This window comes from Trifolium pratense, linkage group LG4 (genome assembly GCF_020283565.1).
Source record: "Trifolium pratense cultivar HEN17-A07 linkage group LG4, ARS_RC_1.1, whole genome shotgun sequence".
Lineage (NCBI taxonomy): Eukaryota > Viridiplantae > Streptophyta > Magnoliopsida > Fabales > Fabaceae > Trifolium > Trifolium pratense.
The window spans coordinates 52,534,523-52,661,598 of NC_060062.1; the positions used below are offsets into that span (position 1 = coordinate 52,534,523).

Here is a 127,076-nt window from a genome sequence, read left to right on the forward strand (position 1 = left end):
TGAAGTTTATTTTTCTAATGATTTTGCTCATGTGGCGAGTCATGAAGGGGTAAGTTTTGAAGCTGAGAAAATCTACAAAGTTCATTAGAGAAGTTGAGAAGTCCAAAGAAGAGAAATTTGAAGTCAATAACTATTGATTCAAGGAGGAGTGTTGAAAGTTTGAATCAATATTATTATTATTATTATTATTATTATTATAGTTTAATAGAGTTTATTGAGTTTCTTAGGATTCCTATTGTTACTAGTTTTAACTATAGGAATTATGAGTATTAGTTGGTGTGTTACAAATTTAAGGTAGTTTAATTCTGATTTATATCTGTTTTTTATGTTATGTTTTTCATGTATTTAAAGGATGATAATATCAATAAAATTGTGTGAGTTGTATTCCTCCTTCCTCTAAAAAAAACCAACAATATCTTATTTACATTTTTTAGAAGAATACCGGAGATAATAATTAGTTTACAGTTCAAAATCGCTAAAGATCTTTGATAGCCGAGATTGCTGTAATTTTTCTATTATATAATGTTAACTATTGCCTATAGTTACATGTTTACTCATGCACCATATGCGCGGGGGCACATCAACCCTCCTCGTCTCAACTCTCAACCCAACATATAAGAACTAACTTGACAATATAAGGGACCAACCATGCATTTAAATCCAAAAAAAATTAAATTCCTATTTCAAATTTTCACTAGCAGATTTTAGTATTTCATGTGCATCACTGCATAAGATTTAGCCATATTTATTTTGACCAATAGTTTCATTGACATTTCAAATCTTGAATTACGAAAAGAGGAAGATGAAACTGATACATAATATAAGTAAGGAATAAAGATGGTTAAAAAGAAGAAAACATAGAAGAGACTTTTCTAAAATTTAAAGTTCAAACATGAATAATATGGTATTTGGCTAAGGAAATCAACATTATCACATTCTTTATATATAACTCACAAAGTATTTGAATAAAAGAATAAAAAGTTGTATTATTTATATTATTGTAAGAATTTATATATAGAATAAAATATTTTAAAAAGTTGTTATAAAATATTGTTAAAATTTCTATTCTCTATAATATACATTACGAGATTCCATCGAAGCTTTCTCGTGCATTCTCAATAAAAAATGTTTCGGTGACATTCAATTAAAGTTTCTCTAATATTAACTTGAAAAAAAAACTTCTCAAATATTAGTTTTTTATTTATAGAAATTCTCCAATATATATATATATATATATATATATATATATATATATATATAGAGGATGTATATTATGAGAATGATAAAGATATATGAGAATATGAGAATGAATTACAACCCTTAGATTTAAATGAAGGAGTAGGATTAGAATACCACTTAAATGAGTCATGTGCCACTGTGACGTGTCATTATTATTACTATTCACTTTCTCTCTCCTCAAAATTCTTCCTTCACGTAAAAACACTTTCTCTTCTTACCCGTTGTCTCTTTGCTTATGCCGCTCTTCTCCTCATCTCCGCCTTCCACCGACGTCTCTGTTCCGGGAAACCTCCGCTGACCCATAAACTTCCTTCGCGTCCCTATCGTCTCATCTTTCTCACCGCATCTTCTCATTTCATGAGCCCTCTCATCTTTCTCACTGCATCTCTCTCTGCGTCTCATGAATTTCTCTGCCCTCAAATCCTCTTGTTGTGAATCTCCCTTTGCGTTTAATACAATTTGAGTCGAGTCTCTGTGTTCAATTTGAGAATAATAATGTTATTAGTTTGTGTTTAATTCAATTAAGGGTTAGAGTTGGTGTTTAATTTGGGCAAAAATTGGTTGACAATTGAAAAGAATTAAGCCCAACAATATATTCAATAATTCAAATTCATGTTAAATTATGCGCGATATCTTCAAATTCATGTTAGAAATAAGCAACAGAATTTGTTCGACACTTAAAAACACACTGTTATGACCATATCAATTGTTAGGCTCAAGGAAATATGCTGAGAACTCTTCCACAGCTTATTTCTATCAGCAAGGGTGTTATCTTAAGAGGAGCTTAATGTGACTAATCTCTTATTAGCATTTTGGCTCTGCATGTTTAACTCACCTGCTGTGTGTTTGGTGGATTCTCCATATAATCAAACAAAGTTGCAATTGAACCAATAATAAAAGAATAAAATGAAATTGCAAATAAATTGAAACATGAACCAATAACATTGTGGTACAAATTGTGGTACACTAACAAGGTACACTGATAATACTGATATGGTAACAAATGATCTATTTGCAATGATCTATATTACTGATATGGATTACAACTTACATCCATCCAACGCCCCCGACGACATATAACGCACGTCCCATGCGTAGGAAGATTCAGATTTCTTTCTGATCCTGCCTTTGATGAGCAAAGAAGAAAACTCGTATCTTATAGGGATGTATTGAGGCAATTCAATCAAACTTTTTCATTTAATATAAGATGATAATTACAATTTGTACAAAGATAGAGCTAATTCCCATTTACAATGTGAATCACTCTACAAATAGAGCTAACCCCCATTTACAATCTACATCTTCGACAAAATCAACGCAGTGCCAAGTTTTTTCATTTACAATGTGTAAGCATAGTGAATACAAACTAAGCACCAGTGAGCTTTGTCGCAGATTACAACTACATTAAACTAAGCATCAATTTCAGTTAGTCTTCGACAGAATTTCGCGCTAGTCTTCGACACCAGTACCAATTTCATTTAACTGGTCTTGGACAGCAGTGCCTAGTTCATTTGCCAATTTCAGCAGTGCCTAGTTCAGTAGCAGTGCCTAGTTCATTTACACTTCAACTACTGCTACACCAGTACCTAAAGAACAAATTGTTTCAAATAAGCATTTTATCAAACATCTAGAGCACATTAAAAAAAAACAAATAGCTTCTATGTTAGTTGTAAGGTTAAATACCATAAAATCAAGGTATGAGGGACACAGATTTTAAAAAACCCAATTATACAGAAAATCAAAGTATAAGAAGGATACAAAACAAAAATAAATCAAAAAGAAGAGAAGCAAAAAAAAACCTTGTTCCTGGTGTGGCGTTGATGTTCAAAAGAAGAAAAGATCCAAACTCATGAAATTGAACAGAGAAGAAGGCGGTGATGTTCAAAACGAGAGATACGGGTGTGGCGTTGTGAGGTCCATCGGCGGCGAGTGGCGGCGAGCAGCGGCGTCGCGTTGAGAAAGAGAGATCGAGAGAAATTTGATGAAGGAAGGAAGAGAGAGAAGCTCGTTTGTGAGAAAAGCGAGTCACGTGACTCACTTACAGTAGTCTTTTAATCCTACACCTTCATGTTAATCTAATGGTCATAATTCATTCTCATATTCTCATATATCTTTGTCATTCTTATAATATACATCCTCTATATATATATATATATATATATATATATATATTTTTAGGAATTCTAATATTATATTTTACTTACCCAATCTTGCTAGGTTATCTTTTCCTCGGTTATCTTTTTTTCCTTCATATTTATCATTTTAAAGTATTTTACTTATCTTTTTAAAATTTATCTTTTTGAATTGATCTTAAATTTATAATTGCTTATGTTCATCATAGAGATAAAAACCAACAATTCAACAAGCCTAATCTACAATTTAATTCCTAGATTATAGAGATAAAATCAACCAACCGAATCATATTTTTTATTCTCAAAGTTATTTTAGTATAAATATCAACAAATATTTGTTATTGATTATCTTCTACATTTATTAAAAAAGATATCTTATTCTTTCTATCTATCATAAATATATTTCAACAAACTATATACGCTACTTGGACATTTTCCCCCAAATTTATCACAGCATTTTCAGATTAATTTAATTTTTTGTTATATTATTTAAGTATAAAAATTTATGTATAATTTAATTTTATCACAACTTATTTCAATAAATTAAATAATTAAATATTTTTATTGTTTTCACATTTATTATGAATATATTTTATTTTCTATTTTTCAATAACATTTGTAGGCACCAAAAAAAATATCAATGTACATTTATTTATTTATTTATTTATTTGGTCAAGTAGCCTAGTGACTATAAATTTCACCTTAAAGGTGAATAAGTAGAGTGTCTGGGGTTCCAACATCGGCTCATGCATATATAATGCCAATAATGCGATGTCTCTACCAGCTAAGTTAAGCGATGTTTTCTCTTCGGGCCCCCCGTGTTTCTTTTATATCCCCTAAATTTCCAATTTTGCCCTTGCAAAAAACTTCGGTTTATAGAAACCGAAGTTTTTTTTTTGCCTTGAAAAAGAATTTTAATTTATAAAAACCGAATTTTACTCTGAATTTGTACTATAAAAAATTCGATTTCTGCGAACCGAACTTTTTATCAAGGACAAAATTGGAATATTTGGGAGTATAAAAGAAACACGGGGGGCCCGAAGAGAAAACATTAAGTTAAGCTCATAGGGCACGTTTTATTTTTAATTCTACTTAATAATGCTATGACTGTGATTAAGATTTTACATTTAATGAAATCCAAAACTTGGGGAATAATGGGTGAAGTATAGCTCTCAAGTTGGATATTAGTAAGACTTACGATCGTAGTGATTAAGATGGGGTTCTCATCGCAATGAGTGAAGTGGGTTATGATGTGTGTGGACACTATTGACTACTCGGTTATAGTTAATGATGAGACTGTAGGTCCAATCAACATGGGCAGACCCATCTACAAGTAAGGGTGTGCACTTGCACACCTGATACTTTGCACCTACGCCAAAGATCCTCCATCTCCTCAAACAGAGCAACCCAAATGTGATTCGGTGTAACTGCTCAAGCCCCAACTTAGGTGGTCCCGACACTGCCACCTCACGATCTTCTCCACCCCCTCTCTAGCGGAGTTTTTGTCTTCCCTGAGAATTGAGCCATGTACCTTGGAGATAAAGTACATGTTGCACCTTTTTCTGTAACAGCCCAGAGCCCATTTTCTACGTATATAACTCTACTATTGAGGGGAGTAGAGAAGAACGTAAGGTGACAACCGAAATTGCCTACTAAATACATAGAAAAGGGGCTCAGAATGTTACACTCGGTCCATCTATTTCCTTTTTATACTTTCTTATTATTTTTTGCTAAACTTTTGTATAATTACGTATTTGCGCTTTAATTTCATTAGTATATTATTTTATTACATTCTTTAAAACGACCATCATTTTATAACTACTTGAACACACGACCTCCACCTTTTAGAGTAGACATTATACCACGGACATTACAATTTTCATGCTTCAGTTTCATAAATATATATATATATATATATATATATATATATATATATATATATATATATATATATATATATATATATATATATATATATATATACAGTAGTGCTATATAGCACGACTAGTTTCTTCGTCTAAATGCACGAGCGCGCCACTTAAGTTTTCTCATTTACAAGCCTCCTTACTTAATTAAGGCCCTCCATGCCTCTTTTGAATTAATTATAATAAAATAAAATAAAACTAAATAATTCATAAGGTTAAATTATATTTGTGTACTTTGTTGTTTGTCCCGTGAGCTTAGCTCGGTTGGCAGGAACATCACATTTTATATGTAGAGTCGGGATTCGAATTCGGACACTCTACTTATTCATCTTTAAGCTAGATTTTTTAGTCATTAGGCTACTTTATAAAAAAAAGTTACAACATTTTACAATTAGGTCATTAAGTTTGGTCTAATGGTGATGAGTTTAAGTAGTATACATAAAGTCTTAAGTTTGATCTTTATTAAATCCAATATAACAAAAAAAAAAACATTTTAAGTCCTGTGATGCACGGACACCTCTATGATTAGCCGTGACGCGGTGTCCGACTCAACTCATGTAGGACACGTGTCGGATAGTTTAGACAGATGTAAAAAAAATCATTTTTTTTCCGTTACTCCGACACTCTTTGGGTCGTTGTCCGACACTACACTTTTTTCTTTGCATATACTTTCTTTAGACACATATTAAACACATTTACAAATATTAAAGATGTGTCAAAACAATAATGCTGGTCAATGAAGATTAAAAATATTACATTTTAATTACAATATTTTTAGTTTTTTTTTTTTTGGATAAGTAGTATTTTAGCAAGGAAGTTTTGAGATCAGTTGTATCTTGAATAAGGAAATCTTGAGATTAGTAATATTTTTTTATATTAATTTATTTTAATTAATTTTAAATAAATTTTACTATATGTACATTATCATCAAAATTTTAGTCTCACAAATTTAACAAACTTTATATAAAAAAATAGTTGGATGTATGGTCTTTTTGGTTGGTAAGTAGATAAATGGTTGGCAAGTAGATAAAAAAATAACGCTGCAGTATCAAGTCGTGCGTTTAGACGACAGAATGCGTCGTGCAATCAAGCATTTCCCATATACATATATATATATATATATATATATATATATATATATATATATTCACTTTAATAATTCAGTTATTTCTCTATAAAAAATAATTCGGGTATTTGATTGAGAGAAAAAATTACCCTAAACGGTAATTAGTATCATGTTTATGTTTTAATCACGATTATAATGTTGCATGAATTGTAACTTTTTGTCTCTCTTGACACTCCTTGTATTGAGGAGATTATTTTTTCTATATATGCGTATCTCATAGAAAAAAATAATGTTGCACGAATTCAATTTTCTTAGAAGTACCAAATTTTTAAGCAAGATTTTGATAGACAAGGCCAATAATATAATCAAATTCATCAGTTGATTCAGGTACACCTAACTAACAATAGCTCAACAACATAAAATTTAAGACAACATTAATCAAATGAATTGAGCTCAACAATTTTGTTATCAAGGTCTTTCAGATTTTTGTCAATTAGCTTATCAAATTGTTTCAAATCTGAAACAGATAAATCATCAGGCAACTGTTTGTTTTTCATGTACCCAATCATACGAACGGTCAGCTCCTTCTCATGATTGTCGTGTTTTTGCTTTCGAAGTTGCTCCCTAGCTTTAGTAATCCTCTGCAAAAGGAAGCTCTCTTGGTTCACATTTTTTGCCCCATCAATCACAGATGAATTTTGATACCTCTCAATAATCTGCTTGGCTTCTGCTATATCTGGCCACACCTCTGTTTTAGAATCAAAAGGATTTGAAATTATGGCACATGCTGGAATACCACAAAGAATGGTGAGTTCACTCACCTTCTTCATAATGCCCTTCTTTCTTTTCTTATAGGTTGCCTTCCTTGCTGAATCATCACAGATAAAGCCAAGTTTCACCTTCTTCCTAGTCATGATTTTCTGCATTGTTTTCCCAATACCTTATGGGTTTTATAATGAATAATCACGTCATATAATTATCTCACTTTAATGTTTTTTCTATTTTTAAAAAATTGTACAGATATGTTATAAAAAAAGTTTTTTACACAAATACATTGAATCATATCTCATCGGGTAGATATTTATGCTAATATATTTTTTCTTCTTTTTTTGGGTTATTATATTTTATGTAAGGAGTGTGCACTGCGTTTTAGTGTTTCCATGCCACAATAAAACGTTACATATAATATAAAAAATTGTTATCATGATATTGACACGAAGTTTTCACCGTCATTAACAATGACTAATACCTGTTTGGAAATCTGTGGGACACACAAGGTGAGTTTCGTCTCCGAACCGAATTTTCTCCATACGCATGAGCCATAAATCGAACCCCCAACCACATACTTAAGGCGACTAAGACATATATTACTTGGACCAATTCATTGTTGGTCAATCATATTATAATTTCTTATGTCACAAAATGGAAGGTTTTAGGATTTATCGAATTTATAATCATGAATTACAAATTCAATGAATCATTGAATTAAGAAAGGATAGTCAAAATTGTCAACATATAAAAAAAAAAAGGTAAAGCACAGTGAAACATTGTACCAAAGAAAAGAGGCATAGTCAAACAACCTTTACTTTTTCATTAAAAAAAATTATACATAAAAATATTACTATATGAGAATTTTAAATATATTGTTTGCATATGATAATTATGAGATATTTTAAATTATTTTTATTTTCAAAGAAAACAATATTCCCTCATAATTTTCAATTTAAAAATATATTTCTTTAGTTAATTTTCTATTTACATTTTTATAATTATAATTCTTGGTTTTCCTTTACTATATTTCTTTAATTATAATTATTTTCTAATTTGTATAATTACTTAAATTAAAAAAATATTTTTTTCAAAAAAAAGTAAAAATATATTTTACCAATTACTAAATTATATATTTTTGAGTTAAAATGAAATTTCTAATATGTTTTTTTTTATAAGTTAAGAGAATAGCGGGTATCAAAGGAACTATAGGAATATCAATTAAGATACACCCAAAGACCTTCGTCATCTACCATAGTCTCATAATAATATATAATAAAAAAGAAAAAAAAATGTACAAGAGAAATAAGAACTGGGGGACATAAAATCTGACCCTATAAAGTGCAATTCAACCCAAATGGGTGCAAATATTGAATCAGCACAAATTGAGTCAAATTAATCGAGCCTAACAGATGATCTTAAAGCACGAGCGTCAAGAACGTCTGAAGAAACCAACCAATGTATGAAAATTGGAGAATCAAGTTTCTATTACACAATTCTCCATTTTTTTCTCTTTGATGTGTGTGCCCAAATATAATTGATTTAGAGTTGTGCCCATGAAAGAATTGATCTCGGAGAAATCACATATTTGATTCTTTGAACTCGTTATGTAACCAATCAACAATATAGAATTGTCAAACAAAAATCCTCCTTGAACTGTTAAGTGTTTTTTTGGTAGAGATCAAATTTTGATCTTCCTATTGTCAAAAATCTGGTAACCAAAGTAAACATGCATTGTTAACTAAACCACACTTTTGGTTATACAATGCTAAGTTTTTTTTAATGATTTCACAAGACTAATCAGATTGAGTTTATTCGGCTACATTCTTAAAACCAATTCCAACCATACACTAAACAAAAGAGCTAATAATATTCAAATATAATTAAAATCAAGCTGTGTAAGCAAATATTGGATTGACATAAAATACAAGTAAAATAGCATAAAATGGAATGCAGTAATATTAGATTGACACAAATATAAGTTGTATGATTTAAAATTCATACAACTAATATCAAAAGATTTTAAATACTAGCATAAAATGGCATGCAGTAATAAATTCATACAACTAATATCAAGATTTTAAATAAACCAAAATGGTTAAATAAAACAAAAACTAAATATATGTCACAACTCCACCCACCCACAATAGGGGTCTAGAACACAAACTAAAAAAAACCCCATTTTTCTTGACATGGTATAAACTTAGATCAACATAAAAATGATCCTAACTTGAGACAGTGTCCTTCAAATTCTGGCCATGTCACTGGAGACAATATCACAATCACAAACCTAGGCAAAATCATATTCAAGGCAGCTAGCTATCTAGCATACCAAATAAATCAGATGTATAATCATTCATATGTGAAGGATCTCATGAAAGGGCAACCACATTATATGGGTCCCTATCTTAAGAGTACAAAATAGGCAGAAGAGAGCATTTTAGAAGCCTCCAAGGGCTCTAATGATACAATAAAAGGTAAATAAAATGACATTGAATATTAGAAAAATATGCATGCGATGCGACCAACTCCTAAGATTTCTTAGGACATCCCCATTTAGTGCCTTTGAATTACTAGATTCCAGAACCCGGTAAATGATCAATGAAATGCAAACTATAACCATAAATTAATTATTTTTCAAGCACAAGCACAACAAATGATCAAAGACAGAAAGGTTTGTAAGGCAACCATCGCTACTGGCCTCCGCCCTCTCCCCAATACAACTCTCTTTCTCCCCCCTTCTACAAAGCACCCTCCCTTGTCATGAACCAAAATAATAGTAATAATAATTAATAAAAAAAGAAGCCAAGCTGGTTCACCAAATCAGGACCAGTGCTAGTCTATCCTTGCATAGTCTTTTCTTGAACGGGATGTCGGTGGTATGTTTGAGATAGGAGGAATGCTTGAAGTAGGAGGATTCATTCGTCGCCCTGCAATATATACCAGCCAAGTTATATTCATAGATACATATTATATTTATTGGAAAAGCTAACATATGCCCTAAGCACATATTAGTGATACAAAAAAGGAAATGTTTTATCATAAATCATGCATCTAATTCACTTTTTAAATTTGATCACAAATTAATTACACAAAATTTAAGAGAATGTTTCTACTTTTGGATTCTTAACATGTGCCCTTACGGCACATGTTAGCAAGATCCTATATTTATACATTAATTTTTGCAATCATCATTAATTAGATATTGATATTAGATAATATTATTAGATAATATGATAATATGATACACAGGAGCATATCATATCATGCGAGATCTCTTGATTACACTGACAAATGATAATATTTATTACAATATTAAATTAAACTTAACACTTCATATTACATCATTAATTACAAATCTTACATGATCTTTGATTCAATATGTGAGAATATTCTGTGCAATTTAAAATTAATGATGTAATATAAAATGCAGATTTTAATTTAGTAATTGTAATTAATGTTCTCATTGTTCCCTATAATCAAACACTATCAGGGTACAGGCTAAGGGGAGCCTTGGAGTTGCTCCGTGTTGACAGATCAGGGGTTCAGGTTGCGTATAAACCTCTCAAATGCAAGGTAAGGTTGTCTATATTAAATCTGTAATGGATCCAACCCTTCAATGGAACCCACTGTCAAGAGCTCTAAATAACCAGGTTGCCCAACTAATCAGGGTACAGGTATCAGAAAGAAAAAAAAACTTGGGGGTACTGAAGTGATTCCTAATGCTTGGAGTAATATCAATGGAATTTTCAATGTAATAATAAAATGAAAACAAAATAACAGAATTAAAAAAAGAAAACATAGAGGATGGATGAAACAATGTGGCAAGTAATACATACCCCATGGCATATTGCCAGTGAATGAGGCATTCCTGGGAGAACGCGGACCCACGTTGCTGAAACCAGAAGGAGCCTGAATCTTAATTTGATTCCAGTCACTACCCTGAGGGGGTCTACCATGTGTAAATCTTTGAACAGATTGGTGTCCAAAACGGCTTGGAGAATTTTGTGAAATATGAGGCATGAGATGAAAAGGCTTTGACATAGAGTGTATATATGCTGCTTGGAAATCATGTGTTGGGGGGCTACCCATCTCTACAGTAGAAAATGTTTGACCAGGTCCATTTAATCTGCAGCACACAGTAAAAGACAGAATAAGGGATCAATGATACTAAAATAAAGACATTCAGAATTTAACGAGAGCAAATATAAGGGAAGGGAAATATTCCATGAAATTTTATTTTCCTAGTTCTACGACATATAAGTCTGTTTTAATAAATAAGGAAAGGTTCATGCTAACATGTGCCCTAAGGGCACTAGTTAAAAAAATCAAGTAGAAATTTTGTATTGAAAACAATTCTTAAACTTCTAAAACGTTCAATACACCATTTTCCAACACAAAATTTCTATATTTATTTCCTTAACAATGCGCCAAGGGCACTCATTAGCATTTGCCAGAAGGAAAATACATTCACAAGTTTTATGATGCTAATACAAGGAAATCAATTTTCTTTTTCCCAAATTTAAAAACTAGTTATGTATTAAGGAGTCCAATTCATGGGAAAATTATCAGCATATCAACCCAGGCTGCAGCCAAGAGAAGCGCAAGCATGCACATGGGATGTCACAAGAAGCAAGAATAAAGTAAAACTACATGCAAAAATAAAACAAAAAATCCTCAGCAGACAACCCACCTATGCATGGTTATTGGAGAGCTTGAGTTGGAGAGATGGTCGTACCTTCCAAATCCAGACCACGGTTCTATGGAACCAAGATTCATACTTCTGCCAAACTCAGTTGACAAAGAGCTTTCATCTGAACCGCCCTCTTGCAGAAGTAGTTCATCACTGGAATGAAATAAAAATCATCATAAAGAAAATTAATATCAAATATGTTAATATAACTTCGGGAAAATTTCAGACAAACAAAACAATGAGAACTAAAAGATTCAATCCCGTTTTTGAGTCTGTTTTGACAACTATCATGGACCAAAATTAGTTGAATACTTACTTGAATTCCTCCGCATATGGATTTTGGTTTCAATCAATTCGTTCTAGGGAAAGTTATTTTATTATCAACTCTATTTCACAGTTTTTTAAATCTTAACCTCTTTTTTGATTCATTCTGCTTGTCCTTTGGTTTTGTTAGGGGATCTCTCTGATTCAAGCAATCTTATATTAATCACCTCCTCATTCCTTTTTCAATTAAAAATAACATTACCAGCATAATCAATTACAAAAGTGCTGTTTGGGAGCCAATTGCGTACCTATAATTAGGATCCCAATCTCCAGGATCAGGCAATGAAAAACCGGTCTCCACATTGTCATGAGTCAATTCCGTCGACTGTGAGTTCATATTAGAACCAGGCATAACCATGGATGGAATCTTCTGATTAGCAGAAACCCCTCCACTTCCGCGCTGCTTCCAGTTCCCAGGATTAATATTTGATTGTATATATGATGGTGAACTGCCAGGAGCTTGTGATGTTCCCTCTGCTTGGCTTGTGCTATCAGGATATTGACCATGCCAATGTGAAGAAAATGCTGTTTCTTGGGTTTGAGGACTTCCAGAATGTCCCCAATTTTTTCTTCTATTAAACTGGCTGGCTGCAGCAGTCTTGCCTAAAGGTGATCCATGAGAAGCTCCTCTTGCAGGAGATGTAGGTCCAAAATGACCTGGGGAACCAACTGGAATCTGACTATAGGAACTTGGTGGAGTAAATTGAGATGGGCTGGCACCAAGAGGCAAGGGAGCGAAATTTCCACCAGATGGACTTACACCCAGTCCATTCCCAGGTTGGTACTTAATTCTTCTCCGAGCATCAGGACTATTGCCAAGCATTGACATACTACCCTGATTGTGCATGTTCATACCAGATGGAGCGATAGGTGAATAGTAAGCAAACATGTTACTGCTCTCTCCATAACTTCCATAGCTGCTTCCAAGCCCAGCACCATCATTATAGCTCCCATGGCTTCCTACACTGCCATAACTATTAGCAGGTGGATGTTGCGCCATCTGAAAATGCGGACTGCTATAGAGGGAAGCTCTGTTTTTGCCTGCAACCTGCAGGAACAAAATATATTCAACTAGAAAAAACTGGGTACCAATTATTTCAAAACTGAAAATTATATATCATAGGAACCCAGAAGTAGCAACGAAAATTAATGGAAGAACGAACAACTCAGTACTGAAAGAAGTGTGAAATATTACTGAAATGAAGAAATTACAGAGGAATCGCTATTCCTACTGCCCAGAGCTAAGCTCCTTCGTAGAAACAAAATGCTCTCTGCCCACAACCAACTCACTAATTCCCCCATTATTCATTCTATCCTTCACCATATATATATATATATATATATATAAAACTCAACTCTTTTCCTCTCTCCCCTTCTCTAGTTTCCCTCTTCGGGTGACTCTATGTTAGCCTTGGACAATTCGGTCTACCAGTATATATAAGGTACCCACCAATCGACATGCTTATATAAAAAATAAATAAAAAACTACCAATATACATATATTCTGATTTATGTAGTAGCATGATAGAAAATTACAGAGGAGCTTTCGTTGGAATTTAGGGATGGTTTAATAACAATTACCAAAATCGGCATTCAGCAAAATGAGATTGTATTAACATTAGAGTTATTAAAGGCATACTTCTATGTGTCGAGTAATTCATTGTCAGGCAAATATCCATGGTGATATGTAATGAAATCTAGTTGGTTGATATTGAGTATAATGTTTCTGTAAGTTGAATACAAAATGAGCTTGTTAGATATCCCTCTATTTTCTAATCTGATCCCAGGTTAAAATTTCAGCTAAGGAATCTAACATCCTTCCTGAGGCAAGTCACTCACTTGCAAACCCACAATATAAGAAATACCAACACAAGTTTAAGATTTGAACTACTAACAAGGTTAGGTTGCCTTGTGATATATGCATGATGTGCATTTCCAGTGCCCGTCTTATGTACAAAGATTATTTTATCTATGAAGTCTTTTAAATATGTTTTCCTGTCTTTTGTAAGCTAAAAAGTCCCCTATACTTGAGACGAAGGCAGTAAGAGTTACAGTCATAGAAGACTCACATTCGGTGATAGACCAGCAGCAAACCAGTGTCCTCCACCTGGATGATTATCAACCTTGATGTTTTGAACTACTGGCTAAAAAGTCGCAGAAAAATTAGATGAACATTAGATCATGAAGGGAATAGAATCCATTGATTGATCAAATAACTTAATGCAATGGCAAAAAAACAGCATCCTAATAAAATAGACTGATTAGATTAAATTATAGGAATATCTAAATAACAAGAGAACAAAAGAAGCAGGTGCTGATGGATTTTGGTATTTAAAAATATAATAATGAATACAGAAATACAATTTTCCTAACTATCATATTTACGTGATATATTGAACCTAAACATTCCCACTAAACCTAGACACACATATACATCTTTCTTACACAGACAAGATACACAAAATTATTCAAAAGCAGATTAGGTAGGAACAATAACAAATCATATACATCTGAAACATGCAACCAAAATATTACTTTTGCAAAAGCAGTGAAGCATTTTCCAATAACATTTAAAGGACAGTATGTACCGAATAAATAGTTTAAGCTACGTACAAAACTATATGAGATTTACTTACAATGTAAGGGGTCTCGGGGGAAGGTCTGTAAGGGTGAGTAAAAGGTTCCCCGGTTATAAAAGGGTGTTTTGAAGCCTGCAGGAAAACAAATAACAACTGAGCACTTATACCTTCAACTTTGTATGAACACAAGACAATTTATTTTGAAAGATGAGTCAAATAAAACAAGACAGCCAACTACCTGGAATGGTGACCAGCGTTTTGCAGGGTCAAATTCAACGAGCCCTCTCAAAAAGTCAATAAGAGCTAGTCTTGTTTGCTTTTCTATAACACAAGTGCAATTCAAATAGCATTTAGCAGCGTCACTTGAATTGAATATGGAATGAAACATGCAATGCAACCATGCAAACAAAATAGCAAAACCATGTTGAGGAGAAGGAAGCTAACCTTTGGCAATATCTTCCTTAGGTAGGTTTTTCCTGTAGGGGTAGTTTGTAACTATTGCTTCAAGATTCATATTATTAAAATATTCTTTTCCAATTGAAGGCTTCTTCAAATCTCTCTGAACAGGAACCAGAAATGATACTGTTCTCATTTAATATTTAAAATAAAAAAAACTATAACGACAAAATATTATGATACTTACAGCTTCATATTCTTCCTCTGTCAATGCTTGATAAACACGTCCATTTTTGGAACCCTCACTGATTTCTATGTTTTGGAGACTCCCAATACACTTAAAGAATTTACTAGTGTTTTTGGCGTCCCGTAGTACATAATCAGGTGGTTGTCCTCTACAATATATATTCGCAACATATTTAGCGTCATTCAAAATAGTAAAAGATATACGATGGCAACTAATTTGCAGACAAGAACTAGATCAAATATGTTTGTTTCATATTCAAAATCTAATAGCTATCAAACAATTCTGTTTGGGGGAGGCGAAAAGACTGGTGAGCTAGAGGAAGTGAGAACCAGCTGCACGACCACGAGAGAGTTTTCCAGTGTCTAATGTCTAATTTGGAACTTCTTAATAGGCATAGAAAAAGGCTCAATGGATGATCACCAAGTGTGCCATACTGTGGAGATGGAAGTTGAGGATAACACTTCACACTATGATTACAAGGAAAGAGCTTCGCAATTTACATAAATCACTTTATTGAGGAAAAGATAATTTGACTCAATTTTATACTTCATAATGGAATTCTCTTCTTCCCATCACAATAGATGTTGAGGCTATACATGCTTAACAAAAGCAAAAGGCGGCTCAGTTTAGAATTTAGATTCCTATAATCCGGCTTGTAAGGTGATCTCCTAGATTCATTGGTTGACCTGTTATCGGGCCACCTAGATCGCGCTTCAATGTTCACTATTGGGAGGTTGAGAGTCCCACATAATAAGTCGCGAGCAACTCTCACTTTACAGGTCGATTTTGTGAGGTTTAGTCCCAACCCAAAACCTAAGACGGTGAGGGCAACCCTCACTTTGCAAGATAAACTTAAACTTCTTTAAATAAAAATGAAACTTGAATTTACGTTCATTTGACCATTTTTCATCTGGCTGAAATATAAAATATAATTTAGATAGACAATGCTAAAATATCTTCAAGGTGATGTCACACTTTTGGTATATAAAATGTTTTTCCTCGAGAGATAGTAGCTTACCCAATTATTTCAATCATCCTTCTCAAAAGATCAAACTCTGAAGCCCCAGGGAATAATGGTAATCCAAGAAACAATTCTGCCACTATGCACCCAAAGGACCACATATCAATAGCTGTTGTGTATCTAATAATGGGTTAAGGGCCAATATGAAGCAAAGAGTACACGAAAATAACCTGAAAAATAGTTATTAAAAAAGAGATAACATGTCCTCCAAAGAATATATATATCAAGAATGTTATGTGTGCCATCAATATAGATGAGGGCATGCTGCTACGTAAATCTAGCATCTCTATGTATGCTTTAGTTATTTCTTTGTATCATACAGAGTATGAGGATAATGTATATCATGTTGCAATGTGAGCATAACAAACAAACTTGTCCCACATGAAGTATTAGTAATACTGAAGCATTGAAGAGTACAAAAGAAAGATAAGGCTTTGATAAATCAACTAATTCATTCCCCACCCCTGAACAAAAGAAAGGGAAACATGGCCCGACGTGATGGCTATTACTAATAGCTCCAAATTGGAGAAAAAAATTCTTTAATGATGCTCCATAATTACGTCATAGAAGTAAAATAGCAAGTTAAAAGTAAATGTAGAAGCTTTAATTGTCATTACTAGATGAAGCTTTTACAAAATTATTCATGCTTTGGCCTGATATCATCAACATAAACACAAACTATGGCTTTACATGCTGTAGCACAATCTTTATTTTAAGAGTAGCTGAGAAAACTATGCCAACTTCATGCAGCTTGTAATGTAGAAAGATGATCAGGCAAGAAAATAAAGCAATGAAAAGGAACTAGAAAAATAAAAAGCCTGCAAAGTATCAGGCTATCAGCTACTAACTTAATAGGTTAGGATACTGATATCCAAGAAGAACCTCAGGAGATCTATAGTATCGACTCTGCAATGGAAACAGGTAAGACATGTAATTTAAGTACCAGATAATTAAAATTACAACAGGATTTATCATAAAAGCCTTTTTTCGACAGTGAATATATACCTGAATATAGGAATAAACAGTGCGGTTTTCCATGCATGCTGATCCAAAGTCAATAATCTTTATTTCTGCCTGCTTCACAGAGCTGTGCACAAAACAAGGTTACATAAAATCTCAAGATGAAATAGCTGCAGCATACATGAAAAGTTAACGGAAATACTAGCTGCAGCATACAGTTCTTTATGAGCATCTTCATGTAAGAAACCAACCTCGTACATAAAAGAATGTTTTCTGGCTTCAGATCACAATGAATAATGCCAGCATCTTTTAATAGAGCCAGTCCACATAAAATCTTAAGACATAATATTAAGAAAATAGATTATGATAAGATATCAAAACCAACAAAAAGGACTAAATAGAAAAGACCACACAGAATTGACATACCTGCTTAGAGAACAGCTGAACAATACCAATTGACAATCCCCTAAAATGATTCATTTTGATAAGCTCATACCTGTATACTACATAATGTCAATACCAAAATATGCAAGAGGGAGGGAGGGAAACAACAAATCTAGGACAGCAACATTGCGTAATTCATCCATGTTTTTTAGTTCAATTGAACTTGAACATCACCCAAGTTATGATACATTCTCAATGATGAAAGCCAGACAAATATCAAACAGCAAAGAAGTTAGCAACTTACAAATTTGTGTCCAGCAGTTCAAAGCATATGCACAAATGTCTTTGATATACAAAATAATCATATATACGAACAATGTGATTCTTATCCTCAGGATCGTACTTCTTATTTAACTACAGAAAGAAAGAAAAAAGAGTGTCTGAGCATCTTCCCAATGGTTGCGCTTCCAAGAAAATGAATAGCATCTTAAAAATGACAATTCTATTAATAATAACAAAAACCGGTTACCGTTGTTAAAATAGTTACTTCAACCAGAGCCTGTTGATAGTATGCAGGTTGATTTTTAATGATCTTGACAGCAACAAAACTGTTGGTATCTGAATCCCAGCATTTGGCCACTTGTCCAAATGTCCCATGGCCAAGGAGATCTTTGACAATATATCTACACCATATCAGAATGCAAATTATATGAAGACATAGTGATTTTGCCAGATGGCTAATGTGGTATCTTTGGTATCCACACAAAATCAACAAGTATTGTTTTTGGTATTCATTACCGAACATATATAATTATTGCATAGAATGAAGGAACAAAATTTGTATGACGAACCTTCTACTTTTCTCTACATGGATCAAGATCAAATTCACTGTCAGAATAAGATCCGAGTTTGCATTATCATAGCCATCATTAAGCACTCCAGTAGATGGGCTGGTCAAAAATCTCTTTGGATTTAGATCTTCAGAATATTTAAACTGTGGATTGCATATTCGGTATGTTTCAACTATTTCCTTTGTCAATCTTCCCACTAACTGCAAATTAGAAGTTGAGCATCAGTTGAAACTTTTAGGTACTCTAAGCTTGAAACAGTCACATTAATGAGACCAGAAAACTTTCCAGCAAGACTAGGAAGAAGGTGTCAATTCATTATAAGAATGATTGGTAGAAAAGGGATGGGTACAAATGCATTTTCCTTTGCAGATTCCAAATATGTTTTGTTTTAAAATTGCATTTGAAAATAAAATGTAAGAAATCCAGGACCACCTCACACAGGATTTTAGTGGCGTATAGTCCCACATTGGAAACAATGTAATTTATGTAAATTGCCCTTTTATAACGATTATTAGTTACCGCAGATAGAAAGAGATTTTGTTTTAGACAAGTATAGAAGTAGTTGGGTCAATATATTGACATGGGTCCTACACATAATCACCATTTCATTAATAGTCATCTTATTTCAAGCTGGTAGTAAGGCTTCCGATCTGCAAAACTATGCTATCATAATGTCTTCACTACGACTGAACTCGATAATGCCTTCATTGAGATCGGGATAGTCTCTGACGACCTCACAAGGTGATTCCTCCAATTTGATCAAATACTAGACATACCCTCCCTCGGCCGCCATCACAAGTTCCATATGGTTTTCCTAAATGTCAGACTCGTGTGCTTCCTCATGCGACTATTGACTCAGGTACTACTATACTACTAACAATATGACCTTCCATTCGCTACCTCTTTTTGTTTTATTACCCTACTTTAGGTAAGCATCTCTTAACCACCCATACCTTACATGATCGTTCGGATACCTCCAATGTGAGGAATGATAACATTAAACGACAAATTGGCCATTAGCATCTAACCCAATCCAACCAGATAAGACAACAAACTCTAATAAACCGGAACAACGTGAAGGAGAAACTGAACAGTTAATTGACGCACAAATTGATAACCGCATCAAATGCTCCTTTATGACATTAATGGAAAAATGCGTTGACGAAGGGGCCACCGACAAAGTGCTTTATGGATCTTACTATCAACCTAGGAATGATAGATATCCATTGATAAGAGTTTTTACTCAATATTTGGATTACTAATTCCAAAGATAGGGGTTTGTACTTTTATATTATAGGCCATCTAACATTGACACTATCGGTTCTAAGAACTCTCTCCGACTAACTCCTCAAACAAGATTTTACCTCCAAGAGAACTCTAAATCTAAATTCACCAACACAAAAACCCATCACTTATTCACTCAAAAATAAAAGATGAATACTTGGCGTTACGAATACAAATCTAACGAAGGCGGACAAATAAATCTCACTCTAAATTCACCAACACAAAAAAAACCATCACTTTCTCACTCAAATAAAAAAACCCACCTTTAAGTCAAAATCTGTCAAAGCAACAATTCCTTCACCTCAGACACAAACCAATTTGTTCAAAGAACTCTCTCTGACAAACTCCTCGAACAAGATTACCTCCAAGACAACTCTAAATTCACCCAGACAAAAAAAAAAAAAAACAATTTCTCACTAAAAAAAAAGAACCCACCTTTTTAATCAAAGCAACAATTCCTTCACAAAACACACAAACTAATTCAAATTCAAATTCATAATCACACAATAATGCAATAACAACAATGACAAAATAAATAAACCCAAAATCATAAAAAAAAAAAAAACAAACTTACAGGTCTCCTAACAAATGCACGGTATTTCAAGAACTTCCCAGCAGCATTAACACGTTCATCTTCTTGTTGTTCTTCTTTATCCCTCGGCACAAAAGCAACAAAAGCAAGCTCCCTAGGATGCCATCCAGAAGACGAAGAAGCCGCCGTCTCCTCAACTGTATCTCTTGACTGAGTCTGCTCTGCTTCACTACTACAACTACTAACACCAACTCTAACCTCATCCATCACCCAACCAGACCCTAATTTTCAATTCCAACTCAAAAAAAAAATTCTTTTTTTCCTATTCCAATTCAAATTCCACTTCCACCATTACTATAACTCACAAGATAATGATAAATTAAACAAAAAAATACAGCAACAAAAAAACTAACCCCAAATTTTTGGCAATACTATGCTACACGATTGTGAGGAATTTTACCGACGGATTTTAATCCCATCGTGAAATTGAACCTTGAGAATCATTGTACGGTCAGGAATAACCTGAGATCCATTGATGACTAAAGATTGAATTGATGTCGATGATGATGATGAATTGAATTGATGACGATGATGGTGAAATTTTCTTTCCTTTTTATTTTCCGCTGAGAATGAAATGAAACGGAGGAGGAAAATGGAAGGAAAAGAAAAATGAATGAAATTTTGAGGGGATTAGTGAGAGAAAATAAAATGGATGGAAAGCGATTGGGATTTGGGATATTTGGTTTTTTTATATATAAAAAATATGAAAATATATAAAATATTTATATATATTTTTTGACAAAAATATTTATAGTTATTTACTAGTACTATACTATACCGTTGGTTTTTTGCTTAGAAACTTAGGAAGAAAAATGAGTGTCTTTTGCTTAGAGGTGGAATGATATATTTTCACTGTGTTGGGTTATTTATATAGGAGTATAAAAAGTACTTTATATAAAATTAAATAAAAAGTGTGACAAAAAATCAAAAATAAAAAGTGTATGTATTTATTGACAAAAAAAGTGTAGTGTGTATTTGGTCAAGTATTTGTACCAAATACATGTTGATGATATTAATCTCAATTTTGTTTTTTGACTAAGATAGTAATTTGAATTGAATATGTTGTATTTTTTTCTTTTACTTTTTTCCTTTTTATTTACTAAATTGACTGAGATATTAATTTGAATTGAATATGTGTATTTTTTTTCTTTTACTTTTTTACTTTTTATTAAATTTCTTATACTTTATTTACAAGTATTGATTTGGTTGACCAAAAACTAAAACTTGTTAATATATAAAAATCAATACTTTTATATCTCTATACATTATTCACCATGTTTTTGTATGATTTATTGCTAAATAATAATAATATTAATTTAGTCTTATCAGAAAAAGAAAGTAGTGTAATTAACATGATACTGTTTTTTATTTACTACATTTTTAAGTTTAAGTATGTAACATTTTTGTTTTTAACTATGAATTTTTATTTGCTGCCAAGTTTAACTTTGAATCATGAATGACAAGATTTAGGAGTATATCTTATCATTCTATATATATATATACATATATATCCTATATCTATGTTTTATTAGATTTCAATTTTTATATTTTAAATTGTTTTATAAGAAAGCCATTAGGATTAATCTAATGGTGAGGGGTTTGGATAGTATGTTGTAGGTCCTCGATTCGATCATCTGCTCATTGTAAACCAAAAAAGAAATAAAGTTGTTTTATAGGAATAAATCAATAATATAATTCTTACCCAAAAAAAATCAATAATATCATTACACTCAAAAATTCAACTCGGTTGGTAGGACATTGTTGTGCAAGTGACTGGAGTTTGAATCCTGGTCATCCCACTTATCTACCTTGAGGGTGAAATTTTTAGTCATTAGACTACTTAACAAAAAAAATACATCCAAAAAATAGAAATAATATTTATTAATATCTACGTAATATTTTTCATCACAATTATGAACCTTATATGAAACATATCAATTTAATTTGGCTAATGAACATAATTGTCATAATGTTTGAAAAATTGGATCAGATATCGAATCGTTGTAAGCTCTGAATCATAGTTTAACGGATTCAATCAGATAAAATATAGAAAATTTCTCTTCCGACTCCCCACGTTTCTTTTATACCTCCAATAATCCCGTTTTACCCTTGACTTTTGGTTTGCAAAAATTCGGTTTATAGAAACCGGAATTTTCAATCAAAAACTCTCGTTCAAAATTTTGCGTTTTTCCTTGAATTGGTGGCTTAAAATCAACATTGGAACATTGGCTAAAGGTTTGTATACTCATTAAGGCTCAAACATAAGGTAATTATCATTAACACCTTCATTGTTGTAACTAAACACATCAGTTGCATTTTTGTTTCTATATTGCAAAACTTTGGTTTCTATAAATTGAAATTTTCAAAAGTTTAAATATTTCTACGAAGAAATTCAATTCAAATCAATTCAATCCATTCAATTAAAGAGAGAAAAAGAGAGGGATTGAATCAAACGTTGGATCTTCTCATTGGATCTTCTACGGATGATTTGAAAAATCCGGTGAGTCAATTACTAAATCACAACGTTGATATCAGTGTTTCCAATCGCATCATCGTTTCCTCAATCAAGTTATGCGATTATATATATATATATTTGAAAATTTTGATTTGGCTTTGAGTGTTGATGTAAGGGTTTTGGCTCAAGAATGCGATGTTTCTATCATAGAGCGGCCGTTCAAGTCTCTATTTTGAACCTCAATCTCACAACAACGGTGAAACAGATTGTGTAAAAATGATTGAAAATTTTGGTTTCTAGAAACCAAAGTTTAAGTATTTCGGTTCGTAGAAACCGAAGTCAACATTCCAGGGGTAAAAAAGGTAAATTGGGGGTATAAAAGAAACGTGGGATCGGAAGAGAAATTTTCTAAAATATATAATAAAACCATAAAGGTTTTTTCTAATTAACCCTCACATAAATTAAGGGTAGGTGCCCTATGATGATGTGGCACCAATGAAATTTATCCACATTTATTTAAGTCAAACATAATTAATTTTTTACCACAAAGTAATTTAGACTACTTTTATTTTCATTTAATTATATTTTATGTATTATATTCTATGAATTTATATTTTGGACCTAATTGCTTCTGATTTGTTTGTTTCTTTCTTCAAATTGTTTTACGTCTCAAACAACTTTCTTCTTCGCGTAAAAAAAAAAAAAAACTTTCTTCTTATCGTCAAAAAACTTTCTTCTTCTTCTTAAAGCTTTCAATCTCTACCACAGCCTCCACCACATATCGGGAAAAAATTGAAAACAAAATCGTTTAGAGAAGACAAAATTTTCTTGATTACATTCTCCTAAAAGAAAGGTTGGACCATTGTCGCAAAACAATCACACAGAAGCTTGATCGATCACAAGTGCGGTCTACCTGAAATTTATCCGATCAAAATGAAAAGGTTCAACTATTTTAGGAAGACGAACTAATTCTTGAACTTGTTTAGGCTTTAGCTGATCAGAAGTAAAAATATAAATAGTTGATCTGAACTAAAAGAAAGGTCGGACCATTGTCGGAAAACAAACACACGGGAGCTCGCCCGATCACAAATGCGGTCTACCTGAAATTTATCCGATCAAAATGAAAAGGTTCGACTATTTTAAGAAGACGAACTAACTCTTGAACTTGTTTAGGGTTTAGGGTTTAGGGTTTAATTATTGATCAAAAGTAAAAATATAAATAGTTCATCTCATGAACTAAAAGAAAGCTCGGACCATTGTCGTAAACCTTGTTGAGGCAAAATCCTAATTTGATGTTTTAAAGATAACAAACATCTTAATTATAATTTAAGTGAATTCTGATCTTTTTGTGATCTAACAAGTGCTCTTGAGTGATTAATATAGACAGGAACAAAAGCTCATTCATTATATATCACTACACTTAAATTGATTGAAAACTGCAAGTTTATTAGAATAATCAGAGAACATTCTCCAGTTTGCAGTTTTTCTCACGTGCAAAGCTATACATCAACAATAAGCACTTAATTGATATCATCTGAACAAGAGACAAATAAGCACTTTTGCAAAGGACTTTATTGAAGAAAATCTCTACAGGATATAAGTCATTTAAAGCAAGGATTAAATGATAGCAAAAGAAAGCTTCCTATTTGGTCATGTTTAAGGAATAAACATGAACATGTCTTTGACAATTTATTTCTCAAGCTCACATGCTCTATTCAGAGATTATTTGAAGACATTTATGGACCAATGAAAAGGAGACAACAAGTTTGAAATGGTACTTCTCAAAGGACTTCATAAAATATATTTCACTATGATCTTGATCTACAATGGAAAGCTACTTGTACTTTTACAAGTACACATGAATAGTAAAAGGATAAGAAGACCAGCTATCATCATATGATCATCATGAATATCTTGAGGCCCACGAAATCAAAACAAGTAATGCACATCTCTCCATTTGATCTAGGCCAAGAATCAGAAAATACTCTGGGAGAACGATCTAAGAACGTTCCAGAATCAAGTAGACTTTCTGCTCTTGATCGAAAGATTCTCTCCAGCTGTATCCAGCTGTTATAATTGATCTTCCAAGGCTTCAACAGTGCTTGTTCTTGGAGAACAAGTTCATACAGCTCAAAGATGCTCAACCTCACGCTCCTCGTGACATCATCATTCTAAGAATGTTCTTAAGAAGCATCTTCTCTCTCATCAAATATTATTTGAATAATATTTGATCTGATCTTTTAAAGGACTAACGGCTAGTCTTTGGCAACACTCCAACCTGCTTGGAGACCACGGAACAAAGGACAAACAACATTTATAAATAGCACACTTGGGTGCTTTGAAGATTCAAGAGTTTCAACTACAAATTTCAACATCTATACTTGTCTTTTTCGACCAAGTCATTAAACTCTTCCACTCTCACTCCAGCTCTCTAACATCACATACTTGGATCAGTATATCATTGAGTGAACTGAGTGTATTCTTTCATTAGCTTCTCAACTTGATTTTCTCTTCATTTGAAAGCTTGTGATCCGAACAATTCATTGTAAAAGATTGGCTCAAGTCAATACGTAACTATTGATTGAGTGACACCTTAGTTTGTAGGACTGAGTAGATATTAAGCTTGTAGGGCTTAAGGTTATTGATCTTGGTTTAGATCAAGGAGGCTTGTAATTTGAAATTACTAGTATCTCAAGATTATAGTGGATACTCACGGAGCGTGAGGGACTGGACGTAGCCTATACTATTAGGGGGTGAACCAGTATAATTGTTGTGTGTTGATTCTCTCTTCCCTTATCTTTTAGTTTCTGCAAACACTAAGCACACAATTCACTTTGAATTTGTTTTACTGCTAACCAGATCGTTCTGAGATCATTCTAACGCTTTCTGTTGAGTTATATTTTTAAAAGGTAAATTTTTAATAGGTTCACAATTCAATCCCCCCTTTCTTGTGAAAAAACTTTGCTACTTCAAACCTAAACCTAATTACTTAACCTAATTTTTTTCCCCTATTTTTTCTAAGATCGACATCATGTCAACCAACGTTAATCTATGCAATGATTGAAAGAGATTGAAAAAAAATACTATATACTCCTTCCGTTTCAAATTACTTGTCGTTTTAGAAAAAGAAAAAAAGAAATTAAGAAAGTGTACTTTTACACTTTATTTTCCTATTATACCCTTATTTTAATTCACCAATAAGTTTATTTTGTTTTTTTTCCACGCACTTTGTCTTTCCAATAAATTTAATACGTTATGTACCAATTTTTTAAAAAAACAAACTTTAATTTTCCAAATATATAAATCTTTTACGGTTTCAACTACTTCTAAATATTTGGAATTTACACTTAGATAGCTAACAATTTTTTTTCTTTCTAAAACGACAAGTAATTTGAAACGGAGGGAGTATTTACACCGAAATAACATGAATTATTTGATTTGATTTTTGTTTTGAAGTATTATTTGATTTCATTTAATAAATGTACAAGTGGAATTGTATATTTAAATTAGAGATATTAGTTTTTTTTCCTTTGTTGTTTTTGTTCTCTTATTGTTTTTATTTAAACTAACATTGATATATATTTATTTTTTCGAGCCTATAACATTGATTAATTTTTTTTACTAATAACATTGATATTTTAGAATCAATATATAACGTTTAGAAACAAATATTCAATGATCAAATTAATTCTAATTATATTTACACATAGTCTAAAATATAATTAAAGAAAACTAGTAACATAAAATATAATTAATTGAAAATAAAAGTAGTCAAAATTACTTTATGGAAAAAAATTAATTATGTTTGACTTAAATACATGTGGATGAACTTCATTAGTGCCACATCAGCATAGGGCAACTACCCTCAATTTATGTGAGGGTAGAGAAGTAGTCACCAATAAAAGATACACATCTTAGCACCAAGCCCATTTAGAAAAAAAAAAAAGATTTTCTTTTGCCGCCCAACCGGCTACTCGTGCACCCTATGCCTTTCTCGTTTTACCCTTCCACTATCTAAGTAGTAGACGTTATAAAAATGAGAATGTTTAGAAAAATGTCGTCTGCTACTTGAGTAGCGGACCTTGTAAAGGTGGTTTTTTTGTTGTTTGGGGGAGGTGGGGGGATGAGTCCGCTACTTAAGTAGCGGACAAGAGTATTTTAATAAATTTGTAGGGCGCACGAGAAAATTGGTAGAATGACAAAAAGTAAATCTAAAAAAAAAAAAAAAAATACTACATACAAATATAAAAAGCTCGTTCATCATCTCTTCTTTATTTCCTATCAAAAAACAATTTGAATCGCCGGCGAACAATTTGAAAACTACTTTAGATCAAATTGTTAAATATGTTTGGATCTCATCCCCAAAAGCTAGCTCAAAGTGAGGTTGCCCTCACATATTTATACAATTCACATCTACCTAAACAACGCGAGACTTCAAACAAACTCCAACAACACTAATTTCACATTCAACACTTCTATTTTTGTTCATGTGTAATTATTTTCTATATATATATATATAGAGAGAGAGAGAGATTATTCACTGATTTCTATTTTTGTTTATAATTCAGGACAATATGGAGAATACTGAGATGCTCAGGGATGATGAGATGGAGAATATGCACAGTGAATTGAGGTATTTTATCAGTTTTAGCAATTGACCTTGATCATGTGCCCATTTTATTTGTTATGATGGTTCTTAAAGTGATCATTCATTGGATTTGCAGGAGAACCAGGGAGGAACTCTCCAATCTGACGAAAGAAGTCAGAAATTTTAAATGGGTCTTAATTGCATGTTTATTCATTTATTATGTTTATTTTAGATAATTTTAAGGAGAATGTTAACTTGTGCCCTTAAGGGCACATGTTAAGAAGATAAATGTGGAAAAAATTTATTGAACTTGTGGTGTATTCAATTATCTAAACATTAAATTCTTTGTATCATTAAATGCTATATTTCTATTTTTAGGTAGCTTAACATGTGCCCTTAGGGCACAAGTTAACATGACCCTAATTTTAAAAGTTAAGTTAGCAGTTAATAGATGTTCGAGAATTGAGAAAAGAATTTAAAACAAGTGGATGTTAAGGCTTCTTGTGTCACCACCGATTTACCCTTTTAAATATGATATTCTCACTTATTCATGGTGAAATTTTTGGTCACTAAACAATTTTACAAACCAAAAGTTTCATGTAACCCCGGGTCGAACGTCTTGGATCAGCCACTAGAAAGAAGAACAAAGTAGGCAATCCGCCATAAACATTGAAGAAACACATAATATGGTGATGAGGATGTACAACTACCACATCAATTTGATGACTATAATTTATATTAAAACGGATACCAGACACAACACTGACACTCGTAATGATTCCATAAAATTTAATTGAGTGTACGTAATTAGCCAGTTTTGTTAAATTGTAGTTATAGAGGCAATAGCAGAATTTGAAAAAACCTTAACTATTCGGATTAATCGACAATATTTGTTGATCGACCGTTTATAAAAGGTTTTATTAAATCTTAAATTATATCAACAACTTTTTTTTTACGTAAAATTATGTCAACAACTTGACTACTTTATCATCTTGTCTTTTCATGGCTCCACAAACATACAGTACCTTAAGAAAGTTGGTATTTTTAAGGTTGGGTTCAAGCTGGTATATAAAGACTATATAGTTCGTTGATATGAAGATCTTCTCAATTGAACCGTGCGTTTGATTCGTAAAACAGTAAGTATTGGACAGAATAGAACAAGATAATACCGGACAAGATCAAATTGTACCGGAGAGATATAAGATGATAATATTTTTATATTTGAAAATAAAATGAGTATTTTTGTTTTTTTTATAATTGTACTGTGGACAAAAAGTTGTCATGTAGTACTGTGAGAGACAAAAAATCTTGTTTTTGTCCTGTCCCTTACCACCTAATTTGTCCAGTCCCATAACCAGTTTCAAATCAAACATGTACAACAAAAGTTGTTCAGTCCAGTCCCCTGCAGATCAAAAGCATTTTTTGCAACTAATTGGTTTTCATTAATAACCAAATAGTTAGTACGTTTAAAATCATTAGATCAAGATTAAACTAAATAAATGTTAAGTTCGGTAATTCACACTAAAAAGAACATTTAAATATGCAAGTTTTGTAAATCGTCCGATCAAATTCACACGGCCTGGATCACACGCCTTTAACCAGAATGAACAAGATCTATTACAAGAGTGCTCTTACTATATACTATTGCTGTGAGATAAACAAACTTGCTACATTTCTTCCTAAACAATCCATGCAAGAAAACTATAGGCCACAAAAAGAATATAGCCAACATTACATTTCTTATACAAAACCAGAAAAAACAAGTAAATGTTCTCCTTTGAGAATGATAAAGACAAACAATATGTAAAGTATCTATTTAGGTTCCACTTTATTTGAAAGTGTGTACCCTCCACTGTAATCAAATTCATTACTCTCAATAACTTCATCCTTCTTAGTAAAAGTATTATCAATGTAAGGATGTCTCATTGCAGCACCACCCTTAGTAAAGTCATTGGCAGAAGAAGAAGCAGAAGTAGAATTTGTATTCATTCCATCATTTTGTAATATAGTTTCTAATGCTTTCACAACTTCACTCATTGTTGGACGGGCTGAAGCCGATTCTTCCACGCATTGCATTGTTAACTCTAAGAACCTCCCGAATCCTGTGAGGTTCACTGTGTTTCTCACCACTGGATCCATTAGTTCCCTTATACCATAATACTCTTCATCTCTGTTGTTCATTAAGGTTCGAACCTCTCGAACGATGTACTTACCTTTTTCGAGTGGTTGTTTGGATGTTATCAGTTCAAGCATAACTACACCGAAACTGTATACATCACTCTTTTCGGTTAGTTGTTGGGTCATGTAATATTCAGGATCTAGATAGCCCTGCAGATGTTAAGCATTTTAGTTATCGAGTCGCAGATAATAATACCACATAAGATACATGCAAGTAAATTTTTTCTTCGGGTGTGAAGTATGCTAATGAAAATCACTATGGCGCAGTGACGCTATCTAGATAATCGGATAAAAATTAGGCATTCCGCACTGACTTTGATTAACAAAGTCAGAAACGTGAACCGTTCAATATTGACTTGACAATCCACATAGGTAAATATGTGATCACGTGAATGTAGAGAATCCAAATCCGTCTATCAAACATAAATTTTGTAGCAAAGTCGAACAACAAAAATCCAAATAAAATTTGAATATTGTTATTCTATTAAATTAGTCCCTCTAAAAAAAAAGTTGTTTTGGTGGTGTTTTCGAAGCTAAGATAGAAGGTTTTAGCAACATAATCAATGGTTTAATGTTACTTACCAATGTCCCTTTAACTTGAGTTGAGACATGGCCTTTCTCACTGTCTGATACAAGCTTAGACAAGCCAAAATCTGCAACCTTTGCTGTCAAAGTTTCATCCAGTAAGATATTCGTTGACTTCACATCCCTATGGATTATGGGAGGGTTGGCAAGTTCATGTAAGTATGCAAGTCCTCTAGCCGAGCCAAGAGCAATACGGAGTCTCCTCTTCCAATCAAGTTGAGTACCGGATTTCCCTGCAACTCACATTGTTTGATGCACAAGATTCTATTAGTTTCTTAAGCAGTATTGTGGATAGATAATTTTTTTCTCTTGTTCTATAGAAAAATGATTTTTGTACGAATAAATTTAGACAACTTTCCAGCTTGGGAGTTCTTTCGAGGTGAACTTACCTGACAAACTCTCCCTAAGTGTTCCATTGGAGATAAATTCATAAACCAACATTTGTTCTCCTTGTTCAAAACAGAATCCAACTAAGCTAACAAGATTCTTGTGATGAACTCTTGAAAGTAACTCGATTTCATTCTTGAACTCTAGGCCTCCTTGCATTGATCCTTGCTGAGCTCTTTTGATTGCAACTATTTTTCCATCAGGGAACACTCCTTTGTACACCTAGAGCCAACAATAGAGTAAAACTCTGGTTATATTCAAATTGTGAATTGTATTAGTATTGAAATCGAATTAAGATATGAATCGCATGTATTGTAAGATAGTGATAACCATGATGACAACATCTTCCGGAACTAGAGGCATGTTAACACAAAGAAAATACCTTGCCATAGCCACCAAAGCCTAGTTCATTGCTTCCAGAGAAATTGTTGGTGCACTTTTTGAGTTCATCATAAGAGAACCATCTTGCTCCCTTCAATTGTGGTGCACCTCCACTATCCTTGCCACTTGGTGCCCATGATGCTGGAAAAGATAGAAGTTTGTGAGAACGAGAAAATCAAAATAAAACTTCTTTTTGAAATAAAAATGAGAACTTTGTTCAATTTACCAAATGGTCTACTTATTCCGATGGCTTTCTCTGCGCGCTTCTTTTGCAGGATTGCGTATACAACTAACCCTATGAGGCACAAAACCAGAAATACACTCCCAGCTGCTATCGCAATAATAATACCTCTGCTAAAAGTAGATCCTTTGCGCGAATCTGAAACAATTTTAATGTAAGTTAGTTATATATGAAAATATCATTGTCACCAGCTGCATAGAAGTTGCAATTGTAGCTGTACTAGTATTAAGAACCCGTGCAAATGCACAGAGTTAATCATCGAAAAAATATATATCACATTAGACATACAAGTCTACAACAATGTTGTATACGAATGTTAAGCACATCTTTTATAAGCCTAAGTATCACATGAAAACACATCAATAATGTTTGCATTGTATTTTGATCTTACCTGGAAAAGCATATGGAAATGCCATGAAGTAATAGGGTCCAAATTCATGTGGAGGCTTGTAAGTTTGATTACTCAATGAAAATCCAATCCTTTGAACTTCTGACCTATTAAAATATAGTCCTGTTGGTGGAAAGAGTGCTAGTTGCATTTGAAGATAATCATCACCATTGAAAAAAGGATTTTCTAAAGAAACTGAACCAGGTGTTAAGCCTAATTTCACCCATAAGCTCATTTCAAGTGAATGAAAAGTACTTATATTAGACAATTCTCTAAACAAAGGTCCTCTAAAGTAGAACATTCCTTGATATGGATAAGCACATTCACAACTTTGTGGACTGAGTTTTTGTTCAGGAGGACATGATATTGCTCTACAATTCGCCAAGCTAGTTGAATACGGTCGTTTAGGCTGTTGCTGAAGGTTGCAGTAATTTGTATTAGAGAGCTCGGTATCGCAAACTGGATTTCCTATGAGACTGAAAAACATGCATAGGTAGAAATCACTACATCAGAAAAAAGAAGTTTCGTTTGGCTTGACTTATTTCGGCATAAAAACCTACTTAACGATGGAAACTAAAAATAAAAGCTTTAGAAATAGAGTTAAAGTTGTTTGGTAAAATGATAGAGTTTGAGTTAAACTACTTTTTGGCCTAACTTCTTTTATGCAGAAGAGAAGTAAAAGTCAGGTCAAACGGAGCCGAAGTATATCATATTAGAAAGCAAAAAATGTCTCACATCAATGTATTTTTGTATTGTGAATTGAGTGTTACTGATGAAATCTGATTGTCTTGTAAATCCACAAGCTGCAGTTGCGGACATATGTTGTCGCCCATGCTTAGTGTATTGTTCAATGCATTGCTTCTTAGTTTTCTGAGAATAAATTAAATGATGAAAATCATGGTAACTAATTCCATTGTTTATAATTTTGTCAAAAAAAAAAATTCCATTGTTTATAATATATACTGATTTCTAACCTCAAGCTTTACTTATATTTATTATTTAACATAGAAGTTTGAGACTTACACTTGCTGTATTTGCGGACTGCCGAAGAGTTTTGGTGGAAGAGGACCTTCAAGAGATCCAAACTCCATAATACTAAGTATAGTTTATGGAGAAAAAATTATTTGTTAGATTTCATAACTTGATAAGGAAGAAACCTTTTTTTCCTGTAATTTATAGACTTACAGAGTGGTAAGTGATGGTAGAGTTGTGAACCAACTTGGAGCTTCTGATGGATCAAAATTGTTGCTACTAAGATCCCTGCATAACATTATCAATTGAATATATGAATGATAACATCATATTAAAGAAACAAAAATTGGACAACTTTTGTGCCAACAATCTAAGTGGTTAGCGCAGTTTGAATAAGTGATTAGTCATATTTAGTAGATGGTAAATAGATATAGCAATGTCACTTCATCAACTTCATGAACCACAAATTTGGACGTGATCAACCACGATGTTCAGGTGTTAAGATATAAATGTAGTTGAACGTACACCTGAAAATTATGGTTAACCACGTCCAAATATGTACACCACGAATTATGGTTAATCATCTACAAAAGTTGTCTAAATTTGGTTGTACAAAAAAGTAAAATCGCTAATTAACTCGTGGAAATTACTTACACATAGTTAAGGGTATCCATTGAAGTTAAGTCTGGCGAAGGACCTGACAAATTGTTGTGTGCTAAATTCCTAGAAGAGAAATTCAACTTTGCATAAAAATCCATTTATGTTATAAAATTCCTTTAATATCTCCACATCTCAAATCTAAGTAAGTACTTACAATTCATTGATGTTACTAAGGTTGTTGAGATTTTTTGAAGGAACTTCTCCTGTCAAGAAATTTCGATCGAGCCGACTGTCACAAATTGGAAAAATGAAAGAAAAAGTTAATCAAAGCAGTTTCTTCAATGAAAAACCATTTGAAATATTAAGGAAACTATTACTTACAGAACCTCAACTGTCTGAACTAGTCCTATTGTTGAAGGTATACTTCCACTTAAGTCATTCCTATCAAATAATCTGTCAAGAAGAAAACAACAGTTCAAAACACCACAAAAAAATGAGATCAGTTGATACTATTAGCTTATAAAAACCTATAAATAAATGCAAAAATATGAACTTACATGTGTATGAGTTTCATGTCAGAGCTGAAAAGTTTTGGAGGAATGGAACCAGAAAGCTGATTCTTACTGAAATGGCTGCATCAAATAGCAATAAAAAAATTATCGATATAAATTATAATACTCAAAGTCTTATATCTTCTTATTAGTAAGTTAAAATGAACATGTTTTAAAAAATGAAAATAGAAAATGGTTTCACAGAGTAACTCACAAGTGCTTAGCCTTTAAAAGGAGGTCTAAGCCAGGGGTTGTGGAAGTTGAAACTGGGATAGGTCCTGTAAGCTGATTGTCTGCTAAGTCCAACCAATAAAGTTTGGAGAGTTTTCCCAATGAAGAAGGTATTTTTCCAGTGAAGTTGTTTGAATTTAAAGCCCTAGAAAATAATTCAATAAGATGTGAATATAGTATTAAATTATTCATCATGAAAGTGAGAGAGAATCACTTATTTGTTATGCATTTAAAAACGAATACCAATCGTAAGTTGGTCCAGTGGTGATTGATGCTGGACTTGGTAGGGAGAATCACAGTTCGATCCCCGGCAACTGCGATTGGGAGGGGGCTGGAACCACTGATGCCAGAACTGACCCCCAAACCAGATTAGGCGGTCCAGTGGGACGGACACTGGTGGTAAAAAACCAAAAAAAATAAAAACTAATGTTTTAAAAACCGGACCAGAAATTGAATCGGTGACATATCCAGATCATGGCTCAATCGGTTGATTGATCCACCTTACAATATAATAGGGATTAAACCAACCGGTGAATTCGTTGGTTCCTAGTTCAACTGATTGAACCAACCGGTCTAGTCCGATTTTTAAAACATCCGTAAAAATACTTCTTCCAAGTATATTCTTACAAGAAAGATAGCTCTGAAAGATCTCCAAATTTATCTGGAATATTGCCACTGAAGCTACAACCAGCCAAAATCCTGAAACAATGAAGTTTAAAGCCTTACTACAAGTTTTGGTAAATGACATTGGGAAATTAACTGGTTTTCTGAATCTAACATACAGAATATTAAGCTGGCTTAAATCTCCCAATTCTGGAGATATAGGACCCATTAAACCTTTATTAAAGGACAAATCCCTGCAGTTAAATATGTTAACATAGTTAATATGCAAATACATGCTATGGAAGAATGGGAAAAAAAATTGGCACCCCATGAGTTTCTCATTCATCATCCTTTACTTAAGTAGGAGAAAGTGTTTTTTTTTTCTCAAATTTATCATTTTATAATATCCGCTACTTAAATAACGGATAAATAAAAATAGTGCATGAAACTCATAGGGTCGCCAATGAAACTGTCTAAAACAATACTTACAAGGATCTTAATTCTGTGAGTCCACCAATATCTCCACTTAATTTACCCTTCAAGCCCATGGTTGACAGTCCCCTATATTTTTAATGCACATGACAAAATATTTTTCTTAAATTAGTAATTGGAAAAGTAAGTAAAAGGATCATGAAATTAATATACCAAAGATCAAAAGGATCTATGATGTTCAATATTGAAGATTTATTACAATGAAGTAACCCTTGATTTGTTGCAGGTCACTCCTTCCCATGGTGCTCCACAAGGGTCATCTGATTTGTCCCAGCTGGGTGGTGTATTTTCCCATATATCTTTAAGAGATCTAAGTGCAGCAACTGCAACAATATATAGTCATTATAAAAAAAATGCATTCAACAAAAGCACTAGATGGTATTCAAAAATTTAAATTTAAGTGTTTCTTTGATTTACTCAAGAGTTTTTCAGCTAGGATTAGCTATTAATATGTTGATGAAGCCAAAAAAATTCTCTAATTTAGAAGTTCATAACTAAAGAGACTATTGGATGATTACCAATTTGCTATGACAAATATATCAATAACCTACTAAACCATCATCAAACTTAGGTTTTGGTTGGATAAATAGTTTAACTAAGCGCTTATAGTATAAGCGTTTATCATATGAGTGCTTATGTATAAGTTATTTTTGTAAAAAAATAAAATAGAGTCAAATTGTTTTCATATTAACTCATATATAGTATTAACAATAAGTTGTTTTCACAAGTTATCCTAAAGAACTTATAAAAATAAGCTGACTGCAATTTATGAGCATGTTATAAGCTATTTTTATAAACTCCCAAATAGTCATGTTGGGCAAGTAGATAAGCTGAAATAAACAAATCCAAACACACCTTGATATTGTGTTTTGGCATGAAAATAACATCGATATGATCATAATTTATTTATAAACAATTATCATATTACATAACATAATCAATATTTATAGTAAAAAAAAAAAAAAATCAATATTGAATAAGAAAAAAAAAAACCATTTTACTCTTTTTGTCTTCCATTCTTGATGAACACACACAAGGACTAGTTGAAATAAACAAATCCAAACACATACAAGGACTAATTGAAATATATATAAAAAAAAAAAATCAAGATATTGGACTCGAGTGGTTAATGAGCTCCTTATAGGACAAATTGTTCGGGAGAATCCGAGTTCGATTTCTCGTGTAAACAATTAGTGGTCATACTTTACTTATCTCGCAGCCAAACTCTGAATTATCAGGTCCCCTTCCCCTAGGAACCAGAGGGTTAATACTAAAAATAAAAATAAAATAATAAAAAAACTCATTTTAGATTTTTTTGTCTTTCCATTTTTTATAAACAAAGCCAAATACACCTGGATATTGTGTTTTGGCATGAATCTAACATTTATCTCACTCATAATTTAATAAAAAACCATTTTACTACTTTTGTATTCCATTCTTGATGAACACACAAAGACTAATTGAAATAAATTGGATGGAAAAAAGCCATTTACAACAAATAAGTGTCACTTTTGATCAATAAAAGAGATGTCAAAGAACATTACCATCTTGAGGATCAGTGAATGAAGAGATGAGATGAATTTCAGCCCATAAGAATACCAAAAAGAGCATCACACTTTGTATTTCCATTTTACAAATATTTCTAAATCAAAACTTCTTTGACCAATTGCTGATTATAGTACAAACAATAGGATCAGACAAAAATATTTGTCTCATGTAAAAAAAGAAGCATTTCATGTAACATGCTAACTAGAAATCATCAAAGAGAAGTGCAGCATGTTTAGGATGAAGAGGAAGTAGTGGAAAAAAAATAACATGAGGTTTCATAAAGGAAAAAACAAAGAAAAAGTTTGACTTGGTTGTTTCCTACTCCATTTTTGTTGATTTTTTCTTATCTTAGAAGCTAATCAAATTCAATACTATAATGTTGCATGCCACTATCAACCCAATCATAGTTTTTTCTGACTTTTCCAAACTCTAACTTTGTCATAAACCAATTGTTATGTTTCCCTTTTCTTCACTTCTCATCTAGTTGTTCTTAATTGTCTTTGTCATCATTAATTTTTCTTTATTTTTGTGACCAATAGAAAAATATCTTTTCAATGTGCATCATTTCTTTTCATTGATGTTATTATGATCAAGCTATTGACAGCAGTTGGGTGGGTGTGACATGGCCCTACCTCACTAAATTCCATGTTATCCATTTCCGCGATTTAGATTCATTGCAATTTGACTGTACACAATCAATATATATATAAATCGTCCGATTTTAATGGATGGTCAAAATTTAAAGTTTAGATTTTAATAGTTTTGACATTTAAAATTGAAGTTTAAAATGTAGATCGTCTGATCAAAATCCAATAGTTTGTCTGCATGCTGTCACAATATTTTGAGTGAGCACAAATGCAGTCTCTATTTGCATGAGTTGTGGACAAAGTTTATACACACCTATAGTTTATAATTATATTTTATGTTGTACTTGATCTATTTGATGATAACTCATTGCTTTAATAACTAAAATGGTTGGGTATTATTTACATTGAGTGAAAAGAAAGATCCTATAATCAAACTAGTTGATTTTGTGGCTGAGCTGCCAAAAGAAATTTACAAGAAAAATAATAAAACTTTATCTCGTGGATATTATTGTCTCATTATTCATAGACAGTAAATAGGTAATGTATTATTAATAATAGTTAGAAAGATATTGGCTCGTTTGTTTTAGATTTGTGATTTTATAGTTACGTTTATATATAGACTATTATAAAAAATAAAAAAATTATGATGGAAATGAAATACTAACAATTTTGATTAACTCTTGAAGAAAAATATATTTAAAGGAGGGAAAACTACCCATCTCCGCCACTCTAGCCTTTTTAACAACACTAACGAAGTACAATCTAGGAAAGACATGCTTCAACAACCTTCTGATTCATCGTATTCTTTTAGTAGTTTTTTTTTTGTCAGGTAACCTAGGAGCTAGAAATTTTACTTTAAGTAGTTAACCATCATATGTAAAAGACTTTACATAAGTCATTTAGATATCTGTTGGACCGTTAATTACAACATAAATTATGTTAGGAGGCAAGCCAATAGAGTCGCTCACAGCATCTTTATTTCAGTCTAGCTCAAGTGTTCATCATTATTATCCACCCAGTTGTATCTCCTTTATTATATTGAATGAAATGCAACGTCAACGAGTTCATTTTGCTAAAAAAAATCTGTTGGACTGTTGTCTAAAAAAAAGATTAACATTATAAAAAGATACCAAAATATTTTTACAAATAAAATATTAGTTGCTAATCATACATGAGAAATAGTTCCCTCATGATTTTTATTTATTTTCATATCAATACACAATATCCATATAAACATATCTTGCATTAAAAGGTGAGGATAGTGCAATTTCCGAATCAAACATGGCCTCCATCTGCCTGTGGCTGATATGTTCGGCGCCTAAGCTGAGAATCAGCATTTGGTTGCTGCAGAAATATTCTTGTTGGATCATTAGGATCAACATACCTGCATAATGTTTTCAACTATGAATCCTCGGTATCTGGATTATAAACGATACAATCCACACCCTATAGAATTAAACAAAATAAGTTAGTGTTTAACTTTCACTTACGCATGTCTCATCATCTCATCGACAGGAGTCTGAGATGCCTGCAACGGATCCACACGAGATTCTGTCGGCACATTAGCACGTTGACTATACTGTTGATTATACTGTCTCACTGAAGCAATCAAAGTGAAGAAAAGTGGAATGAAGGTTCCACACCCTCCCTCTTTGAATAGGATCTTAAATGAGTGTGTTGAGTAAAGTGCTCTGTGTTGGTCATCTGGGACTACCTATATTGCAATTATAGAAAGTCACAAGTTTTAGGAGCAAATATGTGGGAACAAAATCAGAGAAGCAGATAATGGAAAATTAACTTACGGGATCAACAAGTCCAGAAATATTGTTGCAGTGAAATATAGGTTGGTTAAATTTTTCACGATTGATGTACAGCTGCATAAGGATCAGCACAATGTTAATTTCAATAATAGAGCTTGTATGCCAATTAAATATTCATTGGAAATTGAAAAATAAAAATAAAAAGGTGAACTACATTTTTACCCATTTCAAGTATATAACTTTTTCAACTTAAGCCTGTTAAATCTTAAAACACAAAATATCTTGAAGCTTGATTTCACAAGCGAAAAAGTAAAAGTTTTGAGATTGACTTTTTTTCTTTTTCTTTTCTGACTAATAATTTTGGAGGTTAACCTCGAGACAGTAATAACAAGTATTTGCATGTCCCGACTAATAATCTGATACACTGAAATAACAAAACCTACGTTGTTCTCAGTAATCAGCATGTTAGCAGAAGGTATACATTACAGCTTAGCGTTAATAATGGCAATTTGCCAAGTAAATATTATAAACCCGATAATTTGACATATAGTTAAACAAGCAATGCAGTGGTTCTGCTACTCATAGATATATATATATATATATATATATATATATATATATATATATATATAGATTAATCAACATAATAAACATAGAGAAGGGTTTGTGTTAGCAGAAAAAAAAAGTTATAATTTAGCTAAAACAGCAAAGTTAGCCTGCAACCAAGTTGAAGCAATGAAAGAAAGGTATCTATGACATACCAAAGGCATATCAAAAGCATAAAGGCCGTCAACAGGATTTTTAGCAACGAAAACCATCCGTATATTTGACAAATAGATTATCCCCTTTGCTTTGAGATGACCCCCGTGACTTCTGAACATTCACAATGAAGTTAATAACAAAATGATGAACATATTTTTTTAACTGAATAAGAAGCGTCTAAACATCAAGGAAATGATGAACATATCAAACTGTATAAGATAGACTGAAACAAAAAGTGGAATCATACATCAACACACGATGACACGAATTTTAAAAAAGTACTTCTCAAATATAGCTCAGAAATGCTCCAAGCTGTAGACTTGTAGTTTACAAATGACATCTCATATTTTCATGATTACAAACATAATTCAAATTACAAAATTCTGTGTGATCATGTTCTGATAATATGCCAACCAAATGCTACGAAAGTCTTGAACTATTGTTCTATATCAATCATATAATTCAAACCACATTAATAACTAGATTACTCATAGACTATCCATTTCGCTATTTTTTTCATCTTTTCCCTATGCTTTCAACAGGATATACATTTAGCGGCACAATTGCACTATAGTGAAGTGGAATTTGAACAAATTGGTATTGTTTTGCAATGCACTATTTAGAGCCCGTTTGGATTTGGCTTATTTTTGAACTTATGAAAATAGCTTATGCAAATAAATAAAGTTTTATGTTAATTCATAAGTTTTCACCGACAAAAATTGTATCTTTATAAGTTATTTTCTCATAAACTAGCTTAAAAACCTTATAAATAATGCATAAAAGTTTGTTTATTTATTTATTTATTTATTTATTTGCATAAGATGTTTGGCATAAGGTCAAAAATAAATCAATCCAAACAGGCCCTTAGTAAAAAATATTGTCAAATCACGGTTACATGGCGGGCGTAGTAGTAGCTCTATAGCGGAATTTGATGAAACCACTAATTTGTACAAATCTGCTATTGACAACACTAATTATGAATGAAGCAACCCAATCCCTAACTCTGATTTTCTTTGTTTAACAACTAACTGGGCATCTTTTTCCTAAAAAATTCACCTTTGTTTTGTTGTTTAAATAAATACATGATTTAAGTTTTAAACCTAAACCCCCAACTTATAACCTCTTTCAATTCACCTAATCTTTTATCCAATTTATATTATTACACAAAGCAATAAACCTAATTTTTTTTATCTTTTTTCCAATTTATAAATAATAATAATTATTATGGTGAATGAAAGTAATAAGGGGAAAATGAGAATGAGAAAATAGTACCCAGCGGTAGGAATCTTGTCGACGTCGAATTCGACGCCGTCTCTAGCCAATACGAAGACCTCGTTGATGAAAGGAACTGGCATTCCATTTGGGAACAGTTGAGGATTCAAAGCCATGAATGTTAAATCTACACGATGAATGAGAGAGAGATACGAAATCGAATATCTCGGTTGAAGAAAGAAACAACTGGAAGGAGAATATGTTTAAATGATGAAACCGAACGCGTTGACAGGTTTCTAGAACAACCCAGACCGATTTAAACCCATATTTAAATATTGGTGATTCCTTCTCCAAATAATAAATATTCAATTATTCAATTATTTTTTATTTTTTAATAAATATTCAATTAATTCTTAAAATTGAAGATAATTAATCACAAAATTAAAAAAAAAATCATATTGTAGTTTCTAACTTTTACCCCCTTTTAATTAAAAAACTAGTATAACTTACCCGTGCTATCGCCCGGGTTAATGTTCTATGAAAAATATAGATCATTTTTTTTCACACATGAAAAATATGGATTATTAAAATTTTAATATTGTGATTTTTTTAATTATTTGTAAAATTAATTTTATATTTAATGTAATAGTTTATTTAAACATGATAAAAGATCCAAATTTTGGAGATTTTAAGGAGAAATGACATAATGGAGAGTGATATACTCCACTCCCCGTTCCCAACTCACATGTTCATATATTTGTTCTTTTATTTTCATAAAAAAAATGTCATTATGCAAAAACTAATCTAACGGTTAATATATTTGTTCTTAATCGTCATCTCTCTCCTTTAGACATTTGTTTTCTTCAGGAGTATTTTATCTCATGTCCCAGTGTGAAAAAATTTCACATTTGAGAAACAAAATGGGGCGATTTTAATTTTAATATTATTTATTTAAAATTAATGAACAGTAGAATTGTTTGTCATTTGCTTGACACAAAAAAAAGTTATATAATTTTTTTAAGCATATCTCATTTGTTAATATGCAAATTTTAAAAAATGTATCTATTTGTTTTTATTTTTATTTGTTTATTTTACAGTGATGTATGGAGAATAAAAATAAAGTAATACATGATATTATTGCTTTTAATTCTTTTTTTTTTTATATATAAAATCATTGTTACTTTTCCTGCTTTCAATTGATATCGTATTTTTTATATAATAAAATCTACAAATGTATGTCTCACCCCGTGTAAGTTATTTTTTGCTTAATACCTCCATGTAGGTTTTTTTTTTTTTTTATCAATACCCCTGTATTTTAATATTTTGTTTGGTACAAATCACTATGTATTTTTTTTTATTAGAAAAATCACGTTAAGGTAAACCTTAATTAATAGAATAATAAAATGAAATAGAAAAATAATCTATGAAGTCAATTACTTCATTCCTTTTATATTTCAGACAATGACACATTTTTCTCTACTTGATAAGTATGAAGTTTAAGAATAATTTTTTTTAAGCATATCAATTTCTCAATTCCACATTTTTCCAATTGATTCTATAGTATAGTCATTCGAAGAGTTTCTATTATTTTATGAGTGTATTTGTTAAATATCACATGAAAAATTAGACAAATAAAAAAATAATGAGTAAAAAAATAAAGTACAACATTTATTTATAAATAATAGTAAAAAAACATTTATAAGCATGATTTAAATCCAATAAAAAATAATATGAACAACAATTCTTTTTTAATAAGTAAACATATGATTAAAAAAAAATGACAATCGTTAATTTGTCAGATATTGTTAATTTGTCACACTAAATATTTATCTTGTACATGATATATCGTTTGTGCCGATTGCAGGCTAAAGGAATGAATTATCTCCATTGTCTGAAACCTCCAATCGTGCACTGGGATCTCAAATCACCAAACTTGTTAGTGGACAAAAATTGGACTGTGAAGGTGGAATGAAACTAATATAGCAGTTTATTGAGTTTTCATAAAATTTTGTACATGTAGGTGATTTCTTTTTTCATTTCAAGCTCAGGTTTGTGATTTTGGATTGTCCAGATTTAACACAAACACTTTCATACCCTCAAAATCTGTTGCCGGAACAGTTAAGTCTCTGACTCTATATTCATTTGTGTAATCATATCGGCCTCATGTAGTTATAGTTCCTTATCAATTTAACTCGTGAATTGTCCACTTCTTCTTTTTCTTTCCGTCTTTGTTTGAGAAGCACTCTCAATTTTGAAAGAGTTCAACAATTGAACTGTTGTAGCTATTTGCCAGTGCACCTTAATTAGGGATGGCAAAAAAACTCAAACCCGAGAGACCCACCCGAACCCAAACCCAAGTCAACGGACGAAACCTGATTTGACTGGGTTTGGGTTTGGGTTCGGGTGACACCCGATAATATGGGTGTGGGTTTGGTATCAGTCAAACCCACACCCGAAACCCATACACCCACCCGAAATATTTTAGAATTACCTAATTACCCCCATAGTCTCCCTCAATTTCCTTGGAAGACCTTAAATTTTAGTTGTAATTTAATTTCTTGAAAGTCTATGTTGTAATTTCTTGAAAGTCTATGTTTGAATTTCCTTGGAAGACCTTAATTTTAGTTGTAATTTACTTCAAAGTCTATGTTGGAATTTAATTTCTTAAATTTGCAAATTATTTTCAAATGTGCTGCGGGTTTGGGTTTGGGTGGAAAAAACCTGAACCCAATGGGTGTGGGCGTGGGTGTTGTTTTGCCACCCGAACAGCCTTTGGGTTTGGGTTTGGGTTTGGTAAGTGTCAAACCCGCACCCATGGGCGCCCGTCGTCATCCCTAACCTTAATTCCTATATAAAAAAAGTTGTCACTTCTTAATATAATATTAATATAATATTATGTATTATATTAATATATATATATATATATATATATATATATATATATATATATATATATATATATATATATATATTAATGAGATATAATTATTTATATTTGAATTTGAGTTATTTCCTTTTAAAATTATTTTTAATAGGTGCATTAAATACGATTTATAAACAATAATTGAGAAATGATTGAATTTCCAAATTAGCCAAAGATTCTAAGTAAAATGATATCATCATGTATTAGAGAAATTGCAAAGGCCTTCATAGTTAGTCACATAGGAATTGGAGAAATATTAGAATGTCACATAAGACATGGATCAATGAAATGGTGCCACATAGGAATAAGACTATAAAAGAGAAACTCCTAAACATATAAATAATAGATTACCAAAACTCAACCAAGTTCATATGGAAGCGAAGTGGAATGGGGATATCGAAACCCGTTGGGTATGAGTTTGGGGTTCTACTTTTCATACCCGTTGAGAATTGAGACGGATTTGGGAAAATTTGAACTTTATGAATTTGGGTTTGGGAGAGGCAAAATTCGTCCTTGACCCGCTTCATTGTCACGCCTAATCAAAACCTTTGGTTTTCGGTGGAACTAAAACGATTTACAAAAATATCTCAATATTTAATTTTTTAAATTACCATGTCTCTATATTTAAATTATTTAAATTAAAGTTTTGAATTCTTTTCATTATCTTAATTTTGTTTTTTGAGTATTGAAATTATGAGTGTTTTGTGTCCGGTTTGGTTCAGTTTTGAGGTAAAAAATGATCTTATTCAAATACAAAATTATTCGCAGTTCAGCTCAATTTTAGATGATTAATTAAAAAAATCTTCCAATTTAGTACCATTTAATTTGGATCAATTTTTGAATATCAAATTATAAATTATAATTTTTTATTAAATATCAATATTATAAAGACACGGTAAAATATAATATATTATATATTATAGTATAATAAAAATTAATATTATAGAGTGACATTTATCAATTATATTTGAAAAATACAAAATAATAAATAAATAAATAAATATTTTATAAGGCAAAAAACATCTAGACATGAGGGAACGAAAAAAAAAAGAAATTTATACAAAAATGAATGAGCACTTCCGTTTCACCACTAGCTTGCAATCTAACTCAATCTTATCTACAATCCCTCATAATCTTATCATACTCAATTTTGTATCTCGAGTTATCAGCAATGTAGTCCACCACTAGCTTGCAATCTAACTCAATTGACACCTCCCGTTTCACCAAGCCAAATAATCGCTGTTTTTCATCATATCGCTTACTGCATCAACATTGCATTTTAGTTCTTTCCCCCTCTATGCTGCATCAGTTCTGCACCATAACAACACACCTGCTTCCACTTTGACAGCATCTCCCTCGCCAACATCACCACGACATATGCCTGCTTTGCTGCACCCTCCCTAACATTATCATTCCGCTATTTCCAGATACACCACAACAGCTTGACAATAGTATTATGAATTCAACTAAGTGAATGAAATAACATTCTTTCATTAATGAATCAAGCATACACAACATCTATTTATAGACAAAATGCATCGCATACTAACTATTTTGCACTAACACTTATAACAGAAATAACTAACTAGATAGATAACTTGCTACACAAGTTATTGTTGTTAACCACTTGATTTTCCTCTTTCACTTGATCTTGTTCATGGTGCAATACATAGCAAACTGGTATACCGACTTGACAGTGTACTCTCCTTTATTGTTAAACTTCCATATTAACTTGACAGTGTACTCTAATTTATTATCTTTTTGAATTCATATTTGAAATTTAGATCTTGAATTTTTAATAATTAATGTCATTTTTAAAATATTTTCAGAATCTGGTGTGTCATTTTTAACAATATTGTTAATAAAACTAAAAAAAATTAATTAACTAATTAATTAATCAGTTAGCTAATTCTGATTATCCAATGATAATCAAGAAAATCAGAACCAACACATAAAATATTTTAGAGTTTACATTTCATTTAGGACACTCTAAATGTCGACTCGTGGTGATAAAGGTTGAAATATTGCAACAATAGAGCAGTTATAACATGGCTATTACCTTATATATACTACAATAAATTGATCTTATTTCTTTCTGGCAACAAAAGAATTTAATTTAATACAAACTCTCACATTATATTGACTTTTTCATTATAGTGTACTATTTCTCAACTGAAAAATTACATTCACTTGCTTGGATGTGTTTTCCTTTTTGCAAAGAACATAATAACCTTTGAAGGAAACAATGATTTCTTCTTCTTCTTTTTCTTTGCATCTGAGGCTGAGGATGATCCAGTTTCATTGTTATGATCATTTTCTAAAGGAGTTTTTCCCTTCGAGGAGTTTGTTGATTCATGTACATGCACACTTGCAGCAGCAGCAGCGGCAGCAGCAGTAGAGGCATCAACCTCATCAGCTATCCTCTGTACTTCTTGTTCAGCTTTCCATGTTCTCAACTCGTGTTCTACGGCTGATTTTCTATCTGCAGCTTTCGCAGCATTCTCAGTTGCAATCTTAAGTGATTCTCTTCTTACACATAGCTCTTCATTCAGTTCTTCTAGTTTATCCAAGCTTCTCATTTCAGATTCCTTTGCCATATCAATCATTGAATTTGCAGCTTGAATCCTTAGATTAGCTTGTTCTTCAGCTTTTTGAGTTCTCTTACTGAGTTCATGATATTCGTCTAAAGTGAGTGTCACAAGAGAGGAAGTATCAACTTCATTATTGTTGCTTACTCTACATGATTCACTTCTCTCCAATGCTTTGATTGAATCTTTAGCCAACTTCTCAGAAACTTTAGCAGCTCCTATTAATAGTTAGTTAAGAGTTAGATCCCGTTTTCATTACGGTAAATAAACACAAAATAGTTTATGCTTTTTTGAAAAACGGTAAAAGTTAATCTCTAAATTATTGAATATCAAAATGAGATATTTGAGTAATACCTATCTCCTTTTGTGTTGCTTGTAATTTACTTTGGAATGAAGCTAAACTTGCTTTGGCTTGTTCAGCTTCTTCTTGTGCTTCAATAAGTTCTGCTTGAGCAGCTTGAGCAAATGATTTAGCTTCATCGGCTTCTTCTGCTGCTGCTTGAAGTTTCTTAGGCAACTCAGCCATGATCTCTCTTGTTTCATTCTCTTTCATTTGAAGAAAAGCTATTGCTGATTGAGATTTCTCAAGTTCAACTTGAAGTTCAGTGACTTTAGCAGAAGCTTTTTCTTCACTTTCTTTAAGATTGTTGAGAATCAACTTTTCTTCTTCTAGTTCTGATTGAAGCAATATTGAAGCTTCTTTTAAGCTGTTAACCTCAGAAGTTGCTTTCTCTATGGTCATCTTCACTTCTTCAAGTTCCTTCTTTCTTAATTCATTGGTTTCATCTTCTAGTACTTTTGATTCCATATATGCTGCTAATTCGGCTTTCAAATCAAGCAACATAGAAGAAGATGCTTCCAATTTTGATTTGAGAATTCTTGCTGATAAAACTTGTTGGTTTAGTATATCTAACTCCTCTTCTGATTGTTTGAGTTCAAGTTTATATTTGTGAGTTTCTTCGTCAACGGCACCTGATGTTTGTTCCTCGGCTTCCAAGTGCGCCGTTCGAGTAGAATTCAATGACTCCTTTGTTGCAATTAACTCAGCAGTTAAATCTTCAACTGCTTTTTCAATCTCCTTGGATGCAGCAACAGCCTCATCAGCATTGTTGAGAGCTATATCCCTTCCATTCACCACATAGTCATACTCATTCCTTAACGAGTCCAACTCATTTTTCATAAGTTCCAACTCCAGAACCGCGGAACTATGCATGGATTTTTCAACCTCAAGCTGCGCTTTGGCTTCGAAACTGGCTTCCTCTGCTATGTCTTGCTCCAGCTCATGGATTTTGCGAATCACTAGCTCGGCTTCCTCTTTAATTTGAAGCTCATCTCTTTCTACACTTTCTAAGTTGAGTCTGAGTTCTTCTATGAGTTTCTTAGTACTTTCCAATTCCTCAGCTGTGTTTGTTTTTCCAAATTCAGGCACTACTATCTTGCTTCTCTGTTCACCCAGACTTGATGACATGCTTTGCGTTCTACGGTTTTTCCAATCCACTATGCCTCCAAATTTGAACACAGCATCTTTGACAGATTCAAAAGGTGCTGCTGTATCAATGACATGCTTACCTTTAACAGATTCAGAATTTGGAGAATGTTCATCACCAGTCTGATTAAAGACATTAATTATCAGAGTATTAGTACCATAATTGGTTATTTTCAATAATATCATATTAAGAATGATTACACAGTGAATTTATTGATTGAGTATTATTTACCATGGGGGATTCTGCCATGGGAGATTTTGCCACGGGGGATTCCGCCATGGGGGATTCTGCCATAGCGGATTTTACCACGGGGGATTCTGCCATGGGAGATTCTGCCACGGGGGATTCTACCACGAGGGGTTCTACCACGGGGGACTTTACCACGAGGGATTCGGCCATGGAGGATTCTGCCACGGGGGATTCTGCCCTGGGGGATTCTACCACGAGGGATTCTACCATGGGGGATTTTACCACGGGGGATTCTGCCCTGGGGGATTCTACCACGAGGGATTCTGCCATGGGGGATTTTACCACGGGGGATTCTACCATGGGGGATTCAGGAAGTGGCTCCATAGATGATATTTTTTTCTTCAAAGTGGCACCTCTTCTGAAATACTATTTCTCACAGAATCTGCTCAAAAACAGTAGTTGGGAGAGCCACCAAAATGTCTGAAAATGAAATTGTTACTATTAGAGATCAAACAAGTAATATGATATTTATATGTACCTAATCAAAATTTTCACAATGCAGGATGGTGCATTATCTTATTTTGGTTCTAAATTGCGGTCGAGGACCGCAATATATATATATATATAACTGTTTTATAAGTCTCTACTCTACAATGGTATAGCAACTTCAAATGCATCGGCCGCATTTGTTTGCATTTTACCTCAAAATCGAAGTTTGCAACGTAACCGTAAGAAGCAAAAGAATGTAACAAGGAAGGTACAAACAAAAAGTGAATGATTAATCAAACCTGTATTAAAATTGAAGAACCATAGAAGAAAATGAAAAATGTGATGAGAAGAAGAAAGAGGAAGATTATGGTGGATATATGTCATGGAACATGTTACTGCATAATTTCATATGCAGCCTCCTCCATCTTTCATTTTGTGTGTGTTTCAAACTCATGCAACGTCCTCATAAACTACAACCTCTACTATATAGCTAAGGAAAAACAAAACCACATTTAAGCGTTTGTGGTGTAGAATTTTACACCACCATTAAATTTAATATAATATTATCTATATCCCTCTTCTTCTTTTTTTGTGGAATATTAATAAAGTCTTTTAGAAAATAAATTAGGCCTATCAATTTCTCTTATATGTGTAAAAAACAAAAATCATTTTGTCTTACACTATTTGACAAAAATCATGCAATTGGTTGACAAAAATCATGTAAAAAACAAAATTTGTGTACCAAAGAAAATTCCAAAGAAACCAATCACACTTTTGTAATTTTATAGTGATTTATTTTCTACTATGTAAATGTTAGCAAGACATACATGTATTTAAATTTGAATGTCCCCTTTTTCAAATATGAATACTTTCTTCCTAAAATAATGAAAAGAAAATTTAATTAATGTGATTGCAGCCACCATGTTGATGGGAATGAAATTGAGGATCCTAATATCTGTTGTTTTCTGCATTGGAAAGGTTGGCGATGACAGATATGTTTCGGATCCTCAATTTCATTCCCATAAGCGGTATAAGAACCTACATCTTTATTATTCTCCTTAACATTAAATTTGCAATTGCAATTGTTATATGTTATTATCATCATAAACCAAAACAATAAAATAATGCAAAAGAAACAATCAATAATATTCAAAAGGTCTTATTAAATAAGGCATGCATGCAACAACATATAACATATTAATGAAATGAAAAAAGAAAGAGAGAGAGAGAGAGAATAAGGAAATGAATGAACCTGGAATATTAATTAATATAGAAATGAAGAATCTGGAAATTGAGAAAGAGAGAAAAGAAATGTTATGATGATAAAAATTGAATTAAGGAGGAGCAGTTGAAAAAATGAGGAAAGGAAAAGCTATAATAGTTTGGAAGGAATTGCTAAGGCGATGAAGAAGGAAGGACAAGTCATTACTCCCTCCAATTTTCTTCCTTCCAACTCATCATCCAATGCAATTAATTTGCAAACATTCTATTCTATTGCAATACAACGTTAACATATCCTTCAACCAAATATAATTAAATCATATTCAAACACGTGTTGGGACAAACCATGTCTCACCCTTTTCAACCACCCTTTTCTTTTCTGTTTTTCATCTAAATAAATAACACCTAAACCTCTTATTATTTCATCAATATTCTATTTTTTATCAAATTATTATATTCTGCTTTTATATATACTATGTATGTATATACTATATATAGTTTTTCTTACGACAATATGTACGTATAGTTATATGAGAAGTAAATTGAAATTGAAAATAGATAAATATATGAAAGAGTGAATAGACAAATTAATCCTCAAAGTTGTGAGCGTCGGTCAAAACTCAAAATAGTGAAGACTATAATGTAACACGTCAATCGAAATAATCTCTTTGTAAACTTTGTTACTAAAGAATATAATGTAACACATTAAAATAAACATGTGACATTTAACTTAGATTTCACAGCATATTGACATCACAAAATATATATGATGTATATAAATCATAAATGAATAGATTGTTGCATCCTATACAATTGACAAAATGGTGCTACTTACAAAAATTATGGTTCACAATATTACTCTATACATTTGTACATTTGCCATATAAACAATGGAAGTTATGGCATATATAAAAGAATGAAAATAGTAGCAGGTTCTGATATTAATAAGAGAATTTCAACCAACAATTGCAAGCAAGCTTTCTCTTACAATTGGAACTGAACATAGTAAAGATCCAAATATGCCATTCAAAGCATAAGCAATGGCACAAAATGGGAGAGCCTCAGGTTCTTTAGCAGACAATGCTGCTGTTCCGAGCCCATGAGCACTGTACAAAATTTATTCAAAAGAGTGAACAAGTAAACAGTCACATATACACGAAGAAGAAAATAGTTTGTATACATGTATGTTACGAGAATCAATACAAAACTTTTTATCAATACTATTTCTAGTTCTACCTAACAAAACTCTGCTCGTAGACTAAAGACATGTTTGGATTGACTTATTTGACCTTATCTGCTGACATAAGCACTTGGGAGACTGTTTGAAAAAACTTATGAAAATAGCTTATTACATGTTCATAAGCTGTTTTCAGCTTATCTCTATATGCTCTCTTCAGAATAGCTTATGAAAACAGCTTATAACTTGTATGAGAACAGTTTAACCTTATTTTATCGTTTGTTTATAGAAATAGCCTACACATAGGCACTTATCTGATAAACGATTATGCTATAAGCACTTAAGTGTTTTTAATCCAAATAGGACCTAAATTAAAACGGTGACATGGCAATCATAAGAGTCCACACCTATCCACAACACTAGAGTGCATAGTACAAATGCAATGTTGGTGCGGGATGCAAAAAAAAAGGATTTTTGACAAGGGAACGACATATTGGTTACCGAAAAATACCTAGAAGCAGTTGCTATTCCTCGAGCAATCGGATCACTGAATCTGAGTTTATCAAGAGTTGCTTGCACGAAATTTGCCCCAACCAGACCAGTTACTACAACCACTGCTGCAGTGAGAGATGGATTGGCACCTGTACACAAAGGGAAATTTTCAAAGATGCAACTAAAGTAAAATCAAATACAATTCAAATTTTAGGGTGTCCCTTTTAAAATTATTGGAATGAATGGTTGCATTGCAAGCATGATATTTACCATCAAACAAGGACACAATGCTGAGGGCCAACGCCACTGTTATACATCTGGGTAAAATGGAAACAGTTAAGGATGGTTCTAATTGAAGAAGACGTCCAACAAGGGCGGTTGAGTACAGCGAGAATATTGTTGAGATGATTACAGAGGTGAAAATCTCAGCCGCGTGCCTTTTCACAAGCTGAATATGGAAGACAAATCAATAGTTAATGATTAATCGTTTAGCCATTATTTAATTACGGTATGAGAAAGAAAATGTTGCAAAGCATGTTTTCTATCTGGCTAATGATTTGCAAAATGGATTGTGTACAAGGATATGCACACAATTCTATATTCTTCAAGTTTGAATTCATATATATGGTCTGTTTGGATTGACATTTTTGAGTTTAACTATTGAGGCTATTTGGGAGAGCTTATGAAAACATCTTATGACGCGTCCATAAGTTGTTTTCAGCTTATTTCCATAAGATCTACATGATAGTTAATAAAAACAGCTTATTGCTTATATGAAAACAGTTTGAATTTAATTTATCTTTTATTATTTGAATTTAATTTATCTTTTATTATAAAAATAGTTTATACGGCGCACTTATATGATAAGCAGCTAAGCACTTAATTAAGTTGTTTATTCAAAAAGGGCCATTCGACTTAAACCAAACTCTACATAGGCCAATGATTATACCATTCACCATCCAAAGGCCTTTGCTAACTTACCAAGAACAAAAAGTAAATAAAAAATATGTTGTAAAACCAATTGAGAGTAATGAGACAATGTTGTATTTATCTGCTTTAGTTTTTTTGCAACAGTATAAGATTTATATACTGACAAACCTAGATAGTTTACCTTTCTTTGCTTGAACATAGAGAAGGAAAAGGAGAGAATAACAGATCCCAAAAATCCCATTAAAATGTCACCAGCTCCAGGATCGGCGGATACTTTCGTAAGGTAATATCCTATGAATGTTAAGATTAAAGTTAACAGAAACTAAAGATATATCATGCTGAAAAGGCTTTAACTATTGAATTGCCAAGAAAGTAGTCTAGAGAGAAGAACCATGTTATGCACGACAAAGGAAAAGAAAAATGATTTGAAATTTATTCCATATATTTATCAGTAATGAGATTATTTCTCACAAGATTTATGGTGAAATGCTTTCTAAATGTGCAATCAGTATAGAAGTTTCAAACTTGTTCCGAACTTACGTTTCTTTTCCTTGTTAAGTTAGCAACCAAAGTTGGCACAACTTTCATAATATATAATATAGTAATTAAATAGTTATCTTCAAACATACCTAGAACAGGATCAAGCCCTAACTTGGAAAAATACCCGAAAGCAAATGCTGTCAGAACTGCTGATAGTGCACAGCAAATTATAGGATGGAAGACTTTCTTCACATTTGATGGCAACCTGAAAAGAATAAAAAAGCAGCAATAATGAATCAACTACAAGTAAAGATTTGAACTGTATACAATAACAATTAGTAATAAAATTCCAATAGCATAAGCACCTGATAAAATAAGGATTTAATTCATATACACTGTCAATGTAAAGATTTTCTATGCTGTTAATTAATCATAATTGTCAGATCATTAAAAACATTTAACTTCAATTATAATTACTTCTAAAGTCATACATATGATTGGTTGTGATTTGTTTGCAATGTAAAATTCTTCACACTGGCAATGTACTAATATTAAACTCGGTAAAAATGAATATATTTACCCAGAACCAACTATGTAGCCTAACACAGTGGATGCAAGCAAAAACGGAAGGGATGTTCTGGCACTTGTCCCTAGTAATGTTGGATAATATAGTGCACTAACAAATGATGTTAGGAGAATACCACTCCATGTCCACACTTCAACTGTAGAAAATGGAGAGGGCTTTCCCATAGGCTCCGCATCTACCAATTGTGTCTTGACGGCTTTTCTTACTGCTATAGCTGTGTAACCAGCAACACAAAGTGTAGCTAGCCATCCTCCAACTGAACAACATTATTAACATCAGCATTCAAATATCAAACTTGCACCGAAATACGCACATTATACAAGAGATGCATATTTTAAAAGAAAAACCCGAGAAGGGAAAACTTGCCATTGAAGTGTTTAAAATGTTATAATTGTTTTTTGAAACGCTGAGGTTATCAAATAATTTAATCATCTGAACCTATATAGCACCAGCACTTCATATAGTATGTGTATTCGGTGTCTACGTGTCAGTGTCGTGTCTGGTGTATATGTCAATGCATTGATCAGCATATCCAAATAATGAGTTGTTATAGAAATAGACAAGCAATACATGCACCAACCTACAATAAGGCAAATTTTGATGCCAGAAGCAGCAGGAATATCTTTAACAGAAAGGGGCAAGACGACCAATGAAGGAACATAGAACAAAGGGAGCCATCTCTGAATGAACAAAAAAGCCGGTTCAAAGAAGTTCACCAATGCTTTAGCTGCAGGTGGCACAGTAGAATCAAGAATTATCAAAACTGAGAATATACAAAACATCCCAAACAATGCACTAGGGAATTTGATAGCAGCAGCCACAAATGCTTTCTTCAAAAACTGATCCAGAGCAAGAAAAAGCCCCAGAGACACAATCAAATGTAACAACCCAAACACCTGAAATTTTAAAAACAAATTTAAACAACTCAAAATTACACATTATACATAGTGCATGTTAGATTATTTTTTGGGAGAAGTCAAAAGTGATTCTGAAGACTTAAAATTGATTATGGTATTTTTGGGGTTTGTTGATTAGAATTTATTTTGCCTCTATAATTGAATATAAGTTCTAATTCAAGGGAAGTATTAGTATCTTTTGCCTTCAAACGTGTTGTATACGCTCAAATTATTGTTTAACTCACTCTCACGTGAATATATCCTAACAACAACAACAACCAAGCCGTATCCCTCTAAGTGGAGTCGACTACGTAGATTAAACGACATCATAATGTTCCATCATATACCATATTTCTATTAATTTCTAGATCTTTCTTAATAGTTTCTCCTATAGTTTTTCTTGGTCTTCCTCTACCTCTAGTGATTCAACTCTCCTCTATCTGATCTACTCTCCTTAAGCCTAGTTTCCACCATCTTTTCTACTCTAATGTTGTCATTTCTTTTTATTTATTTATTTTTCTTTTTGGGTTACTAATTACCATAATATAGGTATGAAGTTTCTACCGCCGTTAGCGATGACTAATGACTAATCTCTGTTAGAGAACCTGTGGAGCACACCAGGTGGATTCTCCCCTCCCAACCAAATTATTTCCATATGCAACAATCAAAACCTGACCACATGCTTAACCCTTACCACTTGAACCAATTCATTGTTGGTCTAACGTTGTCATTTCTAACATAAATCATTTTTACTCGAACTCAATTTTAACTAATATAAAATTTTACAAAATTAAAATCAATTGTCACCACAGTAGAACCAAACACACACATAGAAACATAGAGACTCACATAATGCGTGAGTGAGGAAGTATTCCCAGAATCAGTTTCAGCTGACTTAATTAAAAGTTGTCTGCTTTTTGAATTTCCATGAGTACCCTTTTGCAAGAAACATGAATTGAACATTGTAGGAGTTGTTGGGTTACACAAGATGAATCGTTTTTTTATGATTGGGAGAGAAATAGAAGTTGATTTTGCAGAGAGGGTTGAATGAAAAAGTGAGCGTGGTTTTGGAGAGTGGTTGGTGATAAGTGAAGGGGGATTTGTGAGTAAATGGGCCGCCATGGAAGTGGCAGAAAGGGTATGTTTCTGCGGCTTCAAGTGAAGGCATTTATGTAAATTTGGTGGGACCTTAAAGATGATTTTGTATGGACAAAAAAACAAGTAAAGATGATTATGGGATGAGACCAAAACTTGCTTACATCCATAGACTTCTCTTAGAATGTTGTTTTCATTTCATACCATGAAATGGAAATTTTAATATTTTGGTGTTATGATAAGTTTTTTTTTTCTTTACAAGTGGTGTTGTGATAAGTTCTTGTTCTTATTATAGTCATTGTATCCAAATTGTATATGTATTCTCAAATGTCTCTTTCTAATTTTATAGGTTAAATTGACTAATTAAAAATATATTTGAGAATTAAGGTTAAATGACTAAAAGACATAAGAGTACAGTAGGATAGAACAACATAGGACATTATAAGATAGAACGGTATATGACAGTACAAGATAGAACAAGACTAAAGTATAAATGTTTAACGTAATGAATAAATTGTTTAGTGCACAAAAAGTTATTTTGGTGTTTTAGACAACTTTTGTAGAGGACAAAAAATTGTCTCATGATTCAGTGGGGATAAGAATATATCTTTTTGTCCAGTCTCTTGACCTTCGGTTTGTCCAATCCCAAGAACAACTTTAAAATCAAACACAATATAGCTGACGTTTTCATGTCCAATCCCTTATCTTTTTTTTAGCAGATCAAACACATCCTCAGAGAAGATACATTTGATGATTAAAATGGCTAACTAAAATGAAACTTGAATATGTGTTTGTAATTTTAATACATTGTAAAATGCAAGTACTGGACATAACAGTACGGGACGTAATGATAATAATAATGACAGTGTCTTATATATTTATGGGCCAAAATAGTCGTCTAGCCAAAAAAAATTTCTACCCATCCCTAAGTTTCTCTTTTCACGCAAAAACACGCAGAAAACTTCGATTTCTATTTACAGAAATTTTCTATATTTATTGCGTGAGAAAAGAAACTTGACGGGTGAAAAAGAAACTATCTAAATCGTGCCAAAAAGACTTTATCCCATAGATTATCATTATGAATTTGTGAAATGGATAAGCCTATAGGTTTGATAATTCTTAATTAATTAATATGTAATTATAATGATCACACAATTAAAGAAAAAACAATATTTATGATTAAAATACAAGTGTGGTTATCTCCATCAGCTTAACTCAGTTGGTGGGAACATCATATTATATATGCAGTGGTCAGAATTTGAATTTTGGACACCCCACTTATTCATCTTAAGAGTAGAATTTTTAGCTATTAGAATATAAAATGTAACTTGACAAAAACAAAATACCAAGTCTAGAGTTGTCATATAGATCATATTATACTTTTTTTTTTGTCTTGGATGAAGTGATAATTGTGAGATCATGGGTTCGAACCTAGATCAAGAACTAATAATTTCGACATTTTTACCCATTGAGCTAGGATTTATTAGGATTTATGAGACAGATCATATTATAGTTTAATCTCTATGTTAAGAACTCAAAACAAATCTTGTGTATTGCTAATTGATAGGGTCTCTTCTATTTCATTACCATATCCATAAAGATATTAAGTATTGACTTATAAATTTGGTTCATCAAAGACTATATGGACCCACTTTTTATACACACTTCATATTTTTTAGGATATGTATCTAAGTGTATCCACATAATATCAATATCCAATACTGATAAATCACCAATTTTATACGGTGTGTTTGGTTTTTGAGAAAGAGCGAGAAAATGAAGGAAAACACGAAAATTAATAAATAAATTTAGACTAAACCCTAATTCAAGTTCATATCGAAAGCATTTGAGTATATAACTTAATGACTCAATTCCTTTTAGGTACTTAAATTTATTTTTAGATTCAAGTTGTTCTTTGATGTTAAAAAGTGTCAATTTAGTCGGTCAATCGTAATGTGTTTTTATTTTGGTTAAATTTAGTGGCTAAAATTTCACTTTTTAAAATAAATAAATGGATGTGTCAGGATTCAAGCTCGTCTCTGCAGTACACAATCGCACTTAGATTACATGATTCAAGCCTCTTCTAGCTTAACCAAGATCTAGGATTCCATCCCCGAGTAGCTTGGGCATAGAGTTTACCAAAACTGATTGATCTCTACAATTGCGTGAAGAGAATACCCAATTTACCCCCGTAAAAAAAATAATTCACCGTAGCTTTCTATCTAAATCGTTAAACAAACCCATCCTAATTTGGTCTTTCATGTTTCAAGTGTAATGTGTTTTCTTTTGTAAAAAAAAAAAGTCTAATGTGTTTTATATCCAAAAGTGAATCCAAACATGCACATAGAATGAGAGACTCACATTTTGGGTCAATGAAGAAGTGCTTCCAGAATCAGTTTCAGCTGACTTAGTTGAAAGCTGTCTGCTTTTAGAATTTCCATGACTACCCTTCTGCAAGAAACTTGAATTCAACCTTATAGGAGTTGTTGGGTTACACAAAATGGAGCATTTTTTTATGCATGGGAGAAGAAGAGGGGTTGAGTTTGCAGAGAGGGTGGAATGAAAGAATGAAGGTGGTTTTAGTGAGTGGTTTGTGAAGAGTGAAAAGGGAGATATGAGTAAATGGGTCGCCATGGAAATAGCCAGAAGGGTAATTTTCTGAGGCTTCAAGAAAAGTCATTCTTAAAATCATACACTTTTTGTGGGACCTGAAAGACAATTTGTATGGACAAGAAGAAGAAGAAGATGGGATAATGAGATGAGACCAAAGTTTGCATCCATAGACATCTTTGATAATGTTTTTTTCATACTATGTGTCAAAAAAAAATTATCGGGGAATTTTTAAAATATACTTGAAAGGATAATTAATATATTTTTATACTATTTGCGTTTGATATTTCTGATTTCTTAGTAGAAAAGGTTGTTGATTTTCTGCAAAAAATTCAAAAGGTTATTTATAGTAATGCTTTGTCTCTTAAGTTTAATGCTTTGATTTTACCAATCAAAAAGGATATATATAATATTTATAGGTCAAACATTGCATGAGTATTGCATGAAAAGTGTCAATTTCACTATATTAGTTGAGATCTTATCTCATATGAACTTGTGTTAAGAGAGGCGTTATCTCATGCTTAGTAACATGTATTAGTGTTTTATGCCTTATTACTTTGTTGGACCTTTGGAGTATTTGAGTTTTTAGTCCATTCTGAAACATTTTATACTCTTGTTTTAGAGTGTTGTACGTAAGATGTAGTTAAATATTTGTTTTGAAGGATGTAATTTTTATGTTTTTTTGTGTTCTTTTATTTTCTATGACTGATTTTCCAAACCTACTAATAAATGCCTTCTAGTAGTCTTTATGTTTTCTCTCCCAACCCCCGTGTTTCTTTTATACCCGTGAATTTTTAATTTTTCCCTTGCAAAAAACATCGGTTTATAGAAACTGAAGTTTTTTTTTGCCCTGAAAACAAATTTCAGTTTATAAAAACCGAAATCTACTTTGAAATTGCACTAGAAAAAATTCGGTTTCTTCGAACCGAAGTTTTTTACAAGGGCAAAATTGGAATATTGGGGGTATAAAAGAATCACGGGGTCAGGAAAGAAAACATCTCATAAAGTAAGTGGTTGAAACTTCACATAAAATGCAAGTCATCATAAAATGCATCAAAAACGCTCATTTCTTCACATTCCAAACATTAAGTCTTTACAAATGCAAAATAAAGAGAAAGTGGTAGAAACTTCTAGAAAACTTAACCAAATATCATGATTTATTTAAATAAAGTACTATTAAATATTATGCATATTTTAGTGCTATTAGAGAGGGCCATGATGGAGTGACGTTGAGAGCTCTGGCGATGCGACGGACGCTAAGAGGTGTCATCAGGAGATCGCTGTTGAGTGGTATGCATGGTTGATAGCACGTTTGTCTCCTGTCATTTAATCAAGTTTTTGTTTTCCCTCAATAATGTTTTTTTGCAATTTCACCTTTGTAATTCGAAAACTCCTTATTTTTAGTCCCTTGTAATACTTGGTGGCATTTTACAAGGGAAAAAAATCAAAATTTGTCCAAATGGTAGGGTCAAATGTGCTATTAAGTTTTTTCTTTTTTACGGCAAATGTGCTATTAAGTTATTAACCCTTTATTTTGGTTAATTTTTTTATAAAAAAATAAATAAATAAAAAATGTTGAGGTAGATATTGAATAAAATGTCAAATCATTGAAATTACTGACATATTAAATAGACATTCGTCTTTAAGTTCGCAAGTCATTAGTATATTTTTCTCAGACGAATTGTTTGCCCAGAAAGCACGACAATCCATACAATGGACAATGCTCAGGTCCATTTAACCATATTTCTTAGTGCCAACACTAACATTTGAAGCAGCAGAGATAAGGCGTGAACCAGTGTGTTCACACCCTACCTGTAATCCAGGTTGGTTTTAGCTGTCAAAAGCATGATAAATTGCGAATGAGGTATCATATAGGACAAACCGATCCTAATCTTACATATGATCGATCGACCTTGATACAATTTTAACTAGAAGCTATAAAAAACAATAAGTGTTGCTATTTGGTTATGTTATCTTCCTGAAAAGCAAACATCAAGAAGGAAGCTAAATCCTAATGAACACCCTGCACAGCCTCTGTCTAACCATTCTGTTGAGTGACTTCACCCACATGCTGATCATTCTGGCCCGGCCCAAGATCCTCGCTCCTTGGTATCTCCCCGAGTCTCTCCTGTAGAACCAATATATCTTTGTATCAGATAGCAGGTTTAGTATTTACATATATCTTTCCAGATATTAAGAAGGAAATGTAATTTGAAAGTTAAAATGGCCACATAGTCCACTAGACCTCGTTTACCCTTATCTGAAGGGTTGAAATATTTTTAGGTATCACATGTTATGTGGAATAGACAAAATCGAGATACCAAAATGTTAAAGATTTCAAAATCACCTTGAGAACTGCATTCTCAGAAAGTGCCTTCTCGTACTCACTCTTGATCCGGCTCAGTTCAGCACGGAGAGAGGCATTTTCTTCATTCAAAACCTCAGCACGCTGAGCTAGTTCATCACATTCAGCCTGCGAACCACAAACAAAAACATTAATTTGATATATGTCAACTGACCATCCAGCCAGACGTAGGAATGGGAATACTCCATCACCTGTTTTCGCAACCTGGATCTACGTGCAGATTCCCTATTAGACTGTTTTCGCCTTTGTCTTTTAAGCTCCCTTTCATCCTAATAGTTAACCAGAAAATATGAGAGGTTTAGCAAATTAATACGGCAACAAGATAACATAACCTGTTGACAAAGTTAACCTGTAGCCAAAGTTGTGAATGAACACCATCTCGTGGCCCAGCATTAACCATCCCTCCAGCAACTGCAGTAGAAGGTACCTTTCCATGCATTGCAGGAATGGTGGATGAAGTTGGTGTTCCCCAATACTCCATTCCTATATTTAAGTTAGTAGCGGGAGCAGGAACAGTTGTGAGAGGACCAGCAACAGACATAGGCACGACAGACATAGTTTGGTTAACTGTAGGAGGTGTATTAAGTACCCCATTTTGAGGAGCATGTGCCGAATTGCCATTTTGAGAAGGTTCATGATCTGTAATACACCAAAACATTTCAGCTGTAACAAGCATAATTTATTCATATACTCAAATCAACACAAAATATTTACAAATGTAACAATATCAGACCTTCATAAGAGTCATGCCTCTCCCCAGATTTCAATTGAGAGTCCTGCAAAACCCGTTGAAATAAATACCATGCTTATGGACAGTGAAAAATCAGCAGGAAAAAAATAATTTTAGTCATCACCCAGAAGATATACATGCCCTTATGTAGAAAACTCCCTTATTTTATTAAGATACAATAGATATCATTTATGAAGATTAATCTAAACCTTCTTAAGATTCTACATAGTGTGGATCATGAACATATTGCACTATGTATGGGTGTAAGCCCCGACGATTGTAATAATAAAGACATACGAAAAAATGAACCTGCTATAGGCATTTAAAAGTATAATGTAAAGCGTTGGAACATATATCAATTCATGTATATTAAATTGGTCAGTCCAATAACCAATAGTACTGACAATCAATTTGAAAACCATAATTAGTATATTAAGTAAACCCAACAAACAATGTATAGCTTTGTTAGTCCCAAATGATCAATTGGCATATGCTTTCACCAAGTCTATGAAAGGTCCTTGTAATAAGTTATATATGTAACAAGCTCGGTCAATGTAAATAGATATAGCACTATGTAGTTATAGTAGTTGGGGTAATTGTAACTCTTTGTATTTGTTACTTCATGTCTATGTATTTTACACCCCGATTCCAAACTTCACATCTTTCCTTTCTCTTTCTCTCAACATAGACATTAGCATGTTAGTTTGCCAATACCAATTGAATGATATTACATGCCCTAGCAGTGTACAGAAATAACAGCTACAACAACTAAAATAAATCACTTGCCCTAGCAGTTTACAGATATAACTGCTACAACAACTAAAATAAATCACTTGATTTTTGTTTGAAAGGTCAATCAGGATTCATGTTGATAATGAGGAATGTAGCATTTTCTTGAAGATGTTCCATAGATTTGATTTACAACTGTGCTATTCCTGAACAGACTACAAAAAGATAAGCAGTAGGAGCTATGACCCTGCAATTTCTTTTCTAGTTCTAAACACATAAGACTTTTCAAAAAAGAATTTAATTTGTATTCACCGACAGTGTAAAACTATTTTACACGCATTTAATGGAATCACACCATGATGCCACTTTTTTAGGTTAATTCATAAAATATCTCTACAATTAACTACTTGGTTTGATTTGATTGGATGCATGTATAAAAAAAGTTTACACTGTCAGTGCATAGAAAGTAATCTCTTAAAACATGTTAAAAAATAACTTTAGGTGATAACATGTCAAAACGTTCAATGATTATTTTGTTTTACAACAAAATTGTATTATTTTAAGCCAGATAACCTTTACTTGCAATGTGACAATCGAAATGCTTTTATTTTCTATTCCCTTAAACAATTTTGCAGGATTTGTATGTATTTTCCCTAGAACATAATGGCAAGGTAAAACAGTTACTTTTCAGAATTATATTATGCCCAACTACTGCTGCTAATAGAATATGAAAATTACATTTTAGTAATCTAGGAGTAGTAAGACAGTCACTCCAATCTTTATCCTCACATTGCTAAAATGAGAAGATATTATCATAAATAAGCATGCAATTGCAAAAGAAAACAAGGATGAAAGGTTTTGTTGCTTCTTGTTTGAACAAATATTGACCATGCAGTAGCAAACTAACAAGTGGCACAGAACTTACATTATGGGAGTTTTCATTGCTTCCTTCACTAGTACCTTCACTTGCACTCTCACCACCACTGAAAATTCAAGTTTTCATATCAGAACATAAGTAGCCAGTATATAATTGCAAATGGCAACCAAAGCACTCAAGAGTCAAGAAGCTTAGATGAAGTGAGTAGACAAGCCAATGAAGCAGCAATATTGATAAATGAGAAAACAAAAAAATTGAAAAAAGTAACTAGTGCTGGAAGGTGTTAGAATTTAAACATATAATGCTAGCTCGTCTAAAGAAAGTCACCCAATTTCCTATAATATGACAGGAAAGCAAGTCCACAGACAACTACTTATATCAATTCATTATTACATATCTAAAACACAACATTTGACAGGAATTCAGGCAGGGATTAACGGATTACTTTCATTCAATTAGAAGAGGGAATTATTCAACAACTCGACTGATCAATAGAATGCATCTTACCTTTTGGAATGAATTCCATTGGCAGATGCCCCTGGTGTTTTACCAAGTTCATTATTTCTTCCTGTAACCATATTCATACTACCCATACTTCCTCTTGATCTTTTGATTGGTAATTTTTCCTTCACCTCGTGAGGCTTACCGTCTGCTTCACTGCTGCCTGGAGTATTCCCCTGCATGTCAATGCATAGGTTACTTTCGGTGTACTTGGATAAGGAAGGAGTCCAGCAGAGGAGAGAGAAAAAAGGCAAACGAGGAAGTGCAAAAAAGGTGAAGGCCAAAGAAACTCACTGAAGCATCCACCATACCATTTGGAGAAGGCATAGCATAAGGACTAAAAGGATAAGATCCCTAAATAAATACATAGAAATGTGCAAATATTTGTTAAGATTATACTGATCAATCAATTACAATACAAATTATACAATAACCTCAAGAAAGCATAGTCTACGAAAATATACCGGAGGCATGGATGGATGAGCATATATGCCACCATGATGGGGATACATTGTGACATAAGGATGTGGTGGGGTGCCATAGGGAGGCATCATATGCTGCACGTAAGCATTTCATTAATGAACCAATGGAAGCATGAAGGAGAATTCAAATTAGATATTTTTTAGAATTGGCGTTGCAAGCTATACACAAGTATAGGCTTGGAAAACAATCAAATAAATAAATGACATATAAAGTGTGTCCCATTCAATAATATATAGTGAAATCTTTAATTAATTTAATATATTTAGAGAATATCGTTGAAATTAATTCATCATTCTTTAGTTAATTTATTATTAGGCCTTCATGGATAAAATTTCAACTCAGCACAAACCAATGTTACTGTCAGACATAACAGTACAAATGTGCTGGGTGGGGTTAAAAAGCCCCATACCCTCAAGACAGTAAAGAAGACTAGGTTTTTTTACTCCCATCAGCCGCCAACCTCTTATCAGCAGCAGCACTATGACATCTTTCCCCTTCTTCTATAGAAATTACAAAAACGGTCACAAACGGATGGTGTATAGATGTTTGCTAAACAGATAGCTTATGGTTTCTGCATTTTTTAGGAACCGGGTCGAGCAAATCTACCCTATTTTGATCCCAGAAAATGGCAAGATTGCACAAATTATTTCGATTTCACGGTTTGGGATGAGATTTCAGTTTCACACGGTCCCACAGCAATTTTGCTCAGAATCTGCTCTTCATATGATAAGGTACTTTACAGTAGCTTAGTACAATACAGCGGAAAGGCAATCAAAGAAGTCTAAACAAGTTAATACAACGCAAGGAAGAAAACTAATAACATAGTCCCGAAGAATTAAAATGTCCACCAGAGTGCTTCAGAATTCTGAAACTGAGACTGACCAAAAATTATGTGTGTGACAACTGACAATTACCTGGACACCCCACATATATGGGTGGGCTTGGGGACTTGATGCCATGTATCCAGGTGGAGGTATAGGAGAATATGCCTGTAGAGTTAAAGAGTTGTGGATCAAAATCCAAGCTTGACAATAATAAAAACATCATATGATTACAAAAACGTTTTGGCCAAAAACCTGATAGTTAGCCCATTCAGGATTAACTGCCGGAGTGCCAGTTGTCGTTGAAGACTGCTCCTGGAAAAAACAACAAAATATTTTTGGCATCCCATATAAAATACTTAATCATCAATACACAAATAAAAACAGAGAGAAACCGCAAAGACCTGTGATGTAGCTGCTGGAGGCGTCTTAGGCTCCTTTTCTTTTAAGGTTTTATCGACGTCACTGTTACTCATGCTTTTAATAGATAGGTACCTTCCAAAAAATTATACACCAAACGATTCTGCATCAACAAAATAACTTACATCACAAGGCAGCTAAGGACAACATTTTCCATCGAAATTGACAAATAAAACTCCACCAATGAAAAGCTAACCCTTATACAAACACGAAAAAACACTTCAGAACCTTCGTCTATGTTGAACTAGTACTCCATTAAGTTCTAACATAACATGTGTATACACACTGCATGAGTTGGTTGTATTGACATTTAAAACAAACTACTGTATTCCTACCTCACCTCCAAAACCCATATAAAAAAATCACACAATATTCTATTATAATAAATATACAACATAAAATTAGTCAAAGAAAAAATATATAAAAATTAAAAAATACCAAAATCCCAATTCCTTTAATTGGGTTTTCTCTATTATTTCCTCGAAATCGGCAATTCGGCGTAGTGATTGTTGGCTCTCTTCATCTCTATACTAACTAACAAACTACTATATTAATTTAGTCCCTATCAAAATTTAATTGCCAACAAAAGCCCAATAATCAAACACTTGTAAAAATTCAAAATTTGAAAAGAAATAATGAACACATAGTAAAACTAACACATCTCAGAGATATTAGCAATGTGAATAATAATTGAAATTAAAATTATGGAGAAAATAAAGGTTAGCTAAAAAGTATGAGTAGAAATTACCGTTTGAGGAACCGTTAAAGCTGAAGCAAAAGAAGCATGGTGTTGTTGAAACCTGATCTAACGGGGGTGTCGAAAATCAAAAATTAAAAATAAGGAAAATAAAATTGAGAACAATTTTGTGTGTGAAACGAGGGATGAAAAAAAGGGGAAATTAATTTAGGGTTGAATTTCCGTGAGACGAAGAGAAAATTGGGAAAATTAGGGTTTGGGTTTGGTGAGTCACGGCGAGGAATGAATGAATGGGTTGCTCTGTACGCCGTCGCTGTCCACTTGGCACTGCCACTCAGATTTTCGATCGCACTTGATTGATTTATTTTGCAGAGTAGGTAAAAAAACCCTTTTTATTATTTTACAAAGTATCAAACCCTTTTAATTTGTAACAAAAAAAAAAAAAAACTTTTGATTTTTTTTTTTTTTAGCCCGGTACTTAGACTCATGCGGTAAAAATTTGGACATCAACAATATATTTTTTTAGTAGTTATCAACTGAACTGACTATTCTTATCAAACTCCCTTTTACTCATTTTGCTATTAAACTTTTTTTTTTTTCTTACTATAACTACTATAGTAAAAATGTTAGCATGTACCTTAAGTAAGTCTGATAATGAACCGAAATAATTCGAAAATAATTTTGTTTAATACTAGGTCACAGTGAATATCAACAAGCTATTAGGCTCTAAAATCTCAACGCTAGCTTGACTCAATAGATCAAGGGATGTCCTATGTACCTCACCACACTGGAGCATGCCTCTTACGCTAAGGATTGTTGGATCAACTGCAACTATCTCCTGTATTTTGTGTCGAATCAATAGGATGCGATTAGGATGATTATGTCGATCTATATTAATGTGACATTGTCTCAAACTTAGGGTACAATACATTCTATACTTGCATATTTTCACCTCTTTCGTATATTACCTTAAGCATTAGAGTGGTAACATTTGTTGCAAGTACCTTTGTTGTCATCAGAGACCAACTTCTATCGCACTTTTAACCTTCCTCCACCATGTTGGAACCTCATAATTATAGTCATTTGGTTCAGATCCACATCATAATAAGTTCGAGACTTAATTCAACAATTAACTCGTTGGACTAGCTAGATGAATCAAACTTGAGATCAAAACTAAGCTCGTACAATACACGAGTTGAACTTGATATGAGTCTGTTATGTTTCAAACAACCTCATATGCAATTTCAAATATTGCCCACTCAAACAATCCATTATATGCTCGACATCGGTCTTTCTCCAAAACAAAATTAGATTGGTTAATTTTTTTGTTTGGTTGGATTTGTTGGTTAAATCAGTTTTGACTGAATCGCATACACCCCTACTTGTACGTGTCATATAAAACTAAAAGCTATAAATATTGTCTATAATTCTTATGAATATTTTGAAGGTAAATTATAAAATTGTTTTATTATTGCTCAAAATTGGCTATTTATTTAACTCAACACTTAGAAATCTCACAGTTAAGAAACTCTTGACTATTCAATTTCCACATTAAAATGTAATAGAATTGTCAAGATCACTTATGACGTTAGTCTATTGTTAAGAATAATATGCCTAAATATCTTTTATTTGAATATATTTTAGATTTATATTTAAAATAAATATTATTATAATTTAAGATTTATATTTCTTTTTTTTTTCTTTTTTTTGGTACATAAGATTTATATTTCTATTTAAATTTTTTAGATTTTTTTCTTTCGGTGTTATATATAGAGTCATAGCTATAAATAATAATCAAAATATATAAGAATAAAAACAATAGAATTAAAATATTCTTTACGTATAAAAATATTTCTCAACTCTGTATAAAAATATATCTCGTCTAAATTCTTCAATAAAAAAAAGCCATATCACCTAATTCTTCTTCTTTTTCTTTTTTATAGGAAACCTTTTGCTAACCATGGTCAACATTGTGAGCTACAGTAGTTAGTATAGTTGTTAAATTTGTTAGCATGGGAAGTACTATAAAACTTTCCCACCATGATTTACTCTATCTATGTCTTTTTGTGTGAATAAATGAACGAGAAATTGATTGTAATGAAGAGAACATGAGAAACAAAATTGGACCAACACAAAAACGACCATGACAAGCGGTTGTTCCTCCCTCTCAGTTTTTTTTTTATTTTTTATTTTTTTTATTTTCATCATCTGGTTCCTAGGAAAGAGGCTCTAGTAGTCCCGAGTTTGGGGCGAGTTCTGATATCAAGTGGTTTCAGTCCCCTCTCAAATACAGTTACAGGAGATTGAATCGTGGTCCTCCATACCAAGTCCAGCACCAATTATCACCGAAACAACTAACATTTTATATATATGTGGATGGTAAAACGGGCAATGACTACTTACGGAGATGGTATATATTAAAATTTTGGTCACTTATTTTATTTATTTTATGTTAATTAAAAATAACTTTAAACTATTGGTCGACAATGTATTTGTTTTATAAGAATGATTTTTTCATTTAATATTATTTTAATATCAAGTATGCACCAAACACAGTATATAATAAAATAAGGATATCATTTTTTTTTTTCATTTTGGTTCCTTGAGTTCTGAATTTTGATCATTTTGGTCATTTAAATTATTTATGCAAGGGGCCGGGGTTCGAACCCCGGTCATCCCAATTATACACTTTAAAGGTGAAAATTTGTAGCCACTAAACTACTTGACAAAAAAAGAATAATTTTGTAAATAAACTCAAGGGACCAAAATTGCAATGTAACCTAATGTGTTTTTCTTCTTATTTTAACTATTTTCAACTAGGATTTTTTTTTTTTTGAGTTGGGCCTAACTCATATCTTTACAAAACCAGCTTGTATGGTGAGGATTGTCCCCACTTATAAACACATATTAAGGCAATCTCACATCCGATGTGGAACTTATCTTAGCACACCCCCTTGCGCCCAATACTATTGGGCTTAGTGCGCGAATATAAATGGTGGATGACTCGATCAGAAACCGATAGCAGACGGCCCACTGGATTTTGGAGAGACTTTGATACGATCTTAGAATATGGAGTTGGGTCCAACTCATCCTTACAAAACCGGCTTGTAAGTTGAGAATTGCCATTAAAAAACTAGGTTTATGATTGCCTATTGTAACTGCTTCACATAGTAGGCGATCTTGGTCGTTGAAAAATGATTAGACAGAGTTCAATTTCATCTAGGTTTCTTACGATTTTAATCTCAAATGTTATTTTCTAATAAGATGGTCTACAATATAATTCACAACATCAAATATGTTTCATTTCAAAGTAATCATTATATTTTTATAAACTATTTTTTTATAAATCATCTTTAAAAACTTATAATAATACATAAAAATGTATTTATTTGGATAAATTATTCCTTAATGTCAAAAATAACGGTAAATCCAAAACACTTAAAGAAACGTGACGCAATGAGCAACTAGTGGTTCCATTCCATTTATGTATTGTAGTAACAGTAACAGACAGAGTTGTATTGTAAGAGAAGAAAATTTGACAAGCAAGTATCAATGGCTACTTCGTTGTGTATACCTTCCTATTCCTATTCAAACTCTATCAATCTCAGAACACAGCACCTTAACTCATCCTCTGTTCATTTCACCCCTCCTTTTCGTTTCAACACCAAAATCTCTTGCAATTCTAATACTACTAACAACAACAACAACGATGCAACAAAACCACAACAACCTCAATCTCAATCCATTCAACTTTACTCCCAAATCGAAAAGTAAGTTTGTTTTTTCTTTCTTTTCTTTTCTTTTAACAAGAGGGAATTTTGTTTTATAATTATCATATTATTCTAAGTTTAATCTTAACAACTTCACTTAAGATTCATGGTTAGTTAGTATAGTATATATTATAAAAAATGTTTTTTTATTCAATAATTTTTAGATTTTTAAGAAAAGTAGAAGCTATTTTGAATTTGTTTATCATAATTGAAAGTTGAAAATTATTGAGAACTGATCAGATTAGGGTATTGGTTGATGAGGAGAAAAAGATGGTTGATGGGTTTGTTTTACTTGTTTGCAGATTAGTCACTACTTCTGCTAGACAATCACAAGATGCCTGGTGGGGTTCTACAGACTGGACTGAAGTAGAGGTAGGTATATACTAGCTGGTTTGAGTTCACTTATTTCAGCTTATTTACCGACATAAGCACTTGTAAGGTTGTTTTTGGAGAACTTATAAAAACAGCTTGTGACATGTCTATAATCTTGAGGATATTATTGTATGAAAATAACTTATAGCTTATACATAAGCACTTATATGATGAGTGCTTAATTAAGTAGCTTATGCAAAACACTTATTCAATAAGCATTTATCATATGAGAGTTTATGTCATAACCTATTTGGATATGGGTGTCTTAAACTATTGGCATTATCAACATTGTTTTCATTGTAAAAATAGGATTTGGAGTGAATGGGGGATGAAGAGGGGTATGGTATAACTATAACTTCCACACAAGTTTTTTCCGTGAGTTATCTTGAAGAACTATTATTAAAATAAGCCGAAACAACTTGATAATCATCAAATGTGAGATAATTCTCAAATGGGAATTTGGGAAAAGAAGAATATGTTGAATTGAATGCAAAGTTCATAATCATCAAATGTGGATAATTCTCTCTTTTGTTTCTGAATCATGACAGACATATATACAACACCTAAATTTACATAAACATGTGTTCTGTCGGTATTGCAGTTTCTTTAGTAGCCTAGGATTTTTATGCTGCTATGGATTTTTGATTGACACCTTTGGAGTCTCATGACATATATGGCTTTAAGTTCTTAGTTCCTCAGAAGTTTGCTCAAAGTGAAGCTTTATATTTTCTAGTACATTAAAAAGCTATTCTTAAAATTGTAATAGTAGCCTTATAATTGGGAGTTGGGCCTAACTCAACCCTACAAAACCAGCTTGTAAGGTGAGCATTGCCTCTTACTTATAAACCCTTGTCCAGGCCAACTCACATCCGATGTGGAACTTCTTAACAAGTAGCAACACACTCTTTTGGATACAGTCTTGAGCACATTCTTTATGATTGATCCATTTTTTTAAAAGTCAATATAATTACCTTGTAAATTGAACACTTTTTGAAAAATGTATCGACTTCTTTTATAATTAGACCAATCACAACAATTGTGTCTTAAAGGGTGTTATTTATGCACAAATTTTTTTTGACAAATATTCACAAAATTTGGTACATGCTCATTGTGTAATTTCAGGGATCATGGATTCTCAAACCCAAAAGCACCAAACCCAATTTTGTTGTACATTTTGTTGGAGGTATATTTGTAGGAGCAGCTCCTCAGCTTACCTACCGTTGGTTTCTTGAGCGTCTATCAGAAAGGTAAGTCGTTGACTCCCTGTTTTATTTTCCCAAAATCCCCTATATATTACATTCACATCACACTATCTGATTTTGAGGTAAGATTATTACATGTGAAGAATATTTGGATGTTCTAATTCTCTGCAATTTGTTCTATGAAATATCTCACACGTGGATCATTTGAGGCCCATATAGATCTATGATCTATAGATGGAAAAATAGCTAACTATAAAACCATTTCTTATTAGGGGTGTATTGGTCATTGCAACTCCATATGCAAGTGGGTTTGATCACTTCCTCATTGCAGATGAAGTGCAGTTCAAATTTGATCGGTGCTACCGCACATTACAAGAAACAGTAAGCCTCAACTCATTTTCCATGGTCTAGTTTCTTTGTGTTTCTAATTTTCATGGAAATCATTAAAGATACTCATTGTTTCAGGTCAAAGACCTTCCTATTTTTGGTGTTGGCCACTCTTTGGGATCGCTTGTGCACCTTCTGATTGGTATATTTAAAAGTCTTCTGCTAAACTTGATTGTAAAAAGTAACTTGATTTGTAGATTACTCAATTACATCTGCTATTTAACTAGGATCAAGATATGCAGTGCAAAGATCTGGAAATGTTCTCATGGCATTCAATAACAAGGTATTCATCCAGCAATCAACTTATATATAGGAAGAAGGATGAAATGTATACGACTGAAAATAAATCAGATCTGAATATGATAATTCAGAACTTATTCATGTTGTCATTCCTAACTCCTAACAATTTTTTACACAAATTTTCTTAGAATTTTCAATGTAATAATCCTCTTTGTAATCTAATCATGATTCATTAAATTCCCTTTCATTGTTGCAGGAAGCAAGTTCAGCTATCCCCTTGTTCTCTCCAGTTCTTGTTCCAATGGCTCAAAACTTTGGTCCACTTCTATCAGATATTTTTTCTTCACCAACTCTACGAGCAGGGGTCAGTATTGCTACATAATTATCTTGCCTGGGAATGGAGGAAGGCATCTATTAGTATTTTCTAGGAGAAATATCAACAACCTCTCTTGAGGTATGTGAAATAGAATTTGGCTCCTTTTCTGCATAATGTCATATTACAATAACCTTCCCTTTAGGTTGACTGAAAAAAATTAAGTATATCCAGACGGTCTTTTTTCACTCAAACTTGTTGATACCTCACTTTAGGTGTTACTTTTCATGTCAACGACTTGATACCTTTTTTAAGAAAATAAAATGTATTTGTTGCGTGAAACATCATTATATCTCTCACTTTGATTTTTCTTGCAAAACCCTTTGAAAGATAGAGTATGAAGTTCAATTGCCGAGTTGTACCATCAAATTGAAAGATGAAAATAACTCGGTTTTTATAAGGGAGGTTGTTGCTATATGATATTAAAGACTAAGGGAGTCAAGTGCTATGTCAAAAACATGAGTCTTTATCATTTAACCATGTCTCAGTAGAGCTGACTATAATTTCCTTAAGTGCAAATCAAGCAATACAAAATTTGCATTAAAGAAATTAACAATGTTACATGGCTGGGAAGGTTGTTTCAGTAAGATAGTCAATTATAGCGTTGGAAGCAATCTGGGTAGTGTAAAGCATTTTCCTTGTTCTTTCATATCTAGGAGAAAATTCGTCGTTGATTTAGATATTGTTTTCCAGCACCAACAACTACGAATGGTGCTTTGCAGTTTGCACAGTATTTATTTTATGTGTTTATATGACCAATACTAGATTCACGAAACACTTGCAGGCGGAGATGACTTTGAAACAATTAGAAAATGTTAGCCCAATTATGAAACAGGTTCTTCCTTTAGTTGACCAGCTCCTTCCCCTGTATATGGATTTGGCCAAGGGAAGAGAAGATTTCACTCCAAAGCCTGAGGAGACCCGTCGACTTGTATGTGACATCTCTGACTACTATTATTCCAGCAATTTTATCTTTGTAATATGTGAAGGGTTTGTTTTATCATTCATATTGCATAATCTGTCATCGTTTCATTTCAACTCTATATCAATGAGAATATTTATTTGTTTAGAATTAAGCAAGAGTTGGAGTACATTTTGTTTAGATTCCACTCCTAAATTGTAATTAACACAAATGTTATAACTAGTTTCTTTGACTGTATCAAATATTTAGGATGGTTCGACGACATCTTCAACTTAACATCATTTTAAGTCTAGGTTCTTCCATATTTTCCGTCAACCTCATACTTCATAATGAAAGGGGGTTGGGGTAGGAAGGAAGGATGTTGTATCATGTGAAGCGGAGATTGCATGAAGGATTGGCATTGGTGCTTGCATAAAATATTGCCAATCACATCCAACTTGATTTTAATACTGTTAAGCTAAAATCATTGCTCTGAAATTCGGGTAGAAAAGTTGAAATATTTCTGTGGGATGTGCTCTAAATTCTATGTGTTTCACCGTTTGCATCCGTGACTTAATTATTTGTGTTCTTCATATAAGGATATGCTTTTGATTTGATTTCCTTAGTTCCACTTACCACTCTCTGAACTGTTTAGTAACCTTTGTCACATGATATGTATGCTCTAGCTTTTGGGAGTGTTGGAAAGTATCTTATATTGAGTGAGCGTATTTTCTATTTTGGTGTTTTCTGTTTTGATACTTAGCCTATAACTATGATTTGACTTGTAATGTTTTTCTAATTTCTAAATTCATTATTTCATTTATTTTACTATACATATAATCAAAATCATGCAAAGGGTTTCCTGAATCAATTCAGTAATCCTTCTGTCAAGTTTCTATTTATTGAGTTATATTCTTTATTTTGCATATAACTTTCCCGTTTATTGTTTTTGAATTCTTCAGATAAAATCATACTATGGAGTATCCAGAAATCTTCTCATAAAATTCAACGATGATACAATAGATGACACCCCAACTCTAGCACAGGTGCTCAGCTCTGAAGCAGCCATTAGCTCTATACTAGACATGTCAATACGCAAGTTGCCAGGAGATCATGTTCTTCCGTTGCAGCAGGTACTTTTAGTAAATTTAACTTCAATTCTAATGGAGCTATTATCCGTAATTATTTTTTATTACACACTTTGCAGGCACTGCCAGATGTTCCACCAGCAATGGCTAATGCAGTTAATCGTGGAAGCGAGCTTTTGTCAAATCTTACTGTAGGAACACCATGGGAGTCAGTTGCCAAAGAAGTAGGGAACACACTAGGCATTGATTCAACAAACATCCTTCGTGGACAAGTATCGAAGGAGATGGATGTCCTTGTGGATGTGATCTCATCTTGGATAGCCTCCAATGTAGGGCCTAAACTTCTGAGGCCGTAAAGTCGGAATTCATATACATATGCAAGCAGAAAGAGATGCTTTATAAAAATATAGAAAAAAAGTCAAAGTTGGCATTAACTCTTCATCCTCTCTTGTAAGAATGTCATTCATTCAATGTTAATAATACATACAAAAGCAAATAGAACTCGGTCATTCACCTGTCACTGTAAAATATGATCTAAATTTTCACAGAAACAGTTGTGATATTGAAATTATTGGTTATGTAAGGTTGATTGATTTATATCAAAGGCACACTGAATGTTAGCTTTGAATTTATTACATCCAATCATTTTTCAGTGAGTCATTTTTAGTGAGAAGTGTAAGTTAGCAGGTTATAACTATAGATGTATTTGATAAATTTCTTATTATAATATGCCAACTCTAAATTTATGACTATAATGTGCGAAACTCTAAATATTTATCATTTAATTATATGTTGCTACAATATATATTTATAACTAGTTTAAAGGTCAGTGCATTCGCACGGGTCTATTGATTTTTATTCGATATTTGAGTTTGTCACTATTAATGTATAAAATTTATTATAAATTAAATATTTAATTTTTTTTTATATAATATTTTTTTTCGAATAAGCTAAATTAGCCCATCCAAATTGGCACAAGAGAGAATCGAACCTCAGACCTCAAGAGAATCACACTCCCAGGTCCCAAGCCAATACCAATGCACCAACCCAAGTGGGTTTTTTATTTTTTTTATTTTTAATATTGTTAAAATATAAGTGGAATTATTGTGTTAATTATTTGTTGTAAACTTATTTATTCAACTTTTTATGTTTTATTGACAAATAATGGTCCCGTGTATATTTTTAATAAAAAAATTAGAAATTTTATTAGAAATATTTAGGGCACTTTAGTAAGTTTGACACTAATTAACTTTATTATATTATTAATATTTATTCAACTTTTTATGTTTTAGTGACAAATAATGGTCCCTTGTATATTTTTAATCAAAAATTAGAAATTTTATTAGAAATATTTAGGGCACTTTAGTAAGTTTGATACTAATTAACTTTATTATATTATTAATTATTTTTTTTTCTTTATATTTTTATGTATAGATTGTTATATTTTGTTCCTATTTTTAAGTATATCATTTTTTATATTTTTTTTAGTTAAATTACAATAAAGGATATAAAACTTGCAACGTGGTTTAAAGTAATAAGAAAAAATTAGAAACTTTGATGGTAATCGATTTTAATATATTAGTAATAGATTACTATCTTTTGCATGCACTAGCAACTCCTATATAAAAATAAGGGTCATGTTTTTTTTGCAGTAAATGCACTAGCAACTCCTATATAAAAATAAGGGTCATGTTAAAAGGTGCACCCGATGCACTTGTTAAGCATACCCAACATAAAAATAAAACATAAAGTTAATATTGATAAAAACAACTTTTTACACTTTCAATGCATTGAATGCACGAGTTTCAAGACAAAATTTCCTTATTTATATGCTTAATTAGTACACCGGGTGCACTATTTAACATTTTCCAAAAAATAAAAGGAGGATACAATTTGTACCTCTCCTTTATGCAGCAGCAGCATCCCCATAATCGTCAGTTCATCCCCATTGATCGTCAATTCAAATTATATCCCATTAGTTTCGTCCCATTAGTTTGTTTCTTTGATTGTGAATCACAAGTTTGTTTCTTTGAGTTCTAATGGTGTTCTATCAATGAAATATGCTCATAATTTGAAGACTAAAGATGTAATGCTATCATTTTATAAAATAAAAATGTAATGCTATCAAATAATTTTGGTAAAATACGTCCACAATATAAATATCATTATTCAATAAATAATCACTCAGATCCCTAAAAGTTTGAAACTACACCTTTACCCTTTAACTTAAAAACTCTAGAAAATCTACATAACTGAATTAACAGCCAGAAAAAAAATACTTTAGAAAATTGTCAGCCAAATCTCCTTGTGAACTAACTTAATACTTGATCACAGAGCCTTGTTGATTACATAGGGAATGTGCAGCATCTCATTCACTAATTCACAAAACTAACAAGATTTATAATCTTAAATTACACTCTTAAAATTTATAGGGGTATCAAGAAGCAGATTCTCTTCAACATTTTCAAAGGTTGTCTTTAGCAACACAATTTTCTGGCAGACATTTCATTCCTATCTTTCCATCTGGGTATCACAATACCAATTATCCCCCCTATGATGACAAAAAGCTATCTGTCCAAACTCTTACAAACCAATCTGCAAACGATTAAGTTACAGATCGCTGGTGTTAGAGCATGTGAAATGTTATTTGGCGCGTCTTCTCCTGTCTCTGTCTCTGTCCCTGTCCCGGCCTCTATCCTTATCATGATCATCTCTCTCCCTGCTTCCACTCTTCTCCCTGAGCCGGTCTCTTCCTCTATCACTGTCGAAATCATAGCTTCTATCTCTTTTTCTGTCTCGTTCCCTTTCTAAATCACGTTCTCTATCTCTGTCTTTGCTTGATGGTTTGTGATGTGGACTACGACTTCGACTATGGCTGCGGTGCCGTTTCCTTGAGATATCATGCCTATCCCTTCTCTCAGAAGATGTTCTCCCTACAATTGTCAAATAACCAAAATCATTTAAAAGCTTGATCCAGAATAATAAGTTGTACCAAGTTATCAACAATTCAAGACTAATAGAGACATTCATATTTTAATGGTACTCTAGCTAGAAATTAAGTGTGCTTGGGAAGGGTGAAAATGGAAGGCGTGGGGTAAGTTGTTAGAAATGGAAATGTATGAAAGCTTGCATCATATGTCATCATGATTCATGCTTAGATACATTTGGGATTTTCACATGTCTCTCAATTCCTTCCAGTTTTACTCCGACAAATTACATTTTCAAGAATAGGAACCTAAATTATGATGACAGTCATTTGATACAACAAGACTAGGTAGGCCATCCGCAGTTAAGATGCAAATAAAATTGGAATCACACAAGGTAAGTTTGCCACAAAATTACATAGCAAAACAAAGTGAGAGTGAATGGACCAAAGAATACGGTGGCAGAAGAAAGACCACTATTGCAATATTTTATTATCCGATTTCAGCAACATATACCTTTCGAACCAAGGAAAACTGCCACGGTGCTCAAGGAAAAAAATATTGCATGTAACTGAATAATCACAATCAAATTATATTTCAAGTGCCAATATCATCTCAATTTATCTTATGCAAAATGACATCACATGCGATTGTGGTAAGTCACCAAAGTCAAATAGACACTATTAAGTAAAAACCAGTCCCCCCTTTTTTTAAAAAGGGTAAAAACCAGCCTTGGAATTGTAATGTTGTTTTTACGCTTCCAACAGGATTGCAGAATCTTATGTGTAGCATGAGATAGATGACTGACATTTGTGCGAAAAAATAAGAAAGCAATATCAAATATAAACTTATGTCTACCAGAGTCGCTAGAACTTTCATAATCGTCATCCTAATGTCAGTTTAAAAATGCCTCTCTATGACTTTCAAGAGAGAAGAACAGGTTGAAATAACTTACTGCTGCCTTGACCATCTTCACTAGAATCTGATAACCCGTACTCCACTTGCAGCCGTTTCCGGTGCATCAAAACTTTCTTCTCGATTTCCTCCGAGTTTTTAATTCCCCTTTCTTCAAGAGACTCGCGATATTCAATTAAAGCAACCTCCAAGCGTCTCAACTTTTGCCTGTATAACAGTTTATGCTAAACTCCATAAGTATAAGACAACAGATACAACATAAATTAAATCTGTTTGCTTGGTGTAACCAAAAACGACAAAGAAAAGAACTTCTACTTGCATTTGAACTGCTTTTGTGGAAAAAAAGTTAAAACTACTGAATATTATCTAGAACAAAAGGGACAGCAATCAAGAAAGGAAATATAATGCAACCTCTGCTCTTCATTCATTCCACTGTCAGCATGAGCTGGAAAACTTGAATCAGCAGCAGCCTCTGATTCATCAGCTTTAGTAAGGCCATCGGCCACATTCTCACTACCAGAAGATGAGTAGCTTAACCCAAGATTTTTTCCACCTTTCCCTTGCTCATCATCACTCTCATCGTCCTCCCGAGCCCATTTAGAGGCCGGCAAAACTAGATCATTCTTCTCTTTTTTTGTGAAGGCTTTAAGTTCAGGCTGTGGAATAGCAAGGGTTGGCGCTAAAGGTGCAAAACCTTTACCTTGCATATCTTCATCTCCATATTGATTCAATCCAGACAACCCCATTGGTTCAGGCTCTGCACTTGTTTCTCGCCGACTACTTGAATATTTCCCTGTACTTGGTTGGTTGAGGGGATATTTCAATTCATCATCCAGTTCATAACCTCTTTGCTTTTCTGCCTCTTCAAGACTTAGCAACCGTGCAACCATCATTTCTCTACCACCAACAAGTGACAATCCATTGTGTCGACACCGTCTTTCCAGCTCAGCAAGAGGAAGACTCATTAGCTCTCTCGTTGCAGCTCCTCGACCCATTGCCAATGCAGCATCTTGGTCGGTCTTGCTACCAACAACAGCATCTTCAGAAGTGATCTTCTGCTCAATCTCAGGTGCATCACCACATATGGAGTGGAACGGTATGACACCAGAGTTCCCAGGTCTAAGGAAAGTAGCTCTTAAGCCATTAACATAAGCATCTGAAAAGAGAAACCAATCGGCCCACACTTGCAAAACTTTCAGCACTCGTTCCTGTAACATTTCAGATAAAGATTGTAAACAGAAATGTACAAAAAAAAAAGATTGTAAACAGAATAATAAGAAATTATATCACGGCAGTCTATTGTTGCTCAGGCTACCTTAAGGGCTTCGGCAGTAATACGCCCCATTATGCTACGATACAAGTCATTAAAACTCTCCATTATGTCAGGTAACGTTGCTTCAAACTTGGTGCGATATGCCGATGCATTTCTTACAGGAGCACTACTATTATGAAGAATATCAGAGACAAGCATAAGCCTTGCAATTTTAGTAGGAATGGGGGTTTCTTTAAGTGTCAAGGATTCCGTTAACACTTCAACTATCTGCAGTTAAGAAAAGATAGTGCAAAATTAGGAAAGCTTCCTCCCAAAACACAAAATAAAAAGACGACTCCGAAAGACGATTTAGATAATAGCACATGAGAGGAGTGATGGATGGTTTGGGAGAGGAACATATGGGTTGAAGTGATATGGAGGTTACGGTTTCAACTCCCTCCACTAACAAAAATAACAACTAACTAACATTTGTTATTTTAAAAAACAAAACGATAGCATGTCAGCAACATCAACACCAGACTATAGTCCTTACTTTATATTTCTGAAGATAACCTATTTTATGCTTAAAAGGTTTGCATAAATTGTAGGGTTAACAATGCATACATAGCATTCCAAAATTATAATAGTTGTATATAGTCTTATTTTGGTATATAAGCTAAGCTAAACTTGCATGTACATTGTACAACACCTGTGCGTAGAAATTGTCCTTGCAGTAAACAACATATAAAGAGAATAAGAACATATAGGGTAACCCTTACTTCTATGCTCCCCTAAGTCAGTCTCTTATCTAGAAAATCTGTGCTACAAAACTCTTCTATCTCAGTGTCCAAGATTTCTAATTTTCTACACCAAATAGTATGTTATAGCTGAACTTGCTAATAGCATGTTTGATAGGATAGCACAGCTAAAATAAGTTGAATTTTCCGGTTTGCTGTGAAATCTTCTCTGAATTAGAGAGGTTTGTCAGAAATAGATAAGCAATCTGAAGATATTTTTTATTGACAGAAAACCAGCCAAGTCAAGTATACTGAGGGAATTGCAGTAATGAATGAGCAGAGTGACAGTACTACCTCGCCAGCTGCATCGGCGTTATCCAAAGAAAATCCCATAGCCCCCTTTATCTGACTCCTCTCTAATGTTAAAGCACGCAGCATATCCTCAAACTCATCCCTCTGTGCATCAGTTAGCGTTCTTTCAGGTTCTACACGCTGCAATACTCAATCAAAACAAGGAAAGTTAAAAAATTGTATTGGACAAGAGAAACATTATTGAAGCTGTATACACCCTGATTAAAAATAAAACAATAAAAAGTACCCTGCTTCTTCCAGCAGCATGTGTGGAGCCAGATTCTTTGTCATGTTCCGGACTTTTGGCTATTGGTAATGCGGGAGGAATCCATCTGTGAAAAGAAATAATATATTTGTTTAGTACATACTCATTCCAACTGACCTATCCAGAGACAACATAAAAAATCCACTAATACTCTTTTTCTTCCTCTTTTCTTTTCTAACTTTTGGCTTTATAAGCATTAACAAGAAAAATACTCACTGAAAAGACAAGAATAATTTGAGTACCTTCCACTACCCGTTATCATGATAAAAGGTTCAGTTCGCCATCTTTGAAGAGTATCACCCTGCATTGCAAGCAAAATAAAACACTTCCAATCAAAAAGTTACAAATAAAATAACTGTACATCATTACATCAAAATATAAGCTATTTTCTTTCTTGGATACCCGTTAGGAACCTTTCTCTTGATATAAGAAAAAGAATTCCCAAATCTGGGCAGATTTAATAAACAGAGGGATGATTTTATTGAAAGACTTAAGATTGAGAGAGAATAAAAGATAATAGGACAGAATATGAGAGAATCTCTCCTTAAGGGTTTTCCCTTCACAATAGAGAATACTCTATTCACAATTACCATTTTCAAAAGATATTCTCTAACATTTGTATCCTATTTATACACATACTCTCTAACTAATCCCAATAACTAACTTATATCCAAAAAAAAAAATCCCAATAACTAACTAACTTATCTTTTTTTTTTTTAATGGAAAAACTAATTAACTTTTCTAACTCATAACTACAACCCAAATAACAAACTAACTAACAACTCATAACTACTTTGACTCTCCAGTATCCCTTATATTCTATATCCTAACAAATATCTTATAGTCTGTTGATCGTAACTTCTCCAATCTAGATTATCGTAAAGAGTAGTGCTAGGGACACACTCTCTTAACACACTCCAATTATAATCGTCCACATCATCCACATGTTTCCATTCCTTTACCTGTAACCGGTTATATTTTTAACCATTTATTTTATTATTATTATTATTATTATTATTATTATTTAGATTTTAATAACTTCATCGTCATCTTCTTCGGTACTCAACTCACTGCAAATTGTATCTTCACATTTCCATTAAAATCTCAAAAGCCAATTGGTGCAAATGATGAATCAGTAAAGAAAATTTCACCAAGCACTCTGCAAAGACAATGGGAAACATAATGTTGTACATTAGTGTACCCAAATTATAAAACTAGAACAAAACCCAACTAGATCTGAAAATCCAAAAACGAAAAATCCTGCAACAAAAGTAAAGTCCAACTACAAAACCAAAAATGGAACCCAACTCATCAACGACTACAGAAGCTCTCGACCAAGACATTGACAATCACCTGAGTTTGCAACAAAGACGTTACAGTGAGGGTGTTAACAAGGACGAGATGGGTCAATTCAGATTGAACCTTGCGATGAAAACTATAGAAATCTAGAAAAGCCATGAACAGATCGGAAGTTTAAGAAGCCATGGAAGTGAGAAGAAAGAAGTAAATCAGTAATTGTTGTTGAGAAATGAACCGACTATTTAAAGTTAATTTATATTTATTTTTTAAAAAGTAATTGTTGTTTAGAAACCTATCCTACTGGTTAACCGGTAAAGCATAAAAGAAATGGGATGACATGTACAATTATAATTGGAGTGTGTTAATAGAGTGTGTTAGAGGGTGTGTCCCTAGCACTACTCATAAATAATCTATTAATATTGGAATGCATATTTCTTTATATGTATTGATGTGTTTCCGTATTTAATCAAATTATGGGTCTGGCCTTGTTATAAATGAGGATTAGTGCCTAGTCTTGTGCAATAAGATCACTAGACAAATTATTCATACCAATATCAATATAATATCAATATAATTTTATTCTGTCTATTTCTTTTTCTCTATCTATACATAGTAAGACCCTATAACTTCAACATTGTATCAGAGCAGTATTATCCTCTATAAACTGTTCTCATTATTCCAATATCAAGTTCACTAAAATTCAGAAATCTATTGTCAAAATGTTAATATTTTCGTAATTCTTTTTTTCTTCTCCTGGTCATGCATTTTCTGATCACCCCATCTCTAATAAGTTAACTCATAGTTAGTGGGTTCCTCTACTTTCCACTTCCAAAACCTGTGTCGGATCCTTAGATCAGTTAGCTACTTAGCCTCACCGCTGTCTCCACTTTTTAGTAGTCTCTGTAGACTGTAACCTTTCCAAGCAGACTTGGCCATCCCAGAAACGATGCAGGCCTAGCTATCTAACAAGCAAAATTGCCCCAGGTTCTGGCGTAGTTGTAGTTTGTCGAATTGGGATTGGGCCTCAACATATGCTCCAAATGCAACATGTAGCCCCGCCTTTTGTCTCTTTTAGAATTTGGCTTTTGGACTAACTCAACCCCAAAGCTAGCACATGTGGACATGGTGAGGATTGCCTAGTGTCTACATTTCTAATCACTATTAAGGCCATATCATTATTGAATGTGACACTCTCAACACCATATGTCACGCCCAGGACTGAAAGTATAGAGCATGAAATTTGTAAGGCTAGACATCTGCAGGCGGCCCAACAGATTAGAATTGAAGTTTTGGCCTAACTCAATCCCAAAAGATAGTTCATGTGATGAGGGTTTCCTCACACTTATAATCAGGGCCATGACACTGTTCAATGTGGTACTCTCAACAATCCCTATTGTGATCTCACCCCATAAATCTCCAACAGTATACTATATTTAGTTAATTTTCCTTTTCTAAAGGGTGCATTTCTATCAAGCTTAAAGCCCAAAGCTTTTGCGGTGAAGTGTTAGAGTATGTGAAAACTATCTTAATATCTCGGTCATATCTTATCGTAATTAAAAGTATCATAGGTTATCTCTTGGGACTATATATATATATATATATATATATACCATGATGTGATTCCATAATTAAGATCAGGAGTCCAGTATTAGCATGAATAAGGATAAGTTCTTTGTCTTTTGTAATAAGATCATCCAACATTTTTTTAACTGAGATATTCACATCAATATCATTATCATTTGATTCTGACTATTCGTTTTATGTTCTCTGCCTAAAAAGAATAATATTATAATTTAAAAAGATGTTACAAAATACCCACAGTACTTGAGCAATCTGTTTTAATCAATATATTCCTAGAAAGTAAATTGCATTTTCATAAAATTTAAATTGATGAACCTGAGCAAATGAATAGAGTCTCCAAACATAGTAGGTATGCTCCTTTGAGCCAAGAACAAACAAAAAATTGAAAAGAGGGTTGCCACGCCCCCTCTCCATAATAGCTTGTTCAAAAGCACATCCTCCGTCCAAGACATACAAAGCCATTGTATCAATTAGATGCCTTAGATGTTCATCCTCAGGAGGTGTAACCATTATATCAGGAACATTAGGAGTAAGAACCTAGCAAAAGTTACAGCAGGTAGATTAGGGGTAAGAACCATCATATCAGGAACAAGAGTAAGTGCCTTCAAGTATTTTCATCCTCTGGTATTTTATGTATTTTTATTTAATAAAAAATTCTGCCATCTGGAATTTAGAGAATAATTATCCATAAACAAACAACATTGCAAAAGGTGGAAGTTTATAAGAAAGATAAAAGGATGTACATTTAAGTGTGTGTTTTTTAAAAAAAAATTGCATTAATGCATATCAAATTTTTGTTTCACGTATTTATCAGTTTAATGATTTCTAATCACATTATGACAACACAAGGTGTTAATTTAAGCAAATTATGAGAAGCAAAAGCAAAGAACTTACCAGTTCAGAGTTCTGACTAGGTACTGATGTTACTGGTGGACCTGATGGGCCAGACAAGATAACAGTGTTACCCTGCAAATAAAGTGAGTAAAACGTTTTTCATATGCATGGCAGAAAGGTGGCCGATGACATAAAAATCTTGTTATGCATAGGTCGAAGTAAGAATCTTAATGCTATATCGCAAGGTCGCCTTTATATTTAATATGTTGAAGAATACAACATGGAGATCCCTTCTAGTAACTCTCATACTTAGGGGGAAATGTAGATACTCTCGGTAGATAGGATGGGCAAGTTTTTTTCGAGATTTTTTCTTTGGTAGGGAGGTCTCTTTTGTTTCAGGAATATGAATAATTAGGATGAGGGAAAAATAATCACTTAAGGGTAATTGTTCCAAAATTGTAACTACAATGCTCTAAAGTTGTTTAAATTAAGTCTTTTTAAATAAAAAACTAAAATAATAAACAATACCTCCTTACTCCTGATGGCCATATGCCCTGGTGGAGGTGCAGGTAATGCTTGTGATGGGAGGGCAACAGACTTTCCCCATCCAATTTTCAATTCGTACTCATAAACCACAACCCCTGCACAAACATTTGTTCAATCTTGTATTTACATATTTTTTCAAGCATAAACTCAAATTATACAGGCATCTAGAAGTAGCTTAATGTCCCACTTGGCTTAGAATCTTTGTATAGAAGTAGAGTAGATTCAATGCACCTAAAGGAATAAAGTTAGCACTAATTGTTCCTTTTGTAAATTGTATCTAGAATTGATTAGCCTTGTAAACTTGACGTATTAAATATGACATCTGAGAGATCAATCACTTAAGCATATTCAAAATCATTGCATCTTATACTTCTTAAAAATCTCTACTGATATCATTTGAAGATAAGTATTAATATTCATTTAAAATTAAAGTATGAATAAGTTTAGCATAGCCTTTCTGGTCTCAGATTTTAAAAAAACAGACCTTGCATTTCATCTTTAGCAGCCTGTCCATCAGCTCTGTTCATGAATGCAACAAAACCACAGTTTCTTTGTCGCCTTCGCTCCTCCTCTGTTCGAGGCCACATTATCTTCACACTAGCAATAGGTCCAAATCTTCCAAAAGTGCGCAAAAGAAAATTTTCATCAACCTAAAATTATAAAGATGGCAAAATGAGACTACACGCCTTAATTCTCAAAGAACAACAAATCTCATTCATCGAGGAGACCCGCAAACCTGGGGTGAGAGATTTCCAACGTAAAGATTTGTAGTTTGTGGATCACCATCATCAAATGATCCTGGAAGTTTTCCACTAGGATCAAAATCGTCTGGCAGTTCATCAAAACGACTGGACTGTTGACAAAGAGGGAAAACTATCAGCAGAACTACTTCATAAATTTATTAAATAAAAATGAATAAAATGAAATCGAGAATATGCAATATACTAGTAACTATTTTTGCCATATAGATTATAAAGTACACCAAATCATATTTGTGATGAACAAAATCAAAACAGGCAAAAGAAACCGACACAAAAGAAAGCAAATAAAAATGAAAATCTATGATACATTTACCATAGTACTTGATAAAATTTAGTCTTACCTAACAGCATCCTACATTCACTAGAAGAGAAATGTACAAGCAATAAACAAGTTTTGTGCATTTAAAGATAGAAGGACAAAATCTAAACCCAAGCCACCTATAAGCTCTAAACCCAAGCCACCTATAAGCAGTATACAAACAAGGAAGAAAAGGTATCACTAACAATAGAATGCTCTCCAGGACGCCCATCACGCCATTGTTCACGGTCTTGATTTCGTCTCTCCCTCATCTCTTGCTCTTGCTTTAACTCCTCCATAAAATGATCAATGTTCCTTGATTTTCCTTTCTCTTTTTCCTTTGGCTTTTCTTCCTCTTTCTGAAATGTACAAATGCACAAGCATTAGATCTGGATACACCTCAACATTGAAAATAAAATCAGAGGTCAAAGCTTCAATTATGAATTTATGATACTGACTTTTCTTTCAGGTTCTTTCCCCTTGGTTGCCAATGGAGGCGGTATAAAAGATGGCACATACCTGCAAATAAACATAAACGATGAACTTCCATACCAATTTACTAAAATACATTTGACTAACTAAAGTACAAGAGTTATTTGTAGCATTTCCAAAGCAATCCCTTGATGTTTGCTCTTTATAGCTAATGTGTAACTTCAGGAATCGCTACTGGATAATCCCAGAAAACTCCTTGACAAGATTCCTGTCTAAACTAATAATCAGTCCATAAAACTTAACTACTTTATAAATTCACACTACTTAATAGAAATACTGACACTGAACATATATATGATTCACACAAATATGCTTTTGAGGGAGGACAACACCTACACAAGGACATTCGTAGAACCTCTAGACAAGGAACTATCACCTTCTAACTCAGCAAAAGACAGCCACCAACAATGAGTTATTCTTACAACTGGAAGAAGATTTATGAAAATACTATTTCTTGATGATCATGGTATAATAGAACAGGAATTTACATTATTCAATAGGATCAGAGATCACAGAAGATAAGATAGGACCATGGATATAATTGTTAGCGGGAAAACTGAGTAGCTCCCTGATAGAGACCAAATACAGAATAGTGTAAAATGAATGTATTATTTACTAGATGAGAACGATTACAAGAATTTCCCCCTGTAATCCCCAGAGCAAAACTCCTTCAGACGATGAACGCTTTCTGCCCAGCCAAAAGTGTAAAACAGAATGCCAAACATTATGATGACCTCCTCATAGCACTACATCAGTACATCTCTATATTCCCCTCTTTCCATGTGACAGGACCGCTCACAGCATAACTAAATAACAACCCTCCTTCCCCACTAACTTCCCTGAGCAGTCCTGTTGTTGGGCTTAGGCCCAAAGCCAATATCCTATCACTTTTGTTGAGAACATGTGTGGAGGAGACCCAAAATACCATCAGTAAGACGGGTTGACCAGAAAGCAAATAGTGCAGTGAAGTAGTGGTAAAGAGAGACCCAGAAAAACTATAGCCAAACTATTACTAAAGATGAAGAGATAAATGATTTTTAAACTTAATACAAGATAGGAAAGTACGATTTCAGCCAACCTATTTAGCAATTATCGTACAACAGTGTGTTGTTAATCTCAGATAGCAGCGCGTAGCGCCGACCCCCAAAAATGGTATAGTGGTATAGCAGATAGTGGGACCACTATTGTGAAGACTAAAAATTCATGTACAAAATAAAAATAAATCCCAACAACATACATAAATACTAAAAAATAAAAATAAAAAGTACACAAATTTAAAGGGACAAATATAATCAACTTCGTCATTTTCCATCAAAATAAGTTCTAAATGTAATTTGTAATCAAAATAACATTCCATCAAGTTCTAAATGTACTCAAAAAGGAAGGAGAAGGGACACAAAACACAGATACAAAAAGGAAGGAGAAAACAAACCTTTGCTCAGAAATAGAGCAGCAATGTTAAAACAGAACAGGCAATAGAGAAGAAGAATGGTGAACTCAATGAGAAGAAGAAAGAACACTCAAAGACAAAGGAACAAAGCAGCGATGGGGAACTCGAAGAGAAGAAGTAAGAAAACAAAAAGCGGCTACAATTTCCTCTTAAACACGTGGGTTAATAGGTATTATTAGGTCACCCAAATGGGTGAGAACATAGCAAAATACCTTTAACAAATTAAAACAATTAAAAACATTAAGGTTTTCAGAAAATTTTCCCCCAAAAACACGATAGTGGGCACATAGCGGGAACAGAAATGCTATTGAGCCGCTACTCAACCGCTTTTTGCGGCCGCTATGACCGCTTCTCTCAATAGCGCTTTGCGGCCCCATGTCGTAGCCACTACTCTATGATGATTCTATAGTGCACTATTAACAACATACAACACAGGTAAAATGTGCCGCCGCCACATACCATATGTCAAGTACTGATTTTGGACGTATAAATGAGACTTACGATGTGAATACCTATCTTTTTAACTCAGTATCATATGTGCTTACTGAACATGTCCAAGAACTAATGCTACCTGTTGTGAAAAAGATGATAGAATCTTTTCTGAATTATTTGAGCATGTATAGAGAACTACGAAAATCCCATTCAACAAGAGAGTAAATCATGTGGAGTGTAGTCTTATAGTTAACTAAGAAATATCGTTCGTCAACCATTAACAATAATTCATATTTGAGTGGTTTTTCATCGGATATGATTTATGGTGGGACAGATGGTGCCATTATAGTATTCATGTGACCAAGAGAGACGTGGATATCATGGAGTGCTTAAGTCGTACATCAAGTAATATGGAAATTGGAATGATTGACGGAGTACTCAAGTGACTTGATCCTTCTCCTTATACAGCTAGCATTTAAAGGGAGGATTCCAAAAAATTGTCAAATTTCCATCAAAAGGTTATGCTATAGGCATACCTCGGCTAATTTATCAATAACACGTGAAAGAAAAGAGAAGCTAAGGCACCAACGGAATGCACAAAACTAAAGGGCGCTGACGCTAACTCAACCAGTAAAAGGCATTAAGATTTTCTAGTACCTTTCCCCGATGTCTTTTAAGACAATTGTACATATTTAGGGTTCGTTTGGTTTCAGAAAAGATTATGTGTTCATTAATTATAAAATTTGTCATCGTGTTTTCCCTTTATTTCTTGTTTTTGTACAAATCTTCGAAAACAGAAATCACAATGACAGTTTTGCAGTGTGTATCACAGGGGTCTAGTGTGAGTGGTTGGTGCACTGCGTGTGACTATTGTAAACCCTGGGATAACGAGTTCAATTCCTACTCAACAAAACAAGATAGACAGTTTTATAATTAAAAGTGAAAATAAAAAATGAAAATTGTACACATTTTCTCCAATTAAACACACTCTTAATATATGTCACTATGAAGTTGCTATGCATGGAACTTTGTAACATGTTTTTAGCTAATAATAACAACAAAACTATAAAATGGAGTACAGAAGCATCACCATAGGGTAGACGAATAAAAACTATGTTGGCAACACAGAAGAAAATGAAATAAACTACAGAAAAGTCACTTTTATAGTTTTCAGGCATAATTGTTTTTCTATTAAACCAATTTCATCAGATGTCCTTCGACAATTACGAATACATATGCTTAAACTATTTGAAGATTTACTCGAGCAATTTAAAATGTCTGTGCAGCAAAAGAACATCTATACATCTCAGTTCTGACAATAAAATCAAACTTTTATATTAAGTATTAACATCATCGGACAACCATTCACAATAAGCTTTTTGTTTTGGATTTATAAAATGAGATGATCTTCAACGGCATATTGACTAAGGAGTTTCAATCAATATCTCTAAACCAAGTACTTCCTTTAAATAAACATAACATGCTACATATTAAGGCTATAATACAGTACAAACCTACTGTAAATAAAGCTATACCTGAAAGGCATGTGATTTTTCTACTTATAATGCCTGATTTAAAGAGAACATAAACATGGTCAATCAAAAGCATTTATTTACCTACTTCCCTTCTTTGGACCAGATACCCCATCTTTGGACTTTTCACCTGTCATCCGCGAATGAATAAAAAAGGTCCATACTTTTATTAAATTTATTATACAAAATAATAGCAAAAACTATGCATTTATCCACAACATGAAGAGCATGTATAGTCAAAACTTCCAAGAGATGAGGCAGAAACAATATAAAAAAAGGGGCGAGACTGAGAAATATAGCATTCATCACACTCATACTAACCTTCAGAATCATCTTTCAATTTATCATTGGGATTAATTGTTCCTCCCCGAACAAAAGTCTTTGACCCAGGAGCGTTATCCCCTTGAAACGACTCTACAAATTCAGCATACAGGCGAGCAGTCTCATCTTCCGCTCTCTGCGAGAAACATAACTCAATCATGATAACCAGTAAATGTATTTTCTAAATTCTAACTAGAAAACAAATAAATCGGATACATCAACCCTACCTTTTTCTTTGCTTCCTCCTCTTCTCTATGCTTCTGAAACGGTGTCTTTTTCCTCGTAATGGAGAAAGAACTCATCTTTGCATTAGCAAAGAAAGCCTGCCACACCAAAAAAAAAAAAAAACTTAGCATATCTCACGCCCTAAAATCAGAAAATTTCGAAGAAATTAAACCTTCGTAAATATCCCTAAAATTTCACATGTCATGACATCTCATTTTTTAAAACAATCTCAATCATATATCCACTCACACCTCGACATTTTCTAGGCTATCGGAGAAGTCTAGGTTACCGATGGCTGCGACTCTATTATGTACCGCCTTGGGGGCGGATGCCCACCACTACATGGCGCCGCTATTCACAACATAGGTTCTAGAACAATAGGATTGTGGAGAAACCACGTCATCAATGCGTACTCTACTGTATCTAATAATTAAACCCATCCTCAAAACATCAGAAAAAACAAAGACAAAAAAACAAAATCGACAAATGTTAGAAAATCCCTAAAATGCGGTGTCCGCATTTTTAATGTCAAGTGAGCCGCAAAAACAAACAGTAACACAATAGATTATCATTTAACCTAATCTTGTAAAATAAATCCATCAACAATCTATAAAACCCCCTACTTTGAAAAAACCAATTAACACAAAACCACCTTGGAAAAAATCTCCACCGACCAACAAAGCCCTATAGCAGACTAATAGTACTGAGGATGAAAAATCAAAGTAAGAAGGGAAATCCAAACCTCCCCAAAAAGCGAGCAAGGCAAGGAGCAGCTACAATTACAGGGAGCGAACGAAGAATGCGATTGTGCAATGAAATGAAGGCAACAAAAAACTATCACTATCATTCATATAATTATAATTAATTAATTAAAATAATAAAAAGAATACATGCATACAAATATAGAAATTAGTAGAAATTGTGACATTCCTAATTCCCCCCACCCCCATGTCACACGTCATCACTTCTCATTCGTTAAACCACGTCGGGATCCCGCATACACCATGTCAGGATCCCGCATACACCATGTCAGGATCCCGCAGAAACCATGTCATCAATGTGCACTCTACCGAATCATATAATTAAACCCATCCTCAAAACAACATAAAAAATCCATTCTTGTTCAAAAAAAACATAAAAAATCCAAATACATTCCACAAATGTTAAGAAAAATCCTTAAAATGCAGTGTCCACATTCTCAATCTAAAGTCAGTCACCAAAACAAATAGTAACCCAATAAAGATTATCATCATCTAACCTAATAATGTAACGTAAATCCAATAACAAACAAAAAAAAACCTACTTTGAAAGGAAAAAAAAAAAAAACACAAAATCAACACCAACATAAGCATAGCCATAGCAATCTAATAGTACTAAAAGAAACAAAAAATAAAAATGAAAATTGAAAGTAAGAAAGGAAATCCAAACCTCTCCAAAAAGTGAACAAGTTAGCAGCTACAAGTTGAAGGAACGAACGAAGAATGCAATTGTGCAATGAGTAGTTCCCTGAAAGCAACAAAAAAAAAAAAGTGATTAATACGATTATGATTAACGAATGGGTTAATGAAAATCGAAAGCGGTTTTAGGGGTTTAATTGATGGAAGAGAAAGAGGGAAAGAGTGAAGCTAACGTGAATCGATCAAGTGAATTGAGGAGTTAGAACAGAACGGAAGAAGAAGAAGAAGAAGAAGAAGAAGAACTCGTCCGTCGCAAGGATGCGCAGTAACACAGCTGGTTTCTATAAGGGCAGGACTACGGAGGAAGAGGAGAAGGTATTCATTCCACTGCTTTCTTTGTTTTATTGTTTTAAGATTAATTTTTAGAATTTAATTTATATATGTCTTCGGTGTAACGTTATTTTACACGTGCGTCCAATAGTATATTATGTATTGTTTTTAATAACTTGTGATTATGATGTGTCACGTTCAGTAAATGATGTGGCAACACATCATTGGATGCATGTATAAAAAATCTTTACACTGACAGGGCACAATAATTAAACTCTAAATTTTATGCATTCACAATATAAATATTTTTTACACATGCATTCAATTATTGGAGGGAGTAAATCGTATATGTCTATATGTCACAATTTGATTAGATGCGTGTGTAAAAAAGTTTTATACGTCAATTGTATGTTATTTCACATAAAACACTCCTTCATATATTCCTATTATAGATTAAGTCTATATTATGCACAAGTGAGACAAGTTTTTCACCATATAGGTTTATTTTCAAAATTGAATTATTGAGTTTCAAAAATGGAACAAATGAGATATTACGTGACATTTTAATCCAATGGTAAGACTTATTTAACAGTAAAAACAAGTTTGTGTATTATGAAAAACTTGTCTTACTTGTGCGTGTTATACCAATGTTTTAAAAATAGGACATGTCGGTCAAAGTGAGGGTTATCGGTCTGGTTGATTGTTGGATTATATATGTTATTGAACTGGTAAGAAACGGTCGGTTTAATGTGAACGTCGCTGTTTTTAACTTTTTTTATAAAAAAAAATCACATCACTACAATTGAAATTAAAATTGATCCTGAAAGACGGAATAACTTGAAATTATGATATTTAAATTTAAAGAATTTGTGAACGATTATGTTTAGAATTTGAATTTAAAGAATGAACTTGTGAAATTATGATATTTTGAAATTTTCATATTTTTTAGGTGTCATAATTTTCTTAGAGAACGGATCATTCAGTCCGACCTGGTTTAATACTTAGGTCAATGTTAAACAGTGCACCAGGTGCACTGTTTAAGGAAGAGTAAATGCTCATGGAACCCACTTACTTTAAATGAATAAAAGAGAAAAATAAGTTCATTAATTAAAAAATTAAAAGTAAGAACCGACATCATCTCTTGAGAACGGGGGCATTGATATCGGCGGTTTTGCAACAGAGCATCGGTGTTATTATCGACGTCAACCGGCAACAGAGTGACCCATTTTTTCAAAAAAAAAATCCTATTGACAATGAAAGATGTTTTGATTTGTTGATTGCAATTGTTACAATATTAAGGAAAGCTTGTATTTTTTTATTGTTGCTATTGAACATTTGTATTGTTGAATTGGTGATAATACCATGTGAAAGTAGATTTTATCAGCACATTAATCCTCATCTTAAACCATAAAATTATCAATTTTTTGAAAGAAAATATATTTAAAATTAGCACCCAAAATCTACTGGATTGGACCTATTGGAATTAAGGTTGAAGAAGTGGGTGTTTTTCTTCCATGGTTGTGGCCCTGAAGAAATTGAGCAATGAAGAAGAAGAAAGATGACATTTACATTTTTTTAATCTTAAAAGAATAAAAGAAATATGACGTGGTTCTTTAGTGATGATCAAATAAATTAAACGATTATAAATTTATAATTGCAGCGACTGTACCAATTTATTATCTGCCGCTAATCTATATCCTCAAGCAATAATAAGTGGTCCCATGAGCATTTACTCTTCCTTAAACAACATCCTAATACTTATATAGTTTTGTTATAGAGGTCTGGTTCGACCAACGAACCAGGACAATACACTTTCACTGATTCGATGACCGATCCGGTTTTTAAAACATTGTGTTAGACAAAACACTTATTACAAGAAATATTTTTCTTGGGATCACGGTGTCATTTTTCTTTTACTAAAAAAAACATAGTCTCATGTATGTTTTAGATATATAGTTTCCATTTGTAAAAAAAATATTATACCTCTTTTATTAGATAAAATCTAAGATTAACGGATGGTGTCTCAATTTAAGAAAGTAGAAGACTTTAGATTCAAAAAGCACTTATAAACATATTATACCTCTGTTACAAGTTGGATGATAGTGATCCAAGGACAATCGAGATAAATAGTGTGTATCACATTAACAATTTATAAATTTCAATATCTTCAGATTCTTGTACAAAACAATTTAATTGCAAATATTGTTAAACAATTTGATGAGATTAAAGACATTTGCATTAAAGAAGCAAATTTTTATTCAATTTCAAATACGGTGAAAAGATCCAACAACAAACAACTGAAATTATTGGTGGATCAAAGGTGCCTGACAACTCTTTGTGAAATTTTGCAACAAACAATAGGGGACATGACGAGAATCATTGATGATCGCTTGCTCATAAATTTCCTAAATTTGGGGAATAAAAATGAAAATTATTAAGTTTCTTTTGGTATCAAAACTATTATTTTTATTTATCAACAAATAAAGTATAGGTTAAATTTGTGCACACACAAAAAAAAAAAGCTAGCATACCGGTCTATTGGATTGTAATATTTAAACAACTACATAGCCCGTTTTGCCTTCATGTCAAACGTAGTGTGAAATAGATGAAACAATTTTTTTATAATAAGTAAACAAATAATATAATAAAAAATTATGTACATATATCAAAGCAAATAAACAAACAATTTTTTTAAACTTCCATAATGTGGTTTCAATATACTATATTTGTAATGTCCAAATGCCTCACTTCAACGTATGTGGTTCGAAACTTGCTATCATACTAAGCAGATAAACATATAATATGCAAATTATATGCAAGATAATTTAAATCTCAGTTCATGCAAGATATTATTTACAATATTGAAGATAAAAAAAAACACAAAATTCAATAAATTACCTCCTACGCCACTCAGTGTTATGATTGTTTTGAAAGAAAGATCATATGCTTCCATGAGATTTAATATGCCACTCCTTTAAATCGAGTGATGACAAGAAGGCACACAAGGACAAAAATGAATGTAGCAAGAAGTGGTCCAATGTTATTTTCGGTTTGTTTTAAAATAAATGTTATTGTTGTTGTTTTAAATAGATCTTGGTTAGGAGTTGCTCCTTTTGTTTCTTTTTTACTATGCATGTCGTCTTGTGTAATCAAAATAACTGTGTTTCAGCCCTGTTTAATGAATGTTGTGTTTACTTATAAAAAAAAGTATAGTTGTCTCAAAACTCTTAATAGTAATGATGTTTTTAATAATGTTTCCTATCGTTATTTGTTTCAAAAAAATTGTGTGAAGACTTTTAGAGGTAATAAAATCATTAAAAAATTAGTCCAAAAAAAATCATTAGAGAATAATTTTAGAAGTAAATGAGTAAGAAAATTCGCTTTTAAAGATTTTTTTTTATTTAAAAAATTTGTCTTTTATTTTTATTTTATAAATTTTTTTGATTTTTTTTATAATAAAAATCAGTATTTTATTTTAAACAAAAAAATATATATTGTTTTAAAAATTACTCAATTGTTACTCAATAATTAAATAGTAGAAAAGGTTTTAAAATAACTAAGCATAATTACTATTGATAACATATCTCATACATGAACTGTTTAGTGACATTAGAAAATACTGATAAAAAATGTTTAAAATTATAACTTGTTGAAATGAATAACATATGTTAATACATAAACTATATTTTTAATAACTAAGCATAATTGTAATTGATAGCATATCTCGTTCATGATTTTTTTTTTTATAATCGTACATTAACTGTTTAGTGCCATTAGAAAATACCAATAAAATGTTTAAAATTATAATTTATTGAAAATACCAACATGTTGGCTGCAACATATATACTCCACGTTAACTTAGAGACCAAACCTACTCTCTAAAATTGCATCTTGGAAAAACTGGAATGTGAATTGGTCTCCTTTCTGTCAGTCAATGTTGATCATGGTTTATCATTTAAACTGGAATGCTCAATGTTGACTACCTTTTATATAGTTTACATTTTTAGTTAAAACGATATTTAATTTACTTCAAGAGAATTTTGATTCGAAGTAAACCAGGTGGATGCAGTACTTCAAGAGGCAAAGGTTAACTTAGAAGTGATCGAGTCAGTTCAGCAGGTGGAACAAGGACAAAGCTCACGCTTTGCTATGCTTCCTTGCAAGCCATTTGATAACCATGATCTTCAATATTTGCATAGACCACATAAATGCCATGACCCTCACACCTACCCAAGATGCAACATGGTACTTCGAGGCTTTAGAATTCACGTACTCCTTAATCAAACTGCATTAAATTTAAAATTAAATGTCGGAAGACTAAAATCATAACAATATAAAAATAAAAATAAAAATAAAAACTAAAAAATACTCTTAAATTTGTTACACTAACATCAGAGAGGACATATATAGAGAATGTTATATTAAAGAGAGTGTTTATATTAAACATCTATATCATGATCTCCATATACAATATTTATAATGCCCAAATGATTCGCTTCAACCTATGCGGTTCAGAATTTGCTATCATACTAAATTGATTGATATAAGAAATTATGTAAGACAACTTTATACATAAACAAAGACATTAAAGTTTTTAATAAAGTAAATATTACAAGTCATGCTAAATTCTTAATCTAAGCGTCCATAAATCCATTTTCCTAGTACATCTCACACTGCCAATGTAATAGTTAAATATTTATCACGTAAGAATTAATCAACATGTTTAATAAACAATATACTGTTAATCCTTACCAATATAAACAACCTACACTTAGTACTATAGTTTATTTTCATAATCATTATGATACTATGTTTGTAGCATATTTTAATCAAAATCTCTAATGAAATAATATTTTGAAGCAAACAACATTAAAATGAATCAGTCTAACTCAACAAAACAAAAATCCTGTCAATTCATAGAGTTGAATTTCTTAGTTAAGGATTTATGTTTTCAATTAAAACATAACATATTATCTAAAAATTATATTTCACACAAAATCAACATCATAAATGAACTATAAAACATTGGTTGGATATAAACAACTCTCTAACCCGTTTTGCCTTCATGTCAAACGTAGTATGAAATAATTAAAACAACTTTTTATTAATAACTAAACGAAATAATAATATAATAATAATAATTTATATAAAAGAAACAGAGTGATTATGTTAAACCTCCATATCGTGATCTCCACAGGTGGCTGCTTGCTAGGTTGCCTTTGTAAGTTTATTAACACTAAAAAAGTATGTATATCACCATCGCGAGAAATTATGTATATCATCAACATTTATTCTTTTTAAAATGTTCGTATTTAAATTTCCATAGAATAAATTTAAGAAAATGGCAATTCTAACGGTTTAATCAGTTGGTAAAATAACATATATTGGATTCAGAGGTCCCAAGTTTTAGTTTGATTAATGCCACCGAAAGAAGGTAAATCTTTATAAGTACTCTTCGAGATGTTAGATCTTTCCACGAAAAAACAACTATCTTTATGACAACTATTTAAGGGTCTTGCTAACGAGTGCCCCTGAGGCGGGGGCACTCTTTAAGCATTCCATTTAAATAACCTTTTTATTCAAAAAGTTAAATACTACAATTTTCAATGTGTTAACTTTACAAATTTTCATAAAAATTTACTATTTAAGGTCTTAAAGAATTTCCCGGAGGCACTTGTTAGCATTTGCCATATTTGAATATGATATTAAGTAGTGATTTTTTATGTAGAAAAATAAATAAAAATAAACCGGCACGTTGAGCCTAACAAATTTAGATTCTCTCGTGTGCAACAAGAGTGCAATTTTAGTTTTTGACCATAAAGAGAGAGAACTTAAAAATAAAAATAAAATATAGAAATGATGATGATAGAAAAGAAAATGACTAGAGAAAAGACACATGAGAGGATCCGATCCGAATTCGAGGCCTAACATAAGCAATGTCAAAACACATGCTAAATTGAAGTGTCATATCAGTGGAACAAATGTGCCAAAATTGCATTTGTTGATCCAAACAAGCTTTTATAACTCGTACATGGTAAAAAAAATGTCTCACTTGTGCATCTTAGACTCGACCTATAAAGTTAGATATAAGAAGTATAAACTTATAGAGAAGAGAACAATAAAGAAGGCAATGCAATTTATAAGGTAGCATTTAACAGGTAAGTTTGTTTGACTATATCTTCAATTTAACACTTACTATTTACATCACGAATGATAATGATTTCATCAAAAGAAAATTCAACGTGAAGCAACTTTGTCCTTTATTACAAGTGAAAACTGGAAAAGCCATTTTGTTTTGGTTGAATCACAATGCTGCTGCAGGCTATTAGCAGAAGATACAGCCCAACACATTTAGATTACATGATTCAGGCCTATGCATCATCATCCTCAAATTCATCAATTCCAATCCACCGTGTAAGTGCGAAAAGAAACTCCTTAAAGTTTACCATTCCGTTTTTATCCCAATCCATTTCTTCTGCATTTTTCGCAAACAAATAATAAAATAACTGTTAGTGAATAAATACAAACTTAGAAGGAAAGAGACTCTGGTAATCCAGAATTCAGCTAAAAGGTACTGTAAGTAAAGTCTAACCAATGATTGTTTCAGTCAGGGTTCAAACTTAGACACTCCCTAGTCCCAACCAATCCGTCCTTAATTGAAACACATTAACCACTCGAACTCAATTATTAGGTTAAGTTTAACTGAAGCTCATTAACATGTTTAGAAACATAAGAATATAACAGATAATTTCACAGCCTTTCTGTAATATGAGGAATACATGATATTCATCCTGCCATTTTCCGAGTTCCTTAAATGTTGCTTATGTTAATGTTATTAAAAAAATGTACTAGATGTTCTTTGTTTTTTTATCAATTTAGATGCACTTGTTTTTCTTGTGAAAACATGTTAAAGCATATTTCAAAACATTAGTATAGAATGCACACTCCTAAGATGTGTATTTAGACAGAGGGAGAGGGAGAGATAACTGACCAAATCTTTTCATGGCTATTTTTCCAGAAGAACGTTCCCCCGATGTAGTTTCATTTATAGCTTGGACCATTTCATTTTTGCTGACATATCCGTCCTTATTCTTGTCTAAGAATACAAAAGTATCAACCAATGTCTCAAACGTGGCCTCCAGATTTGGCATGCCAAAAATTCGTGATTTCTAGATAAGTCACGGAGAACAAAACATGGAAACTCATAGCTTATGCATGATTAGAAAAGCAAGACAATAACAAAAAAACTTCATAGAACAAATAAAACTGCAATGTTCATTAAGTAAATAATTTTCTAAATATAGCACGCAAGACATCATATTTATTTTTAAAGAGATGGTGTTACTAATTTATTTTCCAAATTTGATTTTTTAATAACCTATACTCATATTATGTATGGTAACGAAATTAAAATGACACAGATAATGTGTATAAAGGATACAGCATGAAGTGCTGCTGCAGGGTCATTCTTGAGAAGGTAGACAACGCAAAGAAGTACAATAAACTCGTTGAACTTCATTCCCATATCCTCATTAATATCACACGCTTGAAAAAGATCGTCGATCTCTTCCTCAGAAAATGTAATTTCCAGCTTTTTGAAACACTTCCTCAACTCTTCTTGATCTATTGCCCCATTAGAATCTTCATCTGTAGCAAAAGAGCAAAAACCACACATCTGTTAGCAATTATGATAATTATACGCCATGTATACGCCGGTGACATAAAAATATGTTAACGAATAATGACTTGTTTCTACTGCTAAAAGCGTTCGAATGAGTTTGATAATTGCAGTTACAATCACATACGTATAAACTACTTATTAACTTTATAATGGAATAAAATCAAATTGAATTATAATATATTGCAATTTCGAGTTTATGATTCGTTGCAGTTTTTCATGATCTAGTCTTAGTAAAAAGGATTCTACAAATCAGCTACTTCTCAAGGCAATGTACTATCCTTGTTTTCGATAAACAGCTTAATTAAACACATAACAAAAATGTTGGTTATATAAGTGCTTATGTATAAGCTATTTCTATAACAAAAGATAAAATAAAGTCAAATTGTTTTCATATAAGTCATAAGTTGTTTTCATAAGCTATCCTGGAGAGCTTATGGAAATGAGCTGAAAACAACTGATGGAGCATGTCATAAGCTTATTCCATAAACTCTCCCAAGCTCAAATAAGTTAATCCAAACTTGCTCTATATTTATATCACGCTTCTGTTAGAAAATTAATCAAATCAAAGTACCAACTTAACAAAACCATAAATTTGAAGTAGAAACCAACCAAACTGCTCAAAGATGGCTCTGCATTTTCTGAAGCTCTCGTCAATTTTCGGGAATTTTAGGATTATAGTGTTGAATGATTTCATGGTACATCCATGACATTCCCTCCGTTGCATTGCTTCCACCATTTTAGCCTCGAGCTTGGTTTCTGCTACCCACTTTTTAGGTGATTCATCCTTTCCTGTTGCATTTCCCATTGCCAATCAGTCAACCGAAACGCTTTGAAAACGCTATCCCGGGTACCTAGCAAGCAACACTTAATTTTCAAATATAAGATACGGCGAAGCCTAATTGCCTAACTTACAAATAGTTAGAACAAAATGTAACAAATAATTTTCACTCATTGTTGCAATGTATATGACTTTAAATATTTTGTTTTTGTGAGTGATATTCAATTAGACATTTTATTTTGACTAAATATTCAATTAGACATTTATTCATAAGGAAAAAATGGATATCATTATCATTTATCATACATCAGCTGCAATTTGGGTCGACTCATGGTGTCACCGTGAATTTGTTGAAGCACAAGTACATGTTTGGATTGACGCTGAGTTTGATAGAATCATTGGTTTGATGCTCATGGTGTGCTGCTTTGATTTTGACAAAAGCTACGGTTTGAAGCTTCAACAAAATCACAGTGCCACCGTAATTTTCCACTACTCACCAACCTAGCCGTCTATCCAAACATGCACTAAGTGTGCACAGAGTAATTATACCAAATTCTTAGTAAATCCAAATATGCACTGTGGATTTTTGGGTGTTAACCCTCTGGTTTCTAGGGGATTCATGTAATCAGAGTTTGGCTGCGAGGCAAAAAATTGTTTCCACCAGGAATCAAACTCGGGTTCCCCGAACGAAAATATGCACCGTGGATTTTGATAATGAATAGATAAGACCTACTTCATGACAGAATCACATGCAAATAAATAAAATTATAATATTAATATTGACTAATAAAAGATTTGAACGCTCTAATGATTGAGAATCTAATCTAAGGCATATGATCCTTCACAAAGGTTTGAAAGAAAAAGAGCATGCAAAATCCGTTGACGAAAGAATGAATTGCAATTAGAAGTGAAACCATTGATTAATTAATATATAAATAAAGGAAAGTTAGATAATTAAAATGAAAATGAAGAAAGAAAATAAAAGAGAGTATAAACAAAGTGTAGGTAGGTACCTAATTAAGCAAGCTCCTCCTTTCGTTCCTAGGATAGAAAGTGAAGAGTAAAGATCCAAACTCAAAAGTGATTTGTGGGTGTTGAAGATATCATAATAATTTTTAGAAGGTGATGGTGGTGGTGTTTTGGTTTTGGAAGAAAAATGAAAAGAAGAAAGAATAGGAAAGTTATGTTTGTTTTGTTTTGTTTTGTTTAACTAAGTTTGGGACATCATGTGTGTGTGTCTCTCACTCAGCCTATGTTTGCGCCGCTCCCACCACGTATTCTACTCATTCTCTATCTATGCGCATCTCTGTTTTTAAAAAATTATTATTTGTTTTTTTGGTAGAACAAAAGGATCTAATATTTTTTCTTTCTTAAATTTAGATTTTGAATTCCTCAGAAGCATGCAATCATAGAAAAGATGATTGTCGTCTATGTTTCAAAGCAAATAGTATTATTGAAAAGAATAAATATTCCCGTTTACTTTTTAAATTAATTAAGAATTTAATATATCTAATATGTTATATATTAGATACATTATATTCTCAATGAATTTTAAAAGTAAATTTTTTCTTATATTAAAGACTGGAAGAAATAAATTGTACCGAAAAAAGGGAAAGAAAAGTCTAAAGATCCGTGCAAGGTAGTCTCACTATAGTTTGGAAAATTAAAGTTCACGGAAAAAATATATTTTCTCCGTCCCAAAATATAAGAGAAAACTGGTTAAATAAAGTTGATGTATTTAGTCCAAATTCTTAACCAAATACATTAATTTTCTTTGACCAATTTTCCCTTATATTTTGGGATGGAGGGAGTACAATATAATTTGACTAGAGAGAGATTAACTTCTACTTTAGAAAATGAAGATTTAATATAAAGTTTGACATATGTGACCATCCTGGCATATGTGACCGCCCTGACTCAGCAAATATATGTCCGATCCTTCTTGTCATTACCGTCTCCGTCCAAAGTTTTTAGTTTTTACTTTTTGGTTTTAATGTACTTTTGATCCCCTATTTTGAAAAATTTTAATTTTTGATTCTTTATTTTAAAAGTCAACTTTTTGATTTTCCTATTTTGAAAAATTCGAAGTTTTAATCCCCTATTTTAGATTTTTCTGAATTTTAGTCCTCCAACTCAATTTGATAGAATTTTAGCTGATGTGTCAAACTCATTATTATGTGGTAGTTTCTATGTTGACAAAACATTTTCATGTCATTAATTTTTTTTTAAATCAAATATTTTAAAAGTATTAAAATGGAGTAATAAAATAATTAATGATATATAATTAAAAAAAATAAAATAAACGTCTTTACATTATATAATAATAACTAAAATAAGCTCTTTACATTATTATATAACTAAAAATCAGTAAATTACTCAAATAAGTCAGAAAAACAAATGTTGGTTCGCAAATCATGACACCTTAAGAAATCAGAAACACAAATACTTTTAATTTTTGCAAGAGTACAAATAGTAAAACATCATTAATTTTAGGCTAAATTATATAGTCCTATAACTTATTTTATGGTTTCATTTTGGTCCCATAACTATTTTTTTGTTTCGTTTTAATCCCTTATCTTTATTTTTATTAGTCAATTTAGTTCATTCCGTTAACTTTAACCCCAAGTATATAAGGTGGATCAACATTATAAGTGTTCACCAAAGATCTCATTAATGTTTCAATCTTAACCATTGATATTTTTGTTAAAAAAAAACCATTGAATTTTGATGTTATAACAATCCAGCGGCTGCAACTGTATTAAGATACTCCCTAACAAATTTAGGAGTATGGTGGCTTTTAAATTGATTTTTCCCTAACAAATGTAGAAACTGCATAGTTGAATGAAGTTTCAGTATTTGAGTTTGAGGATTGAAATATTCTTGTGGTCAAAAAAATTTATTTGGTCACAGACACAAAACACAACATATAATATAATTATTTTTTTAAAAAATGTTATTTAATTATTTATTTTTTTACATTCACTTTTTCTTATGTGTGACCAAATAGAATTTTTTGGTCTCATGACCACACAAGAATATCTCTTGAGGATTTAAGACGATTTAAGACATGTCAGGTTCACGATTTTTGGAAATTTCAAATTTAACAAATTTAGGAATTCTTTTTTATGAAAAAACAAATTCGGAATTAGAGGTGCAGAGTGTTTCATAATAATGTGCTCTCGCACACAAGCCAATTTAGGATACATTTGGATGGACTTATTTTTGAGTTTATGTAAAATAACTTATGTAAATAAATGAGTTTTTAATAAAGGTAATTGAAACCGGACCGGACGTCGAACCGATGGAGGCATCAGTTCACGGTTTAAAGGTTCGACCGGGGTTGGAGCGGGGTTCAACCGGTATTAATTAAATATAGTTTTTATATTTATAAATATTTAAATAGTATATAAAATAATAATAATGATAATAATAGTAATAAATAAAAATAAAACGGTTGCTTTTGTAAAGATAAGTGAGCTGTTTTTAGTCTATGAAATTTTTCACTTAGACCCAAACCCACTTATACTAAACCTAAAATGCTAGTGTTTGTTTCATGGATTATAAATTTATTCTCAGGAATGTGACTTTAGGAATCTTTAATTCCTATGTTTGTTTCAAGTTTTAAAAAATTATGCCTAGGAATTTTTTATTCCTTGGAATATAAATTACACATGACTTTCCCACTTTTCATTCTCATGTTAAATGGTGGGAATCTTATATTCCCATGGGAATAAGAGGTAACCACCCATAACTCCCTACTCTCCCATTGTTTTTAACTCATTTATTTTTTTTATTTTAATATTTTAAAATGTTAATTGAATTTATTTTAAAAATGTTCCAAGGAACTTTATTTATTTACCAAACACATTGATAGGAATAATACTCCCAGCAATAATGTTCCAAGGAATAATAATCCTAGGATTATAATTTTAATCCCCGAAACAAACACACATTAAGGATTTTCATTCTCTATTCACAATAACAGCAGCCGCTAGCTCTACTCATTTCATATCTTTGATTTCTTTGACAGTAGGAAAATACCCATTTTTTCTTTATGCAATTGGTATAAGTTGCTTGTTGGAAATATTGATGAACACTCTGAGATAAGACCTTGCTTTTTATGAGTTGCTTTTACTTACCCAAATATAATTTCTTTGGCATCACCTCCTTTATTTCTTCTTGTTCTTGTTCTTCTGTAATTATTTCTTCATCTTCTCTCTCTTTTATTTTTTATTTTTCTGAGACAAGGTTGTCTAAACAGAGTGGAAAAGGAAAAGTGTTTGTGCGTGTTTCTCCGTTTGTTGTTCGTTTTTGATTTCACGTTGATCTTAATCAAATTAAAAAAAACTGAAACGACATTGAAAAGAAAAAAAATTCAGACCGCCGAACCGCCTAGACCAACCGGGCCGGTCACCCGTTTTTACCGGTTCGGATCCGGTTTAATCAGCGGTTTTAAGCATTAACCGGACTGGATATAGGTCCGGTTCACGGTTCGACCGGCCGGTCCGGGTTTGACAACTTGGTTTTTATGTATTATTATAAATTTTTTAAGGTAGCTTATGAGAAAATAGCTTATAAAGATATAATTTTTGTCGGCGAAAATTTACGAATCAACACAAAAGTCTATTTATTTGCATAAGTTATTTTCAATTTCATAAGCTCAAAAACTATAATGAAAATTAAAGATAACTTCCGTGTTATTTGGTTGACAACAATTTGGATGTTGTGGAAAACTCATAATGATTGTTTTTTCAATATGACAGACGTTGATAAGCACACATGGTTAGATGATTCAAAAATGTGTTGTGCTTTACAAGTTAATTTAAACATTAATTTTATCAAAAACTATAAATTCAATTAATTAACTTACCATCTATTATAAAATAAATAAATAAATTGACATATAGAAGCTATATAAACTATTTATTTTTAGTCCGTCTAACCCTATCTACTAATATTTCCCTCTCTGCCTAACAACAACTAATATATATTTTTGATTTACAATCAAGCTGATGATTAAACTTACTATCTCTAACATACTATCCAAATTTTTCACCATTAGACAAAATCTCGTGACTTAACAATGAATTGATCTATTAAAAAAAAACTAGACATTCTGAAATTGTGTTTTTTTTTTGTTGGTGTTTGAAATTGTCTTTTTTTATTTTATTTTGTCGGTATCTCATGATGACAATTGCACTGGGACAAATTAATGGCGCGTAATAATAGTCAATAAGATAGAAGACTTTTTCCCATTTCTCTGTTCTTCCATTTTCTGGGGCCACTTCTAACTCTAACTAACTCCATCTTCTTCAATCTTCAACCATGGCGATGCTGTTAAGAAAACTCCGTGATTCAGCATCATCGTTAAAGCAACGATCCACCACTTCATCTTCATCTTCATCATCATCATCATCACGCTCTCATCCTTCTCCTCCTCTTCCTCTTCCTTTAGGTTCATTCGATTCACTCCCTACTGAATTACTCCTCAAAATCATACGACTATTGGACCCTAAACAAGTCGCTAAACTATGCATCGTTTGCAAATCATGGCGATCTCTCGTCTCCGATAATCAACTCTGGGCTTATTTTCTTCAAACATATCAACCTCTACACTTTGATTCTATTCTCTTCTCAGAAATTAACTTAACTTCTGGTTATCCTCTTCCGTAAGTAATTAATAATTCAACAACCTTAATTAACTCTACTCCTATTGTTTAATTGGAATTACTAATTGAAATTTGAGTTGTTTGAATTTAATTTCAGGATTTTTGTTAATCAGACGCCACGCGTGTCGTTTAAGCAGGTTTATGGCCAACGGGAGCGAGTTCCTCCTGCTGTTATCATCGACGGTTAGTTAGTTGGTTAGATTGTTAACTAGTATGTGTGTTTTGTTGTGCTTATTTTGAATGAATTGATTATTTACAATTGATTCTGGCTAAAAGTTAGTTGAAAGTAAAAGTGATTTTATGTTTGAATATATTCGTGTAAATGTCAATTCTAGAAGTAAAATTTGAGAGGAACCGAACATGTCGAAACCAACTTTGCACTTCTAGAATCCATTTTGGCTGCTAAAAAAGTGGTTGGTTATTTAGTTAGTTTTTTACCCCTTTCTGTGTAGGTGGTTCTGGCTATTGCAAATTTGGTTGGAACAAAGACGAGCGTCCATTGGGGCGAACAGCTACCTTTTTGGTGAGACTATCTGGTTAAATTTATTTACTTAGGACAAATTCTGTAACTCATGGAGTTGAATAATGACAATGACTTAGAAAACTTTGGTTTTGTACTGGTGTACGATTATATTTAACCATAGAGCCTCATTGTAATATCATTTCCTAGGATTCGGCTGCTCTAAGGTGAGCAACTCACTTTCGAGTGTAAAGTGATTAACAAATTAAAGGTCGATATTGTAGGTATATCATAACAAATCATGAGTTTGTTATAATAAGAACCATTGATTTACTCACTTTAGAGGATCTAATTCCCATTTCCCAAAGCATCCGCTGAAATCTACATGGCGAGATATAATTGAATCTTTGTGTAATTTTTTTTAAATGGTTGGCAAATAGTTACTACGTTCTAAATTGAAAGTGTTAAATGAGTTCCAACTGATAATGGCACATCTGGTTGAATTTTCCTCTTGCACTTACTATGACTTGGGTTCAAATAAAAAATTATCTAGTTATAGGCCATTCACAAATTTCATTGTAAATCCTTACAGTAGTCATTGATTCTCCCTGACCTTGCATGAGGGAATGCCTCACCTAATCTATTTTTTTAATAAAAAAGAGAAAGATAAAGGTAAGCTGTCTAAAAAAATTGAGATGGTGATGCGAATTTTACACATGCTTTTATTATTTATTGTAATGTTCTTTATAATATTTGTCAAGAAGTTTATTTATTTTCATGTTGAAACTATTTCTCTTCTACTTAAAATAAATACTTGTTTTGCTTACTTTTTTCAATCAAACAGTTTTTTTCTTTTTCTTTTTCTTTTGCTTTAACTTTTTCTTTTTAGTTATATGACTGCTGGGGAATTTGATTTGCAGGAATTTGGTAACGTGGAAACGCCAATATATACTAGGCTTCGGCATTTTTTTGGGACTGTATATGGCAGGTGTGAGTCGTTCTTGGTTTTACTTATTGTTGGTGAAGCAATTTTCTTATCTTATGTTTTAAAGACGATTTGTGCAAAGTATGATGGATGATTGATACTATACCATAACAATTGAGTTGTGAAAAGAGCAGTTGTTTTCAGCTGATGATACATTTCTGTATGTCTTGCACAAATTTTATGTCTAATGGCAAGGATATGTTGGTGTTTTCTCTGCAGGATGAAGGTGAAACCAAGTTCTCAACCTGTTGTTGTTTCTTTACCATTATGCCACTATGATGGTTAGTTCAATTTTTTTCATGTTTGAAAATTAAAATTAATTGCGTTAATTGCGGATCAATACTGAGTAAACCCTTCAGTCCTACATAAGGACATATGTGCCTGTGGTATGTTTTGGAAATTAAATCTTTATAAGTACTAATTTGGTGACAAATTCTTTTGAGAAATAATGCGGTGACACTATATTTTGAAAAGCCAATTTAGAGGTTTACTCTATTGATATTTAGTGAAGGCCATGGATTGCCTTCTGATCAAGAACTAATTTGGATATAATTTTGTTTAAATACATTTCCAGGTGCCAAACCTTAACCAATTTCAGTAAATATGGCAATTTATATGCTTCGAAAAGCAAAGTTAGTAAGTGAAAATTGAAAATGCTTGGTCTGTCTAGTGTCTACCTTCATAAAAGTAAACATGAAAATATACCATGCAATCACTGGCTTATAATTCAATACTTATTAATCTAGTGTCTTATGAATACTTATGATAATTTGTGCAGCGAGGTACACTAAGAAACCTACATATTGATTTGCATTTTTATTGTAATTATGTCACATTATACTGCACTTTCTATGCATTATTCTTCAAGCAAAAGAAATATTTATGATTATATATGTGTGCGCGCCTGCATATGTGGAACATATATTGTTGAATTTAAAAGTTGTATTATGTAGATCAAGTCTACAAATCAAGAGCTATTTGATGTTTTAACGTACCATTTCGTTTTAACGTCAAATATGATTCTTAGAGTATTAAGCAAATGTTTACTATTAAATTACATGCATTGTCTAAAGTGTTGCATCCATGATCATCTTCTACACAATATAATATGATTCTATGGTAGGGTAAATCTTCCTTTTGCAAAACGTTTTTTAAGGTGCTGCTACCGATTTTGAGTTTTGACACAGTGTCAACAAATCTCAACTTTGTGTGTATCTATGCTATTTCTAGCCATTTAATAATTTCATTCCTTACCGCAGATACCAATTCAGCCAAAGCATCGAGACATCAGCTTAAAGAAGCAATATGCTCTGCGTTGTTTGACATGAATGTTCCTTCTGTTTGTGCTCTCAACCAGGTAGCATATTTTAGCGGGAACAAAATATTATTTCTGCTTAACTTTTAACCCATGCTAAATAAGATTTGGACATGAATGTTGTACTTCGAGGATCGATTTTCCTCTTCCTTCAATTTAGTTAATTAGAAAAGTCATAAATGGATTTAGGCACTTGCACCTCTTTAATGAGTATTCCCTGCTCTTAATTCCTAACACAGTTCCCTATTTGAAATGAAATTAAGCCTGAAATTATTGTGCATACCACTCTGCAAAGATTAGTGTGCATATAATTTGGGAAGAGTCTTGTAGTTCAACAGTAAACAGAAATGACATAAGATTGCAAAGATGAAAATGTTGTAAATCAATGAGTAAATATCCAATTCTATTCCTTTATTTAGTTTAATCTGCGTTTATTTTTACTATATTTTCTTAACTGAATCATTTTGTATTTTGTAAATGTAGGCAACTTTAGCTCTCTTTGCTGCAAATCAAACTTCTGGAATAGTTGTAAATATAGGATTTCAAGTCACATCTGTAGTTCCAAGTATGCTTTATGATTTTGTTCTCTCATGCAATTCCTAATCATGCAAAAAAAAAAAAATCTCCTGCATGAAATAAGCGAGCTGTTAAGAACGTGGAAAAAAGGAAAAGGAAAATTGATAGAACGAATCAAAAGAAAAGAACAATTCTATTGAATACTGATAATTGGAGAGAAATCGCTCTTCCAAGGTTCCATGCCACCATTCTGGTCACTCTCATCATCAAATGTTTACAAATATTAACGATCCCCCTCTACCCTTGAACCCTCCTATTTATCTTTTAACTAATTCCGTCTAACTAACAAGCTAACTACTCTAACTGTACTGAACTAATTTCTCTTTTGAGTAAACAACCATTTTGGTCATTGAATGTGTGAAGTGCTATAACTATAGTCCCTTAATGTATCAAAATTTCAAAAACATCACCAGATGTGTGTTTTGTTTGTCATTTTGGTTCTCAAATGTGTCTTTTGTTAGCTTTGTCCTTAAATGCGTCTTCCATTGGTCAGTTTGGTCCTTTTAAAAATAATAAACAAAAGACACGTTCAAGAATTCTTTTGTAATTTTGGTTCATTCAGGGGCTATAGTGACACCTCCTCACAAATTTAGAGACCAAAATGATTGAGCACTCCTTTTCTTCTCTCCTAGCAATACCCTAACATTAACATTCTGCATTATCAGGTTCAGACGTTGTCAACACTTAAACATCACCTCTTTTGTCTAATATATACATTATATATTGTTGTCTGAAGTTAATGAGTTTATTGTTGATTATATTTTCTCCCCTGATTGAGCATATACGCATTGTTGCTTTATAGTTTTAAATGGTAAAGTGATGCGAAAGATTGGTGTGGAGGTTGTGGGGCTGGGAGCACTAAAACTTACAGGATTTCTTAGAGAGCAAATGCAACAAAGCAATATATATTTTGAATCTTTGTACACTGTTCGCACACTAAAAGAGGTATTGCTGTTGTCTCTTCTGTTTTGAAACACTTGCTTGATGAGAATTTACTACAGTAATATTTGATGCCACAAATACACTTGGGAGGACATATGTGGACCCCTACATTTCTTATGAATTTTAGGCTAGCTAAAACATCTCTTTATTAAGCTTTGTTAAGTTGAATTTGTTTTGAAATATTCAAATCTTTTAGATGACTAGCAGCCTTATTCAGACAGATTGGTAAATTTCTACTAACATCTCTACGTTGCCTAGGTGCGGGTATGGTACCGGTACCCGATACGGGTACCGGTACGGGGTACGACATTTTTAGAAAAACTAATGGATGTGTATGGGCATAAATTAAGGTACGGGTATGTACCCGGTACTGGTACTCTCACTCAAATGGAGTACCCGTGCATGAGTCTCTCTCTAACCGAGAAAAAAAAGGCTTTATGTGCCTTGGTTCCTGCTATAAAATATCATGAATGAAAGTAATGAAAACCTAGCCTCCACCTTTTAACTTAAGCTTCTAAGTTGATTTAGTTATTGACAACGGCGCAACGCTCATCATTCTATCCTGCCTCTCCATTTTTAATATGTTGCCAAGGAATTCCATCAGTGAAAGGGGGGATTTAGGAATTTAGGCTTCAAAGCCAATTAATTTGGTTTATTCAAGGTAGAGAAATGGTTTTCCATTTGATGATTATGGAAAAATGCTGTTGTTTCTATCACATCATCTTGTTGGACGAAATGACTGTTTTTGATTGTTCACTTGTCAGCCTTTTGTGAAATTGATCATCAGTTCATCAACCTCACGAAAGCCCTTTCCTTTTTAAACCAAGGGAATATGAGAGGCATGAAAACAATAAATGAAACAGAAAATGTTCCTTCAATCCAAACAAGCCCTGGTAATCAGGGAATACCATAGAACAAATTTGAACAAAATACAGTATAAAAACAGAATCCTTAAATTAACTCCTGATAGTTATGGTTGCAATCATTCACTGAGCTATCAACAGGCCGGATATTGACGTCCGAAACACTCCCCTTAAATTGATAAAATGGATGTTGGTTATAACCAGCTTGTCTGCCAATATTTCAAAACTCTGTCAGGGAAGTTTTGATAAGCTATCTGCTGGATTTGTCTTGGTAGTGGCCCAAATAACTGAACAAATGAGTAGGTTGAACCATGTCAATATAGTTTAGCCTGGCCTAAAACAGGCCTACATGCAAGCCCCAGAAATATCAAAATCAACAACTAAATTGTTCTGTATATCTTTCTTAAGTTACTCTAATGTCAATTTATAACAAATATCCACATATTGAAGTCATAATTAATTGAAATTCTTTAAGTTGAAGTTACTCTAAGTCTTCTATTACAAGTTAATCGTCGGTTTTGGATTTTAAAGTAAGAATAAAGAAAATGTTGACCAACAGTCAACCAAAATATCCCTTAGCCAGCACATGATTAGGGCGACTCAACAATTTATTAGCCTGCACTAAAACTGGTCTGGTTGAAGTCTGACCTGGCAACCTAAATTGACAACTCTACTTTCATGGGTTCAACAAGGGGAGCTTCCAAGAGAATGATTTATTTAGACACTTAAGAAAATTGATCGTACACTTTCTTTGAGCGAATCCTTTGTGATCACTTTAATAGTTTTCCTTTTACGCTTTTTGTTTCTTTTCCATCTTCCCTTTTTTCCTGTGTGTGGTAAGAGTGACTGGTACGGTGGTACCTGTTTGTACCTTGTCTATGTTGGGATTTAAGTTACTCCAACAGTCTAAGCCTGCTTAAGAGACAAGAATCATATTGGTAAATAAGAGTTAAAAGGATATTGTTAGGACTTAGGAGGTCTCCATCATTAGTAAGTAGTTAGTTAAAGATATTTAGCAAGATATAAATAATAGAAGGAAAGGAGACCTAGAGATCATTCAGTCAACAAGTTTTGCGGCCTATGGCGCAAGGTCGGTAGTAGACTTTCAAATTTCTGTTTCTGTAATTTGGAAGTTTAATCCTATTTTTTTGGAATAAAAATACCAGGTTCTTATATGAGTGCTCCTTGCATAAATTTTTACGCCTATGACTATGAAGCTGTTTCTGTTTCTGATATCTTGTTGGTTACATGAAAACAGAAGCTATGCTATGTTGCCTATGACTATGAAGCTGAGCTATTGAAAGATACACATGCATCATTTGAAGCTGTTGAAGGGAAGTTTACACTCTCTAAAGAGAGGTTTCAAACAGGAGAGATCTTATTCCAGCCACGTCTTGCTGGGATGTAAGTTTTTGTACTTCTTCCAGTATTGTTATAACGTACCCGACCCCACTTTGTGGGATAAGGCTTGGTTGTTGTTGTTCAATATTGTTACAACATATTAGTATTACAGATTTGCTTCAGAGATTATATTCATGTCTGCCACTATTTAGCAGCTTTGCTTGATAAGTAACCTGGACCTGTTTTCTTTTCACATCTGTTCTTTCTGATTTCAAACCATTTTCAATAATTAGTGGCATCTTTGATATTGTTGAAACAAGTTGATATGCCAATTTTAAACTCTACAACTTTTGTAATATTCTTCTGGAGGCATTTAACTCATTTGAAAACTAATGAACCTAAACCACACAGTACTTATATGATATGTGATAATTATCTAAACCTAACATTATAATAATTGATTCTGATCCCCTTCTGTCTTATTTGTTTATATTTTCCTAGCTTAACCATATTTTCTACATTTTGGTATAGGCGAGCAATGAGTTTGCACCATGCCATAGCTCTCTGTATGGACCATTGTCATTCTGCAGAATTAGCAGGCGGCAGTGATTGGTTTAAGACCATTGTCTTATCCGGAGGGTCTGCATGTTTACCAGGTTTAGCAGGTAAATATCCCTTTTTATTTTGTCACCTTTTTTGTCTTTGCATCTGAACATAAAGATGAAGTGGAACCACTGCACAAAATACCCCTGGTTATGAGCTACCATTAAGATTTCTAACTCTACTTTTGGGATCATATGCATCAGAAAGGTTAGAGAAGGAACTTCATTCGTTACGTCCTCCCTATATGTCGAATGGAATCAGAGTCATCCCTCCTCCACATGGTGCGGATACTGCATGGTTTGGTGCAAAGCTTATTGGCAGTGTGAGCTATCCACTAACTCTTTTAAACATTCACATTTTCTTTGCTCCACAGGACCTCACTTTTATGCTGATCAAGTTCTAACATATTGATTATTGAAACTTTCATACAACTGAGTTGACTTGATATTCATTAACCAACTTTGTGTCAGCTTATTTATGGCTACATGATATAAATAGTTTGTGCCTATGTAGAGCTGACTGTTTGTTAATTATGTTCAGTTGAGCACGTTTCCGGCCCCCTGGTGTACAACAAAGAAGCAGTTCCGTCAGAATAAACTCAACCGAATCTGGTGATTACTTTGATCGAATCTTCTGTTCTTGATGATATAATTATTCTATAACAGCAATTCTGCTTAATAATTTCCATCGTGGGGCAGCAACACCAGAGGAGTGAATTTAGTTTTACTTGTAATTTAGTAATTTATGCATAGCTTTTCTGTAAGAAGCCTTTATAAGCACCCAGCCTTTATAAGCACCCAGTTTTTTGGAATGAAAAAGAGACAGACGTCGTCTGTAATTTAAGAACTGTACCATGTCAAAAATGTGTTAATACAATTTAAGACCAAATCCTCAAACTGAAGGATTTAAATTATCAAAAATGCATACTGAATTGGTAATTTGTATTATTGGTTATGCAAGTGCACCCAAGAATATAAAAAGAAAGATTGATGGAGAAACTAAAAACAAGGACACAAATTTGGGTGGGTTAGTGTCGAGGTTTGGGCGAGTATGATGTGTGGTGATGTGGGCATGGCCAATGGGCAAGTAATCACCACAGTGGCTCCACTTCAACAGTTTGATGCTACTTTGGTGCGGGGGTTGGAAAAGATGGGACATGGTTCATGAACGTATTGTTTGTGGTTAACCGAGAGGAAGATTGTAGTGTGAAAAGGTGGTGATGCTTCCTAGAAAACGAGTGATAACCAATTTGTTTCTTAAAACTAGCAATTTCAATCTAATACATGAAACTTTAAAATTCTCAATCATATTAGTTATTTTGGACAGTTTAAAAGACTACATCTTTTTCCTCCTCATCTTGAACCAACAAAACAAAGATCAAAACAACGACTTGAACAAGAACACCCAAGAACTCTATAATGGCATAATAACAACTCATTGAGTTGGAGTTTTAGCTTATCCTTGAGCTTTAGAATTGAGGCTCGTCATGAAAGGCGTGAAACTATTGAAATTGATTGGGTTTGTGGTAGTTAAAATTCCATGAAGCAAAACTTGGAAGTTTCAATGGGTGTTTTTGTCCATGAGTTCCGGAGAAAGGATGAAGAAGATCAATTCATCAATCGGCGCTCATAATTGGCTCAGAATTTCTTTTGAACTATAGGTTCAAAGTTTTGGAACTAAATGATATTAATGACTATATTTGTTAACCATGTCTTCACAGGATGGTTTATGATGAGGTGCTGCATTAATTAATTGTTTGTTGAGGAATCTGCTATTCTTGCTACATTTGTTAAATCTGTTTTTTTTTGGGACAAATGTTGATATGTTATGTTTTGTTTTGTTGAGTTTTAGTATTGTATATTTGTGGTATGTACTTAAACATGTCAATCACATCCTAGATTAATTGCAAAACCCCACAGAAAGGATCCATTATGGTTCTTTAATACACAATTCTTCATGTAGCACATGAGCATGACTAGACATGGTTCCATCACAATTTAGTTTCATCACACTACTAGGGTCTAGGAGAAGGGGATAGACCCAACATGATGCAGATTCTATACCAATTTAATTTCCTCCCAACAAATTCAATTATATTCCAAGTCCTTCTAATGTTAACAACCAAGAGTTGGACCCTTCTAAAAGTACTCACACAAGGAGTATGCATCTGTCTAACAACACACCCATTTCACTCTCACTTGAACCACTTATATGAAGCACGGACACAGACACTGTGACATGTCGACATCAATAATAATTTGAGAAAATGACATAATTCAGTGTAATCATAATTGTCGGTGTCGTGTCAATGTCGGACACCGACGCGTGTCAAACATCGAGACTCGCCTAACCTGAGGGGGTGTCCATGCTTCATAGCCTATTAATAAACACAAATTATTGTGTTACCAGAATACCAGGTAGCTGCATATCCTTCTGGTTAGGATTCATGTGAAATAGTTACTCAGTTGCCATTCCTACTTCTGGTTGAAAAACTCTAATGAGATACTTCCCCACAGCTAGTTGTTCTAAACTTTTACCACCTTTTTTATTGACAGTAACTTTTGCCACCCTGTAATCCCTCAAAACATGCAAAAAAGTTTCAAAATCGGCAAAATAAAGTGGAGATCAAATGGGCTGAGTGAGTCATACTCCATATACTCTTACATTTTGTCATGAAAATATATGCAAAGTTAATCCATTAATTCATTTTAAATATCATTTCACTCAAAATCAAAAGTATAATTTATTAATTTCACACTCTAATATTACATTTTCTACAATTTATATATCCCAAATTAACAATAAATCCTCAAATATTTGAAATGAGCATCTAATTAAGATTTTAGATAAAAACTCTAATGAAAAATAGATACAAAAATGAGATATTTATTTATAACATATACTTTAAATTAAGAGAAAAAATTGGGTTAATTAAATAGTTTTATTTATTTATTTTGGTCAAGAGTTTTATTTATTTTATTTGGAGATATAAAGATGACTTTAGTGTGAAAGAGATATTATTGTAAAAAAAAAAAGGTGTTAATGAATAAAGTGATAAAAAAAGTCAAAAATAATTTTATTAACATGGAGTCATGGACAATTTTGTTGGTCAATTAAAAAACAATAGTTCTTTTTATTAAAAAAATCAAAAAATAAATTTTTTCCTCTTATCTTTTCCCTTTTCCACGGGTTAAAATTCCTCCCCCTTGAGTTCCAAACATTGAGCTAAACATAGGATCATAGGAAAGAAAAGATGTTTTTTTTTTTTATTCTTATTGTTGTCCCAAAAAGGTTGTAAAACCAGTCATGTCTAATTCTCTGTACACTTGAGAGTGAGAGATCACACACACACTGTTGTGATATTTTTAGTGTATGATGATCATAATCAAACATCAAGGTAAAACATTAGTAACTATACAAGATTAGATGAGTCACACGTGGTCTCTGTTTCACACGATAATTATGCTTGTTGGAGATGTTGTGATTGGTCGCTATTTCCTTATGTCGGTTTCCTTAACGTGGAAGTTCTCACAACCATAGTTTTATGTCCCTCCAAATTTTCCTCATATCATGTTCAATTGTCATTTTTCAAATGGGGTAACTAAATATTTAATTTTGATAGTGATATTTATCCTTCTCATTATTCTGCCACGCCAAATTATTGTTAGCCTCACAAATCTATGTCATACCTTACCCCTTTAATGTTTTTGTTTTAACGGTATTTAATTATTTAAATTGATGGAGTATATTAATATAATTGTTATTTTTAGGTTAATTCAGTCAGTAAAAATATCGTATTTTATATGTAGGAGTTAGATTTCGAACTCTAAACAATCAACTTATTCATCATAAAAAAGGTGAAATTTTAATCACTATGCTATTTGAAAAAAGAAAAGTATATTAACGCAAAGTGAATTCAAATTTATCGTAAATGAAAATGATAATATACATGTGACTTTATTGTTAATAATTGAACAAACACTTTGTTAATAATTGAACAAACATTAGCATTTAACTAAATTTGATTGATAAGAAAAAAAAAAATGAATGGGTTTTAGGTGTTAGTGATGGAGAAATTGGAGATGACAACGACGATGATTTAGAACTTGACATTCCATCAGATTTATTGATTTCAAATTCAGGTGATCCTGTTGCTTCTATCGTTGAAAGCACCTATCCCCAAATTTTACAAAACACGAACGATATAACATATTTCCAAAATAGAGCTATACTATGAAGGTGTGAAAATACAAGAAGGGGGGGGGGGGGGTTGAATTGTGTTTTAGCAAAGTTAAAACTTTTCCCAAGTTCTTAACTCAACTAAATTTGCAGCGGATAAGTAACACAAATAATAACGAGATAAGAGAGAGAGAAAGCACACAAGCAATTTATACTGGTTCCTCTCACAAAACGAGAGTAGTCCAGTCCCCTTGCACTTCCAAGGGAGTTCACTATAATCACACAAGATTACAAATGCTCAAGCACACAAGCAAGAGACTTCACAACAATGCTCAAGCACACAAGCTTAAGACTTCTCACTTAAGCACACAAGCTTAAGTTTTCTCAAGTATCAGAAATAATAAAGTAGTTGAAAGTATACAACTGCTCTTAGGAGAACATAAAAGAGCAAATACAATGAGTACAAAGTATTTGAACTACAAGTGCAAAAACACTAGTTCAGAGGTTCAGAGCTTGTATACAGAATTCAGAGTTTGTTCGAGCGCGTGTTAAATCCTTGATATTCTTATATTATACAACTGATCCTTCTAGTATATATATAACCAGAAAAAGAGTCGTTGCATAAAGATGACCGTTGAAGTAGATAACCTTTTGTCTTCAAGCAGCTTGTCTTGATGTAGTTGGTTGTTTCTAAAACTGAGTAAGAGTTTCAGACACTTTGACCATGTGCAGAGAAGACTTTCCTTATTCAGCTAACAAGTCTGATGTCCCACGTTCTCAAGAGTGGACAGACAAAAAGAGAGTAGTTGTACTGATCAAGCTTGAAAGGTCATTTTCTTCATTGGTAGAAGAGTTGACTTGCAAAAGAGAATCTTTACAAACTTCAAGAAGATCTTCAGAGTTTGATGAAGCTAAGACCTTAAGAAGTTCTGACGACTTCATCATATGAAGATTGTAACTTCTGAAGTTCAACATCTTCTGAGCGCTTATGAACTTCTGAATATATATATCTTCTGAGCTTCATTCAGAGCTTTATCTTAAGCTAATATCTGCACACTTAAATTAAATTTTTAGTCCTTCCAATTGTTTATTAATACTTTGTTATCATCAAAACCTTAATAGATTTAGGGGCAAACATTTTTAAATCAATTTTGTTCCAACAATCTCCCCCTTTTTGATGATGACAAACATAAGTATTAATTGACAATTGTTATTAAATTAACTTATCATGTTTCTCTTAGGTTTATGAGGTTTGCAAGCTCCCCCTAAGATTGATACTCCATAAAGCCTAAACTTTAAGTTTTATCCATGATATTTTAATTTAGTATAAGATTTAAGTAGTTTAGAGTAAACAAATTTCATATCTTTCTTCAGAGTGAGAGGTTTGCAAGCTCTCCCCCTGAGTCTCATAAGGCTAAATTAAAATTGCACTTTTAACTTATTCTTACTTATGAATTTTGTTTTCAGTTTTAAAATACTTAATCTCCGCCTTGAAATACGTAAAACAACTAATAAAAAAATTTCAGCTTTAATAACTTAACAAACAAAAGTGGTTTCAGCTTTTTGAAACTTATCAACTTATCAATTAATGCGTAACTACTCCCCCTTTTGTTATTATCAAAAAGTAAAAAAAATTTAGATAACCAAGACAGTCAAGGAAGGAAATTGGTTGTTACAAAGGTGAATTTATTTCAAAAGCGAAAACCAACGCGCCAAACAGTCTATAAAAGGTGAACTTTGTTAACAAACACTCTTCACAACAAAATATAAACAATTATATCAAGAAGAATCAAGAAGAATGAAAAGATTTAGTGCTCGTATCGCTGAGATTCGCAAAAGAAAGGAGGAAGAGCGAGAAGAAGAAAATAATAAAGAAGACAATAAGAAGCCACAAGATGCTGAAATTATAATCATCTCATCAGACTCTGAAGCCGAGGAAAATGAAGTTGACGCTGACTACGCTGAATTCTTGGCTGGCTATGTTCCAGAAGAAGAACAAGACGAAGAAGAAGAAGAGCAGAACCCAGATCCTATAGAAATATCATCAGATGATGCTGAGGAGAAATCTGAGATTTCTTCTGAGTATTATCCATCTGACTAGGATTAGGTTGTCCTTTTCTTTTTACTAATGTACTTCAGCATTTTCAGATCAGGAATAAAAAATTTTCTTTGGAATTCTGCTTGTGTTCTTATTTTCTTGTTTATCTTAAAAATATAAAGTTAAACGACACACAAAAAAAAAAAAAAATAATAACAAACCAAATAACTAAGTTAAAATTCAAAAGAAAATTGTTCAGAGGATACCAAAGATAAATAAAACATTAATAACATAAAGTGCATAGAATCCTAGGGTTTTTGAAGAAGAGCTAAGAGGATGTCAAATTTGTCGTTCAAGGAGTCCACTTTGGAGTCAAGCTTATCCACCTTGGACTCTAGATTCTGATGATTTGATCGGTGCCTCTCAAGAGCTTCTTGTTGTTGCCTCAATGCATCCTGAAGAACCCTTAGCTGATCTGAATCCATGGGAGCTTTTCCTTTATCAGGGGAGGGTTCACCATCCTCTTGATAATCAATCATAAGAACATCAGCATCCGGAGCATCCTCTTGGTTCAGCTCATCAGCTTGTTGAGCAAGCCTTGCAGCAGCTTCAGCCAATCGTCCATCTTCAATCCTCTGATCTTCAAGACTCTTGAAAAGTTTGGAGTCAACCCAGCAATCCTTAAAAGCAGTCAGACGCATCACAGCAGCAGACACAGCAGCAAACTTAGCACGCTCATTCTCTTCATGACTATACAAAGTTAACCTTTTCAAACCAGCTCGTGCTAAACTTTCCTTCATCAGATGAACCACGTCCATATCTCGTTTACCAATAACAGACTTTATCTCCTCACCAACTGCATCCACAGCATTGCAAATCTTGGCCTTGAGAAGTGATACCTCCATATCCACATCAGAGGGACAAACCAAGAACCTGTCCTTAATATTTGACAACCTAAGTAGATCATCATAAAGCTGATTGGAGAGGTTAACAAATAGGTCAGAGGGTGAGGGTGAGATATTGGGAATGAGAGAGTGTTTTGGTGATTCATTAGCAGGATTGTCAATGATAACAACATCTGCTTCTGATGGTTTAGGAGCACAAGTGTGAATACGTTCAGGAGAAACATGTTCAGCACTTGGGTTAGGATTGGGTTCAGAAGTTGATTCAGGAGATGTGTGTTCAGATGTAGGTTCAGGAGATTTGTGTTCAGAGGTTGGTTCAGGAGATTTGTTAGGAGAGGGTTGTTTGGTGGGAGAGTTTTGTTTAGTAGTAGGAATATCTGGTTGGGGTTCAGATGATGGAATGTCAGGTGATTCTTTTTGTGGTTGGGGTTGAGGTGATTTGGATTTAGGAGGTGATGAAGATTTGTTGGATTCATGAGTAAAAGGTTGATTATTTAGAGGGTCTGGGCTAAGATGTTTTTCAAGTTCAGATAGGGGGTTATCAGAAGGTGAAATATTGATGGGTTTTGGATGAATAGTTCTAAGAGGTTTGGTAAAACCTATTCCAATTTCAGCTTCATTAAAGATGTACTTAGGAGTCTTACCTTTGGGATCAGGAACTTGTTTCTTTTGCAGCCTAGCACTCAGAGTTTCTTCATCAGATTCAGTTTCATCATCAGATTGAGTCTCATCTGATGAGCTATCCTCCTAAATAATAATTGGCTTTTTAGATGATGCTTCAGCAGCCTTGTTAGCAACATCCTCATGTTTCTTCTTAGTTCTCTGTTCAGCCATAGATTGCTCAACCTTAATCTTCTTCTGAGCAAGAAGATCTGGCTTGACTTGATCTTCTTGAGAATCAGCTTTCCTCTTGGGTTTCCTCTTAGGCTTATACATGTTTACTGGAGCTTTTGGAACCATACTCCTATCAACAGTATAACCTTCACCTTGAAGAACCTTCAGATAATCTTGAATAACCTCTTCAGCATCTAGCTCAGAAATAATGGGATAACCATTCACATACAGCCTGTCTTCAAGACTAACTTTAAACTCTAGTTTAGGTTGAACCAGCTTGGTGTTTATGAGATGCATCTTTTTTCAGAAAGCTTGCATTCAGAACTTCTGGAGAGAACTTCTGAGTCACAAGTTCTAGGTAGAACTTCTTCAGATTCTGAATGATGTGACCTTGGAAGAGAAGATCTGAAAGCAGTCTAGGATAAACAATTGTTGTTTTCCTCTGAGACTTGCTTAAGAAGATGGCTTCACAGATCCTCTCAAAGAAGTATTTACCCAAATTGACTTTCCTCTCAGTCAGAAGGAAGTATATCAGATGACGATGAGGCCATGAGATAGTATCAGTACCACCAACTCTTGGACTGATAGTTGATAAGATAATCTTGAAAAGAACCCTACATTCGTCTGTCAGACCTTTAACCTTTCCCTTCATCTTCATATCAATGCACATCCTGTGCAGAAGTTCTTCTCTGAATCTTGTATCCTTCTCAAAATCATCCAGCACTAAGCCAGAGTTATCAAAACCCAGCAAAGCATTAAAGTGAATTGGAGAGAAACTGAGATTGATACCACAGATGTTAGACCTAATCTGTGTACCGGTAAACTCCAATAAACCCATCTCCTTCCTAGTTTTTCCTTTCAGACTAGGATCTCTTTCAATAGCTGCAAGTTCTTCTTGCTTAGCTTCATATTTAGAGAAGACTCTTGCTTTCATCCAGAATTTCTTCAAAAGATCTGGATAGATAGGACCATTCAACATGTCGAAGTATTTATCCCAACCCTGAGCAGAGAAATACGGCTTCACATCAAACCCATTTTCCTTCAAGCTATCAAAGTCGGCCATCTTCTCAGGAAGTAACGTTAGTTGAGATTCTGGGAATTCCATCTCGTTCCCAACAATCTGAAGATGTTTGAACACGAACGGAGGGATCTTTGTTGAAGAAGAAGAAGAACCAGCCATGATGGAGTTTAGGTAAGGGTAGGAACTAAAGAGAGAGAAAGAAGATTTTTGTTGGAGGTTTAGAGAGAAAAGAAAGTGTAGGTTGTGAAAGTGAAAAATGTACAAGTGTATTGTGTAAGTTTATTTAAATGCGTACAGTTAACACAAAAATGGCAAATTTGGGAAGTTACGCTTATTGACAAAAGTTTGAATACTAAAAGTCATCATTAACCACCCACTACCTGACACACGTAGACCACGTGCAGAAGTTTACTTGGTAACTGCTATTTTAATGGACAACTGTTCAGCAGCGAATGCTAAACGTTTTCCACTTAAATAGTTCAGAGCCTCTGAGTTTTAAAATAATCTATCAGAGTTAAGTATTTCAGAGCTTGTGTTTCAGATGTTCTGAATTATAAGTTCTGACATACATAACCTCTTACACTTTAATTGCCAAAAAAAATTTCATTCAGAGATTGAAAACATGTTCAGATGTTTCTTTATAAAATCAAATCTTTCAACAGGTAAGGCTTTAGTAAATATGTCAGCCCATTGATTTTCAGTATCAACAAACTTAATATCTATAATGCCTCTCTGAACATAATCTCTGATAAAATGGTGTTTAATTTCAATATGTTTGGCTCTAGAGTGTAGGATAGGATTTTTAGATAAATGAATGGCTGCAGTGTTATCACAATATAAAGGAATATTGTGACTGCTTACCTGATAATCTTCTAGCTGATATTTTAACCAGAGTAGTTGTGTGCAACACTTAGCTGCTGAAATGTATTCTGCTTCTGCTGTAGACAAAGCTATAGTAGTTTGTCTTTTACTAGCCCAGGAGATAAGGTTTTCACCAACAAATTGACAATTGCCACTTGTGGATTTTCTTTCAATTTTATCTCCAGCATAGTCAGCATCACAGAATCCATTTAGCACATAATCATTGGATTTCTTATAGAGAAGTCCAAGATTAGTTGTTCCTTTCAGATACCTAAAGATTCTCTTTACAGCAGTAAGATGAGATTCTCTAGGATCTGACTGGAATCTTGCACATAAGCAAACACTGAATAAAATATCTGGCCTAGAGGCTGTCAAATAGAGTAAGGAACCAATCATACCTCTGTAGACCTTTTGGTCTACTTTTCCTTCATCTTCTGTCTTGCTCATGTTGGTAGTTGAATGCATAGGAGTGTTCATTATCTTGCAATCATCTAGGTTGAACTTCTTTAGAAGTTCTTTGGTATATTTTGATTGATGAACATAAGTTCCTTCCTTCTTCTGATTGATTTGAATTCCAAGAAAGAACTTCAATTCTCCCATCATGCTCATTTCAAATTCATCCTGCATTATCTTAGAGAAATTCTTGCACAAGGAAGCATTAGTTGAACCAAAAATAATATCATCAACATAAATTTGAATGATCAAAATATCTTCTTTGGTTGTTTTTCTAAAGAGTGTGCAGTCAACCTTCCCTTTCTCAAAACCCTTTTCAAGAAGGAAATTACTGAGTCTATCATACCAAGCTCTTGGAGCTTGTTTCAGACCATACAGTGATTTCTTCAATCTGAAAACATGTTCTGGGTTTGAGACATCTTCAAAACCAGGAGGTTGCTTAACATACACTTCTTCAGAAATAAAACCATTTAAGAAGGCACTTTTAACATCCATCTGATACAAAGTTATTCCATGATTAACAGCATAAGATAGAAGTAACCTGATAGCCTCAAGTCTAGCAACTGGTGCAAAGGTTTCAGTATAGTCAATCCCCTCTTGCTGACTATAACCTTGTGCAACCAATCTAGCCTTGTTTCTTACCACTTCACCTTGTTCATTCAGCTTGTTTCTGAATACCCATTTTGTTCCAATAATGTTCTTGTGTGAAGGTTTAGGCACTAGAGTCCATACATCATTCCTTTGAAATTGATTCAGCTCTTCTTGCATTGCTACTATCCAAGCATCATCTTTCAGAGCTTCATCAACCTTTGAAGGTTCCATCATTGAGATAAGACCAACTAAAGATTCCTCATTTCTCAGTTGAGATCTTGTCTTCCTTGGACTATCCTTATTGCCTAAGATCAGTTCCTCTGGATGTGATGATTTGTATTTGAAAGTGTTTCTAGGGGGTTCATCATCTTCAGACTCATCAACAACAGGTTCAACAGCTGCTTCATTTCTTTGATGTTCAGAGTCTGTAGGAACTGTCATGTTCAGAGGTTCCTCAGAGAATGGATGTTCTGAGTAGTTTGGAATATCTGAATACTGATCCTCTGATACCTGAAATCTAGACAAACCTTCCACAAGCTCTGACACTTGGTCAGGCTCTTTGTCATCAAACTTGACATGCATAGTTTCTTCCACAGTGTGTGTTTCAGAAATATACAGTCTGTATGCTTTTGAGCGTTCAGAGTATCCTATAAAGATACCCTTATAACCTCTAGCATCAAATTTCTTTAGATGGACTTTGTTGTTTAAAATGTAACAAATACATCCAAACTGATGAAAATAAGAAATGTTAGGTTTTCTTCCTTTGAACAATTCATAAGCAGTTTTGTTTAACTTAGATCTGATATAGATTCTATTTTGAACATAACATGCTGTGTTTACAGCTTCTGCCCATAAAAACTTTGCTACATTAGTTTCATGCATCATGGTTCTGGCCATTTCTTGCAGAGTTCTATTCTTCCTTTCTACAACCCCATTTTGTTGAGGAGTTCTAGGAGAAGAGAATTCATGCAGAATGCCATATTTTTCACAGAAATTTTCAAAAGGTTCATTTTCAAATTCTCCACCATGATCACTTCTAACTTTTAAAATAGTGTAGCCTTTTTCATTTTGAATTTGTTTGCAGAAGATGCTAAACTCATCATAAGCTTCATCTTTTGTTCTTAGGAATTTTACCCAAGTCCATCTACTGTAATCATCAACAATTACTAATCCATACTTCTTTCCATTGATAGAGGCAGTGTTAACTGGCCCAAACAAATCAATGTGAAGAAGTTCCAATGGTCTTGAGGTAGAAACAATGTTTTTAGGTTTAAAAGATGATTTTGTAATCTTTCCTTTTTGACAAGAACCACAAAGTGTGTTTGAGTGATATTTGATTTTTGGTAAACCTCTGACAAGGTCAAGCTTGCTAAGCTTAGAGATTAACCTCCAGTTAGCATGGCCTAACCTCTTATGCCAGATCCACTTTTCTTCACTCAAGGTCAGAAGACACACAACTTTTTGTTCATTCAAATCAGACAGATTTATTTTATAAACATTGTTCTTTCTCAGACCTTTGAATACAATAGAGTTATCAGATTGTTTAGTTACAGTACATGATTCCTTATTAAAGACAACTACATAACCATTGTCGCAAAATTGACTTATGCTCAATAGATTATGTTTGAGTCCAGCAACTAACCAAACATCATTAATAGATAGGGAAGAATTACCTACTGTACCTGTACCTATTATCTTTCCTTTTTGATTGCCTCTAAAGCCAACAGAGCCTCCCTCTTTCAGAGTCAACTTAGAAAATAGTTGTTTGTCACCAGTCATATGCCTTGAACATCCACTATCCAGGTACCATGAATGATTTATGATACTTCCTTGAGTGGTAGGCTGTATGAGAAACAACTTTAATCATTGCGGTAGAATTCTTCATCACAGTTAATGATAAAGTCATCCCAGTATTCTTCCTCTTCACTTCTCAAGTTCTGATTGTTAACTTGAGAACTTGTCAGCCATTTGTCTAGGACATAAGCCCTTCTTCCTTTGCATAGGACTTGTTTCCATGCTCTAGATAGGACATATCCTTTCCTAGTTGGTAAATCTGAATGGTACATTATTTCAGCTTTTGGTACCCATCTTCTGGGTCCACGCTTGTTAGTCCACAAATGCTTACTATATTGTTTAGTGTTAGAGAAAGATATTGGTTTGGAATAATAACCTTTTTGAAGCTTTTTCTTTGTTTGAGATCTGTTATTATTCCAGGATTTGGATTGTTTATGATTCCAGGGTTTGTATTTATCACCAATCCTTTGTTCTGATTGGTTATATCTACTGACTCTAGAATCATAAATAATCTGAGTCCTATATTGCATCTGAGGTTTGGAGTTTGAATTTTTTCTTTTAAAAACTTCTGAGTCTTTAGATTGACTAGCCTCAGGTACTGAAGTTCCTTTGGTTCCAGAATTTGAAGTCTCAGATTTTGAAGTTTTCAGAACATCTGAACTAATATTCTCAGGTTCTGAATAACTTCTATCTTCTGAACTTTTCTTTCCAGATCTTGAAGAACTTGGTTCCTCTGAGCTGTCAGCTTCTAATTTTCTCAGATCATCATCCTCATTTTCAAAAGTACCAGGATTCTTTCCCTCTTCACTTGGTGGAACAACATAATAAACCCAAGATTTTCCAACCTTTTTGGCAACGGTCTTCAGCTTTGAATATGTTCTACCATATTCATAGCCAAGTCCTTCTCCTCTATGTCTCAAAACATTATAAATTCTATTTGCAGCTTTGCTCTTCCCAAGGTTGAGATGCACAAACTGTTGAAGAGCTATTTCCTGCTCATCAATAGGTTTGTGACATACAGCACAACCCTTTTCAAAATCATTCACTCTATTCAGAGTTTCTTGATATAGACCTTGAAAATGGTCTGTCTGTTCAGTCAGAGTGTTAAGCTTTTCTTGTAAAACTTTTTGTTTACTTAACACTC

At 32.9% G+C, this 127,076-nt stretch overlaps 11 protein-coding genes and 1 long non-coding RNA gene across 27 annotated transcripts; 2 read left to right on the forward strand and 10 right to left on the reverse strand.

Moving 5' to 3' along the window:
- Positions 1 to 1,313: 1,313 nt before the first annotated feature.
- On the reverse strand, positions 1,314 to 3,342 carry LOC123921025. Its single transcript, XR_006813895.1, has 3 exons — positions 3,039 to 3,342; positions 2,291 to 2,825; positions 1,314 to 1,711 (listed from the first exon to the last, which is right to left on the reverse strand). It is a non-coding gene; the product is annotated as an uncharacterized LOC123921025 (long non-coding RNA).
- A 3,409-nt stretch (positions 3,343 to 6,751) lies between these two features.
- LOC123921026 (agamous-like MADS-box protein AGL80) lies at positions 6,752 to 7,276 on the reverse strand. The gene has a single exon (XM_045973399.1). It carries the CDS (start codon positions 7,274 to 7,276, stop codon positions 6,797 to 6,799), a length of 480 nt encoding a protein of 159 aa, XP_045829355.1. The 3' UTR covers positions 6,752 to 6,796.
- Positions 7,277 to 9,725: 2,449 nt separating this feature from the next.
- LOC123921027 (dual specificity protein kinase YAK1 homolog) lies at positions 9,726 to 21,147 on the reverse strand. 7 transcript variants are annotated; one of them, XM_045973404.1, is made up of 19 exons: positions 20,815 to 21,147; positions 20,444 to 20,723; positions 18,586 to 18,785; positions 18,264 to 18,417; positions 18,039 to 18,148; positions 17,777 to 17,846; positions 17,602 to 17,684; positions 17,396 to 17,477; positions 17,256 to 17,296; positions 16,388 to 16,510; positions 15,370 to 15,517; positions 15,171 to 15,285; positions 14,965 to 15,047; positions 14,784 to 14,858; positions 14,217 to 14,291; positions 12,396 to 13,195; positions 11,824 to 11,976; positions 10,970 to 11,259; positions 9,726 to 10,060 (listed from the first exon to the last, which is right to left on the reverse strand). In XM_045973404.1, exons 2-19 carry the CDS (start codon positions 20,666 to 20,668, stop codon positions 9,966 to 9,968), a joined length of 2,922 nt encoding a protein of 973 aa, XP_045829360.1. In that variant the 5' UTR covers positions 20,669 to 20,723; positions 20,815 to 21,147; the 3' UTR covers positions 9,726 to 9,965. The 7 variants fall into 7 exon arrangements, with proteins under 7 accessions (XP_045829360.1, XP_045829362.1, XP_045829361.1 ...); XM_045973406.1 differs by having other exon boundaries at positions 11,869 to 11,976; positions 20,815 to 21,126; XM_045973405.1 differs by having other exon boundaries at positions 11,869 to 11,976; positions 20,444 to 20,682; positions 20,815 to 21,071.
- A 7,872-nt stretch (positions 21,148 to 29,019) lies between these two features.
- On the reverse strand, positions 29,020 to 37,234 carry LOC123921029 (leucine-rich repeat receptor protein kinase HPCA1). The gene is made up of 19 exons (XM_045973407.1): positions 36,658 to 37,234; positions 35,313 to 35,436; positions 35,111 to 35,182; positions 34,801 to 34,875; positions 34,646 to 34,717; positions 34,002 to 34,163; positions 33,794 to 33,868; positions 33,618 to 33,689; positions 33,451 to 33,525; positions 33,291 to 33,359; positions 32,850 to 32,924; positions 32,688 to 32,759; positions 32,400 to 32,534; positions 31,668 to 32,140; positions 31,262 to 31,414; positions 31,037 to 31,176; positions 30,657 to 30,876; positions 30,265 to 30,500; positions 29,020 to 29,832 (listed from the first exon to the last, which is right to left on the reverse strand). The coding sequence occupies exons 1-19, from the start codon at positions 36,740 to 36,742 to the stop codon at positions 29,317 to 29,319; spliced, it is 2,901 nt and encodes a 966-aa protein (XP_045829363.1). The 5' UTR covers positions 36,743 to 37,234; the 3' UTR covers positions 29,020 to 29,316.
- A 1,106-nt stretch (positions 37,235 to 38,340) lies between these two features.
- On the reverse strand, positions 38,341 to 41,329 carry LOC123921030 (UPF0664 stress-induced protein C29B12.11c). Its single transcript, XM_045973408.1, has 5 exons — positions 41,043 to 41,329; positions 39,770 to 39,881; positions 39,051 to 39,122; positions 38,739 to 38,962; positions 38,341 to 38,632 (listed from the first exon to the last, which is right to left on the reverse strand). Exons 1-5 carry the CDS (start codon positions 41,156 to 41,158, stop codon positions 38,524 to 38,526), a joined length of 633 nt encoding a protein of 210 aa, XP_045829364.1. The 5' UTR covers positions 41,159 to 41,329; the 3' UTR covers positions 38,341 to 38,523.
- Positions 41,330 to 45,972: 4,643 nt separating this feature from the next.
- LOC123921031 (protein WEAK CHLOROPLAST MOVEMENT UNDER BLUE LIGHT 1-like) lies at positions 45,973 to 49,187 on the reverse strand. 2 transcript variants are annotated; one of them, XM_045973411.1, is made up of 4 exons: positions 48,958 to 49,187; positions 48,212 to 48,649; positions 46,848 to 48,102; positions 45,973 to 46,711 (listed from the first exon to the last, which is right to left on the reverse strand). In XM_045973411.1, exons 2-4 carry the CDS (start codon positions 48,551 to 48,553, stop codon positions 46,092 to 46,094), a joined length of 2,217 nt encoding a protein of 738 aa, XP_045829367.1. In that variant the 5' UTR covers positions 48,554 to 48,649; positions 48,958 to 49,187; the 3' UTR covers positions 45,973 to 46,091. The 2 variants fall into 2 exon arrangements, with proteins under 2 accessions (XP_045829367.1, XP_045829368.1); XM_045973412.1 differs by having other exon boundaries at positions 48,362 to 48,649; positions 48,958 to 49,139.
- A 1,439-nt stretch (positions 49,188 to 50,626) lies between these two features.
- LOC123921032 (plastidal glycolate/glycerate translocator 1, chloroplastic) lies at positions 50,627 to 58,520 on the reverse strand. Of its 2 annotated transcripts, none has more exons than XM_045973413.1 (8): positions 57,897 to 58,520; positions 54,125 to 54,440; positions 53,539 to 53,800; positions 53,108 to 53,223; positions 52,660 to 52,769; positions 51,819 to 51,996; positions 51,568 to 51,697; positions 50,627 to 50,985 (listed from the first exon to the last, which is right to left on the reverse strand). In XM_045973413.1, the coding sequence occupies exons 1-8, from the start codon at positions 58,167 to 58,169 to the stop codon at positions 50,835 to 50,837; spliced, it is 1,536 nt and encodes a 511-aa protein (XP_045829369.1). In that variant the 5' UTR covers positions 58,170 to 58,520; the 3' UTR covers positions 50,627 to 50,834. The 2 variants fall into 2 exon arrangements, with proteins under 2 accessions (XP_045829369.1, XP_045829370.1); XM_045973414.1 differs by lacking the exon at positions 57,897 to 58,520 and adding an exon at positions 55,290 to 55,818.
- A 1,266-nt stretch (positions 58,521 to 59,786) lies between these two features.
- LOC123924401 (bZIP transcription factor 16-like) lies at positions 59,787 to 66,215 on the reverse strand. Of its 2 annotated transcripts, none has more exons than XM_045977278.1 (13): positions 65,820 to 66,215; positions 65,056 to 65,174; positions 64,907 to 64,966; positions 64,745 to 64,819; positions 63,812 to 63,904; positions 63,642 to 63,701; positions 63,354 to 63,523; positions 62,895 to 62,952; positions 61,244 to 61,286; positions 60,938 to 61,149; positions 60,702 to 60,779; positions 60,493 to 60,618; positions 59,787 to 60,273 (listed from the first exon to the last, which is right to left on the reverse strand). In XM_045977278.1, exons 2-13 carry the CDS (start codon positions 65,125 to 65,127, stop codon positions 60,184 to 60,186), a joined length of 1,137 nt encoding a protein of 378 aa, XP_045833234.1. In that variant the 5' UTR covers positions 65,128 to 65,174; positions 65,820 to 66,215; the 3' UTR covers positions 59,787 to 60,183. The 2 variants fall into 2 exon arrangements, with proteins under 2 accessions (XP_045833234.1, XP_045833233.1); XM_045977277.1 differs by having other exon boundaries at positions 60,860 to 61,149; positions 65,820 to 66,162.
- A 2,994-nt stretch (positions 66,216 to 69,209) lies between these two features.
- Positions 69,210 to 74,761, forward strand: LOC123924402. The gene is made up of 10 exons (XM_045977279.1): positions 69,210 to 69,538; positions 69,841 to 69,910; positions 71,033 to 71,157; positions 71,385 to 71,493; positions 71,578 to 71,641; positions 71,727 to 71,782; positions 71,996 to 72,103; positions 72,897 to 73,043; positions 73,976 to 74,146; positions 74,221 to 74,761. Exons 1-10 carry the CDS (start codon positions 69,321 to 69,323, stop codon positions 74,455 to 74,457), a joined length of 1,305 nt encoding a protein of 434 aa, XP_045833235.1. The 5' UTR covers positions 69,210 to 69,320; the 3' UTR covers positions 74,458 to 74,761.
- A 1,616-nt stretch (positions 74,762 to 76,377) lies between these two features.
- Positions 76,378 to 92,124, reverse strand: LOC123924403 (protein RRC1-like). Of its 4 annotated transcripts, XM_045977281.1 has the most exons (20): positions 91,947 to 92,124; positions 91,745 to 91,822; positions 91,059 to 91,089; positions 90,319 to 90,414; positions 90,092 to 90,227; positions 89,855 to 89,900; positions 86,323 to 86,383; positions 86,071 to 86,223; positions 85,542 to 85,658; positions 85,290 to 85,455; positions 84,788 to 84,900; positions 84,320 to 84,391; positions 83,741 to 83,962; positions 80,788 to 80,846; positions 80,528 to 80,612; positions 80,284 to 80,421; positions 79,256 to 79,480; positions 78,352 to 79,148; positions 77,981 to 78,147; positions 76,378 to 77,034 (listed from the first exon to the last, which is right to left on the reverse strand). In XM_045977281.1, exons 4-20 carry the CDS (start codon positions 90,391 to 90,393, stop codon positions 76,745 to 76,747), a joined length of 2,922 nt encoding a protein of 973 aa, XP_045833237.1. In that variant the 5' UTR covers positions 90,394 to 90,414; positions 91,059 to 91,089; positions 91,745 to 91,822; positions 91,947 to 92,124; the 3' UTR covers positions 76,378 to 76,744. The 4 variants fall into 4 exon arrangements, with proteins under 4 accessions (XP_045833237.1, XP_045833236.1, XP_045833238.1 ...); XM_045977280.1 differs by lacking the exon at positions 91,059 to 91,089; XM_045977282.1 differs by lacking the exons at positions 89,855 to 89,900; positions 91,059 to 91,089 and having other exon boundaries at positions 86,319 to 86,383.
- Positions 92,125 to 98,162: 6,038 nt separating this feature from the next.
- LOC123924404 (probable calcium-binding protein CML21) lies at positions 98,163 to 101,657 on the reverse strand. Of its 2 annotated transcripts, none has more exons than XM_045977284.1 (5): positions 101,516 to 101,657; positions 100,334 to 100,588; positions 99,485 to 99,690; positions 99,035 to 99,212; positions 98,163 to 98,518 (listed from the first exon to the last, which is right to left on the reverse strand). In XM_045977284.1, exons 2-5 carry the CDS (start codon positions 100,527 to 100,529, stop codon positions 98,415 to 98,417), a joined length of 684 nt encoding a protein of 227 aa, XP_045833240.1. In that variant the 5' UTR covers positions 100,530 to 100,588; positions 101,516 to 101,657; the 3' UTR covers positions 98,163 to 98,414. The 2 variants fall into 2 exon arrangements, with proteins under 2 accessions (XP_045833240.1, XP_045833241.1); XM_045977285.1 differs by having other exon boundaries at positions 100,334 to 100,575; positions 101,516 to 101,654.
- A 4,049-nt stretch (positions 101,658 to 105,706) lies between these two features.
- LOC123924406 (actin-related protein 8-like) lies at positions 105,707 to 114,176 on the forward strand. Of its 3 annotated transcripts, none has more exons than XR_006814719.1 (12): positions 105,707 to 106,171; positions 106,269 to 106,354; positions 106,624 to 106,694; positions 107,552 to 107,619; positions 107,836 to 107,897; positions 108,876 to 108,973; positions 109,415 to 109,496; positions 110,310 to 110,452; positions 112,571 to 112,716; positions 113,185 to 113,318; positions 113,464 to 113,578; positions 113,797 to 113,849. XR_006814719.1 is itself a non-coding variant. In XM_045977286.1 (12 exons), exons 1-12 carry the CDS (start codon positions 105,828 to 105,830, stop codon positions 113,869 to 113,871), a joined length of 1,428 nt encoding a protein of 475 aa, XP_045833242.1. In that variant the 5' UTR covers positions 105,709 to 105,827; the 3' UTR covers positions 113,872 to 114,176. The 3 variants fall into 3 exon arrangements, 2 of the variants coding, with proteins under 2 accessions (XP_045833242.1, XP_045833243.1); XM_045977286.1 differs by having other exon boundaries at positions 105,709 to 106,171; positions 113,460 to 113,578; positions 113,797 to 114,176; XM_045977287.1 differs by lacking the exon at positions 106,624 to 106,694 and having other exon boundaries at positions 106,109 to 106,171; positions 113,460 to 113,578; positions 113,797 to 114,176.
- Positions 114,177 to 127,076: the final 12,900 nt, after the last annotated feature.

Excerpts from the sequence above, each read along its gene's own strand:
- LOC123921026 (XM_045973399.1), bottom strand. The coding sequence starts at position 7,276 with ATGACTAGGAAGAAGGTGAAACTTGGCTTTATCTGTGATGATTCAGCA.
- LOC123921027 (XM_045973400.1), bottom strand. The coding sequence starts at position 20,668 with ATGGATGAGGTTAGAGTTGGTGTTAGTAGTTGTAGTAGTGAAGCAGAG. Across the intron at positions 18,149-18,263 it reads AAGTAACTATTTTAACAACG|TTAAATAAGAAGTACGATCC; the intron begins GTAACCGGTTTT and ends TTCTTTCTGTAG. Across the intron at positions 11,260-11,823 it reads TCTCCAATAACCATGCATAG|ATTAAATGGACCTGGTCAAA; the intron begins GTGGGTTGTCTG and ends TGTGTGCTGCAG.
- LOC123921029 (XM_045973407.1), bottom strand. The coding sequence starts at position 36,742 with ATGGAAATACAAAGTGTGATGCTCTTTTTGGTATTCTTATGGGCTGAA. Across the intron at positions 35,437-36,657 it reads ATTCACTGATCCTCAAGATG|TTGCTGCACTTAGATCTCTT; the intron begins GTAATGTTCTTT and ends ATATTGTTGCAG. Across the intron at positions 29,833-30,264 it reads CTCAAGTTAAAGGGACATTG|GGCTATCTAGATCCTGAATA; the intron begins GTAAGTAACATT and ends TAACATCTGCAG.
- LOC123921030 (XM_045973408.1), bottom strand. The coding sequence starts at position 41,158 with ATGGCTTTGAATCCTCAACTGTTCCCAAATGGAATGCCAGTTCCTTTC. Across the intron at positions 39,123-39,769 it reads ATGCTTTTGATATGCCTTTG|CTGTACATCAATCGTGAAAA; the intron begins GTATGTCATAGA and ends ATCCTTATGCAG. Across the intron at positions 38,633-38,738 it reads GATGAGATGATGAGACATGC|GTATGTTGATCCTAATGATC; the intron begins GTAAGTGAAAGT and ends AACATTATGCAG.
- LOC123921031 (XM_045973411.1), bottom strand. The coding sequence starts at position 48,553 with ATGGAGCCACTTCCTGAATCCCCCATGGTAGAATCCCCCGTGGTAAAA. Across the intron at positions 48,103-48,211 it reads CCATGGCAGAATCCCCCATG|ACTGGTGATGAACATTCTCC; the intron begins GTAAATAATACT and ends GTCTTTAATCAG. Across the intron at positions 46,712-46,847 it reads AGCAACACAAAAGGAGATAG|GAGCTGCTAAAGTTTCTGAG; the intron begins GTATTACTCAAA and ends AACTATTAATAG.
- LOC123921032 (XM_045973413.1), bottom strand. The coding sequence starts at position 58,169 with ATGGCGACCCATTTACTCATATCTCCCTTTTCACTCTTCACAAACCAC. Across the intron at positions 54,441-57,896 it reads CTTCTTCATTGACCCAAAAT|GTGTTTGGGTTGTTACATTT; the intron begins GTGAGTCTCTCA and ends TTAAAATTTCAG. Across the intron at positions 50,986-51,567 it reads GGAATAGCAACTGCTTCTAG|TGCTCATGGGCTCGGAACAG; the intron begins GTATTTTTCGGT and ends AATTTTGTACAG.
- LOC123924401 (XM_045977277.1), bottom strand. The coding sequence starts at position 65,127 with ATGAGTAACAGTGACGTCGATAAAACCTTAAAAGAAAAGGAGCCTAAG. Across the intron at positions 60,780-60,859 it reads ATTCACAACTTTGGCTACAG|GATGAAAGGGAGCTTAAAAG; the intron begins GTTAACTTTGTC and ends GTTAACTATTAG. Across the intron at positions 60,274-60,492 it reads CTGAGAATGCAGTTCTCAAG|GAGAGACTCGGGGAGATACC; the intron begins GTGATTTTGAAA and ends TTGGTTCTACAG.
- LOC123924402 (XM_045977279.1), top strand. The coding sequence starts at position 69,321 with ATGGCTACTTCGTTGTGTATACCTTCCTATTCCTATTCAAACTCTATC. Across the intron at positions 69,911-71,032 it reads CAGACTGGACTGAAGTAGAG|GGATCATGGATTCTCAAACC; the intron begins GTAGGTATATAC and ends GTGTAATTTCAG. Across the intron at positions 71,642-71,726 it reads GCTTGTGCACCTTCTGATTG|GATCAAGATATGCAGTGCAA; the intron begins GTATATTTAAAA and ends CTATTTAACTAG.
- LOC123924403 (XM_045977280.1), bottom strand. The coding sequence starts at position 90,393 with ATGAGTTCTTTCTCCATTACGAGGAAAAAGACACCGTTTCAGAAGCAT. Across the intron at positions 85,456-85,541 it reads TTGGAAATCTCTCACCCCAG|GTTGATGAAAATTTTCTTTT; the intron begins GTTTGCGGGTCT and ends TTATAATTTTAG. Across the intron at positions 84,392-84,787 it reads TGGCCATCAGGAGTAAGGAG|GGTAACACTGTTATCTTGTC; the intron begins GTATTGTTTATT and ends CTTTATTTGCAG.
- LOC123924404 (XM_045977284.1), bottom strand. The coding sequence starts at position 100,529 with ATGGGAAATGCAACAGGAAAGGATGAATCACCTAAAAAGTGGGTAGCA. Across the intron at positions 99,213-99,484 it reads CTGCAGCAGCACTTCATGCT|AAATCACGAATTTTTGGCAT; the intron begins GTATCCTTTATA and ends TGACTTATCTAG. Across the intron at positions 98,519-99,034 it reads AATAGCCATGAAAAGATTTG|AAGAAATGGATTGGGATAAA; the intron begins GTCAGTTATCTC and ends CGAAAAATGCAG.
- LOC123924406 (XM_045977286.1), top strand. The coding sequence starts at position 105,828 with ATGGCGATGCTGTTAAGAAAACTCCGTGATTCAGCATCATCGTTAAAG. Across the intron at positions 106,355-106,623 it reads TCCTGCTGTTATCATCGACG|GTGGTTCTGGCTATTGCAAA; the intron begins GTTAGTTAGTTG and ends CTTTCTGTGTAG. Across the intron at positions 106,695-107,551 it reads GGCGAACAGCTACCTTTTTG|GAATTTGGTAACGTGGAAAC; the intron begins GTGAGACTATCT and ends TTTGATTTGCAG.